This window comes from Zalophus californianus, chromosome 7 (assembly GCF_009762305.2).
Source record: "Zalophus californianus isolate mZalCal1 chromosome 7, mZalCal1.pri.v2, whole genome shotgun sequence".
NCBI classification, from domain to species: Eukaryota; Metazoa; Chordata; class Mammalia; order Carnivora; family Otariidae; genus Zalophus; species Zalophus californianus.
In genome coordinates, this window is record NC_045601.1 from 109,004,798 (window position 1) to 109,146,918 (window position 142,121).

The following is a 142,121-nucleotide window of genomic DNA, read 5'->3' on the forward strand; positions in this document are numbered from 1 at the left end:
TGGGATCATGACCTGAGTCGAAGGCAGATGCTTAACCGACTGAGCCACCCAGGGGGTCCCCTATATATGGGATTTCTGTATGTGTGAAGGAAATAAACTATTTTCTGTTTCAAGCAACTGTTAGTTTGGATTTTCTGACACTTGCAAAAACCTAATCCTAATTGATACACTAGCAAAGCAGGGGTTGCCTGGGGGAGTAAGGGGACAGATGATCACAGCATCCTCTCACTTGAGCTTTGAGAAATGTATGGCCTTGACAGTAAAGAGCGGGGCTGAGAACTCCAACCTCAGTTCCTCAGACACTGGTTCCCTGGAGGGCTTAGGAGGCTGCCCTGGAGGTTAGTGGGCAAAGGGTTTGCTCAGCCAGGACTCTGAGGAGGTCACTCAATGTGCTGGTTATCCTGTTTGTCCCTGGCACCTGGACTGTCTGCTCTCTATTCTCTGCTCTGCTCTGTGCCAGGGGAGGGGAGGCTGAGCCCTCTGGCTTCTTGTTGGGTCCAGACAATGGGAGTAGCCAGCAGGGGGCTGGAGATGGGAGCCCCACACTTCTCGTGTGGTTCCATCACCCCAAGACTGCAGCTCCTGCAGGCAGCTCCCCCCCGCCAGGTTCTCACCTTCAAGGGACTCACACAGCACTTTTGCACCCTTGACCCCTCAGACCTTGGGTGGTAATAGCATCCCATGTTGCTTGTCTCTGGTGCCTTAACATTCCCAATTCCTCCTCTTAACTCTGGAAAGATTCCTTTCTTTACATATTTTCATTTGAACCAACTGGAGGTAAATCTGCTTTCCTGTTGGGACCCTGCTCCTTCTGCTGGGGCCTCGAAGAATGCCTGGGCAAAGTCAGTCCCCTGGGACAAGAGAGGGACAGCCAGACAGGCAGAAACAGACAACAAAATAGGGGCAGAAAGGTAGAAACAAAGAGAGATTTTAAGGGTAAATGCAGTGGTGGATAGAGATGGTGCAGACAGAAGCAGAGCCAGGCATGGAGGGAGGGACAGATGGACAGGTGAGACTATCAGAGGCAGGGAAGTATAGAAAGACACCAAGTCACACTGAGAGGGGAAAATCAGCAAAGGATGAGACAGAGGCTCATGCAGACAGACATTGGAAATGGGGCAGAGAGAGGAAGAAAGAAGAAGAAAAGCCAGAGGTGATAGAAGGGACTGTCGCTGGGGACAGTGACATAGAAAGCAGAATACAATGCCCAGCACATTTATTAAATTAAAAGATCTCAGCCCTAAAGGAAAACTCCTGCCTCCAATCCTTGGTTCTGGACCCTTCTTGTCTCCTTTCCACGCAGTGGCCGGTACATCTAGTTAGGACTTCTGTGACCATCAGCTGAGAGTGGAGCCTTCTTCAGTGGAGGCAGATATACCAGCAGCCCCAGCCCAGGGGGCTGAGGAGCATTTAATGCAGGGAACCAACAAGGGATAAAAACGCCAAATGCCCAGTGGGAAGCTGTTAGGTGGGCATGGAGATGAAGGGAAGGGGAGGCGTAGCTCCCTAAGTCAGTGAGTGCCAATGCTGTAGGACATGTCCCTGCACAGCAGGGAGATCACTGGGGGAGCCAACACCCCACTTCTCTCTTCCATCTTCTGATCTTCTGCTGGTGCTTCCCTTGGCCAAACCCAAAGGGCAGCCAGAGGATGGAGAGCTGAGCAATGCTGTCCAGAGGGTCAGCTTCTAGGGGCAGAGGAAGGCATGAGGGTTTGGAGGGTGGATACGGAGGGGCAAATGGAAAAGCCCTAGCACACAGCTCTCCTCCCCCTGTGTGTGTTCAGAAGGGGCCAGCTCTGCCTGTTGGAAAGTACATGGTCGGGGATATTCTATGAGTCCCTTGGTCTCTGTTTCCTCATCTGTAAACTCGGGGTAGGAATAATGCCCACTTGCTGAGACTGTAAGAAGAGTAACTTGGAATTGTCTGTGAAAACGCCTGGCACCACGCTGGCCACGCTGTAGGTACCCCTTGGGCACAGCTGGTGGGAGCAGCTTTTCCCGTCCAGTGCCGAGCACCCCCAGACAGGGAAGGCTGCAGTGGGTGCGTCACTCTGAGGAGGCGCCCCATTCCACTGCTGCCCAGACAGAGTAAGGAGCCGCTACCAGGCCATGTGAGAGTAATCTAGAACAGCTTCTAGAGGAGGTGATTGGGACTGAGTTTTGTTTTATTATTTTGAAATTTTACTCCAGACATTTCAAACATATCCTAAAGTAGACAGAACAGTAGAAAGAGCCCCTATGGATCACATCGCCCAGCCTCGACAATGAGCAATTCGTGGCCAATCTCGTCCCATCTTTCCCCCACATCATTTTGGAGAAAATTGCAGACATATTTCAGCCACAGATATTTCATATGTATCTTAAAAAGGGGGCTCTTTAAAATATAACCTCAATACCATTATCACATAACACATTAATATTAAGGCTTTAACCCTGGCATCAAGTACACCTAGCCCCCAGATTATTCTCCAGTAAAAGCAACCAGGGCTCCCTAGAGAAATGGCTGACTTGAGGACGGGGGCAAGACACTCACAAGCTGAACTCGGAGCGTCTTATAGAGCCAGAAAGTATGGATGTGCTTAAGTGAAACACAACAAAAGCAAAAGCAAAAATCCCACATTGATGGAGAGGTGTCAGAGAGACCCAGAGGGCAACTGAAATAGTTCTCGATGGCCAAAGTTGGAAAAATTTAAGCGACAAAATCTAGTAGTATTAGATTACCCAAAGTATAAAATAAATATTTCCGAGTCCACACTGATAAAAATAACCGAATATAGTGCCATTGTATTGCCTGTAAGGTGACTGTTACTGTATATTGTCTGTGTTCCTTTCTGGTCTATGCTGCTTTTAGGCTCTCTCTTTGCTTAGAGGACCCCTTTCAATATTTCTTGGAGGGCTGGTTTCGTGTTTGCAGATTCCTTTAGTTTTTGTTTGTCCTGGAAGATTTTTTATCTCTCCTTCAATTTTCAATGACAGCCTAGCTGGATATAGTATTCTTGGCTGCATATTTTTCTCGTTTAGTGCTCTGAAGATATCATGTCAGTCCTTTCTGGCCTGCCAGGTCTCTGTGGATAGGTCTGTTGCCAATCTAATGTTTCTACCATTGTAGGTTACATATCTCTTCTCCCGAGCTGCTTTCAAGATTTTCTCTTTGTCTCTGAGACTCATAAGTTTTACTATTAGATGTCGGGGTGTTGACCTATTTTTATTGATTTTGAGAGGGGTTCTCTGTGCCTCCTGGATTTTGATGCCTGTTTCCTTCCCCACATTAGGGAAGTTCTCTGCTATAATTTGCTCCAATATACCTTCTGCCCCTCTCTCTCTTTCTTCTTCTTCTGGGATCCCAATTATTCTAATGTTGTTTCATCTTATCATATTGCTTATCTCTCGAATTCTGCCCTCGTGATCCAGTAGTTGTTTATCTCTCTTTTTCTCGACTTCTTTATTTTCCATCATTTGGTCTTCTATATCGCTGATTCTCTCTTCTGCCTCATTTATCCTAGCAGTTAGTGCCCCCATTTTTGATTGCACTTCATTAATAGCCTTTTTGATTTCGATCTGTTTAGATTTTAGTTCCTTTATTTCTCCAGGAAGGGTTTCTCTAATAACTTCCATGCTTTTTTCAAGCCCAGCTAGTATCTTTAAAGTCATGATTCTGAACTCTGGGTCCGACATCATACTAATGTCCGTACTGAGTAGGTCCCTGGCAGACGGTACTACCTCTTGTTCTTTTTGCTGAGGTGATTTTTTTCATCTTGTCATTTTGTCCAGAGGAGAATAGATGAATGAGAGAACAAAATGCTAACAGGTTAACAACGTCCCCAGCAAATCTACTCTAATCAAATCAGAAAAGACCTGAAACCAGGGGAAAAGAAAGGGAAAGAAAGAAAAAAGAAAGAGAGAGAGAAAAAAGAAAAAGATAAAAACAAACAAAAACAGAACAAAACAAAAAAAAAACCCAGAATATGATCAAATATGATCAGGCTAGTGCATAGATCAGGGCCACACACTAGATTTTGGGTGTATTTTGGTCTGTTAGAAGAAAGTGCCTCCTAAAATTTTAAAGAAAGAAAGACTTATATATGTACAAAATAAGGGTTGATACAATGAAGGGATGGAAGATGACTGTAAAGATAAAAATTATAAAAGATTTTATAAAAGGAATGGATAAGATAAGAAGTTGTTTGAAAAAAGAAAGAAGATTTTTTGAAAAAAAAAAGGGAGAGAAGGTGATCAGGCAGGACACTAGAACAAAGCCATACACTAGTGATTTAGGGTATATTTTGATCTGTTAGAAGAAACTGTATCTCAAAATTTTAAAGAGAGAACAACTTATATATATATATATATATATGCCAAAAATAAAGGTATCTACTATGAAGGGATAGAATATGACTCTAAAAATGAAAAATAAAAAAATTTTTTTTCAAGAAGGGATTGATAAGATGTTGGTTGAAAAAGGGAAAAAGAAAAATAAAAAAAAAAAAACAGTTAAAAAAACCCCGAATAAATAAATAAGGGAAAAGGGAGAAATCTCCCATGTGGAATTCCAAATAATTTATAGCTACTCTCCCCTCAAGGGAGGGACAGCATAATCCCCCACCCCTCAAGTGTGGGCTGTCCATACTGCCTTCCTTCCAAAGAGCACCTATGGGGGGTGGGGAAGAGTAACTTTACAGTGGGAAACTTGACAAGTACTACCTCAGCCCGGTGATCAAGGTCAACGCCAACAGTCATAAGCACACTAGCAAGTTGATAGTACACACCCTTCATACGGTGTGACAAGCGTGGCACTTTACCTCTGTGATTTTCTTCTCCAAAACCCATACCTCAGTCTTATCATGAGAAAAACATCAAGGGCCAATGGAAGGACATTCTACAAAATACCTGACCAGTACTTCTGGGAACTGTCAAGGTCATCGAACACAAGGGAAGTCTAAGAAACTCACCCAAGAGCAGCCTAGGGACCCATGACGACTAAATGCAATGTGGTGTCCGGGATGGGATCCTGGCGCGGGAAAAGGATGTGAAGTAAAAACTAAGGAGGTTGGAATGCACTATGGCCTGTAGTTAATAATAATGGATCAGTATTGGTTTATGAATTGTAACAAATACACCATCTCAATGTAAGCTGCTCACAGGAGGGCAAACTGGGTGTGGCCGCTCTACCCTTCACTCAATTTTGCTGTAGTGTAAATGCTGTAATGCTGTAAATCTAAAACTGTTCTAAAAATTATATTATTTAAAAAATTAAGTCTCTAATATCAACAAATATCTAGGGTTCCAATTTACACTTGTGTCAAATAGATCTTCCTTTCAGCTTATTTGAATCAGGATTCCCATTAGGTGTATATACTGTAATTAGTTATGAACTGGGCTTTGTTTTTGCTTTGTTTTTTAAATATTTATTCATTTATTTGAGAGAGAGAGGGTGCGCACACACAAGCGGGGTGGCAGAGGGAGAGGGAGAGAGAAACTTTAGCAGATTCCTCACTGAGCTCAGAGCCTGATGCGGGGCTTGATCTTAAGACCCTGGAGTCCTGATCCTGAGATCATGACCTGGGCCGAAACCAAGAGTCGGAAACTTAACCAATTGTGCCACCCAGGTGCCACTGAATTGGGCTTTGAAGGAAGAGACCTAATTGCATCATCTGTGTCTTGGGCAGGAGAATTGGGGGGCTAGTTTGCCTGTCTAGGCTTGAGCAACATTGGGGGGGGGAATGAGGTTTCAGGACAGGGACATGAGGGCAGTTGGCCCCAAGTCTTCAAAGAAAACCTGGCAAAAGCCTGCCCCAAATGCTAGAGTTCAAGGTCTTGCCAGTTCCCTCTCTCCCGTCCATGGTCCATGGTACTGTCATTGATCTGCCTCCAGGAAATCACTGTGGGGCTCTGAGAAAGAGATGTGGGCTTCAGACTCAGACCCGAGACCAAATCCTCACTCTTCCTCCTCGGTAAGGAGCCATCTCCCTGCGCCTCAGTCTCCTCATCTACAAAATTGAACATATTTTCATCTTTTCGGGACCACTGTGATGATGGAATGAAATAGTGCATCTGAAAGCACTCAGAGTTATGCCTTTTGTCTCTCTCTTTTGGGACAGAGAAAAGAGGCAGACTCTGGCTCATCGGGCAGAATTATTTATTTTGAAATGGGGGCAGGGTGAGGAGTTGTCCCACATTCCCAGGGAGGAGGCCTCAATGGCAGAAGGTACTTGTTGAGAGGCGAGTCCTTGGTGGGGCGTTGGATAGAAATCAGAGACCAAACTGGTACTGGGTCAGCTGTCACAGGACCTGGGAGGGGTGAGATCCCTCAGCAGAGGCTTGGGGTCAGACTTGGGATGAAACCATATCCCTATCTTGAGAGTCGTCAGGTGGGAGGCTGACGGAGGCTCCATGTGGGGCTGTTCCCCAAAAGAGGTGGGTCCTCCTTAGATGAAGAAGAGGGGAGGATTTGAGGGGCAGAGCGGGAGACTAGGGTGGGTGAGGGATGGAGCATTCTTCTCAGGATGTTACTCAGAGAAATGGGGCCCCAAGAGGGGCTCAGAGAGGGGCCCATCTTCCCATCACAGGGCCTGCTATCTGGAGGACCTGCGTCAGGCATCAGCCCCCACCCGGACTGCTGCCTGGGCACTTGGAGGAGTCTGGTTCCCGAACAAAAGGGGAAGCAAAGTCCGATGAGGGTGGGGAGGGAGACAGAAAGAGGTGGCAGTGGCAGAGATGGGCACTAGGAGCAGTGACCGAGGACTCCCGAGAGGGACAGAGGCAGAGAGACCAGACAGAGAGGAAACCAGGGTCCCTGAACAGGAGTCAGGGACAGAGAGACACAGCAAACAGGCAGAAGGCAAGGATGATGTCCTGCCACACATACCCCGCTCAAAGCTTTGACTACTTTCACCTTGAAGCCTTCCTCCCTTAGGCCCTGTAGCCCCCCACTCCTCTCTCATGGTTGAGTGCAGAGCTCGTGCCTGGTGTGTAAGCTATGCTTGTTGAGATCCTTACTGCACCAGAGTGGGTTTTTTCTTTTTATATATATCTTTCTTCCTAAGATTAGGACTTATAGTCATCTTTGATCTTGCCTGTCCCTGAGAAGTACTTGCCAAATGGATGCCAAGTCACGGCACCTACCCCTCTCCATCATTCCCTCTAGGGGTGGGGGAGGGGAGAAGAAGAGAGGGGACTGTGAGGGGGCGGGTATCCTGTGTGAGCCCTTCAAGGTCCCAAAAGAAACAAGCCCAAAGGTGCCAGCTGTGCCTCCCAGTTCCAGGTGAAATCATACTCAAGGGTCAGACACCCCAAGAAGCCAGTGTGACTTCAAGCCTGGCTTGAGCAGCTCCTTGGAAGTCCACCGCACCCCAATCTCCCCTAGATCCTGTACCACAGATGGCTTCAAAGATGGAGCCCTTGGCTCATTTGGGTAGCTCTTTCTTCCCTGAGGCAGTAGCCCCACTTTTTAATGCTTGTGATGGGCTCTGGGAAGGAGGCTGTTAGGTCCTGGGGTTAGAAAGAAGCATACTTCATACACCCTTGGGGCCCCAAACCCATGTCCAGGCCTCAAAATGCTGGGTGGAGGGGGCCCCTCACCTGAGCATAACACACTCAAGGCCCCACTTGAGCAGGAAGCAAGCCTTGAAGGCAGGAAATCTGGAGGGCTGAGGAGAGCTCCAAGGGGGAGGTGTGACCTCTAGGGACCCCTGAGAGGCCCCTGGGACTCTGGGAACTGGCTTTCTCTTATACCTCGTCAAGCTGGAGTCTTCAGCTGCGGGTGCCCTCTGAATCCACTAGATACTCTTTTCCATTTTCCCTTTCCTTTATCAACAAGGACCACCCCCACCCCAACACTGCCACCATGATGTAGCCCTCCCCACACCAGGAAGCTGAGAGTAAGACAATCCCGAACCACAAGAAATGTCTTCTTCCTTTTAACCACAACCGGGACTCTTGTTTTTGGGGTAAGTGTGTGTACGTGTTTGGATGAGCATGGGGGAGGCATTACCAAGCACATAACCACTTTTCTTGGGAAAAGTTTTGTTGTTCTGCAATGAGCTCTAGAACCTGCTTTTCCTTAACCTGCCTGGGTTAGTGGTCTAAGTGCTGCGGCACATGGAATTTATCTCCACAGATATTCCTCAGCCTCTGGGGCAAGAGGGGCCTCGGGTTCAAAGAAGAGGAGGTGATGGGGAAGACTGAGAATAGAAGAGAGAAGGGACATCCAGGGTAAGGAGGTAACCTGCACAAAAGCTTGCAGGGGCAATGGTGGAAGGCAGAAGGAGGCTGGGCTGGCATGAAAACTTGGACTTGGTGAAGGAAAGAAGGAAACCCAGAGGTCTTCCCTTCACAGAAATCCCCCAGAAAGGGCTTTCTTTACTGGCAACCTTGGGCAAGTGACTTAAGCTCCTAGAGCCTCAGTATCTTCACCTGGAAAGTGGGTACAATATCCTGGGATCAGGTGACCTGTAGAAACTCTCTAGCACTGGAACTATTGCTTTTATTTGCAAATATACTTTCTTGACCACTTACAAAACAAAGAGAAAGTGGTTCGAATATGAATACCTGCCTCCTACACTTGCAGTAGGGGTTAAAATGAGGCAAACTGTGAAGTGGTGCCTGGCACATACTAAGTGCTCAATACAATACAGCTATAATACATTACATATAAGACAGTATTATATTACAAATAATACACTATTATTTACTTTTCTCGGAGCCCCAATTCTCCTGCCAGCTTCAGAATCTGGGCTCTCTTTCAGCATCTGTTTAAGAAATCCATTCCTCCCACGTGGGTGGGTTCCTGCTCCCTGCTACAGACAACAGCCATCCCTGGGTGGAGAAGGGCAGAGGCTCCCCTGTCCATTACTCAGGGTTTCCAAGGCCTTGGGGAGGACTCCCTCCTCCTCCTCCTCCTCTCCAGGCTGCTCCCAACTCCTGAGGGACAGGAAGTGTATATGTTTGGAAAGGGAGGGTGTCTTCCCCCCAGTGATTGTGCCCACAGTCAGCATCCCAGAGCCAGGCCCTGGGGCTCTCTGTGCTGGCTGCACTGGGCACCGGCACCAGCTGCCTCCTCTTCCAAGCCCTACAGGGGTTCTTGACGGATAGGCAGTCGGGCAAGCTATGTGCCAGCCCAGGCTCTGGCACAAAATTGCTGTGTGATCTTGGGCAAGTCCCTCTCCTCTCTGAGCCTCAGTTTGCTCCTGTGGTGAGAGAGAGAGAGAGAGAGAGAATATTATGCTTCCATGTTTGATGATGTAAGTTGTTCAGATGAGAAAAGGGAAGGGAAAGTTAAGGAAACCAGGGATTTTTACCCAGTACAGTCCAGGTGCGGGTCTTCAAGGCAAAGCGATTGGGGGGGATGGGGGTGGATTATCTGGATAACTCTCCGCAATTACCCAGGTCATCACAGGAATGGAGACCCAGTTTGACCACCTCCCAGACTCCGGAGAACACATCCTTCGGCTTTTCTTCTCTGGTTCCAGCCCGGCCTCTTCCAGGGGCTTTAACCCTGTTTACAGAAATGGGAATTTGCATGATGAAAATAACCCCAGCCGGACCGAGATTTTACTGCGCTTGGCAAGGGGCTCGGAAAAAGCGGCTGCATAGCCAATTACTGGAATTTTTAAACACAAATAATATTTTATGGGATCAGTGGGCTGGCGCGGGGCCGCCGCACCCGGCGCGGCTCCTCCGCCCACAAACAAGCTCCGATTGTGCGGCGGGCAAGCGCGCCCGCCCCGGGGTGGGAGGGGGTGGTAGCGCGGGCGGGCAGGGGTCCCGGCGCGGGCAGGTGCAGCGCGGGGCACGACGGCCCAGGCGCCCGGCCGGCAGGGAGCGTCGGCGAGGCCGGGAGCTGGGATGGGGTGCGCTGGGCGCCCCGGCTCACCTGCAGCGCCGCGCCTGGAAGCGTTTAGCGCGAGAGGGCGCGCCCAGCGCTAGTTTCCCCGCCCGGCGGCCGCCCGCTGGGCCTGGCCCGCGCCCCGCGCCCTTGGCATGGCCGTGGCCGCCGCGCCGCCTCCGGAAGGCCGGCTTCCCGGAATGGCCCGAGGGCGGCGGGGAATCCGCGCCGAGGCCCTGGAACCACATTTCGCCTTCCCTCTCCCGCCCGAGCCGCGCCGGCGCGCTGGAGGCAGACTCCGGAGCCGCCGGCTGTGGCCGGAGAGGCCAGTGCAGGTCGAGGGGCACAGCCAAGGGTACGGGACATCCCCACGGTCCCGCCAGGGATCCCCATTCCCGCGCGCCCTGAGACTCCGGGCCGGGCCACGGAGCCCGGAGGCTGGCCGTCCTGGCCCGCGGGCACTCCGCGGCCTGGGTCTGGTTCCCCGCAGTCAGGCCGCCCTCCGCCGCCGCGCGCCCAGCCCCAGCACACACAGGGTTAAGCAGGAGCAGGTGTGTAGCCAGATGCCGCTGACCACCCCCTCCCCCGCAGCCCCGTCGGCAGCCTCCTCCTCCGCCCACCCGCTCCGAGCCAAACAGTCCCAAATAAAAGTACTATTGTTGCCTCTCCCCACCCCCGTCGCTGCCCCGCCACCTGGAGCGGAGCCCGGTCCCCTCTTCACCTGCCCCGGGGCCGGCCCGGGGGGAAGGGAGGTAGGGGAAATGGGGCCTCCTAGCTGGGACTTCCGCTCCCCCTGGCCCCCGCTTCCCCTCCCCCAGTGCTCCCAGCACTGACCCCTGAGCCACTGGCGGGGACCGTGGCTTGGGGGTTGGGGGCTCCTTTCTGGCTTGGGAGCTGGGTTCTGGCCTCCCCTTGCTCCTCCCTCTAGCTCTCATCCCTGCCAACAGGACAAGCGGCATGGTGTTACAAAGCTGGGGGTGGGGGGCATTAGCCCTGTGCGAGGAGCCCAGGACAGGAAGGGCCAGGCTCGGCTTGGCGCTCGGCAGCTGGTATCTTTTTTTTTTTTTTTTTAAAGTATTTGTCCCTCAACAAGACACGGAAGGCAGGGTAAGTGTGGCCTTTTCACAGACCAAGAAAGGGAGGCGCGGGGAGGTGAAGTGTCTAGGCCCAAATCACAAGGTTGGCAAATGTTGGGGCTTCGCACAGGACCCATGTCTGTCGAGCCTCCTGGCACGGCGGGTGCTCCTTTGATGGACCAGGGGTGGGGACCCCAGAGACTGGCGACCTGGCACGGCCTCAGACTCACTGTAGGTCCTCGGACAAGTTACTCCACCCTGGTTTCCTAGTTCTTACAAAATCCGCTGAAGTGGATTAGCGTGATTCCTGAATTCTCTTGAAACCCAAGGGGCTGGTTGACTCTGGAGGTGCGGGGGGGAGTTACCCCACGAGGAAGCGAGGCAGCCACGGCCTGTGCGGAGGGAAGGAAATGTTTCCCCCTCGCTCCCCATCTCCACCGGCCTTCCCCTCCCTGCCTCCATCCCTCCCTGCTGGCCCCCGGGAGGCTGAACTGCGAGGTTAAATAAATATCTGACGGTGGCTCAAGGAAACGAGTCAAGACCGTTGCTGAGAGAAGAAACCCAGACCTCAGTGCAGACCCGCCCCCGAGTCCGAGCAGCCCCTGCCCCGCCCCCGAGGCGTGCGTGCCAAGCCCTGGGCCCTCTCCGGCCTCACCCAAGCTCGCCTGGATTATCAGCCCCCTCCCCGCGCGGCCGGGGTCCTCGAACCTCCCCCACCTCCCCCGGCTCCGGCGTGGGGGCAGCTGGGGCTGGGGGCGTGCGCTCAGGGTTACCGTATTTCCTCTCTGTGCGCCCTCGGTTTGGAGCGCAGGTATTTAACTTCTCCAACCTGCCTGAGAGTCCTCGCCACACTGTGGAAAGAGCTCTGCTGGGAATCCAGAGATTTCGGATTTTTTGTTCTCTTAGCTCTGCTGTAACCTCTCTCTTGACCTGCAGACCTGTAAATCCTATTTCCTATTTCCACCTGACTGTCCAGCGGGCATCTCAAATTCAACTTGTACAGCTGGGAAATTCTGATCTTTTCCCCAGATCTGTTACTGTCCGTCTTGGCCATCTCAGAAAGGAGCAACCTCATTTTTCCAGTTGCTGGGGAAGAAAATCTTGGAGTTTATCTCCTCTCTTTTTCTGTCATCATTCATCTGAATGCCTTAGCAAATCTTGTTTACATTGCCTTCGAAATCTGTCCAGAATCTGCTTCTCTTCACCACTTCCCCCACGTCCCCCACTATTCCAAGCCACCATCTTCTCTTGTCTGGAATCTTGCAGACCTCCTAACTTGTCCCCCTGCATCCTTTGTCCCTCTCAGTCTGTTTGCAACAGAGCGGCCAGGGTTATCCTTTTAAAGCCAAAGTCAGATCATGTGCCTCTTCTGCTCAAAACCTTCTAACAGCTGCACATCTCACTCAGAGTAAAAGGTCCTTACAAGACCCTCCAGGATCTGATCACCTCTCTGCCCTTCCTTCCCATCCCTCTGCTATCCTTCCACTCCAGAGGCACTGGCCTCCTCACTGTTCCACAGGCAGGACAGCGCACTTCTGCCCCAGGGCCTTTGTACTTGAGTTTCCCTCTACCTATCTTCTCCTAGATTCCTACAACGTTTCCTCTGTCATTTTGCTAAGGTTTTCTCTGACCACCCCCCCAATACACACAGGCTCCTTATCTCCCTTCCCCTGCTTTTCTCAGCATTTATCATCATGTAACATGCTACATATTTACATGATGATTTGTCTGTCTCCTCCCACTACACTGTAGATGCTATGAAGGCAGAGGCTTTTTAAAAGCAGTCTCGGTCCTAGAACAGGGCTACACACATAGCAGGTATGCAGTAAGTATTTGCTTAATGAATGAGTAAATGGAATGAACTAGTCACCTTCCGTCGCTGGGCCCAACTTACCTACCTGCACAGGTGAGTTGGATCCAGTGAAAGTCTCCCTGTGCTTTGAGAGTCCCACGGCTTCTTCTAAACCTTACCTGCTAAATGTCCCGTCCTAGGCCTTCTACGACGTCACCTGGTGGGGTGGGGAAGTACAGGCCAGGTTTTGTTGGCGGGACATCGCAGGCTAGGCTTGCTTGCGGGAAGCTGGTCAATAGGAGGGGGCGTGCGGGCAGGGTTACCGTATTTCCTCTCCGTGCGCCCTCGGTTTGGAGCGCAGGTATTTTAACTCCTCCAGCCCGCCTGAGAGTCCTCGCCACACCTTGGAAAGAGCTCTCACTGAAGAGGAGGAGCCCCTCCCTCACTGAAGGGGCTGCCCCCTTCCTCTCACTCCCAGGGATCATCTCTCACCTTTGGTCACCTGGAGAAGCTGAGCCTGGGGGAAGCTGGCTGTAGAAAACATCCCCACAAGGTGTAGAGAGCTGGTGGTTTAGAGGGGCTGAAGGTGGCCTGAGGATCTCTGGAAATATGGAATTGTTACCTTTCCCAATCCTTGAAGGATCAGGAGGAGATAAGAGGGGGAGGGGAACGCTAATCAATCATTCATTTGTTCGGGCCACATATGCTTAAAATGCCTTTTCATAAAGGTCCCCAGGGTGGAGGCACAATGACTCCTAGCGCCCTAGAGGGGACAGGAGGACAATACCCAAGGTGAGGGTTTGATGGCTGACATGAGCTCTTGATAGGCGCTGGGAGTCCGAGATGCATAAGACTCAGTTCCTACTGTGGAGAAGCTCAGACTCGTATCTAATGATTTTTAAACAATTATTGATTGTTGATCGCAGCTCTTCCCACAGTGGGAGGGGATGGAAAGACTTCCTGGAGGAGTTGACATACCTGAGCCAGACTAGACAGATAAAGAAAGGAGGCCCGGACTCTTGGCAAGGGCATGACCACAGGGCCAGCACTTCCTGATGGTGGAATTAACATGGGAGGGAGTGAACATTATGGTTCGCGGTGGTTAGAGTGGAGGGTAGAAAGCAGAACTGAGGTGGCAGCTAGCTCTGCATTTCTGCTGACCAACGTAAGGCAGAGGAGGCTTACCCCAGGGAGGCTGCACCCCAGTTCAGAGGGCCTACCATTCATTCAAGAAGCATCCCCGAAGGTCCCTTGTGTGCCTGGCCTGGGCCAAGGCCCTAGAGGAGGCAGGGACATGCACAGTGAGACCTGGGCCAGTGGTCAGGAGATTTGGACCATCAGTGGCTCCAGTCCAAGTTGGCCGTGTGACCCTGGGTAAGCCTGGAATCTCTCTGAGCCTCAGTTCTCCCAACTGTAGAGGCAATAGATAATTCCATCTGTCTTGCATGACTCTCAGACTAGACCAATGGTCAAATGAAATAATCACCATATGCACTTAAAAGTGTAAAACAGAGGACACAAAAATATGATAAAACAACATCTCAGGCCTTCAAGAGCTTAGAGAATGGTCTTTGTAGCTTACAGCCCCATCCCTAGGCCCCTCAACCTTCTATTTAAATCCCAGTCCTCGGGCCCCCTTGGGACTGGCTGGCTACCTCCCCTAGCCTTACACTTAAGTTGGCTTTCCTCCTGACCCCAGACATCCAAATGTCGGCTCCCCCTCGTGGCACTTCCTGGAACGACAGGTGTCTGAGCAAGAAGAGATGGGGCTGGGTGGACCTCAAAAAGGGAGCAGGAAGAGATTAGGAGAGGAAAAATCTGAAGATGTCAGAAAGGAGCAGGAGAAATCTGCCAAGGAAGTAAGCCCTAAAACAGAATGTTAGGCTGGAAGGGACCTGAGACCTCCTCCCACGTCCCATTTTACAGATGAGAAAACTGAGGTATAGGGAAAGGGAATTTAGAGGCAGGACCATGACTCAGGTGTTCATATACTCCTTTTCTGGTGCTCATTCCATGACACCAAGTGTCATATGCGTTTATACATCCCAGTGAGTAAACACTATAGATTGCTAATTCCCTCTACATCTGCCAGGGTCCCCCCCTGACTATGTAGCAGTCTCTCCCAGGGCAAACATTCTTACATGCCAAGACTGCATCCAGAGTGGCTAGTACAACCCTAGAGCTCATCTATTCTGGATCCAGAAATCAGAGATAGACAACTCACCTTTCTCTTTTTACTGGAGTGTGGATACAGGAATGATCATGGGGACACAACTGAGTCCACAGCTAAATGACCAATTCAACCAGAGGGGCGTGTGTGTGTGTGTTGCAGTTGCAAGTATGGAGTGCTTTATCCAAAGTTTTGTTTTGTTTTTTCTTAACTTGCATCTTCTAATTTAGTTCTTGCTGCTATTATTAGCCCACCTCAGAGATGAGAACAATGAGTCTCTCAAGGACCAAGTGGTTCACCAAGGTCAAGAAGAACATCATGGTTAGGTGCCATTATTTGCCCGCGAGATTGCCTTGTTTTTATTGAGCTGAGTTGAGGAGGAACTCTTCCCAACCTGCAGTCCCCTACTACCGAAGGGAGATTTCTCCTGCCTCCCTTAGATCCTGACAGCCTGGAGGGGCCTCTAGCTCTATGTTTAAAATAAGGGATGAGGAGGGGGCTGGGCACAGAGAATGCAGCAGAGGAAGGAGGCTGCTTGCCTGCCCTGAGCTGAGGGGCTTGCAAGTAGCCTTCCCACTGGCTGGTGGAGGAGGGGAAGCCTGGATTTCTGATCCCCCTTGGGACTGGAAAGCAAAAGGCGGCTGGAGGGCCACTGTGAAAATGTACCAATGTTGTCTAGGAGCCAGGAGAAGATCCTGTTGCCCTGTCCCATTGCTACATTATAGCAGGGTGCTCAGTGGATGGAGTGCACTGGATTGAGGGTTCAAGGGCTTATATGACCCTGCACAGTGTGGGGCAGCAGTTGGAAACATAGGCTCTGGAGCCAGTCTGCCTGGGTTCACATCCCAGCTTCTAAATTAACAGATCTGTGGCCTCCACTTCCCCTCTCTGAGCCTCAGTTATCTTACCAGCAAATGGAGAATAATAGCACCAATTGAAAGACTGTCGGAAACATTAAATGAATGTAAAGTACTTAGGAAAATGTCTGGCACATAGTAGGTGCTCAAGAAACATAATCTGTGATTCGGAAGGACCCATCTGTGTTACAATATCGCCACCTGTGCAGTGAAAGGAGCTGGGTTAAATGAGGAGGTCTGACTGTGGGAGTCAGACCTCTCTGGGGAAGGTTTTGTCTTTGTTTTTCCCAGGAGGGTCAAAACCATAGAAAATAAAATTTGGAAACTATTCTGTGGGATGGCTTGCAGGAGATTTGAGTGCTTCCCTGAGGGGTATGAGTTTACACCATTGATTCACAGGACCAGAACATTCCCCCAAGATCCCTGGCTCTGATACTATTCTGTGGCTCTCGAGTTATCTTCTCAGTCTGGAGGGTGTGAAGTTCAGGAGAGCATCATCCTGAATAACTGGGGACCCCAAGCCCAAACCTGGCAGTGTAAGCCTGAGTGCCCAGGAAGGTATCTTAGGGTGAGTCCCAGGGAACTGAGGTTCCTGGATTGTTCTGTATCCAGCCTGTCCCTGAGTGGGGTGGGGGTGGATTTGGACAGAGGAAGAAAGACAGGCTTTCGTGGGAGAAAGGGCAGGCCAGGAAAGCTCCTTGCCCATCATGTTTACTGAGCTGCACTGAATTATGACTAAATGCCAAGATCTGGCTTCAGGCAATTGCCTAAATCATTTAGGGATTGACAGAGGAGGGAGGGAGGGGACACGGGGAGCTTGGGGGAGAATGTTCTTGTAATTCTTCAGTCTGAGGTACATTAAGGAGCCATAAGCCATGTCGAGAGCTTGAATTACATTAGAGAGATTATCCTGTTACAGTTCATAATCCTGGATAATATACCGTCTTGGAGCACACCTGCCCATGATAAATCTCGCCCTGTAATGGCCTGACCCTGGGGACCCAGGGAGGCTGGCAGGGGCTATGGGCATGGGTGTAGCCTCAGCAGAGGCACCTGTGAGTCCTCCTGACTCATCTTTGTGCCCCCCCTGCCCCTACCTCAGCCCAGAGGGAGCGGATGTACCTGGGAGCTTCAAACTCCTCCACCTCTTTTCAAGGTCTTTGGCTCCGTAGGGCCCTTCCAGCCTTAGCTCCTCCCCCGGGATCCCACCTTCTGCTCCGGTGGGACAGACTGTTTGCATCCCTGTCGCTAGGTTCTCCTCTCCCTGAACATGTTCCCCTTAATCTCTCCAAACCCAGCTGGCATTTCATGGTCCATGGAGACCTCTCCAAGAACACATACTGACATCCCCCTTAGCTCCAGTTCACGGCACTGACCCCCTCTCATGAATGGCTGTGTCACCCACCCCATACGGTGTTGGCAAGCTTTTTCTGAGCATCTGTCTCTCTGGCTGGAACTGTGAGTACCAGGGAATCAGGAACCATGACTTCTGCCCCAGCATTTAGTGCAGAGAGGGTATGTAAGCTGCCCAAGGTCACGCCACTAGTTAGTGGCAGAATCAGGATCTGGACCCCATTCGCCTGGCTCCAGAGTCTGTGCTTTCAGCCACTAGGGTGAAAGCCCCATCTTGTGTCACTCGTGGGCCGGGCCTCACTTGCCACGAGCTGCCAAATCCTTGCTAGGTCCTGGGGACCCCCACAAGTCAAAGGGATGAGTCTCTCATGGTGGATCTCAGGGTGGGATGGAACCTGAGCCTCCAGCATCCATTCCCAGCCTTATCAGGTGGCTCATTCCACTGCATGACCTCATGAACGTCCCCATCAGTGTGGTATCCCTGTCTCAGCCCTAAACCTGTCTCCTTCACAGCCTGTTGCTCGGCGCCCAGCTCCTGGCAAGCTTGGAGGTGTCTGGGTGCCTGCCACATGTCCCTGCTCTCTCTCTGCATGATGCCCCAAGCCCCATCAGCCTCAGATTCTGCTTTACTTCTCCCACTTCCCTTCCCCACACACACATTCTATGTGTACCTCTATCTGGGGACACTTGGAGGGCACCTTTCTGGGCCTCCTGGGGTTTGCTACGCTACTGGGCTTTAGCTAATGCGAGTCACTCTAGGTATCCTAAAAAGAAGCACTGGGTTACATTTTTCACCTGCATTATCTCATGTACCCCATGCCCGCCTATGAGATAGCTACTCCATAATGTCTATTTTATGGATGAGAAAGCTGAGGCTTAGAGGTTAAGCCCCCACCCCAGCCCCGATGCCACACTGTCTTCTTATGGTGAGTGTCAGCTACCCACACTGCCCCCCCCCCCAGCAACGTCTCCCCCAGGTCCACCCTTTCCCCTCCTTTTTCATCCCTGCAGATGCCTCTAACACATGCCTCCTTACCTTTCTCTTGCCAGGTTCCAGAACTCCCTGCATTCCAAGTCGGTCAATGCTTCCTGGATTCAGGCCCTCTCCATGCACATCATTCATCCAGGTGGGACCCCCGCAGTTTGATCATCCACGCTGCGTTCATTCCCATCACTCATTCATGGAGTTCTGGAATGTCAGAGCTAGAAGGGGCCCGAGAGGTGATCTGGTCCACTGGTTTGAAAATGAGAACACATTTTTCAAAGACAAGCTTCTGTGAAAGTTCTATGGAGAAAATAGATCAATGAGGGTGTCCGGGGAGGGGTGGTGTTCAGAGGCCTGCCTTCTCAGCACCCCCGGACTATGACCCCCTGGTCTGCTCGCAGAGTACAGTTGGTTGGGGGCTGTGCCCAGTCCACGAGAACCTGTTGCCTTGGTCACTAACTGAAAGTGTCCTGTTGCAACAGGTCATTCTCCCCAAGCTCTGAGTCACAAGGACCTTGGCCCTCGCCTCAGCTTCCACTCTCCACTGACAAAGCTGCCTGACCTTGAACCAGAAATCATGTAACCTCCATATCCCTCCCTCTACTTCCTCTTCGGAGAAATGGGAATAATAACAGGACTTACCTGTTGGCGTGCAACAAGCCACCCCCAAAGAGAGTGCCTTAAAACAACTTTTGTGCTCTTTCTCCTAGTGTTCTGGCTGGCTGGGCTCAGCTCAGTGGTTCTTCCACGGCTCTCTCTTGCAATTGTGTTGGACAGTGGCTGGGGCTGCAGGCATCTGGAAGACTGATCCAGATGCTGGGGTGGCTGCCCTCTTGCTCTCTGTGCACCCTCAAGACCTCTTCTCTCCACGTGATCCTCTTGAGCTGCACAGAGCAGCTCGGAGCTCCCAGAAGCACACAAATGGAAGCTTCCAAGCCTTCTAGAGGCTTCGGCCCAGAAGTGGCACAGCCCCACTTCTGCTGCATTGTTGGTTTCATTCAAGGGGAAGAGAAATAAATCCGACCTCTTTCTTCATGGGGGGAATGGCTAAGAATTTAAGCTATCACACACTGCATGACCTTGAGCCAGACAAGTGCTTAGTTTTTCTAATTTGCCATCTGCAAAGTATAACTACATCGACCCAAGGAAGGTACTCAGAACAGTGCCCGGCACACAGGAAGCACTCACTACATGTTAGCTGGTGCTATTTTTATTTCTAATCCTATGCCAAGCGTTGTGCTTGTGCCGGGTAACTGGTGGCGGGGGGGTGGGGTTGCTGTGGGGCTACACGAGTAACGGCAAAAACAGTTTATACTCCTGATAATAAATAATCTAGTTCATGAGATAAAATTAACACACGCAGAGATCAAAGTCCTAATTCAAGGTATTGTGTAATTAAGGAGCCCATGAGAGGTACAGATAACATACTCAAGGAAGTTGGAGGGCAAAGAGATTGGACGTGGGGGCTGGGAGCCCATTGGCAACTTCAAGGAGGGAGGGGAGGGGCCCCTCTGAGCGGCAGGACGGACCCCAAACTCCCTGTTTTCAAATCTTACCTCTGCCACTTTTGGGATGTGTCTATGTGATCTTTGCAAGATGCTTAACCTCTCTTGGCCTCAGTTTCCTTTTTGTAAAATGTATCTATCATAAGGCTCAAGGGAAGGGTAAATGATTTATTTCCTAGAAAGGGCCTAGAACAGTGTTTGACCTGCGGCGAGGGTCACTTCGGCATCCTGAAAGAGAGGAGACTGGCTAGGTGGTGGGGAGGGACACGTCTCCAGGGGAGGGGAACAATGGCTGCATCGTAAAACAAGAGGAGGTGTGTGCCATGCTCAGGGACAAGAGAGCAAGATTTGGTTGTGCAAGGGGAGGTGCTGGGGGAGGGCAGAGGGAGCTCAGGCAGAGGGGAGGGGGAGGGGCAGAGTGCGGAGCCTTCAAGCCCAGCCAGGGCAGTTTGGACTTGATCCTCCCAGGCCCACGGGAGCTATGATAGGTCTCTAACAAGGGAGGGAGACCATCTGGGCGGCCTTAGAAAGAGACCCCTAGCAGTGGTATACAAGTGGGTCAGAGACAGAGTGATGGCCCTATGAGACGGGCATGTGGGGGGGGGTGGTGGCAGTGGCTGACAGAGGCAGGGGGAGGGGAGTGCTGAGGCTCTGGGGGGACCACCTGCCTCCTGCCCGTTTGGCGCACCGTCCCTGGCTACTGGCTGCTGCGCTGGCTCCCCTCTTCTGGGCCAGGCTGAAAGGTTGCCGGGCCTCAGAGAATGGACTGGACCCCAGCGGGCCTCCTCGTGTGGACCTGGACAAAAAAAGAGCAATTCTCAGAGGGGGCCATGGCCCAGACCAGGCCTGCAGGCCCAGAGTGTCAGACCATGAGCAGGGGACGTGTGTGTGTGTGTGTGTGTGTGTGTGTGTGTGTGTATGTGTGTGTTGGGGGGATTTGTGTGAGAGTGTGTATTTGGTGTGTGTGTGTGTGTGTTGGGGGATTTGTGTGAGAGAGAGTGTGTATTTGGTGTGTGTGTGTATGTATGTGTTGGGGGATTTGTGTGAGAAAGGATGTGTATTTGTTGTGTGTGTGTGTTGGGGGATTAGTGTGAGAGAGTGTGTATTTGTTGTGTGTGTTGGGGGATTTGTGTGAGAGAGAGTGTGTATTTGTTGTGTGTGTGTTTTGGGGGATTTGTGTGAGAGAGTGTGTATTTGTGTGTGTGTGTTGGGGGATTTGTGTGAGAGAGTGTGTATTTGTTTTGTGTGTGTGTTGGGGGGATTTGTGTGTGAGAGAGTGTGTGTGTGCTGGGGGATTTGTGAGAGAGTGTATTTGTTGTGTGTGTGTTGGGGGGATTTGTGTGAAAGAGTGTGTGTGGGGGGGATTTGTGTGTGAGAGTGTGTATTTGTTGTGTGTGTGTGTGTGTTGGGGGATTTGTGAGAGAGAGTGTGTATCGTTGTGTGTGTATGTGAGTGAGAGAGAGAGAGAGACTGAGTGTGTGACAAGGAGGAAAGGGGGAAGACCATATGTCTATTTTCTTGGAGAAACAGATGTTTCCTCAAGGGGTGAGAGTTGGTAAGGGAAGGAAAGTGGAGTTAGAGAACCAGGTCCACATGAAAAATAAGTGTCCCGTGTATAGGGCCCCTGTGTGTGCGTCAATTTTTTGGATTTTTCCAACATTTTCCTTTTGTGTCTCTAAACCTTTCTTCTTCCAATGTCTCTCTTTCTTTCTCCACCAGGCTGGCACTCTCCGGCTCAGCCCCAGGCCCGGCGTTCCCTCTGGCGTTCCTGTGGCGAGGACCCCGCTGCCCATCCCTTGCTCAGGCCTCTCCCGTGGTCAGAGCTACAGTGGACGGAGCAAGCCTCCTCGGGCCTGTGCCAGGTAGTTCTCTCCATCTTGCCTCTGCCGGGCTGGCCTTGAGCACATGCCTTTTCCTCAGGCCCTCCTCTGACAAATACTTGAGCACAAACCGTGCCCTAGGCACTGGTCCTGGCCCAGGGACCCAGGGCAAGCCTTTTCTAGAATCTTCTGCACCCAGTACCCTTGCTCTGGGAAAAAAGGGAATGGGAAGGGGACATCTGCTTAATATTGAGGCATAAATGCAGGAACAGAGATCTCAGGGCCTCCCCCTGGTTTGCCCTTGCGCTCCCCCGTTCTGTCTCTGCTCTTCTCCCCGCCCTTTCTGGTGAAAAAAGTGGAGAAATTGGAGCCAGAGAGGCCTGGGCCCAAACCCCAGCCTGGCCTCATTCAAGATGTGGAATCTGCAGCAAGTGGCTTCCCCTCTCCCGTGTGGCGGGGCTGCCAGGAGGATTAAATGAGCAATGAACCCAGGTGCCTGACAAAGGCACTCTCTCTCTTTTTTTTGTCTTGTTTCTTTTCTCTCATTCCCTTTCTTTCATTTATTTAAGAAAAATGTCCTGGGCCTTCACTATGCTGGAGCCGCGGAGGAGAGGCAGGGGTCTGGTCCGGGAGCAACACGTCAGTCCCTGAGCCTGGCAGTCCCACCTAGCGTCCCCTCTTGTTCCTTTAGGAAGTGGGGCCCCTGCAGGTCCTGAGCGGGCGTGGGACAGTCGCACCTGTGCTTTGGGCCTGGGTGGCGGTGGTGGCCCTGACACTCCTCTTTTTCTCGGCTTCCCTTCTCCCCGCCTGTGACATGCTGCTCTCCCTCCCTCTCTTCCCTTCTCCCTCCATTCCTCTCTCCCCTTCGGCTCCCCCTGAGCTGCCAGCAGATGACATCTCCTTTCATGTTTGGGGCTGAGCACAGCTTTGAATGTTCGTTTGATTCCGTTAAGATAATAGCTGGTTCACTGTCAGATGCAGACTGATCAGTTAAAACCTTAATCACTGCCTGTCTCCTCACACGGCACTTATTTTTTAAGAGATTAATCCCCTCAGCTCTGCTCCAGCTCACATTCTGCTTGGAAAAAAAAAAAAGGCAAGGTTTGTGCTATCCTTATTATTATTGTTATTATTGTCATCCTCATCACTCTGCGTATTAGCTCTTTCCCTCTGCATTCTTTCAATTCTTCCTTTCTTTCTTTTGTTTCCCCTTTGGGCTTCCAATCTTCCGCCAGCTCACTTGTGTTCTCTGTCCTTCACACTCACACACATGCACGTGCATGCACACACACGCACCTCTCTGGCTCTCCAGATGTAGCGTGGGCACAATAGCCCCGTACATGCCTTTCCTGCTTCCAGAGCATGCCCGGATGTTGTGACACCCAGGCCAGGGGCAGGGCACGGCCAGGCATGTGCAGACCAGGACAGCTAGAGAATGCAGCTCTCTGCCACGGGAAGGGCCTGATCTTTGGAGTTAAACACATCTGTCCCACTCCTCCCTCAGATAGTTACATGCTGTGTGGGCTTGGGGAGGAGCCTCAGTTTCCACATCTGTAAAATGGGCATGAGAACACACTTCAGGGACGCTGTGAGCGCTGAATACAAGAAAACATGTAGGATACTCACAGCAGGGCCTGGTACAGAGCAGGGACTCAGTGTTATTCCTGTTCTTCATTCCCACTTCCCAGATTCCATAAAAAGATCCTTCCCAGAGGCTGCAGAGTCCCCCCCTGAAGATGACATATCCTTTCTAGGTCATTTTGAAGGTGCTCTTCACTTGATCACCTCTCTCAGCAGACAAGCCTTACGCACAATTGAGGAAGGAGCTCTTGCTTCACAATGACCCATAAAGGGAACTGATGATTACAGTCAAACCTAGAATTTTACACAGGAAAGTCTCCCAGAGGCCATCTAGTCCGACTCCTCAAAGCACATGAAGAGACTAAGGCTCGGAGATGGGGGTCACTTGCCCCAGGTCTCACAGCTTGTTCCAGCAGGACTGGAACTGGGGATTCAGACCTGGCTTTCACTGCACCACCCAAGGAGAACCAGCCAGTCAAGCAAGCAACCAATATTTACTTGGCACGGACTGTGGGCCCTGCCCGAGGCCATTAAAGAGAACAACCAGGCTATGCCAGACTGGGTGGGACAGAGGCCGGCTTGGAGCCCTTCCTGCTCCTGCTGGTACTGTAGGCACAGGAAGGCTTTCTGGAGGGGGCGGTGTGGGCAGAATTTGGGACTGCAGGACTCGTGGGCAGGGAGATGGAAATGTGCACTGGGGGCTACCGGGAACCCCAGCCCAGCTCCCGCATGGTTCCTGTGCCCAGTGAGACCATCTTACAGAGGTCAGGGGCGACCTCCATGCTCTCTGCTTGGAAGTCACAAAACAAAGCTCAGCGTGGCATTTGAGGTTGCAGAGATTTGTGGCAGGTGGAAGACAGAAGTTTCTGACCCTGAGGCATGGGCACGGGTGACCAGAGAAGCCTGGCATCCCCATGATTGGTGACATTCCTTCCTTCCTTTGTAGCCAGGTGGGAAGAGCTTGGAGTCCGGAGCCAGACTGCCTGGCTTTGAATTGCTTGTGGAGCTGGATTCCTTGGATGAGTCCCTTAACCTCCCTGGGACTCAGTTTCCTCTTCTAAAATGAGAATAACGGTAGTCCTTAGCACTCAGTGCCTGGCAGAGAGTAAGTGCTCCGTAAGCATTCGTCACAACCTTCAGTAAAGACGTCTTGTGCCCCTGAATGGGCCAGGCCCCATCCCCAGCCCCTGAGATGCAGAGTTGAACAGCTCCTGTCAAGAGGAGCCTGGCCAAGTGGGGAGGCATGGTCAACCCACAATTGCAGGACCCCGTGGGGGACCTTCAGCCCAGCCTCAGGGATGAGGGACAGCCTCCAGGAAGAAGCAGCCCATGAGCTCCAGGAGGCTGGGCCTCTGTCTGTTTTGCCCACCGCTGTGTCCTCAGTGTCTAGAATGGGAATTGGCACAGAGTAGGTGCCACCGATCCCTGCTGAACGGACCAGGGAAGAGCCAGTGGAGCTAGGTCCTAGAGGAAGAACCGGATGACAAATGTCCCCTCCCTGGGTGTTAGTTTTCTCACATGTGAAATGGCGGCTTGGACTGGAGGCCAAGGGCCCTTCTGGTTATTCTAGAAATCTGTGCCAACTGACAGGGTGGGGTGTGAATGAGGTTAATGGGGGGATAGGGAGGGGGGTGGGGGTGAAGAGGGTGGAGGTTTCATGCCAACTGGTGGAGGGGAGATGGGAAAAGGAGGCCGAGGTGGGTTCCATTCCTGCTTAGAGGCAGGACACTGCAAAGGGCCTGGGGGCTGAAACATCCTCCCCACCCCCTGCCCAGACCAGCCCAGGGTTAATGGCATGACATCCCTGTAGCAGTCAGCCCGATGGGCTTCTGATGCCTTTTCTAATTTGGTGAGCACTGCAGATTAGCAGGCAGGGAGAAGAGAGCTTTCCTCTCGCAGGTTATTATCCTGCCAACTCCCTGGGCACCCAAGGGAGGGAGTCAGCATGTTCCAGGAGAAAAGGAAGCAAGGCCTGGCATTCTGGATCAGAGCCCCTGAGGAGCAGGGAGGGAGCCAGGGCTGGTGCAAATGAAACTGATGCTATTAATGGATCTGGTGCTGGTTGAAATGGGAGCAGCCACCAGCTCTGCAGAGGAGGGAGGGGCTTCCTGGAAGTAGAGCTCACAGATGCTGAGAGTCTTGGCCTTGAAGGGACCCCGGATTTCCCTTTTCCTGGAAAAGAGGGGCAGCCTCACCTAGTGGGTCACGGGGTACTTCTGCCTCCACTCCACTGCCCCTTAGTCTAGGTCAAGGGAGCCAGGCGTCTGGCTTAATGCCAAGTTCAGCTCTTCAGGGAAAGGCCAATGCCTCCCCGTCACCGGACCCCTGTCTAGAGAATTCCTTCACACCTGGCCCTGTTCCTCAGCTCACACTGAGGAAACAGGAAGGAGGGAGAGGTTGGTTGGGGGGTTGACTGCATGATAGCCCTTCTGGCCAGAAAGAGCATCCACTGAGGGCTGCCCTCAGTGACTCCAGTCCCGCCACTAGACCATCCTCGTTAGGCTCAGGCTGAGCGGTGTCAGGGGAGGGCACCAGCTTGGAGGCTAGGGGTGCTGAGTCATAGTTCTTCCCTGACCCACTGACTAGCTGGGTGACCTCAGGCTGGACACCACCTCTCTCTGGGCTTCAGTTTCCCCAATACGCTGTGGACCTGAACAGGATGTTCTCACAAGACCTACCGGGAGGCTGGGGCCTGGGTCGACATGTGCCTGCCCAGGCCTCATGCTCATTAGCTCCTCTGAGAACTTTCCCTACCCAGTCAAGGTGGAGACTGGACTTAGAGGACAGGGGAGAGAAGACCAGGGTGGGGATGGAGCGGTAGGGGCTGCTGGGGGAGGGACGGGGCAGCTGGGCTGGAAGCCCACTGGATGAGGAGGGGTGCCAGGGCCTGGGGGGCAGCCATGAGGGTCTGGGTGGTGGTAGCCTTGTGAGGCGCCCTTTCCAGACCATTGGCTTACTTATTAGAGGCCCTGAGTGAGTCCTTGTTAACAGGTCCCCAGAAGACCAAATTATCACCATAATAATAAATAATACATAACAAATAAAGACAAAGGCCAGAAAAGACCATCAGACAGTTGAAATGTTCTTTTAATAACACATGTCTGATTATACCGGTAAATAAATGATAAATCAAATGAGTATTATAGTTCAGAAAAGACAGAAGTAATTGATTACTACTTAAAAATGATGTTCATGGCTTATTGGAGGGCAGGGGGAAGGAACCACAGGAATGAAAACTCCCCAAAGAGAGAACTCTGGGTGCTTCAGAGGATGATCTGCATAGAGAACAGCAGGACTGAAGCAACCCGAGTCTGATATTTTGTCTTTCAAGTCACTGTGCCGCTTCTTTTTATTTCTGAGTCTACTGTGTGAATGCAGGGATGTGGAGAACGACGGGAGCTCTGATGATTTCAGATTGTTATAAACCTACTCTCCAAGTGAGGAGCATAGCTGAGACCTGAGTCCCTGGTATCTGGGGCTGGCTGTCTCCAGGAGAGTTCCTCAAGTGAACTCCCTGGGCATGTACAATCTTTATGAAAGAATAAGTAACACAGATGTGTTCATTTGAAGCTCAGGTAGATACAGTATCGCTGAACTCCACATTTAGGCAGTGAGTGCTTAGAATAGGGGACAACGGATTCCATCCTCCCCCCCTCCCTGGGAAGAATATTTTATCACTAATGCAGAATTGTTGGTACATGGTGCTAAGAAAAAAGCAGACCGACTTTTACTTGATTTTATTATTGTTTTCAAGTTCTCTACAATGAACCCTTTCATTGCCTGCACCCAAGGCAGACCCCTCCCACTGCCCCCGCCACCCCCCTCCCCTGTTCTCCATTGCAGTTTCCATCTTCACCCCTGGCCCCAGCCCCGTATTCCAGAAACCTTGGCCCCAAACTCTTCCCAATCCAGGCAAATTCAGAAAACAGAGGCAAATAGCCACACATTTTAATCATCATGATTGTTATTTAATAAATGTAAAGGCTCTAGCAAGTTTTTAATTGTACCTGTACTGTGGTCTAAGCATTTGTTATTACTTCCATGAGCTCATTTGATGCTCACAACCATCTTGGGAGGTAGGTTTTATTAAGCCCGTTTTGGAGATGAAGAGGGTGAGGCTTACAGGGGTTGTGAACATCCAGTTTACATAGCTGGCAAGTATTAGAGCTGGATTCAAACTCCAAAGCCCATGCTCTTAACCTCTACACAATGGACATGTAGGGTTGCATGAGGATTAAATAAAATAGTGCACATAGTGATTAGCCTATAGTCTGGTGCGTAATAAAAATAATAATCATGATAGAGGATATAACCATTCTGAAACATACTAATAAATATAAAGTGCTGGCATATGCCTGGCACAAAGTAAGTAGCTAAGAAGAATGATAATACAAGGCTTTATTTGATTTCATAGCCAAAGAGTAGAGCAAGCAATATTGCAGGCATTCAGAGGATAGGGGGTTGTTTTGAAATGGCTGAAGGGGTCACAGAGGACTTCCTGGAGGAGGGGGTCTTCATTCAAGCTTTAAATCCAGCTGCCCTCAGGAGCACCATCACCTTCCCTGCTCCCACTTCATACACGTGAAACATGGTTTGTCTTGGTGACTGACCAGGGCAGAGTTCCTAGTGCACGTGGACCCCAGGTCCTAATCTCTTATTTCTCTCAGAAGACTCAGCCTCCCTGCCCACCCCTCAAGCTCCAAGACCACCTCTGTCTCCCAGGCAGAATTTCTTCTTCCACCATGGCTGCCTCTGGCTAGCCCTGCCTGATTCTGTCCTGCATTATATTCATTTGTAGGCACCAAAGACTCCTTGCCCCCACCCCCACCCTCTACACAGAGAGTAAGTGCTTTATTTTTTTATTTAACAAACATGGAGTACTTACCATATTCCAGGCTGTTCTACACGGTTTCAAACTACAGCTCATTAAATCCTCATCAGAACCCGATGAGGTAGTTACTATTACTGTCTACATTTTACAGATGGGGAAACCGAGGCACAGACCTTCACTTAGTAAAATAGCAGCTGAGATTCAAACCCAGGCTCTGACTGCAAACTCCATGCGTTTAACCACCAAGCTAAGCTTTGAAAGCAGGAAGTGTTCCTTAGTCATATCTGCAGCACCTACAAACCCAGGCCTCATGGCATTCTCCTACAATGATAGGTGCTGTGGAAGTTTTTCTTTGAAAGAGTTGAATGAATCAACTCTTTCAGTCACACAACAGTGTGACTCTACTTGCCAAACCTGGCTCCTGACACCATGGGGGCCCAGGTGGAACCAGGGATTCTCAAGTGGGGACATGTGACAATTTCCGGAGGCATTTTTGGTTATCACAACTGGGAAGAAGTGTGTGTTTGTGTGTCTCTGTGTGTGTGTCTGGTCTCTACCCACTGGCATCTGGTGGATAGAGACCAGGGATGCTGCTACACATCCTATAATGCACAGAACAGCTCCTGAGTCTCAGTTCTCTCACCTCTAATGTAGGATTTCATAAGACCCACTTCACAGGCTTTGGTGAGGGTCAGCCAAGATAGTGGCCAAAGGACACCATTACTGTGACTATTAAGGGGTGGGAAATGTGGGGCTGAAACCTGCCCTTTCCCCCTCCCCCAGGAGATGTAGTTTGCGTGGATGGGGGGACAGAGCGTCTGGCCCTGTCAGGGAAAGGGAGAGACTGAATGGGGAGTCCCTCTGAAGTCCCAGGCCTGCAGGTCTCTTGGGACAGTGGGCAGAAGGGCCAGGAGCCAGTAGCGGGCCCAGCCGCCTGCAGACCTGGCTCTGTCCCATTGGGGCCTGGAAGCCACTTGCCCAGACAGTAGCAATTATCGCAATCAAACAGTTGACACCAATTACGCACCAGGCCGAGAGACATCAGCGGTTGCGCAGGCGCCTCGGCTTTGCATATCTTAATGCGGACTGACAGACGCTGACCCTTTGGGGCACCGGCCTTGCCAGCTCTCAGCTGTTTCTGTGGCACCAATTTTCAGAGCCAAATTACTGCAGGGCCCATCGCTTTGCAAGAGAGACCTGCGTCCCCAAGGCAGAACCGTTAGCGCCTCTAGGGTCCCTGGATTGTGCAGTGCGGGGCAGAACTGTCCTTCCTGGGTGGGCCCAGCACACCCTGGGTTCTTGGGGAAGCATCCATCAGGCCCCTGTCGCCCCTCGCAGGGAACCCATCGCTCCTTGCCGCGAAGGATGGGGGCGATCTCAGTCTTGTCTACCCCTTACGAACGAGGTCTCACTCTTAGCCCCTCATGCCCAGAAGTGGGGAGCAGGAGGGAGTGTTTTAGGAAGTAAGACTGGTCCTGGACACTTTTCTTTTCTGGAGGTGCAGTGGATTACGCACTGTTTGCCTTGCCATTAGCTGGGCGCACAGAAGTGCCTGCCAAGCACCCAGGTGCTGGGCTAGAGCCTGCACAGAGGGGTGTGGCGATTGTCAGGGTCTGCGTTGGTGCCATGGCACCTGGCAGTTGGGGACCTATGGAGCTCTAGTTTCCTGATCTGTAAAGGTCTTCTAGTTTTAGGACACAATCCCCTTAAGCAGGAGGTACATCCTCCTAAGTCCTTAGGTAAAGCCAGGTCAACGCCTTAGGTAACTTCAGGTTACCTGCAGTTTGAGATCACCAGGGCAACGCCCTTTCCCTGGTCTTACATCCGACCTCCTCCTCCTCCTCCATAGGGAGTGCCAGCTCCTGAGGGACCCCATGTGCCCTCTCATCCCTGCAGCGTGCCAGGCGCTCTGGAAGACTACCGGGTGGTGAAGGAGAAGCGAATCATGTTTGCAGCTAGTCTTTCACGTGCCTGGCTTTGACGAAGTGCAAGCCGCCTGTCCATCAGCGCCTCCCGCAGGGCTGGCGCCCTCTGCCTCTGAGACAAACAATGCCAGCAGCCTCTGAAGTGGCACCACACTAGGCTCTGGGGGACCCCGGTGCCTGGCGGTCTCCCACGTCTTCTCTTTGCCCCCAGACCCTCCCTGAGCCCTGTGCTAGCCCACCCGGCCCGCCTGAATGTCAAGGAGGACTGCAGTAGGCCAGGGTCCCCTCCAGAGCAGGGAGAGCGCTTCTAGGCCGCTCAGGAAGGCGGATCACCTTACAAGAGCACTTTCCCAGAGGTAGAGTTTCCCTAACATGTCCGTCTCTCTCAACACTTCCAATGAGTCCCCTGCCACCGCTCGGACTGCCAGCCAAATTTGCGTCTCTGAGATGCACCTTCGCACCTCCATCCTATTTCCCCGATCTTGTAAAAATAACCCCTTTCGGTTGGACCTCTCCCTTGTTCAATTGGAAAAACAGATTCAGCAGGGGCGGGGTTGCCAGAAGAGCTGGGAGTGGGGCTGGGGCCGTGGGGGCCATGAAGTTTTGACTCGCCACTGATGGAAGGCCTCCAACTAGGCAATTATTGGGCATCTACTGCGTGCTCCTGTAGGCTTCCGTCCTTGGGCTGCCAATTCTTTGGCCCCGTCTTAAGGACGGGGTTGTGCGAGGGTGACTGCCCTACTTTTGAAGAAGTGGCCTGGGGACCCCATCTAAGTCCCAGTCGCGCTCCAGGCCCGGGCGTCTCCTCTGAAAGCCAAGTTTCTGCGCGGGTATCCCAGCCAGTCTCTCGCCCCGACTCTTCTGAGTCCTGGCTCAGACCGGGCGGCCCAGGAAGGCGGATTCTGGGCCTCCTCCTTCAGGACGCCCGGGTCCTTGGTGCTAGGGCATTAGGGCTGCTCCCTGAGGTCAAGGGCGTCGGCGCGGGGCGTTGCGGGCGTCCCCTCAGGCCCTCGCCGCACGTGCGCGTTCCAGCGCGGCCTCGGGGCCGCGTGAGTCACGGTCCCTGCCACGCGTGGCTCCCGGCCCAGGCGGCCGAAGCAGAGGCCGGCCCCGGTGCCAGGCGGAAGTGGACAAGATTCCGCCGCGCCCCCTGCCCTCCGAGGCCCCGCCTGCCCCCCCTGCCCCCCCCCCCCCCCGGCGCCCCGCCCACGGCCGGTCCGGTGCGCTCTGCTGCCGCGCCGCTGCTCCGCGGTCCCCAGCGCCCGCGCCGCTTCAGACCCAGCGTGTAGCGCGGCTCCTGGGGTTCCCCCCCGCCCGAGGGCGGGCGACGCCCCTGACAAGGACGGGGAATGTACACGGGTTTCTCGTGTCAGCAAGTGCATCGGGCCCTAAAGGCCGAGCGGGATTCCTGGGGATTAAGGATCAGACACAGGGAGCCCTGTTCTCTCCTTCTCCGCCCTCTTCCCCACCCCAGGAACAAGAAAAAGAAAAATCTGTTGAAAATGCACTCCCCCCGGCCCCGTCGCCCCCCTTCTCCTTCTGCTCTCACCGACTTAAAAGAAAAATAAAATACATTCCAGGAACCAGGACGGCTGCGGAGCAAACTCAAACCAGAAAATGCTTAAAGATGTTTTAATGTCTTAAACACAGGGGCCGGTTTGTGTCTAAAAGTTTCCACATTAAAAAAAAAAAAAAGCAAATTCAATATTAAATATCCTTCCACCGCCTCCTGGGCCCCTCCACCGGCCTTCCTGGTTCCCCTTGCTTTCTGGGGCGCCACCTCCCCGTTTTCCTCTGCACCTCTGCTTTCAGCTGTGGGCTATTAGCACCCGGTGTGAACAGAGACCAGGCCCCTCCATAAAGTTTATATTCACATTCCAAAAATGAAAAAAACAAGGAAAAGGGAGAGAAACAACACCCTAGGTGCAGGCCCAAATGCTCCTGCGAGCAGAGGCCTCCCCTTCCCCCCATGGTCGGGCTAGAGGAGCTGTTAACTAGCAGCTGACAGATTTTTACAGCACGAATTAGACCCTCATTTGGCTCAGGATTAGCCCAAATCTTCCATCTCATTAAGGCTCTGCCTGGTTGGAGCCCACTTTCTTGGAGCTGGGGAGTTGTGGATAGGTTTTTGGGGTCCTGGCTGGAGCCCTCACTCTTTGAGCTGGGGTGGGATGGGCAAGGAGGTAGGGTGGAGGCCCTAACTGGGGTGCCTTGGGGTCCTGGCTGGGGCTGGAGGACCTGCAGGAGTTTCTTGAGGAATTTGTGAGGTGGAGTGAACTGGACACCTGCCTCGTATGGTAGAAAGGCAGGTAAAGTCTTATTGTTCCAAGGGATCGCAAACCTTGGGAGTGACAATAGTGATTGTAAGATTTCCTGAGCACTTACTCACAGACAGAGCCAAACTGTCTGTGAAGCCCTTTTTGCATTTAATCCTCATAATAAACCCATGGTGTGGGCACTATTACTAGCACCCCCATTTTACCCATGAGGATACTGAGGCTTCAAGATGGTAGGACATTTCCCAGAGGACACAGCCGGTAAGGAGGAGAGTCAGGATTCAAACCCAGCACTGAGTGACTCTAAATCTGAGCCCTTAGGTCAAACTGCCTCTCATGTTAAGATCCCAGTGGGTGCCTACTCTAGAAGCATCTATTTCTAAGCTCTTGTTCTTCATCTCTCCCATCAACTATCAGGAACCTTAAGCCCAAATCCCTGCTGGTACAGTTCTGACCATCTCCTGTTATCTACTAGCTAGCACCTTCCCATTCTGGATCCACCCATCGGCTTTGAGAGGGACTTAGGGTAGGACCCTGGTGGGGTGATGGGCTTCTCTCCCACTCTTCTTTGGCCCAGTGAAACACTTTACAGGGTGTAATGGGCCCATGAGGCAGTTAGGCATTTACCAAGAGGCACCATGGGAGAGAGGAGGCATTCATGTCATCCTCATGAAGAAGGGCTGGAAGATGCTGGAACCCCTGGTAGCTAGGCTGATGTTGGCCTCTGGAAGCTTGACTCGCAGAGGCAACCCGAGATTTTTACACCCTCTTGTCCTGACAAAGGTCAGCACAGGGTGGGGAGAAGCTGGTGTTGGAACCTCTGGTGTCTGGACACCAAGGACTGGGTGAAGCCTCCGCTCTCCCAGCTCCAGAGTGCTCTTCGGGGGACAGGACCCTTCAAGGGCCAGCAGCAAAATGTCTGGTAATTCTGGAACTGTTCAAAATCCTTCCTTTCTTTCTTTCTAGGTGGAAATTGGAGGAAATCTTGAAGCACATGTAATACTTAGAATTTAAGTGCCCTTTACACAGTTAAATCACTTTGTCAGTTTAGGAATGTAAAAATGTTTTATGTATAACTTGGTTTGCTCATAAAATCTTAATTTGGGTGTGTTTAGAAATGCAAGGCCAGAGAAGGGGAAGCTGAGATTTGAGGGGGGAACCTCCAGCCCTCTAACTTGGAGCGAGAAAACAATTTCAAGTTGCTTTATAACTTTTGTTTGTCTCAGCGTGAGGCTAGGCACGTGTGTGAGTCTGCACACCAGGACTTCAGAGGCTGCCCCATCTCAGGACAGAGCCACAGGGCAGGGAGAAAGAGACACGTACAGAGAAGTGACAAGGGCACGCAGACCCAGGGAGGCCAGAGCTGGGTTTTCCTAGGGATTTTGGGAAGGAGGAAGAGCATGGCTTTGTGCAAAAGGAAGCCTTTTTCTTCACGGGAAGTCACCCCATTCCCTAAGACTCCAGTTGCAGTGTCTCTCTGTTTAGTCCACCCTACAGCTTTTAGTCTTTCTTCTAGTCTCCTGGCCACTCTCTGACTTCTAGTCTCCCCAAAGGACTCCAAGAGCTCCTAAACTCAGTTCATTTCAGCCAACACATATTAGGATCCAATCTTTGCCCTTGGGTGCCAGATGAAAGCCACATCAGAAGAGGATAATGGCTATTTATTGAATACTTTATATGTGCCGGGCACCGTGTTAAGTGATATGTGTATTTTATTAACACACTTATAGGGCGCCAGCCTGGCTTAGTCAGTAGAGCATGTGACTCTTGATCTTGAGGTCGTGAGTTTGAGCCCCACCTTGGGCCTAGAGCTTACTTTAACAACAACAACAACAAATACACTTAGTCCTAAGAGGTGAGTCCTATTAGATCCATTTTACAGATAGGGAAACTGAGGCACAAGTTGATTAAATAACTTGCTGGGATTCAAACCCAGGCAGTCTGAGCCCTGTCTGTGCCTTTAACTATTCCAGGATTCCAAGGCCAGAAGTGTTTGCACTGGGAGGGCATTGTCCCCAGCCTTGGGCATCCAGAAAGGCCTCCTTGAGGAAATGGCTCCTGAGTTGTTGCAGAGGCAAAGAAAACAGAAAAAAACATTCCAGACTGAAAGGACGGCAGACAGAGGCATCATGGTATAAACTCCAGTACCACATGCCTGAAGATAAAAGTTGTTTTGGAATTTCTAGAATGTAAATAAAGTGTGAAGCCAGAGTGGGGCAGGAGAGGAGGCTGGAGAGACAGGTAGGAGGAGGGCCAGACCATGGCAAGCTTGCACGTGCTTGGAGTTGAAGATAACTTCCAAAAGTGAGGAACAGCCATCAAAGGGATCATGCCAGGGGATAATACAGGACATCACACATCCTCCATAGAGTTCTCCAGGGGTGGGGATCACCCTGGAAAAATGGGTAGAGGTGAGACTGGAGGTGAGAACACCAGTTGGGACCTGGATAGACAACTTGACATTGGCAATGGAGAAATGACTTGAGTAGAGGAAAAAGCTTTTTTTTTTTCTTTCACTTATACTTTATGTATCTATTTATAGTCTACCTTATTCCATGGAAATTTTTAGCTAGATCTCGGACTTCATAAATTCTCCTCAAGAATGTTGTCTTACTTTCCCCCCACTAAGTGCTTACCATTGGGTAATTTGACCCAGTTCACCTTACTCAGTTTCTTCTCTGAAAACTGGCATATTTATTATAGTGAGGTGACCATGCAAGCTGGTTTGCCGAGGTCTGTCCTGATTCCACTTGTAATGTAGTTTGTGATACCACTCCCCTTCACTCTGCAAAGTGTCCTGGTTGAACTATGAATGGTGTGGTCACCCAATTGAAGAACATATCTGAAAATGATGGTGGGCTAATTTACGTATAGGTATATTAAATGGTCTGGTGGGGTGCCTGGGTGGCTCAATCGTTAAGCATCTGCCTTCGGTTCAGGTCATAATCCCAGGGTCCTGGGATCGAGCCCTGCATCGGGCTCCCTGCTCTGCGGGAAGCCTGTTTCTCCCTCTCCCACTCCCCCTGCTTGCGTTCCCTCTCTCACTGTCTCTCTCTCTCTGTCAAATAAATAAAATCTTTAAAAAAATGATCTTACTTGCTCCTAATGATAACCCTACAAAGAAGGCAGGAGAAAGGTTATTGTCCCTCCTTTTTCCCTCATCCCCTTCCTCTCCCTTCTGCCTTCCCTTTCTTTCTGTTTAGTGTCTGAAGAAAAAGAGGTTCAAATAAATTAAATGACCTGCTGAAGGCACACATGTAGTAAGAAGTAGAGATAGGAGGTAGACTCAGATCTTTTGAGGAATGGTCCACTAGCCTTCTGCTATATCATAGTCTCCCTTACTAGACTGGTGTAGATTAAAGATGGTGGCATACTCTTTGTTGCTCCTCCTATTGAAAGGCAGAGTCTAATCTCTTTCCTTGAATCTGGGTAGGTCTTAGTGATTTGCATAACCAATAGAATTTGAGAGAAGTGACATTCTGAGACTTCTGAGGCTAGGTCATAAGAAACTGTGCAGCTTCTGATTAGATTTTTTGGAATGCTTGCTCTGGGGGAAGCCATCCATCCTGTAAAAAGCCTACCCCCCCAAGACTCCCATGCTGTGAGGAAGCCCAAGCCAGCCATGTGATGGAGAGAGAGAGACTGATGGATCTATGGCCAACAGTGGTGGCATACTGGGAAACCTGCTCTCTGAAAAAAAGTGCCCTGATTAATGGTGTTTGTTGATTTCTGGTAGTAACTAGTCCCACTAGGGCTGATTTTGAGCTACTAATGGCTTGCAAAAGTTCCTGAATATTTAACAGAATGACTGGTATGAGGCAGCTTCAGCTGTCCAGCCTCCAGCCATATTCTGGTTAGGACCCCAGATATTGTGAAGCAGAGTGGAGTTGTCCTTGGTGAACCTCGTGTAAATTGAAGATTCATAAGCAAAATGAATGAGCGTTATTTTAAATCACTGTTTTAAGGTGGCCTGTTATACGGTAGTAGATAATCAGAACATGTGGAAAGACAGATATGCATGTCCTTGAACAAATGGAAGCACTCTGAAAAATTTAGAGAACCACTTCTCTCCCTGTTTTCTCTGCTGTCATTAAACTTGTGAAATATTTCAGGTGAAATCTACAGTTTGTCATAAAGTTGGAGTCTGAGGTGGCTTTCTCTTTGCTTTGGGCCTCAGATGCATGGTTGGCACCATGCCTGACACATGAAAACAGGGGGAAAGGCTGGGCTGAGAATGGGACAGGTTAAGGTTGAGGTGACAGCAGGCCATCTGAAGCCAGGTGTCCAGCAGGCAGTCAAATTAGGTGGAATTGACTTACGATTTGTAATACAGCTCAGCACCTTGTTTCTAACAATTCATTTACTTATGGTAATTCCAGTATTGCTTTTGAGCAAATGATTAAGCCAGCAAAGCTTGTCTTCTGCTCATGAAGCATCCTCTCTGCTTTTCTCCTCTTTTTGGCGCATATTTATGACTTTTTGCTCTCTCTAAGAATGTGATTTGTCTTATCTTTCACTGTGGAAAATGGGAAAGTGGAATGGGAAGTTTGTTTCCTTAATGTACTTACAATCTATTGCTGTGTAACAAATTTTCCCAAAACTTAGCTGCTTAAAACAAAACTTATTATATCGTGGTTTCTGTGGGTCAGGAATTTGGATCAGGAATCCGGCTCATTCTGGCTGAGGGTCTCTCATGAGGTTGAAGTCAAGGTGTTGGCCAGGGCTACAATCATCTGAAGGTTTGACTGGGGCTGGGGCATCCACTTCCAAGATGGCTGCCTCACACTGCTGTTGGCGTGAGTTCCTTGCCACGCTGGCCTCTCCATAGGGCTGCTTTTTGTGTTATGACATGGCAAATGGCTTCCTCCAGAGAGGGTGATGAGAGAGGGGAAGAGAGAGAAGAAAGAGGAAGAGGAAGAGGAAGAGGAAAAGGAGGAAGAGGAAAAAGAGGAGGAGGAAGAGAAAGCCATGATGCCTTTTATGACTTAGTCTCAGGACTCACCTACTGTCACTGCCAACATATTCTGTTTGTTAGAACCAAGCTGATAAGCCCAATGCACACACAAGTGGTGGAGAATTAGGTTTTACCATTTGAAGGGAGGAGTGTCAAATGATTTGTTGACATTTTTTAACCTATTCACAGTTTTTTAAAAATTTTTTTATTGTTATGTTAATCACCATATATTACATCATTAGTTTTTGATCTATCCACAGTTTTTAAAGGAACTTCGGAGAGTAAATCAGTTGTATGTCAGGGGTTGGGGGTGGGGTGGGGGGAAGGAGACCTATTTTCCAGATTCATGCTTTATCTACTTGGCACACTTTTAAGATGGGCCTTGCTAGTTAGATGATTATATGGTAGAATGTTGCAGTTGGAAGGGACCTCAAAGGACTTTCCAAAGGCTACAAACTGGTGATTCTTGGGTCTAATTTGTCCAGCAGATCTGTTTCGGTTGGTGAAATCTTGATTTCTAAAATTTGAATGCCTTTAATTTGGACACGTACCCTCCAACTTGCCTACTGTACCTCATTATTGTACATAAGCCATTTTGCTCATTCGGGCAACCCACCTGACCTCTGGGTTTTCCTGAGTGCTTGAACCCCTGGTTCTTATCCCTTTCTCTCAGTTCAGACATGGGGAAACTGAGGCCCAGAGAGGCGAAATTGACTTGCCCAAGTCAAAGGTTGAGTGAGTGGCAGAATCAGATCCTGAATTGAGGTTTTCTGACTCCCAGTTCAGAACTCCACCCACTGCTCTCCTTGCCTCCCCACATCTCATCACAAGCGGCTTCCCTGCCTCCCCGTGTCCTAGAGAGAGCATCTGCACAGCGCCTCTGCTCACCACGAATGCCCCTGCGCCCCCATCTAGCCCCAGACAGAAGTGGGAAGAGCGATGTCTTTTATCCACATCTAAAGATCTGGAGATGGGAAATCTTTAAGTTTCACAGCCCTAGAGGAACATGGGGGAAGCAGCATGGTGTGAGAGGGAGACCCTGGAGGCTATTTCAGTAGGTTAATAACCTAAGCTGTTGCCAAGTTCAAATTAGACAGAGCAAGACTCTGCCTTCCGAATGTGGAGGAGGGGGGCTAATCCTGTCCTTTGATAAATGGATGACATTCTAGCAAAATGAGATGCTCCGCCCCAGTGGCTGCAGGGGGACGTCGGGCTGGGGAGGCGGAGGTGGGAGGGGGCCTCCGGAGCCCCAGCAATGAGGTTAAGACGCGGAACTGTGCGACACTGGTACATTAGCATGGAAATTGCAGTCACTTTGGTAACACTTTATTAAATAACCTGCAATGGATGCAACGGGTAGAGGCACCCATCTTGGTTTGGATCATTCACCTCTCCCCCAGGGTTTCCTGAGAGTTGCCCCCTTCCACAGCTTTCTTGGGTCCTCTCCGACCCACTCCCCAGCTCTATGCCCTCCTCACTCATTCTCTTTGATTCTGACCTGGACTGCTGTAGTCCTGAGCAGCTCCAGCTTTTCCCACCTCTGCCCACCCGCTGCCTTGCCTGGCCTGCAGTGCCTTCCAGGCTGCCCACTGGGAATGCAGGGACTGTCCTCCCCACCTCTCCCTTCCCAATGTCCCTCATCTCCTGGTAGTGGTCTGCAGTAAAGAAGTCACCTGCCTTCTGTACATTTCAGGGAGGGCTAGTGCTGCCTGGGTCTCCCCAAAGAGGGGTGACCCCCTGAGAGCCCCTGGGTATGCTCAATGTTCAAGCACTCCCAGCCCTCCAGGGATGTGTTTTCTCTGGTCTCTTAAATTCACAGACTGGTACATCTGTAGAGGTCTCAGAGGTAGAGACTGGCCCACGTAAGCTTAAAATGAGCTCCGCTCCTCCCAACTACACCCCCTCCACTCGCCCCTCAAGTCTTCCAAATGCTGAGTGGAGAGCCAGACATAATTTGATTTGGCGCAGTGGTTCTCTGAAAGGGAAGACAATTCAAGGGGTTAGGCGAAGCTCTTGAAACCTAACTCAACTGATACAAGTGCAGTTTATTCCAATTTTCTCCTTTCATTGGGAAAAAAAGATGGAGTATTTTATGCATGCTGGGTAAAACTGTAGGCTTTGGGGATTTAGAGAGGGAGAGAGAGTGGATGGGGCTCTGTTTCTCAAACTGCTCAGTCAATGATAATAATTAGGAAAGTCTTGTTAGAGTGGTTATGGAGGGCTTCATATGTGTCACAGCGTATGTATATGTGTAATATATGTCAGTTATTCCTCACAACAATCCTATGAGACAATTACTATTATATCCCCCATTAAATAGTGAGGAAATGAAACACAGAGAAATTTAGGAACTTGCTCAAGGTCACAGTGCTAGTAAGTGGTAGAGCTGGGGTTTGAATCTAGGCTGTTTGGCTCAAGCTCTGGAATTTGTGCTAAATTACAATTCAGAGTAATTTTCATGGCGAGGGGAAAGGGATGTGGCTAGACTTAGACCTGAAGGAAATGTAAAAGATAACCCAGAGCAACCCTAATGTCTCAGCTGAGAAAGCAGGGCTCTGAGAACTGAGTGACTTTCCCACTTCTGGAGTCCCTAAGTGGGTGTTGAACTCATACTGCCTGTTCTAACCTAACAGGCAGGTTTCCCTTCCCTCTGCAGCTGCCAGGAATCTGGGAAGGCTTCCTAATCTGAGGGAGAGGAACCTAGTGGGGGAAAAGCATTCCAGGAAGGGAGCTCAGCAGCAGCCAAGATGGAAGCCCAAGATTCCTGGCAGGTTGTGGAAACAGCAAGTAGAGGGAAGAGGCTGGAACATGGGGAGCCAAGGGGGCAGGGAAGGATGAGGGAGGAAAAGAAGATGGGGTCAGATTGGAAAGGGCCTAGACTATTTTGCTAAGAAGACAAATGAGAGTTATTAAGGACACCATATCAAATGTACTTCACTGATGCTTTCTCTGGCCATTACACAGAGCCCAGGGAGGAGGAGACATCCTAAGGACTGGCATAGAGAGTCTTCCAGAATGCTCTGGTGTTACCACGACATTGACAGAGGCGGTAAGAAGAGCACGGAAGGACAAAAGGGGGAAGTAGAAACTCATCAGTCAGAATCCTAACTTGACTGAAGTTTTCAAAAAGAAAGTTAAAGGAATTGTCAGGCCAAGTTGAAAAGTCTTCGAGCAATGGGGTTTCACTAGTAGATAAGAGCCAGAGTGAGTATTTTGCATTCACCTTCACAAGAAGAAGAACCTTTGGATTGAGGAGTGTGAGGCAAACAGTAAGGGAGAGCTGTAGCCTCTCAGAAGCCGGAAGACAGTGCCTGGGTTCTCCAAGCAAATTCAAGTCTCCTGAAAAAAATGCAGGGAAGGAGCTTGCCAAGCCATGCCGTTAGCCTTGGAGCAACCAGGGAAGGGGTGGGAGTTCTGCAAACTTCTGACTGGTTGTCCAACATTGACTGCAGTTATGATGGGGTTACAGAGGGTTTGTTTGTGATAGTCTCCCTGGCTCCAGTTTCTATTTTTCAAGCAACTTTAAACAATAAGTTATACAATTTAATAAAAACAGTACATGCAGATAGTTGAAAAAGTCAAACAATGCTAAAAAGCTTACAACACGACCCAGCAGTCTTCTGTACCCCGCCCTGCTTTGCTCCCCATGCTGGTTGCTTTGCCAGGCTCACCAGGGGCAACATTCCCAAACTTTTTCACTTTTCCTTTTAGCTTTTCAACATGTTCTGGTCCTTATTTCCATGTTTTGAAATGATATGCATACGATACTGTCTCTTGATTCATTCATTTTAGATTGTTTTGTAAACATCCCCTGGTGAACATTACGAGGGCTCCTCCACCATACTTCCGAGTGTCCTCCTGGTAGATGGGGATATGTGACTGTTTGTGGTCAATGAAATTGTCCGAGGAGGTGACAAATATCACTTCTGTGACAGGAAAGGTTCACAAGTGCTTCTCTGGTTTGTCTGTTCTACCGTGGAACTGGGGTACCTCATGTTCCCGATGGTGGAGCTACAAGTTGACTGAGTCCCTGAATATGGAGCAGAACCCCTGACGACCCACTTGGGGAGTGTAATGTGAAAGACATGAACTTCTATTATATTGTGCCATTTGTTTAGATCTGGGGTTGTTACCGTAGAATAATGTCACCCATCCTGACTAATAAATATCTTATGAGGAGTTTGGCTCATGTATACCCACTTCTCCAAACGCTCCTGATCACATTTTAATTTTTGGTTAAGTCTATTATCACTGTTTTCAATTTTATGATTATGTCAAGATTGCTCACTGCTGAGCTAAATAGTGTTTTATGATTGAATCTCTTTTATCATAAAACTTGTTTTCATTAAATTTAGTAATCATTTCGTTTTAGGAATTAGTTTCCTGGGGCACCTGGGTGGCTCAGACGGTTAAGCGTCTGCCTTCAGCTCAGGTCATGATCCCAGGGTCCTGGGATTGAGCCTCGCATCGGGCTCCCTGCTCAACGGGAAGCCTGCTTCTCCCTCTCCCTCTGCCTGCTGCTTCCCCTCCTTGTACACTCTCTCTCTGTCAAAAATAAATAAAATCTTAAAAAAAAAAAAGGAATTAGTTTCCTTTGAAATCCTGACTGAATTCTCCTCATTCCTCAACAACTTTCTACATGATGTACCTTAATACAATTTTCCACCCTGTCACACCATAATATAATTCATCAGCTTCACTTTCCTTTTTTCTTGGAAAGAGCTCTCCTGGAGCCCTTCAGACTTCTGCTCTAATATGGACTGAAGGCTTTCTAAATCTATACAATTGTTGATCCCCATTCTCTGGATCCCATGTTGTCTTCTTTTTTGGTTCAATTGCTCTTTTTGGTGGAACACCTCTTTTAGTACCTTTCTGAGAAAGGGCTAATTGGAAGATTTATTTTTGAGATTTTGTGTGTCTGCAATGTCTTTTTACCATCCATATATGTGACTGATAAATGGGCTGGGTATACAAGGGTAGGTTGAAAATAACCTAGCTGTTCACCAAAATCTTGGGCACACAGTTAGACTACATTTCTCAGCCTCCTTGGCAATGAAGCTTGGCCATGAGTTTAAGTTCTCTTTAATGGAAATTAAAATCCCAGACCTGGCTCATTCAGACTCTCCTCTGCCTGCTCTTCTCTGCTTTTCTCGCTTCCAGCAAGACGGATGGAGACAATGAAAATGGGATCCTAGGGGTTTGCAGAGCCGTGAGATGAAGTGTGTCAGTTCCTGAATCACTACATGGAGAACTGTCCTGCCCTGAACAACCCTCCCAGGAATGGTGTGTGAGCTAAAAATAAACACTTACTGCTTAAACCGGTGAAATTTTGGGGTGTATTTGTTATGTAGTCTGACCTACCCTAAACTAGCACAGAAATTGATTCTAGGCGTGGGGTGATGTCATCATAGAAACTAAAACAAGGGGTATTGGCTAGGGGTAAATGGTGAGGAAACAGATATAACGGGATGCTGGGGGGGTGGGGGAGGGTGGGCGCCTGTGTGGCACAGTCGGTAAGTGTCTAACTCTTGGTTTCGGCTCAGCTCATGATCTCAGGGTTGTGAGATGAAGCCCCGTGTCGGGCTCCACACTTAGCATGGAGTCTTCTTAAGACTCTCCCTCCCTCTGCCCTTCCCCACAATGCTCTCTCTCTCTCAAATAAAATAAATAAATAAATAAAAAAAGACGTGGCAGGAGGGAGAGCTAGAGATACTTGTTATGTTGGTGTAAAAGTGTTTGGTAAAACTAATACCAGGGATAATTTAGTATTCTACTGAGACTGCACCTAGAATGGAAGAGATGGGAAAAAGGCAGGCAAGGTTTGTCGTTGGTTAGTCCTCACTTAAGAGGTTGTCCTCAGGAAAGCACTGGTCTGTTTGCAAGCAGGGATTAAGGGTTGAATAAACAGTGTCTGGACCCCACAGAGGAGATGATAAGACCAAATAAGTTGCAAGACTGTGAAAGTCATCTCAGTTAAACAGAGGTTGGCTAGCCCTGTGGCAAGGACACTGCCTCTCTAATAAGCTTCTTGTTACAGATGACTTTACAGTAGCTGATATTAATTTGACAGAGATTGGCATGGGGCCCAAGAAGCAAAAACCCAACAAACAGATTTAAGAATCATGGCTAGGACACTTTGAATGTGGTTACTAGCACATGTAACCCATGGGAAATAAATAGATCAAAAATCTATTTGAAGGAAGAAATTAAATTCCCAAGGAAACCACAAAAATGGCCTAAAAAAACCCTTTAAAACAACACTTGGATCCCCAAGCTTCCATGAGCAACAAGTGGGCTGTGAAAGTACGGGCACCCCCAAAATGGAGAACCCTCCCGTCAACCACTTCAGGTGAGGCCACAGGACATAACGGACAGGGGAGAATTTCCCAGAGGGCAGAGCAGAGGCTGTGGAATACAATGGACAGTTCCTTCCAGAAAGAAGATCCAGGCTCCCATGAAGTGACTGACCTCCATTGCCAAGTCTGGGGATCCCAGCAGGTCCCGTCATTGTTATGGACCAGGGACTGCCAGTGTTTCCTAATCTTCATTACAATTATCCTATATATTGGATGTGTGCAGGGTTGGAGGGTGTAACCCAATTCCTACCTAAGTCTTTGGACCAGTAGAAATTCCATCAGATTTAACAGAAAAGACTGCGCATCACCTAGAGCATGTGGATATAGCAGAGTGCAGAAGCTAGATGGGGCTTTGCTTTAACTCCTTTGGAAGGGGATCGAGTGTGTTCCATGAGTGGCAAGAGGGTCACATGGCTACTGCCAGCTGGGTAGCCAAATCTGTTCTTGTTCTTTTTTATAAGTTCAGAAATAAGGTTGTATTTTCTAGTCTTCTTTGTTGGGACTTGCAACCACTAAATTCTCTCCAGTGTAATGTGAGTGACATGATGTGTGCCAGTTTCAGGCCTGGCACATAAAGATGTCCCCTGTATGGTATCCTGTGTACTTTCCTTTTCTACTGGCTGGCTGCAGATATGAATGAAGGCTCTGGAGCAAGTGTCCTAACCTGGGGTCCATGGACCAGAAGTTCAGGGGATTCTATAAACTTCGATGGGAAAAGTATATCTTTTTTTTTTAATTTTTTATTGTTATGTTAATCACCATACATTACATCATTAGTTTTGGATGTAGTGTTCCATGATTCATTGTTTGTGCATAACACCCAGTGCTCCACGCAAACGTGCCCTCTTTAATACCCATCACCAGGCTAACCCATCCTCCCACCTCCCTCCCCTCTAGAAACCTCAGTTTGTTTTTCAGAGTCCATCGTCTCTCATGGTTCGTCTCCCCCTGATTTCCCCCCCTTCATTCTTCCCCTCCTGCTATCTTCTTCTTCTTTTTTTTTTCTTAACATATATTGTATTATTTGTTTCAGAGGTACAGAACTGTGATTCAACAGTCTTGCACAATTCACAGCACTCGCCATTGTACATACCCTCCCCAATGTCTATCACCCAGCCACCCCATCCCTCCCACCCCTCCACCACTCCAGCAACCCTCAGTTTGTTTCCTGAGATTAAGAATTCCTCATATCAGTGAGGTCATATGATACATGTCTTTCTCCGACTGACATATTTCACTCAGCATAACACCCTCCAGTTCCATCCACGTCATTGCAAATGGCAAGATCTCATTCCTTTTGATGGCTGCATAATATTCCATTGTGTATATATACCACCTCTTCTTTATCCATTCATCTGTCGATGGACATCTTGGCTCTTTCCACAGTTTGGCTATTGTGGACATTGCTGCTATAAACATTGGGGTGCACGTACCCCTTCCGATCCCTACATTTGTATCTTTGGGGTAAATACCCAGTGATGCAATTGCTGGATCGTATGGTAGCTCTAATTTCAACTGTGTGAGGAACCTCCATACTGTTTTCCAGAGTGGTTGCACCAGCTTGCATTCCCACCAACAGTGTAGGAGGGTTCCCCTTTCTCCGCATCCCAGCCAACATCTGTCGTTTCCTGACTTCTTAATTTTAGCCATTCTGACTGGTGTGAGGTGGTATCTCATTGAGGTTTTGATTTGGATTTCCCTGATGCCGAGCGATGTGGAGCACTTTTTCATGTGTCTGTTGGCCATTTGGATGTCTTCTTTGGAAAAATGTCTGTTCATGTCTTCTGTCCATTTCTTGATTGGAGTATTTGTTCTTTGGGTGTTGAGTTTGATAAGTTCTTTATAGCTTTTGGATACTAGCCCTTTATCTGATATGTCATTTGCAAATATTTTCTCCCATTCTGTCGGTTGTCTTTTGGTTTTGTGGACTGTTTCTTTTGCTGTGCAAAAGCTTTTTATCTTGATGAAATCCCAAGAGTTCATTTTTGCCCTGGCTTCCCGTGCCTTTGGCGATGTTTCTAGGAAGAAGTTGCTGCGGCTGAGGTCGAAGAGGTTGCTGCCTGTGTTCTCCTTTAGGATTTTGATGGACTCCTGTCTCACGTTTAGGTCTTTCAACCATTTGGAGGCTATTTTTGTGTGTAGTGTAAGGAAATGGTCCAGTTTCATTCTTCTGCATGTGTCTGTCCAATCCAACACCATTTGTTGAAGAGACTGTCTTTTTTGCCATTGGACATTCTTTCCTGCTTTGTTGACCATAGAGTTGAGGGTCCCTTTCTGGGCTTTCGATTCTGTTCCATTGATCTATGTGTCTGTTTTTGTGCCAGTACCATACTGTCTTGATGATGACAGCTTTGTAATAGAGCTGGAAGTCCGGAATTGTGATGCCGCCAGCTTTGCTTTTCTTTTTCAACATTCCTCTGGCTATTCGGGGTCTCTTCTGGTTCCATACAAATTTTAGGATTATTTGTTCCATTTCTTTGAAAAAAGTGGATGGTATTTTGATGGGGATTGCATTGAATGTGTAGATTGCTCTAGGTAAAATTGACATCTTCACAATGTTTGTTCTTCCAATCCATGAGCATGGAATGTTTTTCCATTTCCTTGTGTCTTCCTCAATTTCTTTTACGAGTATTTTATAGTTTTCTGAGTACAGCTCCTTTGCCTCTTTGGTTAGATTTATTCCTAGGTATCTTATGGTTTTGGGTGCAATTGTAAATGGGATCAACTCCTTGATTTGTCTCTCTTCTGTCTTGTTGTTGGCTTATAGGAATGCCACTGATTTCTGTGCATTGATTTTATATCCTGCCACTTTACTGAATTCCTGTATGAGTTCTAGCAGTTTTGGGGTGGAGTGTTTTGGGTTTTCCTCATAAAGTATCATGTCATCTGCAAAGAGTGAGAGTTTGACTTCCTCTTTACCGATTTGGATGCCTTTGATTACTTTTTGTTGTCTGATTGCTGTGGCTAGGACTTTTAATACTATGTTGAATAGCAGTGGTGATAGTGGACATCCCTGCCATGTTCCTGACCTTAGGGGGAAAGCTCTCAGCAATTCCCCACTGAGAATGATATTCGCTGTAGGTTTTTCATAGATGGCTTTTATGATATTGAGGTATGTGCCCTCTATCCCTATACTCTGAAGAGTTTTGATCAAGAAAGGATGCTGTACTGTGTCAAATGCTTTTTCTGCCTCTGTTGAGAGGATCATATGATTCTCGTTCTTTCTTTTCTTAATATATTGTATCATGTTGATTGATTTGCGGATGTTGAACCAACCTTGCAGCCCAGGGATAAATCCCACTTGGTCATGGTGAATAATCCTTTTAATGGACTGTTGGATCCTATTGGATAGTATTTTGGTGAGAATTTTTGCATCCATGTTCATCAAGGATATTGGTCCGTAATTCTTTTTGATGGGGTCTTTGTCTGGTTTTGGGATCAAGGTAATGCTGGCCTCATAAAATGAGTTTGGAAGTTTTCCTTCCATTTCTATTTTGGAACAGTTTCAGGAGAATAGGTATTAATTCTTCTTTAAATGTTTGGTAGAATTTCCCTGGGAAGCCATTTGGCCCTGGGCTTTTGTTTGTTGGGAGATTTTTGATGACTGCTTCAATTTCCTTAGTGGTTATAGGTCTGTTCAGGTTTTCTATTTCTTCCTGGTTCAATTTTGGTAGTTGATACATCCCTAGGAATGCATCCATTTCTTCCAGGTTATCTAATTTGCTGGCATAGAGTTGCTCATAATATGTTCTTAGAATTGTTTGTATTTCTTTGGTGTTGGTTGTGATCTCTCCTCTTTCATTCATGATTTTGTTGATTTGGGTCATTTCCCTTTTCTTTTTGATAAGTCTGGCCAGTGGTTTGTCAATCTTGCTAATTCTTTCAAAGAACCAGCTCCTAGTTTCGTTGATCTGTTCTACTGTTCTTTTGGTTTCTAGTTCATTGATTTCTGCTCTGATCTTTATTATTTCTCTTCTCCTGCTGGGTTTAGGCTTTATTTGCTGTTTTTTCTCTAGCTCCTTTAGGTGTAGGGTTAGGTTGTGTATTTGAAACCTTTCTTGTTTCTTGAGAAAGGCTTGTATTGCTCTCTACTTTCCTCTCAGGACTGCCTTTGCTGTATCCCAAAGATTTTGAACAGTTGTGTTTTCATTTTCAGCGGTTTCCATGAATTTTTTTAATTCTTCTTTAATTTCCTGGTTGACCCATTCATTCTTTAGTAGGATGCTCTTTAGCCTCCATGTATTTGAGTTCTTTCCAACTTTCCTCTTGTGATTGAGTTCTAGTTTCAAAGCACTGTGGTCTGAAAATATGCAGGGAATAATACCAATTTTTGGTACCGGTTGAGACCTGATTTGTGACCTAGGATGTGATCTATTCTGGAGAATGTTCCATGGGCACAAGATCCTTTGCTTTGGGATGGAGTGTTCTGAATATGTCTCTGCAGTCCATTTGGTCCAGTGTGTCATTTAAAGTCTTTATTTCCTTGTTGATCTTTTGCTTAGATGATCTGTCCATTTCAGTCAGGGGGCTGTTAAAGTCCCCCACTATTATTGTATTGTTGTCAATGTGTTTCTTCGCTTTTGTTATTAATTGCCTTATATAATTGGCTGCTCCCATGTTAGGGGCCTAGATATTTATAATTGTTAGATCTTCTTGTTGGATAGACCCTTTAAGTAGGATATAGTGTCCTTCCTCATCTCTTATTACAGTCTTTGTTTTAAAATCTTATTTGTCTGATATAAGGATTGCCACCCCAGCTTTCTTTTGGTGTCCATTAGCATGGTAAATGGTTTTCCACCCCCTCACTTTCAATCTGGGGGTGTCTTTGGGTCTAAAATGAGTCTCTTGCAGACAGCATATTGATGGGTCTTGTTTTTTAATTCATTCTGTTAGCCTGTGTCTTTTGATTGGGGCATTTAGCCCATTTACATTCAGGGTAACTATTGAAAGATATGAATTTAGTGCCATTGTATTGCCTGTAAGGTGACTGTTACTGTATATTGTCTGTGTTCCTTTCTGGTCTATGCTGCTTTTAGGCTCTCTCTTTGCTTAGAGGACCCCTTTCAATATTTCTTGGAGAGCTGGTTTCATGTTTGCAGATTCCTTTAGTTTTTGTTTGTCCTGGAAGATTTTTATCTCTCCTTCAATTTTCAATGACAGCCTAGCTGGATATACTATTCTTGGCTGCATATTTTTCTCGTTTAGTGCTCTGAAGATATCATGTCAGTCCTTTCTGGCCTGCCAGGTCTCTGTGGATAGGTCTGTTGCCAATCTAATGTTTCTACCATTGTAGGTTACATATCTCTTCTCCCGAGCTGCTTTCAAGATTTTCTCTTTGTCTCTGAGACTCGTAAGTTTTACTATTAGATGTCAGGGTGTTGACCTATTTTTATTGATTTTGAGAGGGGTTCTCTGTGCCTCCTGGATTTTGATGCCTGTTTCCTTCCTCACATTAGGGAAGTTCTCTGCTATAATTTGCTCCAATATACCTTCTGCCCCTCTCTCTTCTTCTTCTGGGATCCCAATTATTCTAATGTTGTTTCATCTTATCGTATCGCTTATCTCTCGAATTCTGCCCTCGTGATCCAGTAGTTGTTTATCTCTCTTTTTCTCAACTTCTTTATTTTCCATCATTTGGTCTTCTATATCGCTGATTCTCTCTTCTGCCTCATTTATCCTAGCAGTTAGTGCCCCCATTTTTAATTGCACTTCATTAATAGCCTTTTTGATTTTGATCTGTTTAGATTTTAGTTCTTTTATTTCTCCAGGAAGGGTTTCTCTAATAACTTCCATGCTTTTTTCAAGCCCAGCTAGTATCTTTAAAGTCATGATTCTGAACTCTGGGTCCGACATCATACTAATCCGTACTGAGTAGGTCCCTGGCAGACGGTACTACCTCTTGTTCTTTTTGCTGAGGTGATTTTTTTCATCTTGTCATTTTGTCCAGAGGAGAATAGATGAATGAGAGAACAAAATGCTAACAGGTTAACAACGTCCTCAGCAAATCTACTCTAATCAAATCAGAAAAGACCTGAAACCAGGGGAAAAGAAAGGGAGAGAAAGAAAAAAGAAAGAGAAAAAAAAGAAAAAGATAAAAACAAATAAAAACAGAACAAAACAAAACAAAACAAAAACAGAATATGATCAAATATGATCAGGCTAGTGCATAGATCAGGGCCACACACTAGATTTTGGGTGTATTTTGGTCTGTTAGAAGAAAGTGCCTCCTAAAATTTTAAAGAAAGAAAGACTTATATATATACAAAATAAGGGTTGATACAATGAAGGGATGGAAGATGACTGTAAAGATGAAAATTATAAAAGATTTTATAAAAGGAATTGATAAGAGAAGAAGTTGTTTGAAAAAAGAAAGATTTTTTGAAAAAAAAAGAAAAAAAAAGGGAGAGAAGGTGATCAGGCAGGAGACTAGAACAAAGCCATACACTAGTGATTTAGGGTGTATTTTGATCTGTTTGAAGAAATTGTATCTCAAAATTTTAAAGAGAGAACAACTTATATATATACGCCCAAAATAAGGGTATCTACTATGAAGGGATAGAATATGACTCTAAAAATGAAAAATGTGTTTTTTTTCAAGAAGGGATTGATAAGATGTTGGTTGAAAAAAGGAAAAAGAAAAATTAAAAAAAACAGTTTAAAAAAGTTAACTTTGAAAAACTAATGAATCATGGTAAAAAAGCCATGAATTCCATGTGCAGTAGTCCCCTAGCGCTGGAGTTCTCCCATTCTCCTTGATCGGTAAACTTGGTTTTGGCTTGCTGGCTGTTTGCGCTGATCCTCTGGGGGAGGGGCCTGTTGCCGTGGTTCCCAAACGTCTTTGCCGGAGGCAGAATTGCCCCGCCCTTGCCCTTCCGGGCTATGCAATCGGCTCGGGTTTGCTCTCGGGAGCTTTTGTTCCCTGCAAGCTTTCCGTACAGCTTTGGAGGACGAGAGTGAAAATGGCGGCCTCCTAATCTCCGCCCCGGAGGAGCCGAGAACTTGGGGCCTCGCTCCTCAGTGCGCCCCCAGAGAAAAGCAGTCCAGTCACTCCCGTTCCCTGGTCTCTGGCAGCACTCCGTGCTCACCTGGCCTGTGATCGAGCGTTTCTGTTTTTGGCACCCGACCCCGTGTGGAGTCTCCAAACCCAGCAGATCCCTGTGGTGCACTCCTGTGCCGCTCCTCCCAGGGGAGGAAGGGGAGTCTCCCTGGATCTGCCACTTGTTGGGTCCCTGCTGGAGGAGCAGTGGCCCGACTGGGCCGCGGATCACAGTTTATGGCAACCCCGAGCTGAGAGCCCGCACCTCGGCTCCGTCTCTGCAGCCGGATTCCCCGCTCCAATACCTGGGAGCTCTGCCGCACTCAGGCACCCCGGTCTTTCTGTGACCCCGAGGGTCCTGAGACCACACTGTCCCTTGAGGGTTCCACCCACCACCCCCCCCCCCCCGCGCATAGCCACTGGAGCGACGTCCCTCAGCGGAGCCGACTTCTAAAAATTCCGATTTTGTGCTCCAAGGCTCTATCACTTGCCAGAAGCGGCCGACGGAGGCCCCCTCCCCTGCCGTCTATCCTCCCGAATATCGCCTCGGATTCACTTCTCCGCATGTCCTACCTTCCAGTAAGTGGTCGCTCTTCTGTTCAGAGAGTTGTTGCTATTCTTTTCTTTGATCTCCTGTTGAGTTCATAGGTGTTCAGAATGGTTTGATCCCTATTCAGCTGAATTCCTGAGACCAGACGAAATCCAGGTCTCCTACTCCTCCGCCATCTTGCTCCGCCGGGAAAGGTATATCTTTATTTGCCCTAACTTTGAATTGAGATTTAGCATTTGTTTCTGTTATGAATGAGCTTACAAAACACAGTAGTATTAGCAGTACCTGGGACTTTGTCACTAGTAGAAATCACGGTTATTTTCATATCATGTTACAGTTGTTTCAGATATCTCAAAATATCATTAAATTCATCAGTACTCAGGAATTACAGCAGTTATTAGACCTGCCACTAGATTGCACATAATTGCAGTCTTTCTTTTGACAGATAGTCATGCAACACAACTGGCCGATGCTGAGCAGGGGAGGCATTTAGCCACCAAATTTTGAAGTCACATGGTCTCATATTGATGAGCCAGATATCTATGCTACTTTCCAATAATTCTTGCCTGCAGTTGTTGGTCAGTTAATATGTAGAGGTAAGTAAGTGGTTTTCATTGTTTGTCAAAGGTTGGCAATGTGGGGTGATTAAAATAAGAATTTTTTTTTTTTTTTAAGTAGGCTCCATTACCAGCGTGGAGCCCAATGCAGGGGTGAACTCATGGTCCTGAGATCAAGACCTGAGCTGAGATCAAGAGTTGGATGCTAAACTGACTGAGGCACCCAGGTGCCCCTGAAATAAGAATTCTTTAGCTCTCCTTGATATGCAGGCCACAATTGTAATCAGTCTTCACACTGATATGTCTTTAAAGAATAAATGTAACTTTAACTCACCTATGCTTTAAATGTGTTCTCTTGTTAGCTATTGAATGAATACAGAAACATATAATAATTACTACATCAGGTTGTCTTTTTATGTTTTGTTAGCTATATGTCCACATAATTGGTTTTTACTAGTATGAGTTTTGTTTTGTGGACTTGAAAATATCCTAAGAAGGGGTCAACAGGTGTCATCAGAGAGCCAAAAGGGCCCAGGGTCCAAAAAAGGTCTGGAGGGAGCCTGTGGTATGGCTGAGCCACAATGTGGAAGGAGCACAGGTCCCATGGAAGAGAGCCTGCCTATTACCTGAACATTCATCCAGGACTATTATGTGAGCAAAAAATAAACTTCTGTTGTTTTAATTTGGGGATTTATTGTTACCAGAGCATAGCCTACTTCATGCAAAGACATTGATCCATTGATTTGTAGCATTTGTTGTTACCCTGGGGAAGTTCAGAACCAGACTGGTATTTGTTCTGTGTCATTGCCCCACTTTATGTAATCCTCACTCCCTCCATTAAAAACAAGTTTTGGTTTTTTTTAAATGAATCCTTTTGTTCTGAAATTTCAAATGCTGTGCCCTCTGGTGGCTCCAATAATTATGCCAGGCCCTCAGTGGGCTTTTTTAAGTCTGTCAACTTGTATCTCTCGATCTGAGGAATTCTGTTATCTCTTAGGCAATGTTCTTATTTACTATTTAACAAATCACCCCCAAAACTTAGTGACCTAAAAGCATAACAATCATTTTATAACCTCTTATGGACCTGTGGAAAGCTCAGCTAAGTCGTTCTCTCTCATGAGATTATAGTCAGATGGTAGCTGGAGCTGGAACAGTGAGGACTGGAGTACCTGGGGGTTTACACCCCTGCCCCACCTTCTTCTCATGGTAGCCAGTGTGATCCTTCCACATAGCATAGCTTGGTCTGCCTTACAGCATTGTGGCCTTTGGGCAATCGGACTGCCGAATGGCAGCTCGGGGCCCCAGGGAAATTATTCCAGCAAACAAAGCAGAAGGAGGATTGCCTTTGATGACCTAGCTTTAGAAGTCACATACTGTATTGGTGAATACAGTCACAAAGACCTTTCCAGTTTCAAGGCCAAGGGAGTTAGATAGTATCTCTTAATAGGGGCATGGCAAGGTTTGAGAAAAGTGTGTGTGATATGAGGTGTTGCAGCCATCTTTGGGAAATACAACCTGCTACAATTTCCTGTTTCAGTTCTTTCATTATATTCTAATAGTCAGTTTTCATCCTCTGGACTAATCCTTTAATTTTCTTATCTATTCTCTCTTATTATCCCTCACTTTATCTTTTTGTTCTGCTTTCTAGGACATTTCATTGACTTTATCATCAACCTTACTACTGACTTTTACATTTTGACTACTATTTTTAATTTGTTCTTTGTTCCTTTTTATTTTTTAAAAATATTGTATCCTGTTTTTTTGTGTCATGGATACAATATCTTTTGTTATCTTCCTGAGGCTATGAATTAAAATTTATTTGAATTGTTCTGCTTCCTAGAATTCTTTCTTTTCTCTATGAGCTTTTTTCCCCTGTTTTTTCCTATGTTTGAGTCTTCTTAAATATTTGATTATTTTTGGACTTTTCTGATTGGAAGTGCATAGATGAGCTTGTGGACTGCTGTGTCTTGATCGGGTGGCCAGCTGGCTGTTTTATTGGGAATTCCAAATGCCAGAGTTTGCCAGTCTTTTCTCTGGGGCCATTTGGTTTCTCTGGAGAAGGCTTCTTCCATCTCCTGTGTGGGAGCCAAGCTGCTGGGGTCTGGAACTGAGATGGGAGGGACCTGGGGCGCTCATTACCATACAGACTCTGGTTTGATTTTCTCGGACCTTTTGATGTTCCCATTTTGGAGCCTCCCTGGTTCATACCATAACTCCAGAACAAATGTCAGGTCTCCTGCAGGTTTGGGAAGGTGTGATTGGCTGATTGTAAGCAGTAGGTGGGTGTCTAGAATGGTCTCATTACTCCTTTATGCAGGGTTTCAAATAATCCCTGTGTCTAGCCCTCTGCTTCACTTTGGTTTTCTTCAGTAGCTGGTGTCTCCCATTTTTTAATCATTCCTAAATTTTCTGAGGCCAGTAGGTTTTCCTCTCCATGATACCTCTGCAGATATAGGGTTTGAGTTTTCTTCTTTGCTAGGTCATATGCCATTCTGCCATCTGCTCTGTTTCTTATTGTGCTTCAAGGATTTAAATGTCTCCTCATTCTATTGAAGATGTAGTTGTGTTTCTGTTTCTTGCTTTATTTTATATTTTGGGTGGTATTCAAGAGGTGAAGGGATGGAATCTGGAAACCTTTTATGCCTCCAGTGTCACAGTGGGCTTTGTGGATGAGTGCCCCACAGGTCCCATGCTTAGGAGGGTCCAGCACTTGGTTTAATGCTCTACTGTTGTTTTCTTGAAATTTGTACTTGTTTTTGAGAAGTGTCCCTGTATTTTCATTTTGCACTGGGCCCTGCAAATTATGTCGCCTATCCTGTCCACTCTTAATCTCCCAATCCATCTTCCCTGCTGTCTGAGTGATTGTTTTGAAACAGAAACCCAATCATGTCAAACTCTTGCTCAAAAAGAATTCAGTGGCCCCAAAACCTTCAAGATGAAGTCCAAGAACACTAGTGTTGTGTCCAGCCACCATAAACACCCAAATGGACCACTACAGGGCCTGATAACTGGTCTCTCAGTTTCCATCTCTACCTCCCTAGAGTCCAAAGGGCCATCTTTAAAAGATAGGCTGGACAGGCTGTTCTTGTTCAAATCTCTTCACACTTAAAATACAGTGCAGGTCCTCACCCAGGCTCTCACAGCCTCCTGTGGTGTGAGTTTTGCTTATCCTCTGACCTCACCACACCCATCACCCTCTCCACACCCCCACTGGCCTCCTTGCTATTCCTTCCTGTTCTACCTGGAAAATCATTCTCCCAGGAAACTGCACTCTTTTCCTTGATGCAGACTGAAATGTCACTTTCTTAGAGGGGCTTCCTAGACAACTCCATCTAAAACAGTGTCTCTCGGGGCACCTGGGTGGCTTAGTCAAGTGTCTGCCTTCAGCTTGGGTCATGATCTCAGGGTCCTGGGATTGAGCCTGCGGAGCGGGCAGGTTCCCTGCTCAGTGGGGAATCTGCTCCCTCCCCCTCTTCCTTTGTCCCCCCCACTCATGCTCACATGTGCGCATTCTCTCTCTTCTTTCAAATAAATAAAATCTTAAAAAAAAATAAAATAGTATCTCTCATCATTCGCTATTCCCTTACCTAGCTTTATTTTTCTTCATATCATTGGCTACACTAAAATTATATTTGCTTATTTATTAATTATCTGTCTTTCCCAATAGCACATAAGTTTCATAAAGGCAGGAGTTTTGCCTCACTAAGTATTTCTTGAATAAAAAAATATTTTTTTGAATGGATACGTTTCAAGAAATATGCAGTAATCCTCACCACTGGGTAAGATATGAAAGCATAATCTCAACAGAGGTGTGTTTGGATTGAAAGAAGCTCTGGGTGCCTATGGGATGGTGGGAGGAAAAAAGGGGAAACCTGGTGGTGCTTTCCTGTGTGGGATTGGAGCCATCCTCTCTGATATGCTAAGGGGCTGGTTTAGGTGTCTCTCTGGGGCTCAAGAAGGTTGTCCCCTATGCATAGATCATATGTGGTTTACTTGTCCCTTTTCCTACTAGATTAGGAATACCTGCAGAATAGAGACTATTTCTTATTTATCTTTATTTTCCTCGAGCCTAGGGGGTATCTGGCACATAGGAAGTGCTCAATAAATGCAAATTGATAATGAATGAATAAAGCAATTCCAAACCACAAATGGCATCAAGAGCAGAAGCAACCCCTGAGAGAGAGGATGTCCATTATGAACTATGGATGTGATCTTATTTGGAAATAGGGTCTTTGCAGGTTTAATCAACTTAAGATGAGATCATTTTGCATTAGGATGGGCCCTAATCCAATGACTGGTTTCCTTTTAAGAAGAGGAAGATTTGGATACAGACGCCCACAGAGGAAGATGGACATGTGAACATGGAGGCAGATATAGGAGTTACGCTGCTCAAACCAAGGATTGCAGGCAATCATCAGAGGCTAGGAGAAGCAAGAAAATATTCTTTCCTCAAGCTTTGGAGGGAGCATGTGCCCCGATTTCAGGCTTCCAGCTTCTGAACTGCTAGAAAATACATTTCTGTTGGTTGAAGTCACCCAGTTTGTGGTACTTAGTCATAGCAGTTCCAGGAAACTCCTACAATCACCAAGGGTGTGAGTGTAGATAGTGGGTAGGGGGGTCCCAAGGATGGAGCCCTGGGAAACCGAATCTAAAAGAGGTCAGGAAGAAGAAGAAGATCCTGCAAGAAAGACTGAAAAGGCATGGCCAAGGAGGTAGGAGGAAGACCAGGAGAGTGAGATGTCCCAGAGCCAACATGAAGGGAGTATTTCAAGAAGATAGAAAGCCTGAGGTGTTCCAGATAAGGTGGTAACAATGAGGACTGAGAACTGGTCACTGGACTCGGCCATGTGGAGGTCACTGGTGACCTTGACTGGCCTCATTTTGGTGGAATAATTCATTTAAAATTAGAGAATGGGAGATGAGGAAGTGCAGATAGCAAGTAGACAATAACTTCCATTGTCCTTGATGGCATAGTTGGCAATGAGAATGATCTCATCTCATCCTTAACAGTGACCCTACAAGATGGGCATCATTATTTACAGAAAGGAAAACTGAGGCTCAGAGGTATTAGAGAATTTGTCTAAGTTCCCTGACAGAAAATAAGTGCCAGAAACAAAAGTTGAGGGCTTCCCAGGAAATGTTTCCATTTAAAGAAGCCTTTTCTCCAGCCCTTCACCTGGCCCATACCTTCATCTGGTCTTTCCTGATGTTCAGGGGCCGGTCCCCCTTCCCCATCCCCCAGAGGATTCTGCCCTGTGGGGTGGGGATGCACAGCGATGGGGAGCCTCATCTTAAAGGCTAGTCTGTTTCCTCTCTCCACTCTATGTCTTCAAGTAGAGGTTGAACACTCAAATGCCTCCAGGGGCTGGGCAGGTAATGGACAAGAGTTAAGTGTGTCCTGAATGGGATAATGGGAAATGGGTGAGGCTGAGGGCAAAGTTGAACAGAAGGACCCACCTGAAGGTGTTCAAATTCAAGTTTCAAAAACAGTGAGTCTGCCAACAAATGTGACTATGATTAAATTTGGTCCCAGGCCAGCATGTGGACTGAGATATTTTCAGTCACCCCATTATCCCTCCTATCCCAGGGGCTGGGGCCCTTACCCCTGAGGCTCCCTGTCCTGACACAAATGGGTGCCTCAAGCTCAACCACATGACCGATGTCTAAAGAAGACCGGATGTGAGGGCTGAGGAGACACTGTCACCCCACAGTCCCTGTCCAGACCTTTACCCTTTCCTGGGTCTTCATCTGCCTCTTCTCAATGTGTCTTGCCGACTGTCAACCCCTTATACTTGCCATATTCCACTTGTCTTTCCAGAACCCATTTTGCCCACCTTGGGTGTATGATCTGTATGGGCTACATCATGGCTTTCATGCCCTCTGGCTTCATGTTGGAATGGAAGCCTGACTAAAGGTCCAAGGGAACAGAGTGAGGGCAGAGCACCTATTGCCCTGGTTCCCTCCCCACAGGGCTGCTTTGGGCTTCACCAAAGGTCACAGCTCCTCTCAAGGCAGCCTTCTCTGACTCTCCTCCTGGTTCTTCTAATTACTCCTTCCCCTTGCCTTTTAGAAGTGGTTACATCTCTCTGCTTTTATAGCCCCAGGCACTGCACTATCCCTTGGGGTTTCCCCCATCTGTCCATATATACCTTTGTAAATAATAGTCCCTTTGTGCTGAGTTGAATGGTGTCTTCCCCACCAATTCATGTCCACCCAGAATCTCAGAACATGATCTTGCTTGGAAGGAGAGTTTTTGCAGATGTAATTAGTCAAGATGAGGTCATACCGATTTGGGGTGGCCCTAACTCCATTGGCTGGTGTCCTTGTAAGAAGGACATGTGAAGACACACAAGGAAGAAGGCCATATGGTGATGCAGGCAAAGATTGGAATGATTCGGCTACAAGCCAGGGGAACACCAAAGATTGCAGGCAACCACCAGAAACTAGGAGGGAGGCATGGGACAGTTTTCTCTCAGAGCCTCCAGAGGGAACTAACCTTGTTGACACCTTCATTTCAGACTTCTGGCTTCCAGAACTGGGAAAGAAGTAAATGTCTGCTGTTTTAGCCACCCAGTTTGTGGTTATTTGTTACAGAAGCCCTAGGAAACTTAATACACCATCAAATTTTCTTTCAATTCTTCAAACTCGAGTGTGCCATCTGTTTCCTGTGGGGACGCTGGCTGATAGAATTCTCTAGCTCATCTCCAGGGGCTTTCCATTACCCTCAGTAAGCCCTAAATCCTCACCTTGGAAACTAAGACCCTCCCACCAGGGTTCCACGCTGCTTTTCCAGCCCTCTTTTTGCCTGGTTCCCATAAAATGTGAATCCCTCGCCCCAGCCAAGCTGGCCTCTTGGCTCCTGATCCTGTTTTGCATTTGTTCCAGCTACTCTTTCCTGGTTCCTCTACCCAAATCTCATCCATTCTTAAACCCAACTCCACTCTTCCTCCCCCAGCAGAAAGCTTTCCAGACACCCCAGCCTGTGGAGATCAACCTTATTATCTCTTGGTGCCAACACACTCAGTCCTGGGGTGCCTGGGTGGCTCAGTTGGCTAAGCATCTGCCTTTGTCTGGGATCGAGTCCCACATCCGGCTCCCTGCTCAGCAGGGAGTCTGCTTCTCCCTCTCCCTCTGCCTGCCACTCCCACTGCTTATACTGTCTGTCAAATAAACAAGTAAAATCTTAAAAAAAAAAAAAAACAAACCCACACTCAATTCGGCATATGGGGGGTACACACCAGTGGCATTACACGGCGTCCTGTGTGTGCTTCTCCCCAACTAGACTGCAAGCTCCATGAGATCAGGAAGAGTGCCATATTTCTCATGTCAGGTCCCACAGTGCTGGGCACATGGGAATGAAAGTGAAGAAAAGTCTGACCTGTTTCTGGAACTGATGCTGTTAGTGTACTACCAGGGGAAGAAGCAGGACCTTCTAGGTTCCAAGGAGAACCTGGGGTCCACAGCTCAGTGACTCAACATGGGGTCTTTGGAACTGAGTAGCTGCAACCCATCGGTGACATCATAGTAGGGATAGAGGCCTTCAGTCCCTGGACTTCCATGGATTCAAAGAGACACTGCAAGAGGTGGAAAAGAGAATTCCCCCTTCTCTCTCAATTACATCTTTCCTCTCATCCCCTCTCACATTTCAGTTCACACCCCAGACTCTATAAAAGAGTAAGTCTGACTGATTCCCCTACTAGAGGTGTGTGTTGGGAGAGAGGGTGTGTGGGAGGTTCTAATCCTCCAGCCTGAAGAATCAGACTTCTCCTCCTTATCCTTCACCCTCCTCTCCCCTGAAAACTCCTCTGACTCACTGATATTTCTAGTCACCAGCTCACTCCCGCCCCAGCTTTCAATTTCTCTATTTCTCTTCTTTTTAGAGAAAATGAAGAGACACCCTGTTGTAGAATCCATCTCTAAGTCCTTGCACCTGGAGGAAGACAACTTCCTTTGGAAAGAGGCGGAGTGAGTACTGTACTGGGACCAGGTGTGGGGGGAGGAGGGGAGGGGGCTCTGTCTTTGCATTTTCTTTATTTCTCTTTCAACTGATCTGAACTTCCCCCCTTTTAGGAAAGCCAGGCACCCCAAGGGATCAAGATGGGAGGCAGAGGAAAGCCTAAGGGCTCTGCCCCCTCTCTCATTGGGGAATAAGTTCTGCTTCTCTGTGCTCCATGGCCCTGAGCCCTGCCTCTGTGGGTGTAGTCTGAGGACCAAAGCAGTGCTGCACCCCCGACCCCTCCAGTTTCCTGCCCAGCCTCTTGGGTGTTCCCTAGCTTGTCAAAAGGGAAGAAGCAGCTGTCTCCTCCAGTGATTATCTTCAGGGCTCAACTCTCCCAGAGTTCTCTAAAGCCCAAGGCCAAGGCCAAGTCCCAGATGCTATCTTGGCACAGGTCAAGAACTTCCTGCAATGCCATGCCACTGCACAAGCTGGTATCCATGGGCGTGTGGCCCCGGGGACTTCTTGACCCACTCCCCCAGTCCTTGCCAGAGAAATTACTGCACCCTATATCCCTTTGGGAAAGAGCCATCTCCCCAGCCAAAGAGCCATCTCTCCAATGATATTGCTTGCAGAGGGTGCCCCAGTCCTCTCTACCATTCTTGTTTAAATAAAAATGTATTTAGTCAATTGTGGTCTTTCTCTCATATCTACTGAAAGCACAGTAATTGTTTGAACTGAGAATATATTTTATCTTCTCATTCTACTACCACTTGGGTTTTTCAGGGTCCTGATCTTATAATTGAGGGTGTTAATGGTTTTTTAGTTATGGCTGCCTGTTACCTTGTGTATAGGGGGTACTGTGACCTTTGGATTTTTTTCTCTAGTGTCCAGTTCCAGTGGGCCATAGAGTCAGAACTACCTGAGGTCAATTTCCATAAATCCATAAACCTGGTGGAATTTTGACTGGAATTGTATTGAATCTTTATATCAGTCTGGTGAGAACTGGTATCATTAAAATACGAGTCTTCTCATTCCTGAACATGGTATATCACTATGTTTATTTAGGTCCTTAAATTCTCCTAGTAATGGCTTGTAGTTTCGGTGTAGAGGTCTTGAACATTTTTCATTACATTTGTTCCTGGGCACTGGATAAGTTTTGCTGCTGCTGTAAATTGTATTTTTTATAAGGAATTTTTCTAAGTACTGGTGATGGGTAGTGTAGGAAGGAGAGCCTCTGCAACACTTACCTTCATCTTTTTTCTAAAAGAACAGTTTTATTGAGATATAATTCACATACTATACTTCACCCATTAAAAGTGTACAATTCAATGGTCGTTAATATATTCACAGATATGTGTGATCATCATCACAATCCACTTTAGAACATTTTATCACCTTGCAAAGAAACCACATACCTTTTAGATATTACCCACCTATTACTGCATTGCTTTTCATAATCTTATTTTCTATTTTTTGTTGCTGGTATAAAGAAATATAATTTATCTGAGTTTATCACTTGCATTTAGTGACTTGGTTAATTCTATTAATTCTAGTAGTTTGTAAATTCTTTTGGGTTTACTATGTACAACTTAATGTCATCTATGAATAATAATATTTTGACTTTTCCCTCCCCAATCTTTAAGCCTTTTATTTCTTTTTCTTGTCTCATTGTCCTAGCTAGGATATCTAATGCAATGTTGAATTGAAAGTTGAAGTGGACATCTTGTCCTGATCTAAAGGATGAAACTCACTATTTCATCATTAAATATAATGATTGCTGTAGGGTTTTGTTTTATTTGTAAATAGTCTTTTTCAGGTTCAGGATGTTCCTTATAAACTTACTAAGTGTTTTTATCATGAATTGGCCACCCGAGTTCAAATCTTGAATCTTCCACTTATTAGTCAATAAATGACTTTGACTTTGTGAAAGTCATTTACCTTCTTTGAGCCTGTTTCTCTATCTTAAGTTGGGGGAAGGAATTTCTATCTTCAAGTTTCTTGCAAAGTTGAGAATATTTATAAATAACACCCAACCCATAGTAGGCGCTCAACTAAATGCCTGGTGTTACATTATGCCTTTTTTTTTTTTTCAATCATTTTCCTCCTGTTGCATATATGCCCCATGAAGGTTTGCTTTGCCTCTGTTGTTCTGTGCTGTGTCCTTAGTGTTTAAGAACAGTGCCTGGAATAGACAAATGGCTTCAGGCAAGAACTTTTTTGATTAATCAATGTCAATTCCCTCTTTTCTAGAATCCTATGACTATGAATCATGGTTCTGGGGCCTGGAATTATACTTGCCCCTAGAGAATCACATAGTTCTCTTGGGCACTTCCAAAGTTCAGTGCCAACTTTCCTTTTGACCTTTAAAAAATGTCATGTTTTCCCTTCTAGGTTTTTTTTTTAAAGGTTTTATTTATTTATTTGTCAGACAGAGAGAGAGAGAGAGAGAGAGAGAAATAGGGAGCAAGCACAAGCGGGGGGGGGGGCAGCAGGCAGAGGGAGAAGCAGGCTCTCCTCTGAGCAAAGAGCCCGATGTAGGACTCCATCCCAGGACCCTGGGATCATGACCTGAGCTGAAGGCAGATGTTTAACCAACTGAGCCACCCAGGCATCCCTCCTTCTAGGTTATTTAATCAATATCTGCAATCTCTTCCTCCCTAACTTGCTATACATCAATGATAGAACTCGAGGGTTGAGTCCCAGCCTTCCCAGATGCACTGCAGGGCAGTGGACAAGTCCCTCCCCATGAGTCTCTTAGACCTTAGAGATTTCCTTCAGTTGTGATTCCAGTGCAGATGGGATGCTTGTGGTCTTACAAATCTCAGAGGAATCTGCTTTGCTTTATCGAAGTCTCTCCTGAGAGCAGCAAAGAAACCAGGTCCAGGATGAACCTTCTAGACCCCCAGCAAGTTCTGAAATCAGGGAGGTGAATGAGGAACTTGTAGCCTGAGGGATGAAGACCAGAACTGGGACACCTCTGGGTACTCCCTAATGCCACCTCCCCTCAGTTCATATCGGGTCTTCCAGAAAACACCCTTCTCTGTCCTAGAATGCCTTTCCTTTGCCACCAAATCCTTTTTATCCCCTAGATCAAGAATTCTCAACCTTGGCACCATTGACATTTTGCACCAGATAATTCTTTGTTATGAGGGCTGCCCTGTGCATTGTAGGATGTTTAGCAACATCCCTGACCTCTAGCTACCATGTGCTTGTAGTTATGATAGTGCACTCGGAGTTATGATAACCAAAAATGTCTTCAGACAATGCTAAATGGCCCCCGGAAGACAATACTGTCCCTGGTTGAGAACCACTGCTCCAGATGATCCTCTGAAGCTCCCTTTTCATCAACCTCTCCGCAGCTCAAATTGTCTGTTTCTCGGCCAGCCTTTCCTCCCCAGCTTATACTCATCCCCCCTCCTCTGAACTCTGAGTCAGCCTGAACCGGAGCTGCCACCATGCCTGGTAAGAATAGCGTCCAGCATTTACAGAGCACCTGTTGCTGTTGCACAAATTATCTGATGAAATCCTTACAACAGCCTTGTGAGCAAGTTGATGTATGGTCCTCTCCATGTTTCAGATACTATCCAGAGAGGTAAAGTCACTTGTCCAAGGTCACACAGTTGGTAAGGGGTGGATAGGGAATTCAAATCCAGGCTGTCGGCTCACAGGATCATAAACTATTCACTCTATACCACTGGATATTTCCTCAATTGTTTCACTTAAGTTCGTCTACTTCCAGACTAGACCAAAAACCCTTTGAGGGCATTTGTGGATGCTCCATGGTGCTGAGCAAGGGCAGGAGGGTCCAGTATGACGTTAGTGATTGGCTTCCTGCTATTATGGGGTTTGAGACATTAGAACAGGAGTGTGTATGGGTGAAACAGGATTGAGGGGAAGAAAAATCTTAATTTGAAGCTTAAATATATATTCACAAAATGCATTTAGCATAGGTGCACATCTCAATGAACTTTCACAAACTGAACACACTTGTATAACCTGATCAAGAATCAGATCACCAGGGGCACCTTGGTAGCTCAGTTGGTTAAGTGTTAAGCATCTGCCTTCAGCTTGGGTCATGATCTCCGGGTCCCGGGATCCAGCTCCATGATGGAGGGGAGTTCTGCTTTTCCCTCTCCCTCTGTGTGTGCGCACGCTCCCTTTCTCAAATAAATAAATAAATAAAATTTTTAAAAAATCAGATCACCATCAGCTCAGAAGCTTCCCTCATACTCCCTTCTCCTCATCCTCTCTTGAAGTAACTACCATCTCGCTTTCTGATAGCATAGATTCCTTTTGCCTCTTCTTGAACTCTTAATAGATGGAAACATGTACTATGTACTCCTTCATGTCTGGTTCTTTTGCCCAATATTGTCTGTGAGAATCATCCATGTTGCATATAGCAATAGTTCATTCTTTTCTCTGTAGTATTCTGTTGTGTGCCTATACCAATTGATTTATTTATTCTATTGATAGTGGACTTGGTAGTTTCCACTTTGGGGCTATTGTGAAGGGTTCTGCTGTGAACGTTATTGTATATGTCCTTTGGTGAACACACTATACATTTCTGTTGGAGCAATGCCTACCTATAGAATTGCTGGCTCATAAGTATGCATGCTTCAGCTTCAGTAGACACTGAAATTTTCCCAAAGTTTTTGCATCTGGAGACTTTTAGAGCCATACTTAACTACCCCCCCCCCCACCCACTCCCTTGCTTTTCTGAAGAGGTGGGAGGAGAGAAGTGGTATGGCTTTTCTGGACTCTTCTAGATGACCACTCTACTCAGAACCTTCTTTATAGGTAAATAATGTCAGAGATGAAAGGGATGGTACAGATCCCAAGTCCAAGACTCTCCTTATGCACAGGGAGAAACTGAGGTTCATTGACAGGGGTTGTCTGGTCCAAGGTGAGTGGCATGGTTCTAGCCTGGTCTAGAAGCTAAGTTTCTGGATTCTGGATGCCATTTTGTTTTTTGAGTACCCGAAGAAAGATGGTCATCTGGCAGGTGATGGAGTGGAACTAGATGCACCATTGGACCCACCAGAATTGCATGTGAAGCATGTGGGGGAGGTGGGACTGGTGAGCTGTCTTGCTTCCTATATTTTCCTTGAGTCTGGGCTGAAGCCAAGGAAAACAGAAGCCTGGCTGCTCCTCTCACCAGGGGAAGTCAAAGTGAGGGGCTTTACAATTAGAGTCTGGAAAATCTTCCACCTCACGGCCTCCTCCCTGCAACAACCCCCCCAATCCAGGGAGAGGACTGGGGGGAGGGCTCTGTTGGCAGTAGGGACAGGGTTTCCAGAGTCTGGAAACAAGATGGGCTTCCCCCTCAAGGGGCTCACAATCTTAGGTAAAACCAGACAGACCTTGGGCGTAGAGCAAAACCCATTTATCACATACTAAAATTCCATTCACTAGGAACCTGGCAGGAGCCCTGAACCAACCTGCGCGGAAACAGCTAAGCCTGAACGACCGCCAGCTCCAGTCTCAATCCTTACCTGGTGCCCCAGACCCACCCCTATTCCTGCAGCCCTGAAACTTACTCAGCCTGGCCCCCGCCCCACCTGAAACTCCCGTTTCATTTTCAAAGAAGCGGTTTAAGCAGACAATCTGGAAGGGATAGAAAACGTCCCACCACCTTGCGCCAACTTCCCTTACCTCACACTCCCTCCCCAGACCTACAGGTCCCCACCAGATAGTTGAGACCTAAGGCAAGGATGAAAGAAGGGTAGCTTCTCTTTGCAAACTCTTTTGGCACCCCTCTTCCTTCCCTCCCCAACCATCTGCCTTCCCGCCCCGGCTCCCGCACCGGGCTGGGGAGCCAACTAAATCTGATCAAAATGCAATTGCCATGTCGTTAAGGTATTTGAATTTAAAAAAAAAAAAAAAAAAAAAAAAAACAACTCCCGAGAAAGAAAGTATTTGATGGCTAATAATCTCATTTCAATATAATGGGACCTTCTTCTGCAGAGAGCAAGACAGGTTAAGAGATATAATTATGACTTTGCAAACTCTCTCCTAAGCGCGGGAGACGCGCTGACAGGTCTGCGCGCGGCTGCGCCCGACTCCGCTCGCTCCGAGGGGAGACGCTTTGTCTGCAGGGCCCGTTAAAGAAACACGGTCCCTTTTCCCCCCCCTCGGCCTACATTGCAATTTAACTGTCAGTCGCGTCTTCTCCCCTGGATCGGTGTCGGCGTCCCACGCGAGGGTCTGGGTGGGGTGGGAGAGGGGGACCGGACTGAGAGGAGGGGGAAAGGAGGAGAGCGAGGGGCTGACACGTCAAACGCTGCCCCGGGAACCGGGAGCTGGGCTTTCCAACCCGCTCCCTCGGGGCCTCTTTAAGGTCACGTCTGCACCGCAGGCTCCGGGAGGAGCGATGATTGGGGGTGGGGAGGGATTCTGGCAGCGCAGATTGACCGCCCAGCTCCGAAGTGGGCCTTTTTGAAGGACCTCAAAGGAACGGAATCCTTTCTGGCCGAATTGCTTGGTTTCAGCTGATGGAAAGGGATCGAATCAGGGGAGAGATGGGGGTGATGCCGTTCATGTCCACTTTAATCTCCCCCTACACTCTAAGCAAACTTTTTTCCTCTCTTTACTTCAATGGGAGAAAAATACCCGTTTGGAGCCCAGATAGGAAATCCTCAAGAAAGGGGACTTTTCTTTTCTTTTCTTTTTTTTATTTCGCCCCTTCACGAAAGTTCGAGAAAGGAAATCTCCGATGCGGTGTATACGTGTGTGTTTGGGGAGGCGGGTGGAGGCAAGCGAACGATCCCGCACTCTTTTAAAAAGGAGTATTGATTGCCGTTCAGGTCGAGAGACTTGGGGTAAAGTCAAGGCCAGGATCTCCAGAGGCGTTTGAGCCGCGGCAGCCATTGAACTGCGGGCGCAGCGGCGCCCAGGAACCCGGGACGCCGAGTTGCAAGTGTGACGAGTGTGCGCGCGCGTGAGTGCGCACGTGTGTGAGTACGGCTCCCAGGAGAGCGCTCGGCTCCAAACGCAGTCGATAGTCGGAGCTGAAAAGCGGAGGCAGGGACTCACTACAGACAGACCGACAGACCGACACGCCTGTCCCGAGAAAAGGAGCAGGGGTTAAAGGGGGCCGGAGGCCATTGGGGTCCCCGCCTTCGCTTGTCCCCGATTCTCGAGAAGCTGATGGGAGCTTTGCTCTGGGTATTCCCGGCCGTTCTCTGCACCGCCCACCTTCGCAATGAAGGAATTCGGAGGAAGCGGGTGCGCCACCGCCCCTCCCCAACCCTCCAACCCCCAAGCTCCAGGCCCCTCGAACGGTGGCCCGCCAGCGGTGAGGCCCGGGTGAATCTCTGTGCCGTTCTGATCGGCGGGGCCGCTAGGCCACCGGACGCAGCGACCCCTTCTCAAGTTGTTGAGGCTACGGAGCCCGGGTCCCGGGATCCCCTCAGATCCCCGCGCCTGGGGCAGGGGACTGTTTGCACGCACATGCATTCACGGCGACTCCCCAGAGTCATTCGAGGGGGGAGCAATAAAAACGAGGTTGGCGCTGTCGTACGTCCAGCGTGTACGGTACACCCAGCGGCGTATCCTCGAAGTGGGGTTTGGACAGGAGCAGGGTCATCCTCACTCGCCCTTCGGCTCCCCCTGGCGGCCCGGGACGCAAGTTTTCCCCGCCGCGGAAGACCTGGGGAGGACGAGGCCTCGGGAGAGAAGCGACGCTCACCTGGTTGGGCTGGGCAGGGCACCCCGCGCGCCCCAGCACACTACCGCTTCGGCTTCGTCGGGCCCGCGGTGGCCTTACTGTGCTGTGGCGCCCCTAGCTTCCCGGCCGCGCACCACAGGATGGGAAGGGGACACATCTGGAGGTAGCGCCCCTCCCCCCCCCCCCGCCGATCCACTCATTAGGCAGTAGTTTGCCAGGCGGGTTTCTGACACCCCTTGCCATTTCGTCTTGGTGTTTAATGATCCCAGGACTGAGGCCTGGCGCGCGGCCGCCGCAGGGGAGCGATGCCGACAGGAGCCATGTGGCCACGAGGGCGCGGGATTCGGCTGGGGCTCCCCGGGTGGCGCTCTGGAGGCGGGGGCCTGGCCCGGTGGGGGGCGCCGGCGAAGGTGGGCTCGGGCCGGGCGCGCCGCCGTCGGGGTCAGGGGCGAAGGGGCAGGCTGAGGGCAGCGCGCGGGGAGCCGGCGCGGCGGCTCGGGTTACCGCAGCCCGGCCCTCCCACCCGCAGCTCGGGCGCGGGGGCCCGGTCGGACTCGGGCCGTCCCCCGCTGTTTGCATTTCTCTGGCAGGCGGCGGGGCTTGGGTTGAAAGGAATCGCCTCCATTTGGAACGTTGTTTATTTTTCTTAACTAGCCAGCGCCGACAGACGACCTCGAGAGCACGGCGGCCGGACTCGGCCGAGCCCTCGCTGGGAAAGGGGTCAGGACAAGGGGCGGCCCGACGAGAGGGCGCTGAGAGCCCCCGCCGGGGGAATGCGCCCGGGTCCCCTCGCGGCCAGGGTGGGGGAAGGGTCGCGGTGGGGCGGAGAATGACTTTCTTCTACGTAGGAAAACATACTTTCTTCTGTCGCGGTTACCTTAGCTTTGACCTTGCGCGAGGCAGGGCGGCGAAGCGGTTAAGCTTTCGGGCTTCGGCGTCCGGCGGCCTTGGATTTCAGTTCCGCTTCCTCCAGTTTTAGCTCCTTGACCTTGAGCAAGGCGTCTTTGTGCCTCAGTTTCCTCTTTTCTCAAATGGATACAACGTAGTGCTTAGCTCTTTGGGTTGTTGCAAGGACTGAATGAGATCATTCACCTAAACCCTTAGCGCAGGGCCTGGAACTTGCCAAGAGCTCAGGAGAGGTTAAGCCCCTCTTGGGGCTGTGGGTGTTTGTGGTGCTCTGGCCACGCGAGGGTGCAGCCAGCAACTGCTCGGCCCACAGGGAAGGGGCTAGAGCTGGAGGCCCACGACTCTCAAGCTCTGGGGAGAGGTGCGGGCTGGGGAGAGTTCTGAGCGTTTTGACATGATATAAAATGCAAATGATATTCAAAGCAAGATGCTAATGAGGATCTATTCTTTGAGCGTCCACAGCCCCGGCAGTGCCCAGAATAGTGGCGGAGCTGGTGTGAACTCAAGCATGGGCAGGGTCCTGCAGCCCAGGTCTCGGGTGTGTGTGTGCCCGTGTGAGTGTGTGAGTGTCGGCGCGCGCCTGCTCCGGAATGTGCGTAGCCGGCTCCGGGTGTGCTCGCGCCGTCATGAAAATGAGGTCAGGGAAGGTCGTTCCACTCTGCAGCATAAATCAAGGAGGAAAGGAGAATGGATGTGAGAGACAGTCCCTGGAGACCGCCCCGCGAGAGGCAGCGCGAGGGAAGAGGGAGGGGGAAAAAGTTCTGCGGAGAATAGGCGAGAAGCTGGCCCAGGCAATCTCCCTCCCCGCGCTTCTCGCCCGGGCGGCGGGTCCCTTCGCGGAGCAGCGGCGCCCTGAACCCAGCTGAGATTCGCGCCTGTAATCCCCCAGGCTCCCAGGGACTTTTCCTGTTCCCCCCCTCATTTAAATGTTCCTCATCTAAGCGCTCTTTGTGTGAACGCTGAAGCTCCGTGCACCCAGCCTGCTCAGGAGCTTGTAGGCGCCTACGTGCACACGCCAGTTGCACACAAAATTGCACACTTGTTACTCGCGCGCACAACCGCTGGGGCTCGCAGTCAAACGTTCCGGAGCCGGCGGCTCTCCGCTATCCTCCCGCCGCGCCCTCTCTCCACGCGGTTTGCCTCCCGGGTCTGGCCAACACCCACTACGGCCGCGCGCGGGCCCCTCTTGCTCTTCGCCTTCCTCCCGCCGCCGGGAGAACGCGGTGCTCCAGGCCGGTGTTGCTCGGCGCGTATCCTGTGACCCTAACCAGGAATCTCCGGAGGCTCGGGCCGCCCTGGGCCGGAACGGAGGCACAAATGCCGGGCGACCCGGCTCTCAGGGGAAGGGGACGAGCGTGCAACAATCTGGGATGGAGGAGAGAGAGGGAGAGGGGCATCTCTTACCTCTCTCTTGCATCTTTGAGACTTCAGGGCCAGAGGGCTGAATGGGGGCAGGGGACGGTGCAGAGACCGCCCGCCTCCCCTTGGAACATCTGTAGCGCCCAGAGGCTTTGCTCTCCGCGGGCACGATGGCTACCTCCAAAAATGGGAAGAGAGCAGGGAAGAGGATGGACTGAGCCCAGGGTCTGCACTTTGGACCCAGATCAGATTTATTTCCCATCCCATTCTCTTTGTGACAATGAGCAAGAACAACGATGACACCTAAGAGCCTGTACAGGAGGCACAAAATAGGTGCACTAATGTAGTGAATGAAATGTACAAAGAGCTGTCACCACCACGACTCTTCCTGAGCTTCCACATTTGTAGATTAATTCATTAAGTCATGAATTTATTCAACAAATATTTAGTGAGCTCCGACTGACAGAGAAAAGGGATGCCAAGAGCCTGGCCTTCTGGGCACTTACATTCTCCTGGGACAGAAAGACAGGAAACAGATAAACTCAGACACATCATATGATGTCAGGCAGGGCAGTCCTCTGTGCGGGGAATGAAAGATTATACTGGGTTGGAGAGACCCTCCTGGGGAGGAGGCAGAGGCCTGAATGAAGTAAGGGAATGAGCCATGCAGACTGCTGGAGGGACAGAGTCCCAGGCAAAGGGAGCTGGCAGTGCAGTGGTGGAGACATGGGAAGCCTGGGATACAGCCTGCAGGGAGGAGAGAGGAAGGAGGTGAAATGGAAGGTCAGGCCCAGCTTTGTAGGTCATGGTGGGGAGTTTGGGATTATATACCAGGTGTGATTGCAGAGCCACTGGAGAATTTTTAAGCAGGGACTGAAACAACTTAGTTTGTGTTTTTAAAAATGATAAACAAAGAGAATTTAACTAACTTGTCCATGGTTTCCAGGTCTGTGAGTGTCTTAACCCAGATCTCTAAATGTGTCCCCGTCCAAAATAGCAAATAGACAAGCTTAGGTAAGATCGCTCCAGAAGGGGCCCAGGAGATGTCGTGAAGGGTACTCTGTCCCTCCCACCCATACTTTTGGGAAGGTTCCGGAATGGGACAATGGGTAGGGTCTCTAAATCTGCCAGCTCGGGTGTCTGGTCTGTGGGCGAGGATCCCCAACCTGAGGATCTCTGGCGTTTTCAATTCCGGATTCCCCACCCCACCTGCTGCCTTTGCCCTGCCTACCTGGGCCTTTACCGGCTGTGGAGACGCTGGAGAGTCGGATCGAGGGCAACTCTGGCACAGGAGGGTAAGACATAGTCTCCCCGACGCTCCAATTCCGCCGCTCTTTAGGCTGCGGCGTTCTTTCCGCAGAGTGAGTCTGGTTGTGCTCAGACCGGCACTGTGGTCCCGCACCGCCGCTCGGTGGCCAAGGACGATACTGCAGCCGGAGTCGGTACAGGATGCAGAACGTACCAGAGACCGCAAGGGGCGCAGGAACAGGTTTAGTGATGGCGTGCCAGGTGCCAGGTGCCCTGAAAGGCGCTTCAGTTACTTTATTTAACCATCAGAGTAACTCCCGGAGAGAGAACTACGATTTCATTCACTATACATACAAGGAAACTGGGGCCAAGAGAGGCAAAGTACTTTGTTTAAAAACATACAGCTAGTAAGTGGCAGAGTGATTTACCCATTTTCACTCTCTCTTGCCCACAGAGTGTGTTAAGAGGGAAATATTGACCTCTATCCTAGAAAGCTGTCCCTCCCTTTGGCCCTGAAGAATCATCTAGAAAATGTCTTTAGCAGGTGCCCTAAGCTTCCAAGTCCGTCTCTGGAAGTGTTTCAAGGTCCTTTGACCTGCTCCCGTTGAACGCATTTCATATGGGTCTGCAGCTGGAGACCGGTTCAGGGACAGCAGCACAATTCTGTCCTGCCTGGGGGCGGGGGGTGTCAGAGGTCTCCGTCTCCTCTCTGAGATTCAGACTGGCTGAGCAACCTTGTCCCTGACGACGAACAGCAAGGTGCTCTGTGTGGGGAGCTCCTGAACCTCAGATGGCACGAAAGAAGGGGACGCAGGGAATGACCACACTGAGCCCACTCTGTTCGCCTTCCCGAACTTTAATCCCAAGGTTGGGAGACCCATGCTTTGGCTTGGCACTGGGGCTCTCTCTTTATCAGGCCCTGGGACTGCTCAAGCTGGTTTTGCACCTGCAGCTGTCTGGGTGGGCAGAGGACTACTGGGCAGAGCCTGTGCCCTTCCCAGGAGATGCTGCCAGTCTCAGCGCGGAGCTGGGAACCGTTCTCCATCCTCTGCTGCCCCCTAGTGCACTAGGATATGGCTGCCGCCGGCCGCATCTTCCTTCCTACCTTCTTGCCTTCCTTGGACAGAGGTTTCTTCCAAGAGACCAGACATGGAAGGGTCTGGCTGCAGAACATCCCAGAGCTGTGTCCCCCTAACACCAGGATTATTACCCTCAACAAATATTTAGTAAGGGCCTGCCATGCACTTGGCCGTGTGGGGAGTCAAGAGGAAGCCCTCCCCCAGCCCGCCCCTCCCCTTCTTCAAGACTTGAAGGGCTCACAGTTTAATGGAGAAGACAGACATGAAATGACTCCTACAATCATTTTTTAAGAAGCTTATTAACTTTTTAAATAATTATAGATTAATAAAAAGTTCAAAGATAGTACAGAGAGGTCTTGGGTACCCATGCCCTGCCTGTGTGGATTCTTGAAACCACCACTGCAATCAAGATATCAAGATAGAGAACTATTCCAGTACCACTAAGATCTCCCTGGTGCTCCCTCTTTATACATACACCCATCCCTCCCTCCACCAGTATTCTTAACCATTGACAACTCTTAATGTTTTCCATCTCTACAATGTTGTCATTTCCAGAATTTTATACAATGGAATCATACAGTATGTGGCCTTTTGAAACTGTTTTAAATTCACTCAGAAAAAAAATATTGAGATCCATCCAAGTTGTTGCATGTATCAGTAGTTTGATTCCCTGTGATTTCTTTTTATTGCTGAATATTCCGTGGATGTATTACTGTTTATCTGCTGAGGAACATCTGGGTTGTTTTCAGTTTTTGGCTATCAAAATGAAGCTGCTATGAAGTTATGTACAGGTTTTTATGGAGACATAAATTTTTATTTCTCTAGAATAAATTACCTAAGAGTGCAATTGCTGTTTCTTTCTTTCTTTTTGTTTTAGAGTTATTTATTTATTCTAGAGAGAGAGGGAGCACGAGCAGGGGAGGGGCGGAGGGAGAGAGGAAGAATCCCAAGCAGACTCCCCGCTGAGTGCAGAGCCCATCCCACCACCCTGAGATCATGAGCTGAGTCAAAATTAAGAGTTGGCTGCTCAACTGACTGAGCCACCCAGGCACCCGCAATTGCTGTTTCTTACGTTAAGTGTATGTTTAGTTTTTAGAAGAAACTGCCAAATTATTTTCCAGAGTAGCTTACCGTTTACATTCCCACTAACAATCTATGAGAGATCCAGTTTCTCTGCATCCTTGCCAGCATTTGGTAATGTCACTATTTTTAAATTTAGCTATTCTAAGAGGTGCATGGTAATATCTCATCATGGTCTCAATTTGCATTTGCTTAATGGCTAATGATGTTGAACATCTTTTCATGTGCTTATTTGCCATTGGTGAGATGTCTGCTCATGTCTTTTGCCCATTTTCTAATGGGATTGTTTATTTATTTATTTTTACTGTTGAGTTTTGAGAGTTCTTGATATATTGAGATAGGAGTCCTTTGTCAGATGTGTGATTGGCAAATATTTTCTCCTAGTCTGTAGATTGTCTTAACATTGTCATAACAGGGTCTTTTGTGGAGCAAAAGTTTTTAATTTTGATAAGTCCATTTGTGGATTTTTTTCTTTTATGGATTGAATCATGCTTTCAGCGTTACATCTAAGAACTCTTCACTAAGCCCTAAGTCTCCAAAATTTTCTTCTATGTCATTTTCTAAATTTTTATAGTTTTATGTCTTATATTTAACCCTGTGTTCCATTTTGAGTGAATTTTTGTATAAGGTGTGAGGTTTAGATCAAATATCTTGTTTGTTTTTTGCTTTTAGATATCCAATTGCTCTAGCATTATTCATTTAAAAGACCATTCTTCCTCCATTGAATTGTTTTTATATGTTTGCAAAAAGTCATTTGGGTGTTTATGACAACATGGATGGATCTTGAAGACATTATACTAAGTGAGATAAGTCAGACAGAGAAAGACAAATACTGTATATCAATGATATGTGGAATCTAAAAAAGCCAAACTCATAACAGAGTAAAATGGTGGTTACAGGGGCTGGGGGCTGGGGGCATAGGAGAGATGTTGTTTAAGCGTGCATACCTAGTAGATAAGCAAGTCCTGGAGATCTGATGTATATAGACAATAATACTGTATTATAATCATCAAACTTGTAAAGAGACTAGATCTTAGTTATTTCCACCATAAAAAAAGAAGTGATAATTATGTCATGTGATAGAGGTGCTATCACCACAATGGCAATCTTGTTACAGTGTATAAATGTATCAAATCAGTCTGTTGTACATCTTAAATATATACAATGTTATATGTCAAATGTTTTTCAATTAATAATATTTCAAATAAAAAAATCAGCCGGTAATCATATGTGCATCTATTTCTGGGTTCTCTGTTCTCTTCTACTGATCCCTCTGCCAATACCCCCCAGTTTTATTACTGCAGCACTGTAATTTAAGCCTTGAAACTGGATAGAATGATTCCTCCCACTCTATTCTTCTTCTTCAGAGTTGTTTTGGCTCTGTAGTTCCTTTGCCCTCCCACACAAGTTTTAGAAGAATCTGGTCTATGTCTTTCTGGGATTTTAATAGAAATTACATTAAATCTCTATATCAATTTTGGAGGAACTGACATTCTTACTATATTAAGTCTTGCAATCCATTTATTTAGATCTTCTTTGACTTCTTTCATTTGAGCTCTCAGCATATAATTCCTGCACATGTTATGTTAGAATTATATCTGAGTATTTTACCTTTTGTGAGTGATTGTAAATGGTGTTGGATTGTTAATGACGATGTTCACATGTTTATTGCTAATAAATAGAAATACAATTAATTCTTGTATCCCGTGACTTGCTGAATTTGCTGATTAGTTCTAGAATTTTTTTTTGTAGATTCCTTGGGACTTTTTTTTACATAGATCATTATGTCATCTGCAAATGGGGACATTTTATTTCTTCTTTCTGATATGTATGCTTTTTATTTCCTTTTCTTGTCTTATTGCATTGTCTAGAACTTCCAGTACTATATGAATAGCAGTGGTGAGAATGGACATTCTTGCCTTGTTCCTGATCTTAGGGAGAATCGCTCAGTCTTTCACCATTTAGTATGTCAGCTGTAGGTTTTTTTTAATAGGTGTTCTTTATCAGCTTGAGGAAGTTCCACTTTATTTCTAGTTTTCTAAGAGTGTCATGAATGGATGTTGAATTTCAAGTGTATTTTGTACCTCAATTGATATAATAATGTGATTTTTTTCCTTTAGCCTGTTAATATGGTGAATTATACTGATTGATTTTCAAATATTGGATCAGATTTGCATCCCTAGAATAAGCTCCACTTGGTCATGGTATATAAGAATTTTTATATATTGCTGAATTCTATCTGCTAATATTTTAAAAGATTTTTTTACATATATATATAAAATGGCCAACTTAAGCCTAATTTATCAATAATTACCTAATTGCTAACAAACACATTCTAACATCTATGCATCTCAGTGTTAGTGTCTTTTGATTATCTTTTCTCATTCAGTTTGAGATCTTTCTGGTGTTTGGAGAGATGAATAATTTTCGATTGAATCACGGGCATTTTGGGTGTTATATTATAAGACATCAGATTTTTTTTTAAGATTTTATTTATTTGAGAGAGAGAGAAAGAGAGAGAGAGAGAGAGAGGCACAGAGGGAGAAGCAGGCTTCCCGCTGAGCAGGGAGCCAGATGTAGGGCTCAGTCCTAGAACCCTGGGATCAGGACTTGAGCAAAGGCAGATGCTCAACCAGCTGAGCCACCCAGGTGCCCCAAGACACCAGATCTTATTTAAATCTTATGTTTTAGCAGGCCTTCTCTGACACTGGGTGAAGGTGGGTGTCCCCTTATTACTGCCAGGTGGGGGTGGAAGTCTAGGTTCTCCTCTTGGCCTCCTGGACTCCACTAGTCCTCGGACATCACCCCGCAGGAACGGGGAGAGGCGCCTCATCACTACAGGACTTTGTCAGAGGAGTGGTGGAGGGGAAGTCCAGTCTCCCCACGTGGTCGCCACTGATTTTACCCCCAGAAGTAGAAGGTCCTGGCTTCCTACTTGGCCTTCCCTGGCTCCACCACTAGGTGGTGGGGGTGCCTTCTTACAGCCTGGCTGTGGAGTGGGGTCTAGGCTCCCTTCTCAGGCTTTGCTGGGATGGGGTTTGGCTGGGATAGAACGGTTGGTGCCTAAAAGTAGACTGCCCTTTCCTGGTCCTCTGGTCAGAGGAAGCAGGCATTTTTTTTTTTTCTTGTGATGGGTGGCCCTTCTGAGTTGCCATTTTTCCAGTACCCAGTGTGGGATGCGAGAGGTAAAAAGGAACCCAGGGAACTGGCTGCAGTGCTGCTCCTTAGGTCCTGATGCTTCTCTCCCTCCACCTTGCAGTCATGTGTTTGTTTTATATACAACAATGTCCAGGAGTTTCTGTTCTCCTTAGAGGGAAGAAGAGAGTAAAGTATATCCACTCCATCTTCCCAGACACAGAAGTTTTGTACAATCATTTTTCAAAATTTAAGTTTGAAAAACTTCAGTGGTTCAAAAAATAAATAAAAATATATCTAAAAAGTGAAAAATCTCCATTCCACACTGTCCCCCATCACTTACTTCTATCCTACCCCCAAACCATTGTTATTGGTTTATTGTTTTCTTTTTTTTTTTTTTAAGATTTTATTTATTTATCTGACAGAGAGAGTGAAAGAACACAAGCGGGGGAGAAGGAGAAGGAGAGGGAGAAGCAGGCTCCCTGCTGATCAGGGACCCCCATGTGGGGCTTGATCCCAGGACCCTGGGATCATGACCTGAGCCAAAGGCAGATGCTTAACCACCCAGGTGCCCTGGTTTATTGTTTTCCTCAAGAGTTTTCTAAACGAATGTAAGTATAAATCCTTAATTTCCACATTTTTAAAAATACAAAAGCTAACATATTATAGGTAGAATTTTGAACCTAACCAAATGCAAAGTATCTTGCAGATCACTCTTTATTGGTACATAGGGAAATTCCTCATCCTGCAAAAGTGCAGAGAATGTCATTGAACGATGTATAATAGCTTGGACATTTAGGTGGTTGTCCGTCTTTTGGAACTACACATGGTGCTGTGATATGTCATTTCACATATGTGTATCTATGGGATACCTTACAGAAGTGGAATTTCTGAATCCCTGAAGTCCTGAGAGACACTTTCTCGCTGAGATAGTTGCTCAAGAGGCTGACAGATGAAGCTGGCTAAGGTTGTGTTTAATATCATGGCAAAACTTGGGGTCAGTCTGAAAAACCAGTCTCTCTTCCCGGACACATAGACCTCTTCCGATAAGAAGGTTGGGACAAGGGCATAGTGGAGAGGTTGTTGGAAAGGACATGTTTTTCCCATAATCTCTTTCTGTTTTGTTACCTCCTGGTCAAACTGCAGTTGGAAGACTCTAGAACAGTTAAGGTAAGCTGTTCACCATGACAGCCCCTCTCAGTGTCCCCCTGGAATGGTCTCTGAAGGCCACATGGTAGGAAGGTTGGGAGCACAGAGCGTGGACACAGTAGGGGAGCTCCCTTTCCTCTTGGGGGCCTCAGTTTCTCCATCTGCAGAAGGAAGACATAGGGACAAACTTCTGTTGAGAGAGGGTGCTTACCCTTCATTAAGAACCACATCACTCCAACGGGTGTCTGTACAAGGGTGCATGTAGGGTTACATTTGGTGGGAGCTTTCAGCTAGTAGAGAACAAAGAGAGGAAGAAGAGGGGGGGAAAAGGAATAATGATGGGAATGGAAGGAAAGAAAGCCCCACTTAGATGTGCTCCATGAGCATGGATCGGGCAGAGGAGGCTGCAGTGAACAGGCTCTTTGACATGAGACAAATGTCTCTGTTTTATTATTTACGTTGGGGGTATGGTTTACATACATAGTGTACAGTTCTAGGAGTCTGACAAATCATAGTCATGGAACCATCAACCCAACCCAGATATAGACAGACTTATCTCCCCACCCACCCAAATTCCCTCAATCAGTGATTTCTGTCCCAATAGTTTTGTCTGTTCCAGGATGTCAGATATATGGAATCATGTACTATGTTGCCTTTTTTTTTTTTTTAAATAGAGGCATAATTAGCCTTTTGAACCTGACCTTTTTCAAGGTGCACTGGGGATTTATCAATTTTTTTTTTGTCCGTGCATTGGTAGTTTGTTCCTTTGTACTGCTGGTTAGTATTCCATTGTATGAAAATACTACAGGGGTGCCTGTGCAGTTGGTTAAGGATCGACTGCTGAGTGTGGGGCTCGCTGAGGGGCTCAATCTCATGATCCAAAGATCTCTCTGGATCTCTCTCTCTTGATTTTGGCTCAGGTCATGATCTCAGGGTCATGGGACTGGGCCGTGTGTCAGGATCCATGTTCAGCACAGAGTCTGCTTCTCTTCCTCTTTCTCTCCCTCTCCCTCAGCCCCTCCCCACTGCTCACGCTCTCTCTCTCTCTCTCTCTAAAATAAATAAAACCTTTTTTAAAAAAAGAAAGTACTACAGTTTGCTAGTGGAAGGACCTTTGGGTTGTTCCCAATTTTTGGCAATTACGAATAAGGGCATTATGAGCATTTGTGTCTGGGTCTTTGTGTGAATATAAAGTAGACAAAGAATGCTTGCTGTTTGTATAGTTAGTGAGAAGTCAGGGGTGGGACATGGAGTAGGGCTTCAGCTGGTGGTATTGAGCTCACTGGATGGTGGAGGTGACCGAACAAATATGCAATTAAAGGGTTAGGCAACTCATGAGAGCACACACCACGTGGAAGATGAGCCTCCAGAGAGGACATTGAGACTATCCTGTCACCGTGGGACATGGTCAACAGGATGCACACATTCCTCCACTGCCCTCCTGGGGGCAAAGGCTGGTGGCACAAACTGCTGTGACCTCTGACTTCCTCATTGTCCATTTGCTTCAACAGTCACAAACAAATTTCCATCTTATCTTACCCAAGTACACATTATTGTAAAAATATTCAAATGCAGGATACTCAGTAAAATGTGAAAGTCCCCCTTCACATCCCTGTCACACACCCCCTACCCAGACTTGGCTCCTGTGAGCATGTAATCCTGATACACATTCTTTCCTGTTTTTTTACACACACACAAACACATACACACACACACAGTATCTATGGATATGGCTTTATCTCTGTATCTTTTTAACTTATAATAATGAGGTACTATGATGTGTTACTCAATAGCTTGATTTCTGGGGGGCCTAAATATGGCTTGGCAATCTGATCCGTGCATTCTGTTCTGCTTCATTCTTTGTAACCTGCCACGCAGTACGAGAGACGATACATCATTTATTTCCTTCCTTTCTTATTCATGACTAATTTATTTTGAAGTTTTACTGTTACATAAAACATTGTGACAAACAACCTTTTATATATGGCTTTGTGCACGCATGATTCTCTTCTCTCACAGAAACCCTAGAAATGATTAACTTGTTTGCAGGAAAGGGAAGGACATTTAATATTTTGATAAATCTGGACAAATTGATTTCCTAAAAGGATGCACTCATTTATATTCCTATCAATTTTCTCACAACCTTATCACCACTGGAAATGACCAATCTTTGAAATTTTTATTAACTTAATGGGTGAAAAATGATCCTCCCCCCATTGTTTTAATTTGCATTTTCCCATTTACTGATAAAATGGATCCTGTCTCGTACATATGAATTTTCTCTGGGTGTTTCTTTGTATTGTAGTTTCTACCTTTTCTGTTTCTTCCATTGAGCATTGTCCTTTTCTTTGATTTTATGTTCTTTATACATCCCAGATATTAATCTTTGTATAACATGTATTATTTTCTCTATCCTGTCACTTAAAAAATATTTTTTGTGGTGTTCTTTATCATACACATTGTTAAAAAAATGAAATTCAACTGAGTGTATTTAAAGATATTGGCTTTATTGAGTGATTCATGAATTGGGCAGCATCCCATCTAGTAGCTGGAAAGATGTTCCGAGGAGCTGTACAAAATGTACAAAATGCTTTTATAGGCAGAAGGGGGCAGAAATAAGAAGTGTCTAGCAAGGAGTGTTTCAGGCAAGGTCACCTTTCACTAGTGGAAGGCAGGGCTCTATCAAGTAGTGTTCACCAGCCCTGACCAGGTAACTCCATATTGACTGGTTCCCAGGAGGGGCGGAAGCTGCAGTTAGGTTAGGTATTAAGTCTTGGTTTGCTGATGGGGCTTAGCACAGTGACTCCATTTTGGATCTGTTGTTTCTGTTTTAACAACAAAAATTGTTTTTTTAGGTAATAAATCTGTCAGTGTTTTTCTTCCTGGCTTCTGTGGTGGGGAGGGGAGCTGTTGCAGGGAGGCGGGTGCAGTCCTCTGGGGAAAGGGTGGGTGAGAAGAAGACTGAAGCCCGTGAAGACCCACTTCCTCAGGGAAGGTTTCATCTGTGAAAATATCAACAGTTGCAGGGAGCACTGTGTTTCCCAACAGTGGGCCTGAGCTTGCCTGTTGGAGCCCAGCTAGGGTGAGGGTGAAGCCAGACCTGTTGTCCTGGGCTGAGTCTTGCCTTGTGCCAGTGACTGGAAGATCACAGAGATTTGCTGAGACTCTCTCCTTTGTGCTTCTTCTTGGGGCTGGCACCCGCCACTTTCCTTCAGGGTCCAGTCTCTCTCCCCAGCAGCTTGGAATACAATGCCTCAGATCAGGGGCCCTGCAGGGCGGGGGGAAGGGAGCAACCAGCTGTGTGCCCACAGCCGGAACATGCCTCCTGGCTGACCCTCTGGTTGCAGAGCTACTTCTCCTTGCCCCACCTCTCCCATCCCCGACATTCTCTCCTACCCTTTTCCCCAACCCCTCATCTCCTGTCAAGGGCAAAGGCTTCCTTTGGGGAAGTGGGAAGCATGGGGTAATGGGCTCTATGGGAATAGGGAAGGAGCAAAGAGGAGCCAGGAGAATGTCTCCCCAAGGGGCATGGATCGTCTCCGGGTCCTGAGAATCATCACCTTTCCCCTGCCGCCCACACACAGCAGTCACAGGAAACTGAGATGCTCTTGGCTCCCCTGGTCCCAGCTTTCACCTCCCCATTTGGGAGGGGCAGGAGCGCTGGGTGGGCAGGGGAGGAGCTGAAAAGTCCCTGGAGGAAACTGTGGTCAACTAAGCACTGTCCCACTCTTTTTTCTCTCTCTCTGCACACTGTGTCTCTGCAAACTGTCATTTCCTGGGTGTTGGTTTTACCTCTCTTCCCCAGAAGGATGGGCTAAAGACAGATGACAGAGTCAGAAGGTCATTTGGGTCCTGACCACAGTCCTAAGTCCCATTCAGCCCCATAGGCCTTTTATCCAGGTCTAAGTGTTGGGCCAGGGATGTGTGTCCACACTGGGAGGTCTTGTGGGTGCTGGAGGTGAAGGACGATGGGAAGTGCAGGGAGGGTCTCGGGCAAAAGTGGCGAGAGGAGAGCTGAGAGCAGAGGGAGGAGAGCGTGCCGGGCCAGGGTCCTCAGAGGGGCTGGTGGGAGAGGAAGGGGCTGGCTCAGGTGGGCAGAAGCAGCCTCAGTGCTGCCCCCCTGCCCTAGCCCATACCTTAGTTCCCTCTGTGGCCCAACCTCCTGAGGCTTGTGACATGTCACTTGAAAAAATAAGTAGATGAAAGAATCTAACAGATTTTCCTTTAGTGAATTTCAGAGGTTTTAGAATCAGGAAAATATTGATGTTTATACATAATTTACAAAGGAAAGAGAAAAAAACCCCAAGAAACCTGGTGTGATATGTGTGAGATTCTAGACGCAGCCCTCGTAGAGATCCGCCAACTGGTGTCAAGGCCAGGGCCTCATAGAGACCTGAGCACGTTGCTGGGACTGTGGTTCCGATGGTGGCTTCATTTGCATCTGATGACACCCAGGTAGAACCCTTGGGTGTATCAGTCATCGGGGCTGCTGGGGGGGGGGGGGGCGGTGGGGGTAAGTCAGCCCTTGGAAGGGGTTGCATTTTTCTCATCAGTGGGCCTCAAAGAGTGCTTTATTGTAACCTCTCCATGGGAATGGGGTCTGGTGGGGGGGTGGGGAGGAGGCATTTGTCTAATTTCCAGAGAGGAGCAGGATGTGCCTGCGGCAGACAGGTCACTGGAGCTCAGAGTCCAGGTATTCCACTCCACTTCTTTATTTTTAACTCACTGTATTCTTTATGAGGAAGTATTTTAAAATAAATTGCAGATATCCTGACATTTCACCCTTAAATAATTCAGTATGCAGCTCTGAAAAAAAAAATAAAAGAGCTTCTTGCTACATAGTAGATTAACATTATCATAGCCAATGCAATTAAAAACCATTTTATAGGCTGTACTACCCAGTCCATATGAGCAGAAATTCTGATCTCTGCAAGCGAGACCGCCGATTTCCCCAGAATGCCCCTCCTTGGACCTGGTGTGGAGCCTGGTCCTCGAAGGAACCCAGAATGGAGGCTGAGGACTACAAAAACAGGAGGTGGATTTCTGAGGAAAAGATCCCACACCTGGGAGCCTGAATTGTCCCTGGGTACCAGCATGCTGCCAGACTCTTAGGGTGGGACAGGGGCTTCAGCCCCTTCCTGGGACCTTGTGTCCTCGCTAGGGAGCTCATGAGGTCTTGGCTACTCCAAAGACTAATGTGACTCCATAGCAAAGCTCCTCATTAAGATGCGTGTTTTTTCCATACCACCAAGCAATTAACGCAATTCTTCATGGACACTGGGTGTTCCACAAGTGGAACTTCGTTCTGACACTTTGGACCTGGAGTCAGTATCAGATCCCACAGGTTAAGGGCTTGGTCCCAAAAGACTGCCCCCACTAAAGACCCCAGTCACAAGTCCCAGGTTGTCACCTGTGCTTCTAACCAGCTACAAATCGGGGGTTCCCACAACCCCCTCCTCGGGCTCCACTAATTTGTAGAGTGGCTTACAGAACTCAGAAAACTTGTTGACTCACTAGATTACTGGTTTATTATAAAGGATTACCAGTTTATTAAAAGGATATTAAAGTGTATGAGGCAACAGTCAGAGGAAGCAATGCATAAAGCAAGTTTCAGAGTGCAAGAGCTTCTGTCCCAGGGTTGCTTGGGGCCTGATACAGGGGCTCGTGGAAGCATTCACGTTCCCTGATGTGGATGTGCCGCAAGCACCATCCTTCCTTGGATTTTTTGGAGGCTCCCTTACATAGGCACCATTGATTAAATCACTGGTCATTGGTGATTGATTAAACTTTCAGCCCCTCTCCCCTCCTGGGAAATCAGGGACTGGGATTAGAAGTTCCAACCCTCTAACCACAGTTGGTTCCCCTGGCAACCAGCCCTCATCCTTAGGGGGTTTCCAAACGTCAGCACATTAACATAAACTCAGAGGTGGTGGCCAGGGGCTTGTTATGAATAACAAGTCACCCATGTCACCTTTATGGCTCTGAAGCCATTTTGGGAACTGGGGACAGAGACCAAATATGACAAAAGATGCTTCCATCTCAGGAGCAAAAGAGGCTTTGATTGGGGCACCCGGGTGGCTCAGTCGGTTAAGTGTCCGACTCTTGATCTCAGCTCAGGTCTTCATCATGGGGTCCTGAGTTCAGGCCCCATGTTGGGCTCCATGCTGGGCATGGAGCCTACTTTAAAAAAAAAAAAAAGAGGCTTTGATCGCTCAGGTGATTCCAAGGATTTTAGCAGCTGTGAGCAGGAACCGTGGATGAAGACCACAATAAACATGTATTATAAATTGCAATATCACACTCATCCTTGCTGGGTTTCTTCTGCCACTCTCTGGTGCTCACCAGTGTTCCTCTTCTCCCATCCCCTCCCCAGCCACTCCCGTCCGACTTTGTTCCCACGCCATTGCTCCTTCCCTCTGTCCACACTGGAATCTTCTATGGGGGCCCCTCCACCTATAGACTCTGAGTTCAAGGGCTGCTGGCTCCTTTTGTCTGTTTGTATCTCATGGTGCTCTGTCCCTGGCAACCCAGCCAGGTGCAGGAAAGTTCATCTCATGCCCATCGGCTTAGCCTCCTGTGGAAGGGGCTTTAGAACTCGTCTTCATCCCCTTCGTTTTCCAGAGAAGAACAGAAGTTCAGAGAGGGGCAATGACCCGCTTAAGCTTATACAGGGCTGAGCTGAGACAATTAATCGGGGTCTTATTTCCAAGCCTTGCTCACCCTGTGCCCCTCTGCTCACTGGGCTTATATGCAGTGCCCTTCCTTGCTTAGAACAGCACTGACGGGGGTTTTTGGGCATCCAGGGGCCAATGGGAGAACTGAGGATAAGAAGGGAGATGATGGAGAAAATAGGGCAAAGTGGAGAAGTTCGTTCCCTGGAGATCAAATGTGGGAATGCAGAACAGTTTTAGAATTTGAAGAAAACTTAGGCTGGCTCAGGTGGAGCAGCGTGTGACTCTTGGTCTCAGGATCGTGAGTTCGAGCCCCATGTTGGGTGTAGAGATTACTTAAATAAAACTTTAAGAAACAAAATAAAACAAACAAAAAAAGAATTTGAAGAAAACTTAGGAAACAATATATAATCACATAATTTTATAATTTGCAAGGCTTGTCCATTTGCATTGTTTATCTAAGTCCTCCCAATAGTGTGGTGGTAATATTTATCTCCCTACAGGTGAGGAAACCAGTCTGGAGAAGGTCAATGACTTACTGAAAGTGGCAGGTAGCTTTACTGGCATCTGGACTCCTGAGTTCCATCAGTGTTTTCCACTGCATGTCCCACCTGCAATCAGAGCAGGAATCCAGGAGGGGGAGGACAGGCACTGTGTCAGAACAGCACCCAGATGCAGAGGCAACCCCTTTCCCATCCCATTACACTGGTTTGGTCACCACAGCCTCCCAGCAAGGAAGAAGGCTACCCCTGGCCACTGCTGGCCCGAAGAGAGTTGTCAGTGAATATGCATGTGTTTTGGGCCTAGGTTGGTCAGTTTCTTCACCCTGATTCTCTCCTGTTTTCCTCTTTGCTGTCCACCAAGAAAAGGAGCCGACTCCCTGTAGGCTCTCTGTGCCTTCAGCTGAAATTAGCTCTGAGTTGCCCCTGCTGTGGAACAGGTGAGTCCTCTTCTTACTATACTTCATTCCCTCTTAAAGCTCAGCATTTGTTCATTGTGTCCTCCATATATCTGATGCTACTTAGTAATCCAATATATATCATCCTACTTAGTAATCCAAATAGCTTGGCTATTATCAGTTCTCCCTTTACTGCTGAGGAGCTTGGGCATAGAGACTTAAAGAACATTCTCCAAATTCACTGAGCCAGTAGGGGAGAAGGAGAAGGAATCCTTGCAGTGTACTGGCAGAAGGTTTAGCAATATTGCCACTTGCAGTCATGTGGAAAGTAGAAAAAATACGTAACGACCTGGGTGGTATAGCTAAGGTCTCCGGGCGAAGTGTTGAGGATGCTGTCTGGTTTCCTCTTGTGGCTTATTGGAAACTGTGAGTGCAGGGAGGTAAACTATAGGCAGGACTATTCAACACAAAGGAGCTGGATCCTGATGGCTTTGAAAATTCTCAGGATCTCCACACAGCGAATGATGCTGAAGTGAAACCCAGGGCGCTTTCAGGAAAATGTGGTCTAAACATGAAACCAAGGGTGGCTGTGGAATCCCTTGTTAGGACCTGAGAAAGATAAAGGTAATGCTTTAGACAAAGGCCCCTTAAGGAGCTTGAGGGTGTGTGCCTCATGGATTCCTTCAATGAAACTCAAGGGCTTCTATGATGCTAAAAGATATGACCCCTCAGCTTCTCAGCAGAAGCCCAACATAGGGAAGAGACCTTATCTTGAAGAGATTTGTGAGTATGGCTTAGTGGATTTCAATAAGAATCACAGAAGACCCACACATTTTTTAGAGAGCGATATTCACAAGACAGCTTGGACTGAAAGGAACAGAGTATAAAATTTAAAAAAGGCCTTTGCATCCTCCCAATTCTACTGGAAGGAATCAGGTTGAGAACACTGTGAAGATGTACATACAGGCTGCCTTTCATGGAAAGTGAAGGATGCCTCAGAGTGCAGACCCAGGAGCCCAGCATGAGGGGCCAAGAGCCACGATGAATCATTCCCAGGTAGAAGCAAGGCAGAGTCCAAATCAAGGAATTTCCAACATCTGTCCAGCAGAGCTCCAGTTTTTCCATGGATCAGTGCTCTGTTGGCCTCCCAGGGATATCTCTTGTGCTAGCCCAGGCCTGTATCACCACTGTATGTTGGGTTTGTATCTGGCAGATAACTCATCTCTTCCATCCACAGGTCTTCATATGGAGAACTAACTGCACATGAAGAGCTGTATGTAAGGAACTGCACCGAAGGAGCCTCATCCATACCTGGGCCTGATTTAAGTGACAATCTTCTGGACCTTTAAGCGACAAACTTCTGGACCAATTTGCCAACACCATATTCAAGTGAGATTTACAAAGGCTTCTGGAGGGGATTGTGTGTATCTTTCTTCTCTCCATTTCTTTATCTTTCATTTTTACCTTTTGACTCCCTTCACCCTTGAGTGTATTTTGGATTGAGTGTATTTTGAATGTGGGAGAAACCTCAATAATTTGTGGCCAGAGGAGGTACTGCGGGGGTTCCATGTCTCTTCTTTCAAGAGATGGAGCCCCATCCCTCTCCCTCTGAGTGTGGGCTGGCTCCAGCGACCAGCTTCTGATGAAGTGTGTGTGACTTCGGAAACTAGGTTATGAAAGGCACTGTGACTTCCTCCTCAGTCTTTCTTGGATCAGTCACTCTGGGGAAGTTAGCTCCCACATCATGAAGTGAGGTCCACATAGTGAGAAACTGAGGCCTCGTCCTGGTAACCATGTGGGTAAGCCATCTTGGAAGTGGTCCGGTTGTCAAGCTTTCCGATGACCCATTTCTTGCTGACATCCTGACTGCAATGCATGAGAGATTCTGAATCATGAATACCAGTTAAGATGTTCCCAAATTTCTGACTCCCCCCTCCAGACCTATCTTTGAGATAATAAATATGTCATTTGTTGTTTTATGCTACTAACTTTTCGGGTAACTTATTACACAGCATCAAATGAGTTGGGAGGAAAATGACAAGATTTTGTTGTTACTGTTGTAAGCCAAGGGGAAAAAAGCATTTCAAGAAGGGAGGAGTGGTGAGTCATAGCCAACGCTGCTCATCTTTCCAATATGATGAGTTTTGAGGACTGACCTCAGGAGTTAGTCACTGGAGACTGGGGGAAGATGTTTCAGGGAGTGGTACAAACAAAGGCCTAATTGGAGTGGGTTCAAGAGACAACAAATAGAGAGATATTGGGGGCTGAGAAAAACTTCTTTAATGGGTTTTGTCATAAAGAGCAATAAAATATGGAGCAGTAGGTGGAGGTGCTGTGGGGTCAAGAGAGAGTTTTTAATACATCATAGCCCATTTATATTCTGGTTGTCATGACACATGAGAGGGGGGCAAACTTCTGGAGCAATTTTCTTATGTAGGACAAGAGAAGATGGGATGGGTCTTATATGGAGAGTTTGGCCTGTGATGGGAACAGGGAGAAGAGAATGCACTTGGGGTACAGAAGGGGGATGATTGATGGGTGCAGTTGGACCAAATAGGCCTTGTTGTTCTCAGTGAGTTTAGATGCAAGGGCACCAGCTGAGGGTGAAGAGAGGACACTGGAGTTTGAGGGTCCAGAGGGTGGTGTGAACTAGAGGTCTAGAATGGAGACCATTTCTGTACAGGGAGACACTTCCCATGATAGGTTGGTTTTCCCCAGCCATGTTCAGCTTTAGGACAAGATGCAGGATGGAGCAATGGAAAGCTGGATACAACCAGGACTGGAGTTGTGCCAGGGGAGTTCAATGAAAGCAGAGGGGGAAAAGAAACTGAAACTGTGTGCCAAAGAGTGATTGTAAGGATGGGCCATGGAATCCAAGGGAAAGGAAACCATGAGTGAGTTGAGGGAGGGGAACAAAATGGCAGGACTAGTGGATCAGGGATCCCAGTGGTGTTGAAAAGGCACTGTGATCAGGTCAGTAGGCTTGAGTTAGAGAGACAGGTGGTGGCTGGAAAGTGGGTGCTCCGAGTTGAGAGCAAGGAGGGGAGCTGCTATTCCTGCTGACCATCTGAATGGGTGGCCAAGGCAGGGAAGGGGATGTGATCATTGTGGGAGAGGAGGTCAGGAACTGGGAGGCCAGGGATTTGGAAGGATCATCTATGAGTCCAAGTGGGCCCCAGCTCACCAAAGATGATGACAAGAGCCATGGGAGTGACCATGAGCCAGGGGTTAAGGCCAATGAGAAGAAAGAGGGATACTCCAGATTGTATAGGAGATGTGATAATAATGGGGTCTATGATATAGTCTGATGACAGGAAATCAAATCGTGGAGCTGCTTTAGGGAGGGTAATAAGAAAGGAAGTGGCAATGAGGAGTGAAGAGGACACCCTTCCCACCTCAGGCCTCGTGGTGAAGGAAAGTGAAATGTCCCCAACTACAGAGAGAGCAGTGTTCTCAGAAGAGAGGCAGATTTTAGTGAACATAGGAAGGTGACCTACAGAGAAGTTGAGACCACGAGTGCTCATGTTTCAGAGGGCAGAGAGAAAAGATTGATAGATTTGGGGAAGAGTGGGAAATGGGGCTAACTTGATGAATTCACAAGGTCTTATTGCAACGTGATCCTGGGTGATGAGGGAGGACCAGGGAGCCCTGGGCTCTTATGATTGGGATGGATAGGGAAAAAGGAATGAAACCACAAGTCTAGGGGTTCCAGCACTGGCTGTAGGGGGGCGGGGTGGAGAAGGGGCCAGGAGTCTTTACAGGAGCAAATGGAGATCTGGGGTCTTGCTCGGTCCTGCCCATGGTGGTGGGAGTGGGGAGGGGTGGTTTGATGGAAAAATCTTAGTCCCGTCTGCTCCTGCTAAGGAGGTATGGAAGCTGTGTGAGGGAAGTGGTAGTAAATGGGTAAAAATTATATAAATCCATCTTCAAGGATGGAGAGGGAGCTCCATGGACGTCTTAAGGCTGGGTAACAATTGGGTGACCTTAGTGGACCAGAGAAAGGTGGGGGTAGGAGAAATAAGAAGTGAGTCATTTTTACCTTAGGAGCCCAGAAAGCCCTAGAAATTGGAGGCGTGGGTAGTCCAGGATGCAGACTACAAGTGGGGGGCTGGGGTTGAGAAGCAGTCAGACTTGTAGCTTCTCTGCCTCCCCCGAGACAGAGCGAGTGGGTCAACTGCCCACATCCTTTCTCTTTCCGCTCTTTAAGCCCCGCTGACAACCTGCAGGTTAGCCTCTGACGAGGGCTGAGTCACACAGACGCCCAGTCAGGGCACCAGGCACCATGGAGAGAGAAAGTGTATTCCACTTGGTGCCCAAGTGAGTGAAAACAGATGCTGGGCAGAGAGGCCCCTTTGCTTTGTTACAGTTGGTGCCTAAAACCAGGCTTCCACCCCCAGGAGGACAGTTCAAAGAGCCTTTTTGGAGAAACTGAGCTGTCAAAGAGAAAAAAAATGCAGCCGGGCTTGTCTTAGTCCACTTGGGCTGCTGTAACAAAAATACCATTGACTCGGTGGCTTACGAAACATTTATTTCTCACAGTTCCAGAGGCTGGGAAGTCCAAGACCAAGTTGGCGGTGGATTCTGTGTCTGGCGAGAACTTCCTGCTTCATACAGGGCTGTCTACTTGCTGTGTCCTCACATGGTAGAAAGAGCCAGAGAATGCTGTGGGGCCTCTTTTATAAGGGCACCAATCCCATTCATGAGGGAGGAGCCCTCATGAGCTAGTCACCTTCAAGGCCCCCCTACAAATACCATCATCTGGCGGGGGGTTTAGGATTTCAACATATAAATGGAGAGGGGGTACATAACAGTCCATAACAATGCCCTCGCCAAATCAATGTAGGGTCCATAAAGCTCTGTAATACACATGGAGCATCCAAGCTTTTAACTCCTGACGGGCTGCCAAGAAGCAGCACAGGTTTCCAGAAAGTTCTGAGGAAAGACAGAGGTCAAGGAAAGGAGAAAACAGAAGATACGAAAAAGTATTTGGAGGAAACAGAAGATACACAAGGCTTAAAAAAAAAAACCCCTCAAAAGTGAAAACTTTAATATTGCCCAAGAAAAAATGGCGTCCCCAAAGAAAACATGCATGCTGTAGAGGAACATTCAGAGAACAAATGGACCATTTAGAAATGTTAAGATGTGGTAGCATAAATAGTAAATCTTCAAATAGAAGAGCTGGAACATAAACTTGAGGAACTTTCCCAGAAAGAGGAATAAAGAAAAATAGATGAAGAACAGGAGGGAAAAGAAAGAGGCTCAGTCTGGAAAGTCTGACATTGAGAGAGTAAGTGCCAGAGAGACAATAGCCCTACGAGGGGCAGAGCCTGGGGTCACACCAGGCTGGTTTCTATTGTGGAGCCTCCTGCTCAGCTGGCACAGGAAAAAGGAGGGTCACTCCTCTCTAGAGCCTGCAGCCATCTTGGTGGCAGTGACACGGGCAGCACGGGGGGTGCACAGTGACATGGTGACAAAGGGTGGCCGAACCTGGCAGAGCATGAGGCCCCAGTCATGACACTGGACTCCACCCCCATGTAGTAAAAGTGCACAGGGGTGTTGTTGAGAAGGAATGGATAAGGAGGAACAATCCAGGAGGTAGGGACCAAAGGCAGGACACCAGTTAGGTGATTGACAGACTGGCCGTGTACAAGTGCCCGGTGGTGGGGATTTGCAAAGTGGGAGGAAGAGGAGGGAGAGGTGGAAGCAACAGAGAGAAGCAGAACAGAGGGTCTTGGCAGAGTGTGGCTGAGCAAATGGAGATAGGGAGGGAGGTGTTAGTGACCTGGGATCTTGGCTGAGCTGTAGGGCTGCAGATAGGAGGGGCAAGGGGAGGGAAGAAGGGGCATAAGGAGGAGGGGAAGGAGAGGAGGGAGGGAGAGGGAAGACGGGGAGGGGAGCAGGAGGACGGGAGCAGGGGCATGAGGAGCAGGGCTGGGGAGGAGGCGGTGGGGAGAGGAGTCAGAGTCGCCCGCAGCGCTGGCTCGCGTTTGGTGGGCAGCTGCTGCACTGGCCTTCGGCTCCCATACTTGGACGGTGCTGTCCCAGATGCCAACTGCCTGTGAGCCACTAGTGGGCCTGGATCTCGGGAGGAGGCCAGGCTGGGAAATCCTCCGCCCTGGAGTGAGGGGTGTAGTCAAGGGTCTTGGATCAAGCTCTGGGGGACTTCTGCCTTTTCTTTGCAGTGAGCGAAGGGTTCAGAGGCCAGGCAGGGGCTCCCCGGGGGCCTGGGGGAGAATGGCCATCCTTCTTGGACCCCAAGGCCTGGAGTCTGGGCCGAGCTGCGCACATCAGACACATCCCTCTATGTTGCACACGTGGACTCCTTAAGGCTCTGAGACGGGGTAGGGAGGAGGGTAGAAATACAGAAAGTGAAAAATCCACTCTTGGATCTTGTTGCTCTGTCCCCACAGCCCGTCCCTCCTTCAGCAAGCCTGCCACCGGGACTCTTTGTCTTGCTTTTCACCCAGCCCCACCTACCTTCCCCCTCCTGCGTTCCCCGCTCCCCAGGGCACGGTTCTCCGTCCTGTCCCGTGCACAGCCTCTGTCCCTCGCCATTTGGGAAGGGGCTGTGCCCTGTGAGGTGCCCTGGGTTGGTGGCTTTGGGTAGACCTTCCTGGAAGGGCAGGCGGTGGGAGGTTGTATACAGGCCAGTGGTACAGGACAAGGGATGAATCAGAGTGGGAGAGGGGCAGGGGAAGGAAAGGAGGAGGAGAAGAGGCGGGGGAAGAACAGATGGAGAAATGTGGACAAGGCACTTGAGTTCGAGAGAGACACAGGGGAGCCACTAGTGAGCACGCACGATGGATGGAGTCCGTGAGGGATTCCTCTGGACTGGGTATAATAATACCCAACCCTCTGTTGGGTATAATTTTTCCTGTCTCTGTGTTTGCCGGCTGATTCCCTGTCTGACCATGGGTCCAGGGACAGAAGCTGTTCCCTGCTCCATTTCCCCCCAAGCCCAAGCAAACCCACTCACCGGACAAGCAGGGCTAATAGCACCAGGCTCTTGGCCACAAGCAGTGCACAGAGCATGGGGACCAGAGCACTGGGGGCTGCAGGGTGAGACTGGAGGGTGGAGTTTTGTTGCCTGGAGGACAGGGGACAAGAAGGTGAGAGGAGCGTGTTGGGGGGCAGTCTCACCTGCGGGCCCCTGAGCCAGGGCCGTCTGGGAGAGGGTCCCAGAGGGTCCCACTCTGAACTCACTGTGAAGGGGCGGTGAGGGCAGAGGAAGCCCCGGAGGCCACCCTGACTCTTCCAGTGGGGGGCACAGAGCTCTGGGTCGGTGATGAGACCAGCTCACCGGAAGCCCGGATGGCCTGTGTGGAGGCACGAGCTGTCAGCAAGAAAGAAAGAACCCTCGTTAGCTGGTGGGACAGCATGTCTGTTCTGGCTGGTAGGAAAGATGGGGCAGGGGCCTGGGCTGGACTGGGAACAGCCCATCAACCCTGGAAAAAACCAATTCGTGGTGGTGGGACTGGGCTGTGAAGTCCTGTGGCTCAACACTAGAGAGCTGCAGCTCAGGCTCTATCCAGTGCCTGTGGGCGTGTTCCTGGATCTAGGAAGAGCCCTGGAAGAGGAGTCAGGACGCCTGGGCTTCCCTCCAAGCATTTGTACACATCTGGAAGGGCACTCTCTAGCTCTCAGCCTTCCTGAGTGTAGACACAGTCACTGTTTTTAAGCAGCTCTCATCTCTGGCATCCGTTCCTTTTCTCATACTTCTGGGGCTATTAGGGGAAGGGGGTCCCTTATGGGGAACTTTAAGGCTGCTTTCCCACCCCTGTCCTTCCTGGTTTGGCAACAGAACCTTAAGCCCTTCTGCAGGCCCCACTGCCTCAGTGGCCTGTGTAAATACCTTTTCTGGGGCCCCCTCTTGATTCTGAAACCTTGTGAGCTACCTGTCCCCCATCCCCACTGCCTTGCCTTCCCAGAAAGTCCCCAGACCTACCAACACTAAGAGCTCTTGATGGAGGCTGGTGGAAGGTCACCTCTGGAAAGGTGATGGGGCTATCAAGGAGACAGAGAAGACAATGACTATCGGGGGTGGGTGAGGCCCAGAAGGGAAACAGATGGTGTCAGCCCCAACCTTGTGACAGGAACTGTGGTCTCTCAGTGTCCTCAGCTAGATCTGCACACCCACCCAGGGCCCAAGAGGGGAGCAGTGTCCCCCAAGCTGGGGAAAAGAGAGAGGCAGGGCCCGAGGAGGCATGGAGGAAAGAGTACTTGATACTGGGATACCTCATGGCTGGGGACTTCCCTGGAGAGAGTCCCAGGCCAACGGACATGTGGACATGATCCTGTCCCACAAGGGCACTCTCTCTGAGGCTGCCTGGAGTGATGACCAGGAGCAACCCCTACGTCTAAACTGGAGGAGGTCCTCAGGACCCTCAGGGAAAATTCTAGTCCTGAGCTACAGTGTGTGATCTATGGTTTGGTCCCGGTCCACAAATTGTTTATGACCTGCCTGCACAAGGTAAATATAGAAATCGGGAGTAAGGATCTTGAAACTTTTATATCAGTTTGACATTGCCTCAAGGTCCAAGCATGTGATTGGTAAACTGGTGCAGTTGAACAGGATATAGACCAGTTTGGGTGTTGTCACCCTGTCACGGAGGGCTCCATATGGGGCAAGGTACATGACAGCAGAGCAAGACCATGACATTTGAACATTAGTTGGTCAACTCTAACCCAAAAGTGTATAAAAACCTGAAAAAATTATTTTTATAATTTGTTATTCTTATAATCATTGAAATTTTCAATCTATCCTTTTAAAAAAATTTAGAGTTTAACATGATTAGATAAGACAGAGTAGTGATTAGCTCATTCAAGGAATACTTAACAGCAAAACAAAGTCACTGAGCTTTTTATCAAGAAAAGCCATCTGTTTTCTGAATGTCTCAGTAATAATAAACCAAATGGTGATAGTGGAATTAATTCTAAAGATACTTTCCCTTCTGAAGTTATTCCAAAGGGTTTGCATTGGTTTTATTTGAAAATGTAATCCTTCACTGTGGTAGGCAGAACAATGTCCGTGTCCTACCTAATCCCAGGAACCTGTGAATGTCACCCTACATGGCCAAAGGGACTTCTCAGATGCCATTAAAGTTAAAGGTCTTGAGGTGGAGAGATATTCCCGGTGGGCCCCCTCTAAAGATTAGTATTTAAAAGCAGAGAGTGGGGGCACCTCAGTGGCTCAGTTGGTGGCTCAGTTTGTCAAGTGTCTGCCTTCGGCTCGGGTCGTGATCCCAGGGTCCTGGGATCGAGCCCCGAGTCTGACTCCCTGCTCGGCGGAGAGCCTGCTTCTCTCTCTCCCTCTGCTGCTCCCCCTGCTTATGCTCTCTCTCTCTGTCAAGTAAATGGATGAAGTCTTAAAAAAAAAAAAAGCAGAGAGTGTTTCCCAGTTGTAGTAAGAGAGAAATGCAGCTGGGAAAGGGCCTCTGGCTTTGAGCACGGAGGAAGGGGGCCACAAGCCAAGGGATGTGGCAGCCTCTAGAAGCTGTGAAAGCTGAAAAGTCCATAGTCTGCAAGAAAACAGGACTTTGGTCCTATAGCTACAAGGAACAAAATTCTGCCCAAGACCTGAATGAGCAAGAAGTGAATTCTATCTAACAGCCTTCAGGAAGGAGCAGAGCCTGCTGATGCCTGATTTTAGCCCAGTGAGACCCCTTCCAGACTTCTGATCTGTAGAACTGTAAAATCATAAATCTGTGAGGTTTTAAGCCACTACCTTTGTGGAGATTTGTGCCAACAGCCATGGGAAATGATGACACTCATCTATAGTATGAGTTTTGTAGTTACAATGAATGAAGTACTAAAACCCAGCGAGTTAGCTGTTAAGATGAACAAGCTAATGAACAAATACATCATGAAAACAAGTGACATTTACGTGGAAAACATAAAACCACAAATTCAAAATAAACTTTTTTTTTTAAAAGAGGATTGAATTACAAAGTTCTTAAAAGCAGTCAGTATTTCACATACAAACTCTAACGTGCTGTGGACTTCTTGTAAAGTAGCAGCTTTGTGTTGCAAAGACAGAGTATCTATCTACAGTTGTCAAACGTTATCACAAGACTGTATTATAGGTATTTGCTCCTCTGCGTTTTGTTAGTCTGTGGCAAGGAAGGGAGCTTAAACATCCCTTTCTATTGACACATTAGCTCCACATCGTCAGGAATTGGCAATTGAGAAGGAAGATCAGCTCCTGGAACAAGTCAAGCTAGCAAAGTATTTTTCGTGGCAACTTGAAAAATGCACACATACTGCAAACGTAGCTATTCTTTTTATTGTACGTGCAATTTTGAACAGGTTGAGAGGTTTTCCTCTCTCGTTTTGCTTCATTGTCAGAAACATAACTAACCCTGAGCTGAAGAGAGCTCTGAAGGGTTGTATTATTGACCAGGGTTTTGGGGCTCCAGTTTCAGGTAGGACTATGTTCTGATGGTTGTAGCTGCTTGGGCAGGAGGACATTCTGGAGCGGTCATTCAGATTAAGGATACTTGCTATAAAAAAGTACCAGCTGACCTCCACTGTGTGCTTCTCAAAGTGGTAAAAATTGTGAATTACATAAAGATGAATGCGTTGAATTTGAAATCGTTCTCTTTATGATGTGATAATGTGGAAACCCTGCATGGTTGTTATTGCATGCTAAGTTCACAGTGATTACCGAGGGGGAGAGTTCTGTTGAGAATGTTTGATCTATGAAAACGGCTTCTGATGTTTTGGCAAGATTGAAATGGAGTTATGACCAACTTTTTAAAGATGTGAATCACACAGTCAGCCTTGTTTATATTAGGGCTTTGAGGTTATTCCATGCAAGGGAAGAACACAACATATTTTTCAGTGGCTAACAAAATCTCAGGGCAAAAACAAAAGTTGGAGGCTTAGAAGAAGTTTCTATGAGTTGTTACAGCATGTTCTTAATTTGGTAACAATTATCAACAGAACAGGAGATGATTTTGATATTGCATATCTGCAAAAGTACTCATGGAAAAACCTTAATAATTTGATACAATGTTTTCAATTTTATTTTCTGCCAAAAGAAGATATGTGATAGGAAGTTCATAGATCCAGAATCCATTTTTTCATCAAAAGATATTTTAAATATAAACATAACTTCATAAGATAAATTTTGGAACTAGCTCCTGATGAAGGATTGAGGATGCATTTTGAAAATATAACATCACTCGCTTCCTTTTGTAAAAATTAAAAATAAAAATATTGAGCTTGTGGAAATTGATTTAAAATTCCTGGATTTCTGTCAACATAACTCTGTGAGACCGGTTTTCTATTATAAGAATATATTCTATTATAAGTCTATAAAACAAAACATTTAAACAATTTGAATGTATTTTCTCTGAAGAGTTATGGTGTCTTAGTGTCATTCAGATTAGGTAAGTTAACAAGCAAAAAGAATACTCTTTTGTCACATTAAAATCCTTCAGTGTGGATATACAGGGTGTTTGTTCAAAGTGTGGATGGCATTTAATATGGGAAATTGCTATTTCACTTCTAAGTTTTTGCTCAGTTATGACTGAGGCACAACAACGTTACGACTAGAATGTTCAGCAACTACATCCATCACCTACATGCATACATGCAATGAAAAACGTGGTCCGTTTTTATAACAACTTTTAGCCTTGTGGACCATATGGTCTCTGTTGGGACTATTCAGCTTCACTCCTGTAGCATGACAATGGCCTCAGCCCATAGATATACAAATGGGCATGGCTGTGTTCCCAAAAAAACCTTTATTTCTGGACACTGAAATTTGAATTTCCTAGAATTCTCATGTATCACAAAATCTTATTTTTCTTTTACTTGTTTCCCAACCATCTAAAAACTATCCTTGGCTTTCAGACCTGTTTGCTGACTGCTGATCTGGGCCAGGAGGAATGGACAGCCCAACATGCTACCAACATGGTGGGGGGCAGTTTGTGGCCAGTGGCCAGACATTAACTGAGTACCTACTATGTGCCAGGTACATAGTGTGCCTTCTCTAAAAATGCCAAGCAGTCTTGGGCTCCCCTGTGGCCAGGTCATAGGAGCTCAGGCTGGTCAGCATGCTCAAATGATCTGTTTGAGCATCTTTTAGGAGGCCTGTAAATCATCAAGACGGACAGCAAATGAAGTGTGTGTGTGTGTGTGTGTGTGTGTGTGTGTGTGTGCGCGCGCGTGCACTTGTTCCCAACAGCTTTCCCAGGAGAACTGGATGGGGGGGCTAGGAAACAAGGAGGCACCAGGAGGGAGCGAAGGGACCCCCGGGAAAGGGCTTACCTGGAGACACTGCCAGATAGAATCTTGTGGACTTAGAGACAGAGTTGCTGGAAGCGTGGTAGATTCTACACCAGTAGTGTCCCGAGTCTTCCTCCTTCAGACCAGTCATGGTGACAGTGAAGATGCCAGCACTAGGGTTGTCCCAGATTGAGAATCGAGAGGCCTGAACCAGTCTGCCGGGACTGGAGCTGGTGACTAGCCTGGTGCACTTGAACGCTGACAGCTCCTTACACCAGCCCTTCCTCTCGTAGGGCCAGCCCTTGGGGGGGTACTGGCATGTCACAGAGAGCGTCTGCCCCGCCACTCGGTGAAGATGCTGGGCCTCCGGTAGTGCCCACGAGCCTGGAGAGCAGGCTGCAGGTCAGGGTCACACCAGCATCAGCTCCACCAGCCGTCCCCGCGCACAGAGCACTAGTGCCACGTCCCACTGTCCCAAATGTCCTCATAGCACCTTCTCCTCTCTTCCCCACGCTCTTCCCTTCCCCCTCACCTGGGATCAGCAGTGGCAGCAGCAGCAGAAGCAGGAGTAAGGCTCTCCAGACCCTCCAGCCCTTTCCCTGTGGGCTGGTGGCAGGAGACATGGGGGACACTGGGGAGAGAGAACCAGGAGCTGGTCTCACTCTGCTTAGCTCTTCCAGTGCTTCCAAGATAGACAAAACGAGAAAGGCCAAGGCCAGCCTGGGGAGCGGGAGACCTGGGGAAGGCTGACTGCACGCAGAGGGAAGCAGAGACCTCCAGGGGCAGGTGCAAAGCTGGACGTGGAGGCAACAGCCCTGCTTGGAGCGCGGCTCCTGGGTCTCCATAGAGGCTGCTCCTCTCCTCTGTGCCCAGCTGCCCCTTCCCCATCAGGACCTGCCCTTGGGGGAGGAGCTGGGATGGCCAGGAGGAAGCTGTGGTCAAGTAATGGGCTGCCCACCTACCTCTCTCTGTGCACTGCCTCTTCTTTGCAGGACCCTGGCTTTGCCCCCCTCTCCAGGGAAAGCCACGCTGAAGGTGGGTGACGAGCTCAGGGGCACTCAGAGGTCTGAGCAAGAACCCTAAATCCCACTGGCCCTGGGACTGGTCAGAAACCTCATGCCCAGTCCTGCCTGGTGAGTCAGTGATGTGTTTCCACCCTGGGAGGTTTTATAGGTGCTGGAGGGGAGAGGAGAGCAGGCGGAGTTTCAATACCAGTAAGAAAGTGCAAAGGAGGGGAAAATAAGGCTGGGAGCAAAGAGAGCCGGGCTGGTGGCAGGGATGGGTCAATGAGGGGCGGGGGGGTAGAGCTCAAGAGCCTGGACCCCCAGTTACTTCTAAATCTTCAACTCCTGCCCCCTGTGGGCACAAGAGCGCTGGTTGTGTAATTGCTACACAAACAGACGCAGGACTCCGGCATCTCTTTCTTTAGTGAATGTTAGCACTTTAAAAAATGATGCAATTTACAAAGAGATTTTCTATAAAACAAAAAAGAGAGAGAGAGAGGTCAAGACACCTCGCCCTGTGCTAACATGTAACTGCACATTCGGCCACCAGGGGCTCTGCCAGTCTAGCAGCCACTGCAGGGAGCCCTGCACAGAGCTCATGACTGAAGAGGGGCTTTGAACCAATTGAGGTTATTGGTTGCACGTCCCCTGTGGCCCCCTGCCCCCTGACTCCTGCTCCCCACTCTACCTGGGTGCAGAGCCCTGCTCCTAGCAGTGGGAGTGAGCAGAGACTGAGGATAAGGGCAAAGGGACAGACAAGAAGAGAAGGGACACAGGAGGGCCGTGGGCTCTCTTGCCTAGAGACTCCCGGGGAAAAGCAGGATGGAGTTGTGGAGCCAGAAGGAAAGTTTGGGACGACGCCCACTACCCACTTGCATGAGTTAGGTTACTCAGTGTGTTTGTGTGTGCTCTCTCCACACGGGGGAACTGAGGCTCAGATCTGTCCGTGACCCGCTCAAAGTCACATGGTGCCATGCAGATGTAGCCAGACCAGCTTCCTGACTTCTGACGGGGCCTTTTGCTGAAGCCTGGCCCACAGGGCAGGAAACCAAACCACATGCACTTGCAGAGGTGAGCTCCCGGCAGTTTGTTTCCTGGCCTTGGGCTGGGCTCCGTGTTTCCTCTCCGAACCTAATAACGGACAAAATGCGGGGGTGGGGGGCACCCTTCTAAGGGACGGGGGTTTCTGGCCCTGGCTGGTGTAGGTGTGTGTCCCTTGCGTGAGGGTGTGCAGCAACTATTTCCCACAGCAATTTCCCCTTTGTCTGGTTGCTGCTGACCACCGGGAAGGGATGCCTCCTCCCTGCAGCTCCCCAAGATCACTTTTTGCCCACAGTCCACTATCTCTATGTCCCCCCAGCTTGGGGTTGGCTCTGACTTGTTCTCTGCCGATCAGCCTGGGTCTGTAGTGCCCAGGGGACAGGAAGTTTTTGAGCAAACTCCTATACCTCTAAATGTCTGAGTTTTCTGGGGTGCCTGGGTGGCTCGGTTGGTTAAGTGTCTGCCTTCTGCTTGGGTCATGATCCCAGGGTCCTGGAATCAAGCCCTGCACCGGGCTCCCTGCTCAGCGGAGAGCCTGCTTCTCCCTCTGCCTATTTGTGCTATCTCTCTGTCAAATAAATAAATAAAATCTTTAAAAAAAAGTCCGAGTTTCCTCCTTTAATAGATAATGATGGATCACTAATATGATCATTCTGGGAATAAGTAAACCCTTGCAAACATTTACAGAAGTGCCTGTTACATGGTAACTTCATGGTAACTCTTCAGTGAATATCTGTCATCAAGAATCAACATCCACAACATCATATGTGCTTGACTTTTAATTATATATGTAGACATGGAATAAGCAGTACAGCAAACTTCTAAAAGGAAATAAAAATAAAAGTTATGTCATTTAGAGCAGAACTTTCTAATCATGTCCCTGGTGCCAGAAATTATATAGGGAAAAATGCTCAGTCATTCTACATACAGATTAATACTTAGACATGATAAAAAGATATGACAAACAACATTTAATAGCAAATCACAGCTGTGAATTAAGGTTTCCTTCCTATTTGGCAGATAAAGGGTTATTCAATTTCATATGAAAAACAAGTCTTTTAAATAATAAGAGAAAATGAATATTTCAATAGGAAAAGGGAGTGAAGTTATGAACAAGTACTTTTCTACAGAAGAAATACAAATGAACAATGTTAAGGAAAACATATCCAAAGGGGATATTATTAAAATAAATGCAAAACCACTCTTCTCATCAGATTGACAAGAGTTAAGATAAATGATGATAACCAGGGTTGGAGGACCTTTAGGGAAAAGACAATTGCATATTCTACTGGGTAAACATATTGATACCACCTTTCTGAAAGACAGTGTAGTCAGATTAACCCAAATCTACTTTAAAAAAGAAATCACCTTTGACTCAGCAGTTCTAAATCTAGGAATTGAAAAAGGGTACAGTGGCTGTTGCAGTATTATTTTGTTTTAAAATTTCATCAAAATCATGCTTATACATGTCTTCAAAACTTGTAGCTCCAAAAATTGTAGGTTATAAACTCATGTTAATAAAAATGCAGTAGTTCTATGCCCAAACACTCTAGCTCTCTTTCTTGCTAGGGAGTCACTGTTTTTTTTTTTTTAAAGATGTATTTGTTTATTTGAGAGAGAGAGGTGAGTATGTGCACGAGCAGGGGGAGAGGCAGAGGGAGAGATTCTCAAGCAGACTCCCCGCTGAGCGCAAAGCTGGCTGCAGGGCTTGATCCCACTCCCCATGAGATCATGACCTGAGCAGAAACCAAGAGTAGGATGCTCAACTGACTGAGCCAGCCAGGCACAGCCCCCAGGGAGTTTCTTTTAAGTAGTTTTTGTATTTACTGTTATACCGATATTTCTCTAATAGACAGGGGTTCGTATTATCCATGAAATGTGCCCTATGGAAGATGAAGTTTTCTCTCTGTCCCATCATGCCCCTGCCTGTCCCTTCCTCCACCTTTATTCTCCAAATAGTCAAATAGAGTTACTAATAAAATTAATTTTTAGATTTTATTCTTCCTGACCATGTATATGTCTTTTTCATAACCCAGTCATATAGTTCATAATGATTACATTTCCTCTGTGGTACAGCTTTTTATTTTCCATGAAGTTATTAACTGCCTTAATTTTAAAGTTTATATTCTAGCCACCATCATCAATTCATCCCTAAACTCTATTCCCAAATGTAAATTTCGCCTTAGTGTATTTGAATATATCAGTTCATCAGCTGGCTTTGTTCCTCTGGTCCATCCCCAGGTGGTCTAATGTCCTCTGGCCCCAGTCTGGACTAGCTTCCCCCTAGGCCTTTAGCAAAGTTGCCTCCCTGACATATCCCTTTGGCCTTCTCCTTGGAAATGCCCTTGGGAATGCCCTTGGCCATATCCAGTGTTGAAAATGCTCTCTTTCTCGACCCCATATCTAACTCTTTCTTTGTTTGCTCTCTCCTTTTAGGGCAAGGGTTGGCGAACTAGAGCCTTTGAACAAAATTGAACTCATGACCTGAATTTGTAAGTAAAGTAAATGAAAACATGCTCCTTCATTTATGTGTTACCTGGAGAATCTGTCATGCTCCGATGGCAGCTGAGGAACAGTGACAGAGATCCTCTGGCCCATGAGCACAGGATATTTACTATGTGGCCCTTGACAGGAAAAGCTTGCTGACTTGAGAGATGGAAGATGACAAAGAAGAGAGAAGCAGCTAGCGTGTGATGGTGTCCCTGAAGGAAAGGCCAGAAGTATGAGAATGCAAGCAACAAATGTAGGCTGAGTGGGAAAAAGAATTTCTTAAGTGCTGGATGACAAATGTGATTTTCTGTTAATAATCGCTGAAAAAGGTACAAACTATCAGAACACGGGCCAGATTCTGCTGGAGTAACAAAGAACCCCAGTTGAGTGTGTTCACACAAATAATGTCTTTTCTTGCTCCTGTGAAGCCCACGTGCCCAGATGACTGTCCAGGGCGGGAGTCGGCTGTGGGCCAGTTCAGCATCTGAGGGACATTGACTTCATGGATATGCACATCAACACGTGCTTCTCTGGCCGTCACCACAGGGAAGAGAGTGCTGGAAAGTGGAACTCTTGTTCCTCAATAGCTCTGTGGGAAGTGAGACACATCACTCCCAAACATTGCACTAGCCCGGCAGGTCGCCAAGGAGCTGAGAAACAGGAGTTTTCCATTTATGCAGAGGTAAAGGGGAACCAAATACTGGTCAGAATAGTGATGCCTGTCACACACTTCTGTAAGAAAAATCCTGCAAGTTCCAGAGCTGGAAGGAAGAGACAGTTACTTCCAAAGGAATGAAAAATGAATCTCACTGGCTTCAGAGCTTCCTGCTGCAACACCAAATGTCAGAAGACAAGAAATTGGTTTCTGGGGCACCTGGGTGGCTCAGTTGGTTGGATGTCTGCCTTTGGCTCAGGTCATAGTCCTGGGATCGAGCCCCGCGTTGGGTTCCCTGCTCAGCGGGGAGTCTGCCTCTCCCTCTCCCGCTCCCCCTGCTTATGTCTCTCCTTACTGTGTAGGGACAACCAGACCGTGTTACACATGATAGCAACCACATCCCTCTCGGACAAAAATGATTTGAATATTGGCTTCAGTTCACTGTTAGTTAATTTTTTTAAAAGGGCCAAAAAATGGTGGTGGTAAGCACTGAGATAAATCCAAAGAAAGAGAGGTTTAAATAATTATTGCATCCTGGTGATAAAGCTGACCAAAAATGATGTCATTGTAAAATCGTATTTTGTAATTGTTTGTTTTTTGTGAATATATGTGCAATTAATTTTTGTATATAGATCTTATATCTGGCTAAATTAATAATCCATTATTTCTAATCATTTGATTATTCATTTATGATTTATATATATTGAATTGTAACATAAATAATAAATTTACATCAGTGTAATTAAATATAAATTTAAAACATGAATATCATGTGAAATATTTTATAAGAATATATTTATATTTAAGTATGTATACATATAAAATATATAACATAAACATATAGTGAAAAATAAGACTGTCCATCCAGAAAGGTGAAAAAATTTAAATATGATGAAATGAATAAATGCGCTGTTGGAAAAAGATTTTTAAAAGAAAATACTTCTTTTTTTTAAAAGATTTTATTTATTTATTTGAGAGAGAGAGAGAACAAGCAGGGGGAGCTGCAGAGGCGGAGGGAGAAGGAGACTCCCCGCTAAGCAGGGAGCATGACTGGGCAGGGGGTGGAGCTCAATTCCAGGACCCCGAGATCATGATCCAAGCTGAAGGCAGATGCTTAACTGATTGAGCCACCCAGGTACCCCTAAAAGGAAATACTTCTATGTTCCTTTGGGAATGACAAATTAGTTGAAATCACAAATATGAAATGTATAGGGGCTCCTGGTTGGCTCAGTCAGTGTAGTATATGACTCTTGATCTTGGGGTTGTAAGTTCGAGCCCCACATTGGGTGTAGAGATTGCTTAAAAATAAATCTTAAAAAAAACTTAAAAAACACCAAATATGAAATGTATTAGAAAACATACAAATGATTGAATGTAATTCTATAATCACAAAAAGTAAAAATCCTGATTGGATGACCTCTTAGGTTCCTAGAGCTAATGTAGCAAATGACCACAAACTGGGTTACTTAACGGAAATGGAGACATGAAGTCTGACATCAAGGTGTTAGGGTTACTATCCCTCCAGAGGTTCTAGGGAAGGATGCTTCCTTGTTTCTTTCAGCTGCTGCCGGCTGTCAGCTTGTGGCCCCATCATTCCCATCTCTGTTTCCTAGTCACGTTACTTACTCTGTGCAAGACTCTGTCTAATCGCCTCAGCCTCTCTCTCCTATAAGGAGGCAGGTGATTGCATTCAGGACCCATAAGAGAATCCAGTATAAAGGCCATTTCTCAAGACCCTTAATTTAATCACATCTTTTGCCATAGAGAAGGGCAATACTCATAGGTTCTGGGGACTAGGAAGTAACTATATCTTTGGGGGTCATCTCTTCTGCCTTCTAGAGATGAATTTTTTTTTCTAAATGAAAATGTGAGTGAGAATTAGGTCAAGATTTAAAATTGTCAGCTGACAACTAACCATGGATGATACTTGTATGGGTGTTAAAAAATCTGCCTACAAATCAGCCTAGGTGCTGATTTAGGTGTGAGTCCCGACATACTTGCAAGAGACAGATGATGCTTATCAAATCTGAGCTGTACAAAGAGGCAAAAAGATGAAATGCTTCCTGGCAGGTTATAACAAGATAAAGAAAAAGTTTAAATTCTTGTAAAAGCTTGACCAAAAAAAAAAAAAAAGGCCAAAATTAAAAAAAAGTGTGTATGGCAAATTAAAGACAGGAGTATATGGAAAGAATAATAAAAATCATGACTAAATCGCTTGTATTATGTGAATACAATGTGTTTGGCTATCAAAGTTAGGTCAATGCTTGATTCTATTTCAGTAAATCAAAGGAGAAAATTATATGAAGATATTGATTGATTGCAGAAAGGCATTTGGTAAAATTCAACATCCATCCTAGACAAATCTTTTACTGTTCTATAAATAGGAAATTGCTTACCTAATAAAGAAATTGTTTAGTGAATTAATCAGCTACCATCACACTAGGAAGAATCATGTTAAAGGCTGAGATCAAGATAAAAGCACTCAATGTCAAAAGTATTGTTTAACATAGGGAAGTTTATTGTTTATTATTTAACATCTGGAAGTACCAGCAAATGTAATTACATAGGAAAATAAAACTGGACACATAAACAAAATAATAGGCTAAATTACCATGATTTGCTGGTTCTGTAGTCATCTACTTGAAAAACTCAAGGATATTTGCTGAAACCCCATACAAACCAAAGGAGAGTTGTCAAAGAAAAAACAAAGCCAGGCAGCAGCTAAAGTGGTGAAAAGAGATTTTATTTAGGAACTACTGCAGTCGGGAAAGGGAGACATCAGTACAGAATTGGGCTCAATTCAGAATACAGCACAGGCCAGTGGGGATTTATAGCCAGAAAACAGGTGGGGGTCAGGGGATGGAAAATTACTGAGAGGAAACATCAGGAGTAAGGGGGAGGGGTGCTGGCTAAACTGACTCCACCTAATAGGATTCTTTGCTGAGGACAGGTTGGGGGGACCAGACATCACTGGGCCATGGCGGAGGATGAGGAACTCCATCAGATATTGATATTAGGGATATCCATGTCTTCACCTGCAAGGTGGGCTGCACCTACTGTCCCTGGGCCCTGGAGAACACAGAATTCATGCTGAGCTTTAGAAGGAGCATAGAACAGTGGAAAAATCAGGGTTCTTGCTAAAACTGGATTTTACGAGGAAGTGCATTGATGGGCCTAGGAGAAGGTTCAGGAGCCTCACCAAAGTTTGGTCAAGCAAAGACTCCTTTCTCAGAGTTTGTTCATTCATTCACATGTACTTTCAGCAAATATTTGCTAAGATCCTACCATTCCAGACATAGGGAATAGATGAGACAGCACGCAGTCATGCAGCTTATATTCAGAGAAGGGTGTTTGGCAGGATGGGGAAGGCAGAAAGGAGAGAGGAAATTAATATGCAAGTAAACAATAACCAAGTCATAATAAGAGTAAGCACTATGTGGAAAATCATAAGATAGTCAATATTTAATTAAACATTAAAAATAAATAACCATCCATTATAACAACAATAATCATTTCAGACACAGAAACATTTGATAGAATTTGCCAGTGAGAGCATCCGGGTCTCTAGCTTCAAGAGAGGCTGAGAGATGGGTTTTTAGCAAGACCAAATGCCACAAATATTTAAGAAAGAAACAATTCCAAATTGAAACTCATAAAATAGACAACACATCCCAGCTCATTTTATAAGGCCGGAATTACCCTGGGTACAAAAAGCAGAGAAAGGAATTAGAAGCCAGGAAAATGACCAATCAATATCCCACATGTATCCTGAGCAAAATATTAGCATACTGCATTAATAAACACAAAAGATACCACGCCCGCATCAGATGGGGTTTTCCTGTGCAGCGGCCTGAGGTGCAGCGGTGAGGTGGATGACAGCAGGTGGGGCACTGGCCCCCTGAGTGGGGACCCGAGAGGACCTCACATCCGAGCAGATGGCAGACTGAGGGACAAAAGGAGGAAAAGAGGGGAAAGCCTGATCTGGTAGGAAGCTAAACACAACAGAACGACTGTCTCTCATTCTGCCAGCACCAGACTTGTCTTAATGGTTTCACTGATGAGGGACTTGCGTGCTTGTTAGAGTCAAAGGAAGGCCAAGTTCATTTCTTTAAACGATGGCTCGGGGTGCCCCCTCCCCACATGTGTTTGAACTATTATCATGGTCAAGACGGGAAAAAATAGAAAAATTCTATAATTGAGAAAAACCCTTCAAGGTACTTGTATTTCCTCTATTATAGAATATTGTAAAACTTTGATAAACATGACCTTTGAATTAATGGTGCTAGAGTTTCATGTCGGTTCCAAATTTGTGTCAAACTGGAAAGTTATAAAAAGCTTTCAAATACATGGTTTACTTTGTCACCAAACCCACCAGGCCTTTTTCAGTTTCTGGAATCCTTGCCTCCTCCTTCCACCTAGAAGACAAGAGTTATCCACCAGGGAACCCCCCCCCCCCCCCCGCCACCATGCAGCGTCTTCCCCTGTGGGGCACGCTGAATGCCCTGTACCCAGCTGCTGGAGGAGACAGAATTAAAGCAGAGCTTTTGAAAGTGTGGAGGAGTGATCAGCCTGATCCTGTGTGTCTCTGTGTGTGTGTGTGTGTGTGTGTGTGTGTGTGTGTTTGGGAGCCAGGAGTGGTCAGAGGGGTTGGGAAAGAAATAGCTCAGATCCACTCAACCCGGAGACACCTGGCCCTGAGCATTCTCCTGGGCTGCAGGAAACTCTGCAGGTGACCCAGACTAGAGAGCCCCAGGTGGGAAGACGCAGGGAAAAAGCAGGGAAGGCCATTAGAGGTTTACCAGAGCTATTGACCTCATGGGCTCAATGGAACAAAAAGGTGTAATATTCCTATTTTACAGTCAGGGAAATGGAGTCCCCTCTATCCCTGCAGCCATGGTGAGAGGGAAGAGGAGGTCGAGTTGCCCTTCCTTACCCTTCCTGGGACTGCTGTGGTCTGAGCTTCTCCATTTCTTCTCCTGTCCCAAATCCTGGGTTTGGAGGAAGAAGGCAGGTCCTCTCTAGATGGTCATCAGAGTGGGATTCCAGAGGTAACAGGGGCCACCCAGGGCTATTTCCTTTACCAGGGCCACCAACGGTGCCATTCCCTGACAGTGAACCCTAGTCCCACACTTCCTGGCCATCTCCCAGAGCCCGGTTCCCACAGAGCCCGATGACCTCACACTTACTCAATCAGACTCCTCCTGGGAGAGCCAAACCTCTGAAGAGGCCACCCTTCTCAGGATTGGGGACCAGAGACTGATTTGGGGTTCCTGTCTCTGCAGTTTCCATCCCCGGGGATGCCACTGCCACTGAGCTCTGACAGGTCTGAAGGCCCAGATGCTGCGCATCGTCTGTACCCATGGGGAGTCTAGGACCCCAGGCTCTGCTGGAGGGTGTTCACCCCACAGACCCTGGTGGGGAGCCCACAGCGCAGAGAAATGGCGATTCCACCCGCCAAGTGCTCCCTGTCTGCTGCGAAGGGAGGGCCTCCTTGTCACACAGCAAAGAGCAGGTTAGAAGGACTGAGGACCACAGGGAGGGCAGTGTGGGAAGGAAGAAGGTGACCTTGGGAAAGGGAAGACTCCAGGAGAACGTCTCACCCGGTAATGGCGCTCTCCGGTCAGCAGGGGGCAGGGCAGCCCGTTTGTTCCAGCAGCGCTCTCCTGCCCACCGCTGTGGCGCGAGGATCAGGTCCCCTGAACCCGAGTCAAGCAAGTCATGCGACAACAGCCCACCTCCCGCTGGGGTGCCTGCCCTGCCGGAGGGCGAAACCAGCTGCAGAAGGAGCTCTGCAATGCCACCAATTCACCGGGGAACCTTAAAGGAATCACCAAGACTCCTTGTGCCTCAGTTTCCTTATGGTGAAAGGGGGGTAGTGACCACTGCTTCACAAGGATTTTGTGGAAATGAAATTAAACCAAGGGTTCCCAGACTTGTCTGCACACTGAGATGACATGGGGAGCCTCACCACACTGGGCTAGGTTCTTTGGTCTGGGTGGTGGCTTAGGCCTGCACATTTTTTTCCATAAGCCTGAGGTGATTAAAAGGTACAGACAAGTTTGGGACTTCCAGAGTTAAATACTCCTGTGACCAGGCTTTGTAAACTCTAAGTTGCAAATCTGGTTTTTCTCTTTTTCCTGAAGACTCTTTTCCCCCTATTTTGTTTTCATAAAATTGAAATTCCATCCCCTCTCTTCTCATACTTCCTGTATAACCTCTCAAAATGGAAAACACAGATTTCCCTCACAATCTGAACCCAGGCTACTCAGACATTCCCTCCTACCACCTGTATGAAGTTTGTCCAAGGTGCCCGGAGTAAAAACCTCCTGAACCAAGGGAGATAGGCAGGGTGCCGTGAGTCCAGGGGAGAGTCGGGTCCGAAGCCCAATATCTTCACTCTTCCCCCCAGTGGGATCACCGTCAGAGGGGGACAGCTCAGGCACCTGCAGGGCTCAGCCAGCCCAGGTCCAACTTAGATAAAATCCTTAGTAGCTTCAGCCCCTTGTTTCATGTTTACCTACACTACTATAGTCATGGCGGTACAGAAGGGAAATATACTTTGTATCCACAATCGTGTGGAGCCCTTGTGATCTTCATATAAACCTACTCAGGAAAGAGACCACTACACATGAAATAATGTGGGATTTGGCATTCGGGTGTTAAGTACTGAGCCATACTTGGAGCTGATGATCGGGGTGTGTGAGGGGGTGCTGTGAGAGTCGGGGAGCTTGCCTTGGGGTTGCATGGCCTGGGGATGTTTTACTATGGTTCTCATTAGTTGCAATGGGGTCCAGGCTCGTAGTGTACATCTTGGGGGGCTATGAGAATCTATGAGTAAGTGTGCCTGTGTCATTTCAACCACGCTCCCTCCACGCCAGGGGCTCTCTGCTCTCCCTGGGGGCACAGGTACTTAAGGGTGGCTCAGGCCTCAAAGAGTCCCTACCTGCCTTGGGTCAGTTCTCTCCTGGCTTTTGGAGATGGGTGGAAAAGCCAGGCCTCTGAAAGGATGAAGTGAAAGGAACCGAGATTGAAAGAAGTAGGGTGGTCTATTTCTACCTAGCTTTCCCCTATAAGTGCTGGGTGGGGAGTGGGGTGGGCCTGGGGAACCCAGAGCAGCCCCAGTGCCTGGACCACCCAGCTGAGCAAGGCTGAAGCTGGAGATGCCCCCAGCAGCTGGAGGTTCCCACAGGGGGCCCCCACCTTCCCGCTGCCCACAGAACCCGCCCTGCAGGGCTCACACTTACTCAATCAAGACCTCTCCTTTCTCAATCTTGCCCTCGATGTGCTGGGGCATCTGGGCAGAGTCGGGCCTAGTTCCTGGGTCTCTCCGTCCTGTAGCCACCCTGTACCCTTCACTCCAGGCACCCTCGCACGGGGACAGGGCAGTATGACCTGGGAGGCCCTACACCTGCCGCTGGTCCTGCTGCTGTTTGCCTCAGGTAAGGGGCCCTCAGGAGGAGGGTGGCTCCAGGGGGACAGGGCAAGGGAGGGAGGGAGGTTGGAGGTGAGTGGATGGTGCAGTGTGCTATGGGAGGGTGGGCCGGGGGGACTGGAGTGCTGTCTGGGGTCATGCTTTGAGGGTGGCTGTGTCTCCTTCCTTAGCCTCACCTGAGAACTTGTTTTCTAGGCTCCTGGGCACAAGTCCAGGAGAATGAGCTGGTGTGGGCGGTTCAGCAGCAGGGGGTCTCTGTGAAATGCCCGTCCACACCCCCGGCAGGTGAGTATGAGAATAAAATCTGGTGTAAGGAAACCAAGCCAGGTTATTGTTTGAAGCTGGTCACCAGCACCAGACCCCAGGTAATGGCTCAAAACCCTCCACATTTTATCTGGGACAACCCTTCTGCTGGCTTCTTCATTGTCATCGTAACAGAAATCACGAAGAAGAGTTCAGGAACCTACTGGTGTGGAATAGACAGAGGTCCTAAAGAGAGCATCTATATTCTCAAGAACATCAGCCTGGTGGTGACTTCAAGTGAGTTCTTTGCGGAGGGCAGGGGCCTTCCTGGGGTGTCCGGGGAAATGAAGCCACTCACCTCCTTCCCCCGCCTCCCTCACCCAATCCTACGACTTCCGTGCTCTCTCCCACTGGGGGCAGTTAGGTCCCTAGTTCCCATATTCGGGCCATCACCTCTATCCTTGGGTATTCTCTCCCAACAGGTATAAGCTAATTTGGGGCCCACTGGGTATAGCTCCCCAGTTCACATGATGGCTCAGACACAATCTCACCCACTGATCCCCAGAACTGGCCACCCCATGGAGGTACAGGGCATCTGTGTGGGGCCCTGTGGCCTAGGTCACCCCCTGACTGGACATGCTGGTTGTTCAGGACCTGGGTCCAAGGCAAGACTAGAAGGGTCTCGAGACTCTGATGGTGAAGAGGCCAGACCTTTGGGACAAGAGGTCTGTGCCCTCTCCACAGGAATGCTCTTGACTCTCCCTGCCCTTGGGGGTTTGGGGACCCAGTATGAGGCTTCTCTCTCAGCCCAGGCCTCTCCCGGCCCCTGCCTCTCTCTTTCCACCAGCTCTGAGAAGTTCCGTGTCCTTAGACCGCAGTCAGCTCTGGCCTGGGGGTGCCCCGGGGGCTGGCTCTGGCCACTCCCCCTCTTCCTGTCAGGCTTTGGGGGCTGACTTCTTCTCTGGGGACTCTAGGCCTTCTCTGTTGTCATCAATCACACTTGCTTTTCTAGTGACAACTGGTTCAACCTTCATCAGTGACTCTGATTACTGGTAGGTCTGGGGTCTCACCTAAAGGGAGGGGGCTGGGAAGCTGATGACTTGTGTGGACTCTGAGTCAGGAGATCAGGGGGACATAGAGGTCTGAAAGGGGCTCCAAGGTCTCAGCTCAGAGCTGGGCTAGGTTGGCAAGGATGAAGGAGTGGCTCTAAACTTCCCCCATGATGGAGCAGAAATAGCTACATACCAGGAATGCAAGAACTTCTATTAGTGCTGATTCACAGGCAAGAGAAATGAGGTCTGTCCAGAGTCACTCAGCTACTTCAGGGCGGTGGCAAGACCAGGATCCAGGCCTTCTGTCCTCTGGTCCAGGGCTCCTGTGGGGTTCAGACATTCTCCAGGGGCACCTCTGAGTAGTCCCCTCCCTGGTTTGCCTATTACAGATCTGGGGGCTCTCTCCCTCTGCTTTTTCTTCTGCTCCCTATCCATTGGAGCTGTGGCACGCCCTGATAGTGTCACCCAGAGAAATGACAACTCTGATCATTTCTTTTCTCCTTTCCAACCTCTCCCTCCACCTCAGTTTCCTGGGTTCTCATGATTTTGTTCCGGGTGATCCCCGTGGCTGACCCCATTGAGTTCAGGGTGGGGCTGGCCCATAAACCGGCTCCAGCCCCATGCTGAGTTCAGGGGCTGCTCTCCGCAGCCTGGGATCCTCCCCTCCTTCTTCCCCCTTCTCCCATAGTTTTTTGGGCAGCACTTCTGTGATGCTGTTGTGTGCATTCCTCGTGACCAAGATCTTGGCTTTGACAGCCCTCCTCCTGTTTCTGACCTACAGAGCCCAGGTGAGTGGGGCCTGGGCTGGCTTGGGGGCCAGGGGAGTGCGGGAAACTTCTCTCCTGGGAGACAGGTACCGCAGGACAGAAGTAGCCAGGAGTCACACAGGGGGCATTGTATCCTTTGTAAGTTAGACCAACTTAAATGTTCTTTTACCTCGCCCGTCTCTGCACACGCATTTGGTTGTTATAAGCCACCATTTTCTTGGACATTCAAACTCATGCCCTTGGGTCATGTCCACCCACAGCAGCTAGGTTGTCCAGTTTTGAGGCCAGCCTCAGGCATCCTTCTTAAGTGACCCTCAGGTGTGCACACAGAGGTACCAGACACATGTGCACACATACACAGGTATTCATTCCCTCTGTCAGAGACCACACCTACCCAGCCTGAAGTCCCTTCTAAGGGTCCCCCTCCCACCACCACCAAGACTTCAGCTCACACTCTAGAGCTCCCATCCCAAGACTTTGTCTCATTCTGTCCTGAAGAGGGAAGCGTGGGCAGGGAGAAGAAGCTGAGGATCTGACAAGAAGGAGAGACTTCAGGAATGGAAAGGGGATGGGGCCGGAAGTGGGTCGGATGAAAGAGGGGAGGAACAGCCAGTGAGTGTGTTTCTGAGCCCCCTTCCCCGCTTCTCAGGTCTCCACCAGGACCATGGGAGTAGCAGCAATGGCTGCCCCCAGCCCCACCAGGACCCGAGAGCCCTTGGGCACTCCCCACTGAGCCTGGAGTTCCCCCACCTCCTCCTGCTCCATCAGGACCACTGAGATCTGGAGCCTCCGAGACAAGGCCGTTCCTGTGCCTCTGGAAGACACCTCCCAACACCTAACTCCACCAGCTACACTATGGTGGTGCCTCTCGTCCCAGAGCTGAGGATCCCCATGTTGCCTTCTCCAACGCCATGTCCACAAAGAGGGGACCCACCACCTGGGAGACTCTCCCTGTGCATCCAGGCCACCCCCTCCTACCCAGTGGACCAAACTCAACTGGTAGGCATCCTCCCCCTAATGTGTGCCCTTCCCTCCACTCCAGGGTTTCCTGTTTCTCTGTCAGCTCACAGTTCAGCTGGTCTTCCGATCACCAATGCCCACTGCAGTCAGCTTTGGTTCTTCTTCCTCCCGATAAAGGGAAATAGCCTTCCTTCATACCATATACAAATGTAATATTTGATATTTCCAAAAGTGACATAAGTTTTAAAAGTATATGACAATGAAGGAATAATATTTCCATCCTCTATGCCAGATAAAAGGGTTAACAGCTTTAGGACCTAAACATCTTTTTCTTTTAAATAAATAAGCATCAGGCAAATATTTCCACTTTAAACAGGGCTAAGGATAGGAACAAGTTAACTGTTACAGAATAAAGAACAAATACTATGTATGAACATGTGTCCAAAATGGTAGATAATCAGAGAGATGAGAAATGAAGTGAGACCCCACACTTTGCCTATCAGTTCAAAGAAGATTAAAAACAATTGTAATCATATTCTGTGCTGGAGAGGTGTAGGGAAAAGGGGATTCTCATGAACTGTTGTAAGGACATAATTGATAGCCTCTTCCTGGAGGGGCAATGTGGTGATGAATTAAAAGGCAGAAAATGTAATTTATTCATCCATTCTACTGTTCATGGACATTTGGGTTCTTTCTCCTTTTTGGCTGTTGTGAATAAATCTGCTATGAACATTAAAAAAAAAGGCAGAAAAAAGGAAAACAAACAAAAGAAACATCTGGCTTGTGAAGCGGCAATTCTAAACAATTTTCTAAGTACTTTGACATGTGTGGTGATTGCTGTTGTTTAAAAAAGAAAATAATGGTATGTCCACTATATGTTGGTTTTAAAAAGTGTTTCAATGATACTTGAATAAAAAAATAATAAAAATAAAAAGGCAAATAATTGTACAAGACTTGAAAATCCGAAGCAGTCTCGCACTCTCCCACTCTGTGCCCCCAGCTTCCATTCTCCTGAAGGAATCCACATCTTTTATCTATGTATTCTGATATTTACCTCTTTATTTGTGGAAGAGAAGAAACAAAGCTTATACTGTTCTTTGTTCATTTTCTAGTTTTTGATATTATCCACTAATCTTCCATTAATGAGGATAAGAATTGGGTCATTTCACACATCACTTCCCTACCCACCCCCACATGCTGTCTCCCCAAACCACAATATAGTCAAATCACATCTGCCCATAAGAAGGATATGCAGAGGGCACCTGGGTGGCTCAGTCGTTAAGCAGCTGCCTTCGGCTCAGGTCATGATCCCAGGGTCCTGGGATCGAGCCTTGTGTCGGGCTCCCTGCTCTGCAGGAAGCCTGCTTCTCCCTCTCCCACTTCCCCTGCTTGTGTTCCCTCTCTCGCTGTGTCTCTCTCTGTCAAATAAATAAATAAAACCTTAAAAAAAAAAGAAGGATATGCAGATTTTACATTTTGGGACCCTGTAAATACTTGTTTTTCAACCTAGCCATGGAATGAATATATTATGATTACGTTTTCTTTTCAGTATAATTTTTGATTATCCCCCAACTTGCCTTATTTTTGTTTGTTTTTTACATATTTGCCATTAATTCATTTGTAAAGTCTCTACCAAAAGTGTAAATTTCATCTGGGAAGTTCAAACACATGAAGTCAGGCATTGGATTCATTCCATTGAGATGCCCGGGACATACTGGTTGTCCTACTGCTGCATTGGTTTCCCTATTCTACTCACCATCTTCTTGGACACTCCCTTGGCTTCCATTGGGTGTTCGATGTGCTCTCTCCTGAATTTCATAACTTTCTCTTTCTGAGTTTATCCTTCTTATTATCCTTTTTTTTTTTTAAAAAGACTTTATTTGTTTGACAGAGAGTATAAGCAAGGGGAGTGGCAGGCAGAGGGAGAAGCATGTTGCCGCATACATTCTTTTCTGTTCCTAAGTCATAGTCCACTGTATGAATATACTGGCGTTTTTATCCATTTATCTGTTGACATTTGTGTTATTTGGCTGTTAGGAATCACGCTGCTGTGATCATTCTTTTTTTTATTTTTTAAACAATTTTTTATTGTTATGTTAATCACCATACATATCATCATTAGTTTTTGATGTAGTGTTCCATGATTCATTGTTTGTGCATAACACCCAGTGCTCCACGCAGAATGTGCCCTCTTTAATACCCATCACCAGGCTAACCCATCCCCCCACCCTCCTCCCCTCTAGAACCCTCAGTTTGTTTTTCAGAGTCCATCGTCTCTCATGGTTCGTCTCCCCCTCCGACTTACTCCCCTTCATTCTTTCCCTCCTGCTATCTTCTTCTTTTTCTTTTTTTTAAACATATGTTGCATTATTTGTTTCAGAAGTACAGATCTGTGATTCAACAGTCTTGCACAATTCACAGCGCTCACCATAGCACATACCCTCCCCAATGTCTATCACCCAGCCACCCCTTCCCTCCCACCCCACCCCCACTCCAGCAACCCTCAGTTTGTTTCCTGAGATTAAGAATTCCTCATATCAGTGAGGTCATATGATACATGTCTTTCTCTGATTGACTTATTTCACTCAGCATAACACCCTCCAGTTCCATCCACGTCGTTGCAAATGGCAAGATCTCATTCCTTTTGATGGCTGCATAATATTCCATTGTGTATATATACCACCTCTTCTTTATCCATTCATCTGTCGATGGACATCTTGGCTTTTTCCGCAGTTTGGCTATTGTGGACATTGCTGCTATAAACATTGGGGTGCACGTACCCCTTCGGATCCCTACATTTGTATCTTTGTGGTAAATACCCAGTAGTGCAATTGCTGGTGCTGTGATCATTCTTGAACAAGTCTTTTTATGGACATCCATTCTAATAGTTTGCCAGGGCTGCCAGAATGTTCCTTAACAACAGAAATTTATTTTCTCACAGTTCTGGAAGGTAGACATCTGAGGTCAAGGTGTGCACAGAGTTGGTTTCTTGAGGACTCTCTCCTTGGTTTGTAGATGACTGTCTTCTCTTCCCTGTGTCTTCATGTGGTTGTTCATCTGCACTTATCTGGGTCCTCATCTCTTCTTACAAGGATACCAGTCATATTAGGTTCCACCCTAATGCCCTCAACTTAACTGTCTCTTTAAGTACCCTAACTCCGAATACAGTCACACTCTGAAGTACAAGGGGTTAGAACGTAAACATATGAATTAGGGGGGACCCAATTCAGCCCATAACATGCATTTTCCTTTCTTTGGATTAAATACATGGATATGGAATTGCTGGGTTATAGGGTAAGAATATGTTTAACTTTATGAGGAATTGCCTGGCAAATTTCCAAGTTATTGTACCATTTTTGCACTCCACCCCACCCCCAACCAACCATTGCATGAGAGTTTCTGATTCCTTTATTTCCTTGCCAACATTTGGCATTGACAATCTTTTTAATTTTGGCTATTCTAATAGATGCATAGAGAAATCTCACTGTAGTTTGACTTTGCATTTCCCTGATGAGTAATGATGATCAGCATGTCTCTTATGCTTACCAGCCACTACCATATCTTCTCTTAGGAAGTGCTCATTCCCTCATCTGCCTATTTTTATTGGATCATTTTTCTTTTTAGTATTAGATTCTAGGAATCCTTCAAATATTCTGGATATAAATCTTTTTCCAATCTTTGGATTGCGCATATTTTGTCTTAGTCTGTGACTGGCCTATTCATTTTCTTAATGGTGTCTTGGGAGGAACAAACAATTTTCATTTTGATAAAGTCCAATTTTTTCTTTCTTTAATGTTTAATGCTTTCTGAGTCCTGACTAAGAATCTTTGACCACCCCAGTGTTATAACAGCATTTGTAGATGTTTTCTTCTAGAAGCTTTATAGCTTTAGCTTTTATGTTCAGATCTATAATCAATGTCTAGTTTATTCTTGTGTATTGGGGTTCATTTATTTCCGTATGGCTATCCAGTTGTTTCAGGACCATTTGTTGAAAAGATTTTCCTTCTCCGTTGAGTTATTTTAGTGCCTTTATAAAAATGACTTAAATATATAGAGTAGATTTCCTTCTAGACTCTCAATTCCGTTCCACAGATCTATTTATTTGTCTTTTAGCTAATATGATACTCTTTTAATTACTGTTGCTTTATAGTTAGTCTTGGAATCAGGTAGTGCAAGTCCTCCAAGTTTTTTTCACTATTTTTTCCTGGTTATTCTAAGTCCTTTGCTTTTTCATAAAATTTTAGAATCAGCCTATCAATTTCTACAGGAAAATTCTTTTTCAGGCATTGTGTTGAACTTACAGATCATTAGGAGAATGGGCATCTTAACAGTATTGAGTCTTCCAATCCATGAATATAGTATGTCTCTTCATTTATTTGGTTTCTTGGGTTAGTGCTTCATATTTCTCATATTTTCTCTGTTAATTTTCATCTCTTTTTGTCCTTTGGTTCTTCCCCAAGTATTTTGTCAATGTTATCTTCCAATTATTCTATTGAATTATTCTTATTTCTATTATATGTTTAATCGCAAAAGGTACTATTTTTGTTCTCAGAGGACCCTCTTTGTCTAGTATTCTGTTCTAATTTCATGGATGTCTTCTCTGTTATTTTTAAAGATATGATGTATAAGACTTTTAAATTGTTTAGGCCCCTGTGTTATCTATTTCCCTCATGTTCTTTTGTATATGTTTAAATTTTTGTGGCTTTCTTATATGTATCATTACACATATTTCTTATTATTATTTATATTTTTCTGGGTATTTATAAATTTCTAAAGATGAAAAGTTAGAGAAGAAAGACTGCAGCATAAAAGTGATAGGGAATTCTGTGTGTGTGGGGGGGTTGCTGAATGTTGGATTATACTCTAGAATAGAGTTTCTCAGCTTTGGCACAATAGACATTTTGGGCCAGATAATTCTTTGTTCAGGAGGCTGTCCTATGCATTGTAGGATGTTTAGCAGCATCCCTGGCTTCTACCCACTAGACGTAGGTAGCACCTTCTCCTCAGTTATGACAACCAAACACTTCTCTAAACATTGACAAATTTCTCCTGGGGGGGCAAAATCACCTACAGTTGAGAACCACTGGTCTATATTAATCAGTCAAGAGCCTCTGTTCTTTTTGAAGGACACCCCACTCTCAGTATCTCTAGTACTTTTCTCATAAACTGGTCATTTCCCTTTAAAAATGAATCCCTTTAACATTCCTATTTGGGGTGGGGAGAGTGTATAAGCCCAGCTGCCAATATTCTTGAATCATAGTTGCTGCTATGGTTAAGTAATCATGATATAAAATACAGATTTTCCTTGACCTATGATGGGATTATACTACAATAAACACATTGTAAGTAAAAAAAATGAATTTAATACACCTAACCTACAGAACATCATCGCTTGGCACTATCTTAAGAGTGCTCAGAACACTAACATTAGCCTACCATTGGGCAAATCATCTAAGATGTAGAAGAAATTTGAAGTGAAACAAACAAACCTTGTGTGCTGATCAAAGGGAAAAAAATCAATGAAAAGAGATCTGTAGCTTATGTTTAGGATAGTCTCCTTCATGCTGAAGTAATAAACAACCCCTAACCTTCAATGGCTTCCCACAGCCAAAAATTATTTTTCTCCTGTGCAATGTCTCCCAAAGGTCCAGGCACACTTTCAGGATACAATTCTCCCAAGGTTAGCTCTGTGTTCCAGGCTGCTTCAATCTTTCAACCCTTCCAAATTAACAAGTGCTTCTACAGCAGGAGAAAAACTGCCAGAAAGATAAGCAATTCAGCACTCCCATCCAGAAGTGACATTTCATTTACAATTCTTTGGGTAAAACAAGTAATATTGCCTTGTCTGGTTCCAAGGGGTCTGGTTGAGAAATATGATTCTCCCAAGTGTCTAGAAATAAAAGTAAACTGAATACTGCTGAATAGTAGTAATGCCAAGGGTATACCTCTAGGCATATCTAGCAAAAATATTTTTTTCTATGATAACTAAGAAAAATCTATAAGCATTAACATTGGAAGGAAGAAAGGGCTAGTGCTAAAGGACTTAATAGCAATTTTGGTTTCAGAGTTTTCTGCCACTACAATAAATGCTAGAAGACAACAAATTATCCTTTCTTGAGAATAGAGGGAAATATTATAAGGATGCCTCATTAAATTGTCCTAATTTTGTAAAGACAACCCAAAGAGTTTTCATATGAAAGAAACTAAGGTACCTTTCTTTGAAAACATAGATTGAAGATTTGCTTCCATTTACTGAGGTAAAAAGTAAAAAATGAAATGAAAAATGAGGCTGCGGTGGTTAAAAATCTGGAATGAGTCAGAAAGCAGTCAGACTATAAAGATTAGCTCAAATAGTTGCTGTAATTCTATGTTCAGTATAAACACAACTTATGTTTGTAATTGTTGCTAGTGTGCAGAAACATAATTGAGTTTTGTATTTTGATCTTATGTTTGGTGACTTGATAATTTCTCTTATTATTTCTAATGATTTATTGTATATATTTTTGGAACTTCTACATAGATAATCATATCACCTGCAAACAATGTGAGTTTTATCACCTGCTTCAGATCCCTATACTTTCTGTTTTTCTTTTCTTTTTTTTTTTAAGAGAGAGCAGATGCACGTGTGAGCAGGGAAGGGGGGTAGGAGGGGCAGAGGGAGAGGGAGGAAATCTTTATTTTTTTTAAAGATTTTATTCATTTATTTGAGAGAGAGAGAGAGAGTGAGAGAGCACAAGTCAGAGGGAGAAGCAGACTCCCCGCTGAGCAGGGAGCCCGATGTGGGGCTCAATCCCAGGACTCTGGGACCATGACCTAAGCCACCCAACCGACCGAGCCACGCAGGTGCCAGGGAGGGAGGGAATCTTAAGCAGGCTCTATGCCCAGCACAGAGCCTGACTTGGGGCCCAATGACTCTGAGATCATGATCCAAGCTGAAACCAAGAGTTGGACACCCAATCAACTGAGCAACCCAGGCCCCCCTCCTATGCCTTCTGTTTTTCTTGTATTAAGGCATAACTTTGGCTTTTCAGCACAAAGATGGCTAGAGGAAAGGAAAATGAGGATGTTTCTCTAGCTCCTGAATTTAAATAGAATAATCTCACATTTCAAGGAAGCACTCCAGCTGTCTATGCCTCTGTGAATTTCAACCACGAGTTATTTGGAAATGTGGTTTTAATTTTTCAAATATCTACTTTTAGTTATATTTTTGTCAGTTATTTTTAATCTAATTTCATTATCATTGCAAAATGTGGTCTGTATTCTGGGGTGTCATGTGCCCAGTCTGTGGTATCCAGATTCCCTTCTGGGTAGAGGTGGTTATTTTACTAAAGCTTTTGCTGGGGTGATAGAAGTCCCAGCATTTAGTGTGAATTTCAGGCAATCTCGGGAAAGAGCTTGGCTTGCTCTTCATGTACTTGCTTCCCATGCAATAAATCATTCTTACTTCCTTTTCTCTGTGACAATTTGTCTTAACTGTAATTTAAATAATTATCTTTTAAAATTTTTATTTTTTATGTTATGATATAATTCAACCCCCAAATTCTTGGCCACATGTCGTAATCTCCTCTCAAGACATTCTGACATATCAGGTATTCTACTGAATTCTTTCCTTTTTTTTTTAAGATTTTATTTATTTGACAGAGAAAGCACAAGAAGAGGGAGAGAGAGGGGGAAGTAGGCTCCCTGCTGAGCAAGGAGCCCAACATGGGACTCAATCCCAGGACCCTGGGATCATGACCCAGGCCAAAGGCAGCCGCTTAACTGACTGAGCCACCCAGTTGTCCCTACTTCTAAAAACTCACTCTTGGAGACTTCTGTTGCCCCCATGTGGATTCGCTACCCTCCGTACCTGGTACACAGCTGTCATTTGGGATCTCTGTCCCTCAGGACCCAGGGGCTTCTCTGTCTCCCCCCACGCCATATTGTTTGTTTCTAGTACCTTTATTTATTTCTTTGTACAGGTGGAGCACAACCCTCAGTGACGACCAGAGAAAGAAGGAAATGAAAAATACATTTTGAGACCATTTATACATAAAATGTCCTTTTTGGGGGGCACCTGGGTGGCTCAGTCAGTTAATCCTCCGATGCTTGATTTCTGCTCAGGTCATGATCTTAGGGTGGTGAGATTGAGCCTGCTCAAGATTCTCTTTCTCCCTCTCCCTCTGTCCCTCCCTACCCTAAAAAAAAGTCCTTCTTCACCTTGACACTAATAGTTTGACTGACCTAATACTCGGAGTTGGAAATCATTTGTCCTCAGAACTCTGAAGGCATTGCTGTATTACCTTCTGGCTTCCACCACAGTTAAAGAGGCTGAAGCCACTGTGATAACTGTGATGAGTGATCTATTGCTTCCACTTTGCTAGTGTGTGTCTTTGTTCCCAGCATCCTCCAGTGCCACAGTGAGGAAGTTCAGAGTGTGTCTACTTCCATCCATTTGTTCCCTGCAGTGAGTGGCCCTTGCAATCTAGAAATTCACTGGAAAACTTCTTGAATTTGATCATGAATGATTTCCTCCTCTGTTTTCTCTGTCTTTCTAGAATGTCTATTTATTTATTCAATTTTTTAAATTAAAAAAAATTCCATTATGGTTAACATAACAGTGTCATATTAGTTTTACATGTACAACACAGTCTAGAACTTCTTTTTTTTTTAAAGATTTTATTTATGAGAGAGAGCATGAGTGGGGGGGAAGGGCAGAGAGAGAGGGACAAACAGACTCCCCACTGAGTACAGAGCAGGGTGTGGGGCTTAATCCCAGAACCCTGCAATCATGACCTGAGAGCCAAAGTCAGATGCTTAACCAACTGAGCCCCTCAAGGGCTCCTGGAGTTTGATTTTTAGGTTGTTGCTGGTCTAGTCAAGCTTTTAATTATTTTATGATCAACTTCAAAATTTTATGTTTTTCTAGAAATGTATCCATTTTTTTAGAGGTTGGGAGGGGCAGAGGGAGAGAGAGAATCTTAAGCAGACTCCACACCCAGCGTGTGAGCCCAATGCGGGGCTTGATCTTGCAACCCTGAGATCACGACCTGAGTTGAAATCAAGAGTCAGGTGTTTAACTGAGCCACCAAGGCAGCCCTGGAAATGGATCCATTTTAAGTTATCAAATTTATTGGCAGATGATTATTCATAACACTTTTATTTAAAAAATCTCTTTTGGGTCTCCAGGTATTTCTCATTTGTTTTCTTCCTTTTTTTTCAATACTTTTTTTAAATTAACATATAATGTACTATTTGTTTCAGGGGTACAGGTCTGTGATTTCATCAGTCTTACAGAATTCACAGTGCTCACCATAGTACCTACCCTCCCCAATGTCCATCACCCAGCCACCCCATCCCTCCCACCCCCACCACTCCAGCATAAGAGACTCTTAATCTCAGGAAACAAACTGAGGGTTGCTGGAGTGTTTTCTTCCTTTTATATTTGCACTTCTTAACTTTTCTCTTGATTAGTCTTGCTGGAAATTTATATATCTTATTTTTTTTTTCTTCCAAGAAAAGCATTTTATTGTTCATCTCTCTCTTGCTCTCATTCCTGCACTTAATTGACTTCTGCCTGTCTTGCCTAGGATTATCTTAGCTATTCTAACAGATATGTTCCAAACTTGCAGAGAATAAAAGTTGATTTCTTACTCATCTCAGAAACCAACAGGTGGTCGGGGGCAGCTCAGGGAGCCAGGATTTCTTCATCTCATGGCTCTGCTGTCCTGAGTCTTCAGTGTCCTTTGCTTCAGGCAATGGATGGCACAGAGGAAGGGTGGCACATGGAGGGTCTATAGCCAGGTCTGGAACAGATCTGGACCAGTGCACATAGCTTCTGCCTCCATTTCCTGGGCAAAAATGGGGTCTACCTGAACGTCCGGGAAAACAAGAAAATAAGCTTCAGTGAGCACAGTGCAGTTCTGCCTCTCTGCCTTCACCTCTGTCATTTCTTCTTTCTTACTGTTTGGGGTTTGCTGAAAGATGGTGTCAGTTACATTCCCCACCTCCACCCCCACCCCAACAACCAATGAGGGTGGGCTTTCTCTCAGTGTCCTCACAGTGTCTATCATTCCTTTTATTTTTGTCAATCTAATGGTAGAACAAATATATCCCCTTGTCATTTTGATTTGCAGTTTTTTGATTACTAGCTATGTTGAACAATTTCACATTTCCTTTTTGCCCATTTGTATTTCTTATCTTATGAATTTCTCACTGATGTCTTAGATCTCTCTTCTATATATAGGGATATAACTATCTTTCTAGTTGATTTCAAATTATCTTTCTAGTTGACTTCTTACATATTTCATGTAACAATCCTTTGAATATTATATGTTCACATGTAGACCTTTTTTCTTAGTTTGTCTTTTTATTTTGTGTTGTAATTTTATTTTATAATTTTTTATACTGTCGGTTCATGCTAACAAAGTTCTGTTTTATTACCAGCTTAAGTACATGTTTCATGTAATTTTCTTCTGGGACTTTTCTAACTAGTACCAGACTCTCCTCTAAGTCCTTTCAAAAGGTTAATTCATATAATCCTTAGAAATACCTTGTGAAGGAGTCACTGGTGTTAAACATTTTTGGAGATGAAAAATCTAATTCTAACTAGTGTCCTTCTAGAAAAAAAATATAGTTAAAAATCAAGCCAATAACTGGGGCTACCCTAAACTCCTCTCTCATTCTTTAATGGCCAATCCATGAGTGAACCCTATTGTTTCTCCTTAACAAGTTTAAATGGTCACTTGCCATCACCTTTATGAGGCCACCATCATTTCTCACCTAGATTTTTGCAATAACTTCCAGGCTGATTTCTCTGCATTTACCATTGCTTCCCTACAGTGCATTGTCCATACAAGAGGAATAATCCTTTGAAACTGTAGATCAGCTCCAAACCCTTCAATGGCTTCCCTTCTCAGAGTGAAAGACAAATTCATAAAATGGTCCACAAGGTCCCCTGAGATCCAGGCTGTTCCTCTCCCTGACCCCCTCCCTTAATACTCTTCCCTTCCAACTTTTTTCTGAGGACCCTCAACTCTTTGCTGTTTACTGACCACACTCTCACCTCCACATTTGTGTACTTTTTATCCCTCCACTTTAATGTTATTCTTCCAGAACAGTAGATGCTTTGTTCCTTCCCTGCTTTTATGCCTTTGCTTAAATGTCTCCCTATCAGTGAAGACTTCTCTGCCCCCCAGTATGAAACAAAATTTCCCCACTCCCAGACAGACGTCACCCTCTGATCAGTCAAGGTGAGTTTGGGAAAGTGGAAACATCTTGAATTATTTGGGATTATGGGAATTATAGGGTACAGACCTTGCACATTGGTGAGATCTGGGCAACAAATCTGTAAGGTGGACTTGACAGCTGGTCCTAGGCTGCAGTCACTGTAAGTCAGTGGGGTGGATGACTGAAAGTAAAGTTGGATTTGAAGGAAGGGAGAGTGAAGACAGATGGAGACCCAGAGGGCAAAGCGGAGCCTGCCACTGCATCTCATTGCCCTCCAACCTCAGCAGTGAGGGCGGACTGCAGGAGGAGCCTCAGCCTCTGGCCCAGGACTCTAGAGGTTGAATCACAGCCAGGAGCTGCCCTACACCAAACAGGTGAGTCCAACAACAAGGCACCTGCGCTGCAGTGGCACCAACACCAGCCTTCAGGGCACCACGACTGCAGCTTCAGTTCTGCTTCCAAATCCCATGCAGGTTGTTCTTATGGAAAGCCGTAACCTGGAGCCATTGAGGGAAATGAATTCTAAGAAATACAGTTCCAGCTTATCTGAGTTGATAACAGTATAAACCAGTATACCTTCCCTATATCCACCATCCTCCTCTTTTTCCTCTTTAGCACTTGTCACCATGTGACACTTGGTCTATTTATTTGTTTGCCTACATTCCTCCAAAGGAATGTAAACTCTCTGAGGACAGGGCTATGTTCATCTTGTTTATTTTGGTATCCCCAGCCCTAGAACAGTGTTTGACATATAATGGTAGGTAGTAAGTATTTCCGGATCTGGAATTTATTCAGTAGTATGTGTCAGACTGCTCTAAGTCCTTTCAAAAGGTTAATTCATATAATCCTTAGAAATACCCTGTGAAGGAGTCACTGGTGTTAAGCATTTTTGGAGATGAAAAATCTAAGACTTATAGAGGTTTTGCAACTTAATTCAGATGGCTCATGAAAGATGGAGTTGAACTATAAACCTAGATGGTGGGGCTCTAGAAGAATAAGACTGTGTGATTTAAGTGGCATGAAAACCAAAATTCAGTAGAAGTATATATTACTCTTCTCCCATTTCATTCATTTATTTTTAATACAGTAGGAAAATAGTAAAAACTAATGAAGCAAAATTTACTTGTGAACTACTTAAAGTTATACCCAACAGAAGTAGTACCCAAGTATTTGCAAAAATCTTCAGAAGAGCTACAATCATAATACTATGTAGAAAGCCACTCTATTTGTTAAATATGTTTCTCAGAATCACTTCTCAATAAGTAAATTGATCTTGAAGGGAGTAGGGGATCAACTTTAGCTAAACTGGGATGCCTGGGTGGCTCAGCTGGTTAAGTGTCTGCCTTCAGCTCAGGTCATGATCCCAGGGTCCTGGGATTGGGTCCTATATCAGGTTCCCTGCTCAGCGGGGAGTCTGCTTCTCTTTCTGCCCCACCCCCCACTCGTGGTCTCTCTCTCTCTCTCTCTCTCAAAAAAAAAAAACTTTAGCTAAACTGCTCTGCTCTTGGGAACCTGGATGGCCTCTCTCAGAAGCCATGTGACTCCAAGGTGTCCCCACACCCCTCTTAAGACTGGAGGTACCTGGGAAAAGGAATGCCCATGAGTCTTCAAATGTGGCTTGGAACACTCACACTTAATCTTGTGAGGATGGCCTGACTCTGTGGGACACTCACCAAAGTGGAGGCCAAGCCTGGAAGACAGTGGTGGTCCTCTCAAGGGTTCATCTTCCCAATGACCAGAGAGCATGGCACAGACCCCAGGAGAGCTCATGATCACTGAGAGCTCCTCTGTCAGCTTTCCCTGTTAGTCAGTCAGACTCCCGGAGGTTACCACCCTGACTCAGGACCAAAGGCATCTTCTCTAGCAGCTCACATACATCCTGACCTCATGTTTTCATTCTCTCAGTTTTACAGAAAAGTCCCACAAACTCAACCCACTCCCTGGGGACTTCAAGCAGTGTTATGTTCAAGGCATTGAGAGTAAGGATATACAAACACCCTCACACGTATACCACATACTGACTCATGCATGCCCACACACACTGTACACAGATGCATACACATACTTAAGGTCTAAACACATATGCACATTCATGTGTACACACATCCATAAGGCTCTTTCCAGATACACATATTAATACTATATTCTTTGCTCTTTGTTATATTCTCTTCTATTGCTATTTCCACATGTGGGGTTGAATCACATAATGGGACAAACATGCATGGCTGACCTTTGCATGTTGAGATTGCAAAGCCAGAATGAATGGAGCATTCTCCAAAATCTTTACAGGTTTTCACTCTTTTGTCGATCATATGCTATTTTCATAAAAGAGAAGAAAAAGTGATAGTGTTGAAAAAGGGTTGGGTCACTTTACAGAGAAAGAAAGACATACCAAAGAGCTAGAAACTGATTCTGGAAGCATTCAGGCATTATGGGGACTTGTTTAAAATTAAATGCACTTAAAAAAATAACAGGACTTTTGGTATCCAAGGAGTTTGGAAGGAGTTTGGAAGTTGTCATGAATCTTAACAAGTAAAATTCTTGAACAAACTGAAATATCAACAATTATTTGTAGATCTGTCAGAGAAGTGAGGTCCCAGAGTAAATGCTGTCCCCTAATTGGAGAGACACACAAGCAGATACAAAGAACCACAACTTACCGGAGCAAAAACCCGGTAGAAAGGGCAGAAACTTCTTTTGGGACCAGTACCAGGGTAGGAAACCCTGAACTGTCATTGATGAATTGCTGGAGGCTCAGTGTGGACAAATCTGAGAGATAAAATCTCCAGGGGGGGCACTAATAGGGAGACCCCAACACTATTGTGAGTTTTACCTTCAGGATCTGTACCATGTTCTTGCAGTAAATATTGGAGAAAAATCCCTTTGTGCTCCTAGCAGGGGGAGGGAAAGAAGAATCATTTTGAAAAATGCCAGAGCATTCTGTTCTTCCTTGAGTTCTGTTCTCAAGAGAAATCATTTTATCAGAGCCTAACCTGCTGGGATTTTATCAGAGTCTAATTAACCTGGGGGAAGGAAAATACTCAACTCCAGTGTGATATAGCCTTCTATGTGCAAGAAGGGAAATCTCCAACTGTAGCCCCCTTTAGCCATCCTGTACCACCTAAGAAGGGGAGCAAAAACTGAGAATTAAATGTAAAGTTCATAGCCCAGGGGCACAAGCTCACTAAAAGACTGACTTCTAATTAGTCTTGTGCTCCCCCCACACTTTACCACCACATTACTAAAGGCCTGGTTACCACACTACTTTTACTCAGTACACCATCTCCAGCTATCAGGAAAAAATTACAAGGCATACTAAAAGGCAAAACCACACAGTTTGAGGAGACTGAGCAAGCATCAGCAAGAACCAGACTTAGATATGGCAGGAATGGTGGAATTATCAGATCAGGAATTTAAAAAACTGTGATGAATATGTTAAGGGCTATAATGAAAAAAGTAGACAACATGCAAGAACAGTGGGAAATGTGGGCAGAGAAATGGAAATCCTAAGAAACAGTAAAAAAGAATTGCTAGAAATAAAAGATACTGTAACAGAAATGAAGAATACCTTCAATGGACTTCTTAGTAGACTGGACATGGCTAAGAAAAGAATCTCTGAGTTTGAGGACATGTCAACAGAAACCTCGAAAACTGAAAAACAAAGAGAAAAAAGACTGAAACAAAAAACCAGAACCAAAAGTCCAAGAACTGTGGGACAGATACAAAATTTGTAACATCTGTAAAAGAAATACCAGAAGAAGAGAGAAAGAAAAAAGAATATTTGAAGCAACGATGACACTAACTAAAAGAAAGCAGGACTACCTATACTAGTTTCAGACAGAGCAAGTTTCAAAGCAAGGAAAGTTATTAGGGATAAAGAAGGGTGTTATATAATGATAAAAGGGTCAATTCTCGAAGAAGACAAAATAATTCTCAAGGTCTATGCACCTAACAAAGGAGTGTCAAGTTTTACATGAGGCAAAACTGATAGAGCTGCAAGGAGAAATATATGCATCCACTATTATAATCTGAGACTTCAACACCCCTCTATCAGAAACAGATCCAATGGGACATAGTTGAACTCAACAACATCATCAATCAACTGAAAATAATTGACATCTATAGACTACTTCATTTGACAACAGCAGATACACATCCTTCTCAAACTTATGTGAAACATTTACCAAGATAGACCACATTCTGTGCCACAAAACATTACCAAATTAAAAAATACATAAACCATACAATATCTGTTCAGATCACAATGTAATTAAACTAGAAATCAATAACAGAAAGATAACTGGAAAATCCCAAAATACATGGAGAACAAAAAACACACTTCTAAATAACACATGGTCAAAAAAGAATATTCAAGAGAATTTAAAAAATATTTTGAACTAAATAAAAACACAACTTATCTCAAAATTTGTAGGATGCAGCAAAAGCAGTGCTAATAGTGAAATTTATAGTATTGATTGTGTATATTAAAAAAGAAGAAAGTTCTAAAATCAATAACCTAAGTTTCCACCTTAGGAAGTTAGAAAAAAAAAGAGCAAATTAAACCCTATATAAGCAGACAAAAAGAAATAATAACTAGAGCAGAAATCAGTGATATTGAGAACAAATCAGTAGAGAAAATCATTAAAACCAAAAGCTGATTCTTTGAAAAGCTTAATAAAACTGATTAGCCTCTAGCCAGGCTTACCAAGAAGAAAAGAGAAAACACAAATTACTAATAGCAGATATGAATGAAGGGAATCCCTACATATTTCAAGACATCAAAAGGCTAATAAAGGAATGCTATGAACAATTCCATGCCTACCAGTTTGATAACTTAGATGAAATGGACAAATTCCTTAAAAGACCCAATCTGCCAAAACTCACACAAGAAGAAATAGACAATCTGACTAAGGCTATATCTATTAAGGCAACTGAATCAATAATTAATAACCTTCCAAAACAGAAAGTGCCAGGCCCAGGTGGGTTCAATTGTGAATTCTACCAAATTTTTAAGGATGAAATTATACCAATTCTCTACAATCTCTTCCAGAAGATAGAATCACAGAGCCTACTACCTACTCATTCTTTCGGGCCAGAATTACCCTCATACTAAAACCAGACAAAGACATCACAGGAAAAGAAAACTACAGATCAATATCTCTCATGAACATGAATGCAATGATCTTCAACAAAACATTACTAAATCATATTCAACAATATACAAAAATAATCATAAACAATAACCAAATAGATTTACTCCAGGTATGCAAGGCTGGTTTCAACATTTGAAAATCATTTAATGTAATTTATTACATCAACAGGCTAAAGAAGAAAAATCACATGATCAGATCAATAAATACAGAAAAAGCATTTGACAAAATTCAACACTCACTTATGAAAATTTTCAGCAAACTAAGAAGAGAAGAGAACTTCCTTAACTTGATCAAGAACATTAAAAAAAATAACCCTATGGATAACATCATACTTAATGGTGAAAGGTGAAAAATTTTCTCACTAAATCAGAAAAAGGCAAGGATGTCCCCTCCAACTACTGCTTTTCAACATTGTACTGGAAGTCCTTGTTAATGCAATAAGACAAGAAAAGAAAATAAAAGGTATATAGATTGAGAAGGAAGAAAAAAACTCTTCACAGATGACATGATCATCTATGTAAGAATCAGAAAGAATCAGTAAGAACAACAACAACAAACCCTCCTGGAACTAGTAAGCAATTACAACAAAGTTGCAGGTTATAAAGTTAACATACAAAAGTCAATTGTTTTTCTATATATCAGTGATGAACGAGCGGAATTTGAAACTAAAAATACAATACCATTTACATATCACCACCAAAAATGGAATACTTAGGTATAATCTAACAAAGTATGTACACAATCCATATGATAAAAACTATAAAACCCCAATTTAAAAAATCAAAGAAGAGTAAATAAATGGAGAGATGTTCCATGTTCATGTATAGCAAGATTCAATATTGTCAAAATATCAGTTCTTTCCAGCTGATCTATAGATTCAATGCAATCTGAATAAAAATCCCAGCAAGTTATTCTGTGGATCTTGGCAAAATGATTCTAAAGTTCATATGGACAGGGAAAAGACCCAAAGTAGCCAATGCAATATTGAAGGAGAAGAACAAAATTGGAGGACTGAGACTACCCAATATCAAGACTTGCTATAAAAACTACAGTAATCAAGACAATGTGCTATTGGTGAAAGAACAGACAAATAGATCAATGAAGCAGAATAGAGAGCTCAGAAATAAACCCATGTAAATATAGTCAACTGATCTTTAACAAAGGAACAAAGGCAATCCAATGAAGAAAAGATACTCTTTTCATCAAACGGTCCTAGACATTCACATGCAAAAGATGAATTTAGACACAGACATTATACCTTTCACAAAAATTAACTCAAAATAGATCATACACCTAAATGTAAAACATAAAATTAGAAAACTCCTAGAAGATAACCTTGGGTATTGTGATGACTTTTTAGATACATTGTAAAAGACATGATCCATGAAAGAATAATTGATAAGCTGAACTTCATTAAAATTAAAAACTTATGAGAGCCTGCCTGGCTCAGTCAGTAGAGATGTGGTTCTTGATCTTGGGGTCATGAGTTTGAGCCCCATGTTGGGTGTAGAGCTTACTAAAAAAAAAAGAAAGCTTATGCTCTGTGAATGACACTGTCAAGAGAAGGAAAAGACAAGTCACAAACTGTAAGAAAATATTTGCAAAAGATATATCTGATAAAGGGCTATTATACAAAACATTTAAATAACTTTCAAAGGCCAACAAAAAGAAAATGAACAATTCAATTTAAAAATGAGCAAAAAACCTGAACAAACATCTCCTCAAAGAAGATGTACAGATGGCAAATAAACATGCAAAAAGATGCTCCACATCATATGTCATTAGGGAATTGCAAATTAAAACAACAATGAGATTCCACTACACATCTATTAGAATGGCCCAAATCCAAAACACTGACAACACCCAATGCTATTAGGATGTGGAGCAACAGGAGCTCTCATTCACTGCTTGTGGGAATGCAAAAGGGCACAGCCACTTTGGAAGACTGGTGGCTTCTTATACAACTAAACATACTTTTACCATAGAATTCAGTAGTCATATGCCTTGGTATTTACCCAAAGGAGTTGAAAACTTATGTCCACACAAAGAGCTTCATGTGGAGGGGCACCTGGGTGGCTCAGTTGCTTAAGCGTCCTATTCTTGGTTTCAGCTCAGGTCATGATCTCAAGGTTGTGAAATGGAGCCCTGTGTTAGGCTCCCTGCTCAGCAGGGAGTCTGCTGGAGATTCTCTCTCTCCCTCTGCCCCTTACTCCCGCCCTCAAATAAATAAATAAATCTTAAAAAAAAGTTGCACATAGATATTTATAGTGGCTTTATTTATAATTGCCCAAACTTGAAAGCAACCAAGATATCCTTCAGTAGGTAAGATGGATACATAAACTGTGCTACATCCAGACAATGAAATGTTATTCAGCACTAAAAAGAAATAAGTTATCAAGTGCACTAAAAAGAAATAAGCTATCAAGTCATGAAAAGGCATGGAGAAAACTTTTAAAAAAAAGATTTTTATTGGGGCGCCTGGGTGACCCAGGCGTTAGGCATCTGCCTTCAGTTCAGGTCATGATCCCAGGATCCTGGGATCGAGCCCCGCATTGGGCTCCTTGCTCAGTGGGAAGCCTGCTTCTCCCTCTCCCTCTTCTGCTCCCCCTGCTTGTGTTCCTTCTCTCGCTGTGTCTCTTATTTATTTATTTATTTGACATAGAGAGCAAGAGAAAGAGAGAGAGAGAGCATGAGCGGGGGGAGGACAGAGGGAGAGGGTGAAGCAGGCTCTCCACTGGGCAGGGAGCCTGACTTGGGGCTTGATCCCAGGACCCCAGGATCATGACCCAAGTCAAAGGCAGACGTTTAAATGTCTGAGCCACCCGGCACTCTAAGACATGGAGAAAACTTAAATGTATATTGCTAAGTGAAAGAAGCCAATCTGAAAAGGCTACATACTGTGTAATTCCAACTATATAACATACTATGGGGACAGTAAAAAAGATCAGTGATTGCCAAGGGTTAGGTGGGGAAAGAGGGACCACAGAGGATTTTTAGGGCAGTAAAACTATTCTGTATATTATAATGGTAGATACATGTCATTACACATTTGTCCAAATCTGTAGAATACACAACACCAGGAGTAAATCCTAATGTAAACTATGGACTTTGGGTGGTACTGATGTGTCAGTGTAGGTTCATTGAGTGCAACAAATGTACTACTCTGGTGGGGGATGTTGATAACGGGGGACTCTGTGGGGTGGTCAAGGGGTATATGGGAATTCTCGGTACCCTCTGCTCAATTTTGTTGTGAATCTAAAAAATTAAAGACTATTAAAAAATGCATGCACATGGTAACAAAAATTTCCAAGCAGTTTAGAAGTATAAACTGAAAAGTAAAAGTAAAAAATCATTCTTGTCCTTTCTTAACCTCCAGGTTCTCTCCTCAAAGGCAACCTCTATTAACTGATTTTTATATATTCTTTCATAAAATGTTATATCTTTATAAGAGCATATACTTCTGTCTTTTAACATTTTTTACACAAAACACACCATGCAGTAAATATGGTCTTGCATCTTTTTTTTTTCTGATCTTGGAGATTGCTCTTTATCTACATGTGGAGATTGGACTCATTCTTTTACATTTTATTTTATTGCAGTTCACTCAACCACTTCCTTAATGATTGTGAAAGTTTTAAAAGGCTCTTACCAATGGTGATGCAATAAACTTCCTTGTAATTTTGCGGCACATCTATAGGCAGATTTCTAGCTGTAAAATTGCTGGGTTGGTAGGTACGTGCATTTCTACTGATGTTGTCAAAATTGTTTTCAGAGTTTACACCAACTTGTACTCCTAATAACCAACAGTGCATGGGGTGCCCACACTTTTGTTAATACTAAATGTTATCAATTTCAGTTATCAATTTGCCAGTTATCAGTTTTTTGCCAATTTAATAAGTCCAGGTTATATTGTGGTGTTGTTTTGTTTGCATCTTTTCAGTTACAAGGAAGGGTGATCCTCTTTCGATGTTGACAGACTGTTTACATTGCTTTTTTTTCTGTGATCTGCTTGTTCACGTCCTTTGCACATTCTTCATTAGTTTATTAGCTTTTTTCCTATTGACTTATTTGAATCACGAATAGTTGAAAATACTGAAGCAGAGATGTGCTTCAGAAAAAATGGTCTGGGAAGTGTGAGCAGTCTGGATTGAAGCAGACAGAATGTGAAGCAAGACGAGCTTCTGGAGGCTCCAAAAGTGACCTGGAGAGAGGTGACAAGGGAAGAGGTGACATGGGAGACAGGACCAGTGAAGTGGCAGGAGAATGCAGGAGGATTAGGTTGAGGTAGAATTGACTGGCTGTGGCAGAAATGGGATGTGGAAGATGAAGGAGAGAAACAAGAACCATAGCTGACTCTAGCAGTAGCCGCAGTGACTGGCAGATTAATGGAGCCAGTGACAATAGAGGGAGACCCTGGAGGAGGGGGAAGTCTGAGCTGGAGAGGAGGTCTGAGGATCCTCAGTCTGGGGGGGTGGGGGGAGGAATGCACCACAAGTGCTAGGTGGTGTTCTCCATGCATACAAGGTCAGGGTCTTTTCCTTCATGGGAGCTGTGTGGCTCATGTGTCAGGGACCTCCCAGTAGACATGCATGGGAGGGGAGCATGGGAGGCTTGGCTGGAGCTGCTCATGGATCCTGTGATATCCTTTCAGATGCTCTAGAGTCTAAAGGGAAAGAGAGAAGAGAGAGGAGGCATACCACAGCCAGGATGTAAGTTCAAGGTTAAATTATTCCTCCAGACTTTGAACCACATCTCCTGGAAGTGTGGATTCCTCAGACCAATAGCATGTTATGAAATATGTTGCATGCCGACATAAGGGCAAAGTTTTTATTTTATAAAAAAATTACTTCTATCTTCTATGGTCATCATTTTATGTAAAGAAAAGGCATTTTGAAATGGTGTATGTTGTCTCGGATTGTGAGCATAAGAACTACATCTGGTGATGGCAGCATATTGAGCTGGAGGAAACCCGAGGCCTGAGAACTTCAGGGAGCCCAGTCCCTATCCATCTGGGAGGCAGCACAGCTGTCTCATTACAAGGTGAGAATAAACCTCTAAGCTGGGTTAAGCACCGTTATCTGGGGTTTTTCTATTCTTTATAGCAGAATCCAATCCTAACGAATACAACTCTCACTACTGAGAGTTTCCTTAGGTATACAATTTTAGTTTATTTTCCCTAGGCACTTTGGTGATTTTGTTCCATCGCCACCCGGCTGGCATTATTACAGCTGAGAAGTCTGTTATTTAACATTCTTCATAAATGGTGATTGCTTCTTCTCTGTTTTGTGCTCTTTAATTTCTTGACAACATGCCCAGATGTCGATTTCTTTTTGTTTACATTGCTTGGTTGATGATAGCCTGGGTCTGTGGCTTACTGACTTTTCATAGCTCTGGAAAATTTTCAGCCAATACATCTTCACAGATTGCCTCTCAAGTTGTTTATGCCTAGGATACGGAAAGCTCAAATGAGTGCTGCTCCCATCTGAGCAATAAGAAAAAGCTAGGTAAGCTGTAGGGTCATGACTTTCCCTGAACCTAGAAGAAAGCTGAGGTTGCAAGGCAACCAAGTGACCCAAAACCCAAGGGAGGACAGGCCACTTCAAGTGGACCTGAGATGTGAGCCTTGCTCATATATCCCACAGAAGGGGAGGAAGAGATGCAGAATACCAAATGAGTGGGTAAGAACAATTCAGTTAAGATTTTGACAAATGTCAAACATCAAGTGCAGGCTGGCATGACAGCACAGGACTCCTGGGGTCCCAACACAAGAAAAGTGTTCACATTCACTTGCAATCTCTTTTCTAGGTGCTCATGAGAGAGACTGAAGGCAGAGAACCTCCCTCCAGCATGAGGACCTGGAGAAAGGGAGTGGGAAATAGATCCTTATCTCTATGGAACAAAAGCATCAAGCCACCGGCATAGGGGCAACAAGCCTGGTCAGCCTCAGGGAAGAGGCGAAGACGCCCTGAAGTTAAGGAAGTATATAAGAAAACACCTTCCAGCTATCTAGAACACAAATGTGATGGTTGGAGCTCCAGCAGTCATTTTGACCAACAAGATGAGGGGATTTGGAGGCTATGAGCTGGGATGCTGCGGCAGAGAGGAGGAATCAAAGTCCTTGATGATGAAAAACTACCATACCAGCCCTGAGATGCCTATTTCTGAAGTTTTTAGTGAGAGACAAGAAACTACTATCTTACTAGAATTTTCTGTTACATTCATCTAGCTAATTCTAACTAACCAGAACCAGACCTACAACTCATTTATAGAGAAACCTCATGTCCCTGGGACCTCCCTAGATCATGAACACTGTATGTAAACCAAGATTAAGCTAGGCCAGACAGTAACCTTGTCCTTATAAACTCCAGCTGCTATTAAAAAAAAAAATCTTCCAGGTTAAAACTATCTTAGTGTAAAAGATATTACTAGGATAAAACTTTTTGAGTTTTAAGGCCTGAGGATAAGGAGTCTAAAAACTATGGCCTCCTTAAGTGACTTTCCACTTAATTGCCATATGAAGTCACAGAAACTTATCCAAAAATAAACTAGACAAATTGTTTACCCTAGTGGTGACTTCAGATTTATGCCAGGTTGTGACTTGAGGGTTTTGTTTTTGGATCCCCACCCCATCACACCCCTCAAAAAATATGAGTTTGGACAATTTTAAACTAATTTTCAAACTTTTTTTCTTTAAAACAAGTGAGTTGGTGTTTCTTTTATTTGATCATAGTGCAGTTACTGTGGGATGAGTGATATTTTTGCCCCACTAAAACTTACTTGGCTAGGGGTTTCTGACATAATTATTTTATAAAAAAGTTTAAAGTTGCCATTATCAGACTGGTTACTATATAAATAACTGGTGTCTATATAAATTGGTTCTTGTAATCCATATAAAATGGAAAATTGTGTGGACCAGTGTTATCATTCTACTTGGACCTTTTGGTAAAGTTTTAAAAACATAATATTTCTATAATAATTCTTCATATAAATGAATTGATGGTTAATAAACTAGCCATATTTTATGAACTTATTAATAAATTTTGGACTAATGCAATACTGGGAAAATGAATATTTTTATCTAAATATTTTTAATAAAACTGAAGTTCAAAATTAAAATGGATTATGGTAAAAAAATAACACTAGTGTATATTAGGGACCGAATCTACATTAAAGACCTAATATATATTATTTATATGGTAATACACATACACACAAATGTACACACATATATGTACTTTTGACCAATGGAATAAAGAACTGAGATTTTAGATAAAGTTTCAAAAACTTGTTCTTGTCTGTATTCTCCCTTTCACTTATCATATGAAATTACCCCTATAGTTATTAGAGACTCTCCCTAATCTATTCCTGAAGGTAGAACAGAAGTGCTTCTTTACAGTTTACTAGTACCGTGTGAAGATCATACTAAAAGGGAGGATACTCTGGACAGACACGATTTGAAATAAATGCCCAGATATTTAGGCTAAGAATTAGGAAGAATAAATACTGTTCTCATATAGTCCCCACGAGTTCTATACCTATGTGTACTTATCAAAATATAGAACATGCTGCTTTTTCCTAAAACCCAAAATGAAAAAGGAAACAAATCTATGGTGGACATTATCCACAGTAGAGACTTGGCTGATAGAAGCTTCTATAACCACTTTAGAGGAAGAGGAAATGTGGTGAATTCTGTGCTGACTCGTAAAGCCTCATTCCAATGGATATGTATTTTTGCTCATAATTCACTGGCCAAAGCAAATTACATGGCCAAATCAAAGGGTACAGGGCACTGCAATCCCACAATGTGCCAGAAAGAGGAGAGACTGAGCATTTGTGAATAGTGTTAAAATTAACAATATATGACATGTTTTAAGAATAAGAAAATGTTTTTAAAAAGCAAGAAAAAAGTTCATGAAAGAGGGAAATCTAAATAATATGCTTTTATATCAAGATTCAGTAGAAAATGACAGAGTAAAGTTGAAGTTGATTTGGATACATCTAAATGTATCTGATGCATTTGAAGATTATATATTCTATTTTTTGTCTTGTTTAGTTTGGTCTTTGCCATTAATCGTGATGACAATTCACAGTTGTGTCAAGCTTAACAATGAATAATTTTGGAAGTTTTATAAATTTATATTATACTTTAATCGTATTACTAGAATTTCTATTGTTATGGATAGTCCGTGCAAAGTGAATTTGTTCAGTGGGGATCCCACTTATTAACATGTACAGAAAACCATGCATTGAGCAATTGATGGCAGACCTACTGCAGCTAAATGGAAGGCTTTTAGACAGAACTGTTCACTTTTTCCCATTTGGATCACAATCTAGACTTGTAGAGTCAATTTCACTATCCTGCCGTAGTAAAAACCAAGTATAAAATGTCATCTGATAGGGCACTAATATTCCTCAATAAAAATGAACAACAATGGGCATCAGAGTTTATATAACTAAAACAGAATTAAGAATTATTATAATTCTTAATATAAGTATGTTATAATTATATGATACTTATAATTATCATAATTGCATGTAATTATTACATACTTTTTTACATGCATATATGTTATATACTACATATTATATAGTGGAGCCAGCTTGTACTGGCTCATGGAAGCTGACTGCAAGCATCTCTTTCCAACTCCACATTCAGTGACATCATGTTGGGAGCTTGAAATCAATCCTTATGGGAGTATTTATACCACAGAAATTGGCTTGCTACATATCAAGCCACTTTTCAGAGAGCTGGTTATCAAATATTTCCCAGGACATCACTGAACGTAAGTGACCCTAGAATAATGCATATTGGATATTTGTTTTATATTTTTTGGAGAAATTTGCCCATTATAAATTTAGATTATTTGTCTTTTTATTGTTGGATATTAGTTCCTTATCAGATATATGATTTGCAAGTATTTGCTCCCATTCTGTGGATTGTCCTTTCACTTTGATGGTGGTATAATTTTGTAGTACAGAAGTTTTTAATTTTGATGAAGTTCAGTTTATCTATTTTTTTCTTTGGTTGCTTGTGTTTATGTGTCATATCTAAGAAATCACTGTCCAACCCAAGGTCATAAAGATTTATTCCTTTGTTTTCTTTAAGAGTTTTATAACTTTAGCTCTCACATTTAGATCTTTGATCCATTTTGAGTTTTGTATATTGTGTGAAGTGGGGGTTCAAATTTGTTCTTTTGCATGTTCCCATACAGTTGTTACAAATCAATTGTTTAAATACTATCTTTTCCCTTTTGAATTGTCTTGTCACTCTTGTTGAAAATCAACTGATCATAGATATCTGGGTTTACTTCTACACCATCAATTTTATTGCATTGATTTATGTGTACACATTTATGCTAGTACTTGCTGTCAATTTCTGAAGAAAAGGAAGTTGGAATTTTGATAGGGATTTCATTTAATTTGTAGATAAAGTTGGGGAATATTGTCATTTTAATAATATTAAGTCTTCCAATCTATGAACAAGGATGTCTCCCCATTTATTCAAATTAAAAAATTTTTTTCAATGTTTTGTAGTTCTCAGTGTACAAGTCTTGCCTTTCTTTTGTTAAATTTATTCCTAAGTATTTATACTTTTGGATGCTATTGTAAAGGAATTGCTTTCTTAATTTCATTTTCAGATTATTCATTGCTAGTTTGTAGAAATACTGCTGAGTTTTGTATAATGATCTTGTACCCTGCAGATTTGCTGAAATCATTTATTAGTGCTGGTTTTTTTGTTTGTTTGGTTGGTTGGTTTTGTGTGTGTGTGTGTGTGTGTGTGTGTGTGTGTGTGTGTGTGTGTGTGTGTGTTTTACTTATTTATTTGAGAGAGAGAGAATGAGAGAGAGCACGAGAGGGAAGAGGGTCAGAGGGAGAAGCAGACTCTCTGCTGAGCAGGGAGCCCGATGTGGGACTTGATCCCGGGACTCCAGGATCATGACCTGAGCCGAAGGGAGTCACTTAACCAACTGAGCCACCCAGGCACCCCAATGTGTGTGTGTTTTGATTCCTTGGAATTCTCTATGTAGAAGATTAGGTCATCTGTGAACAGAGATAGTTTTACTTCATCTTTTCTAATCTGAATGTCTTTTATTTATTTTCTTGCTAAATTGCCCTGGCTAGAATCTCTAGTACAATATTGAATAGAACTGGCAAGTGAAGCATCCTTGTCTTATTCCTGACCTTAAGAAGAAAGCCCCAGCCTTCCACCATTAAATATGATGTTAATCATGGGTTTTTCATAGATGCCCTTTATCAATTTGAAGAAATTCCTTTCTTATCCTAATTTATTGAGGGTTTCTTTTTTTTATCATGAAAAGGTGCTGGATCTTATCAAATGCTTTTTCTGCATCTGTTGAGATGACCATGTGTTTTTTTTCTCCTTTATTCTATTAATATGATGAATTACATTAATTGATTTTCACATGTTGAACCAACCTTGCAATCCTGGAATAAATTCTGCTTGGTCATGTTGTATAATTCTTTTTTATATGTTGTTGTATTCAGTTTGGTTGTGTTTTGTTGAGGACTTTTGTGTCTATATTCATAAGAGATATTGGTCTAGATATTGGTCTATAGTTTTCTTATAACGTCTTTGTCTGGTTTTAGTATCAGGGTAGTACTGGCCTCATAGAATTAATTAGTTGAGAACTGTCCCCTCCTCTCTATGTTTTGGAAGAGTTTGTGAAAGAGTGGTGTTAACTCTTCTTTACATGGTTGGTAGAATTCACCAGTGAAGTCATCTGGTCCTGAGATTTTCTTTATGGGAAGTTTAAAAATTATTAACCTTTTTTTAAAAGTATTTTCTGGCTCTTCCTCTGAAGTGGCTTGAAGCAGGGTTACCTCAGTAATAATAATACTCCTGAGAAACAACTAATGGTCCTCACTTGGTCCCAGAGATTGGTTTCTAATACTGTTCTCTTCTTCAAGGTTTCTTGGCTTCTTGGAGGGTGGCTGATTCCATTTTGGGAAGGGAGAACTTAATATAAGCTTGTGGCATCTTGTTGCTGTCAAGTGAGGACATATTTGACCTTCTGTGTGGTGGTGAAAGGCACAAAAGCCAGCTTAAAGTCCCCCCAGTGGCCAAACTGTTACTACATGAACATCAAAAATGAAATAGCAGCCAGTCTATTAAAAAATTGAGTCTCAAAAAGCTGTATCTATCTTTTATTGTATTAAAAAAGGAATAGAATGTGTTTTTCTTTACAAATTAATAAGTGCTACATATAGGTTGATATTTTTTTGCCCAGATTTAAAAATATGTGCACATTTAATTGTATGTATGTTTTCAGAGTGGGTAGAAGTGTTTCCATGTCCAAAGGTTGTTCAATGTTCAAAGTCACTGTCAGCAAGACACATAAAAGATTCCCATCCCATGACTAGGGCAGCCTCGTTTATTGATTGTGAGTGAGCTGGTTATTCAACTATCATCTCTTTGTTTAAACCTTTCTCTTCCCTGGTCTGAACTGAGATTCTGAAACCAGACTTCTTTGCCCACTGGTTCCCTATTGTCTTCTGTCGATAAGGGGGCTAGAGGCAGACTGGGGGACTGGAGGAGGGGGTCAGGATGGTTACATCCTGTTCCTTTGAATGTCACACAGCAATGCATTTCATCAGGGCAAGGACAGTGGTTCCAGAAGCTGTAGTTGGTGCCAGTTTAAAGCTTTTCTCACTCCCAGTAAAAGCCTCATTGAGCCTTCTCAGAAACACGAGCACCAGATCTCAGATCCTAGACCTGTGGGACCCTCTTTTGAGACAGAAAAGAAGATATGCATAACCTCCCTGTTAAAAAATGTCACAGATATATTCCAGCTAGGTTAGAACAGATATGTGCTTAACCAATCCATATTAAGAAAGAAACTGCTACCTTACCCCATCATGACGATTGGGACATATTGACTTGGGCCAGTGACTTTATTGAAGGAAACAAAAAACCAAACAGAATAATATTTGTACAGGCTTTCATGATCACACTGAAAATAATGTTTGACCAATAAATACAAAAAGGCTCATGGTACCTTAAAAATAAACCTTCCTGGTACTCTGGCCACCAAAGGATTAAGTGTGAAAGTAGAATTTTTGACTCAGCCTCAATGAAATGAAAAGAAACCCTAGGTCACAAGACCCACGATGATTTAATGAGAAGCCTTAAGAGATAGTAGCCTGATGGGAAAACTAGTTTGAGAATTTAAGATACTGCACAGGTCATCCAACTCCTCAGAAAACTAAGGGATAAGGGAGTAGAGGATATTTACATTCTGTTTACCTTAAGTGCACAAAGCAGACAGGACAGGTGGAAAAAGACTTTATTCTCATTTTATTTTTATTTTTTTAAATTTTTAATTAAAATATTTTTTTGCAGAGATTTTCTGCCTTTATTTATTTATTTATTTATTTATTTATTTATTTACTTTTATTATGTTCAGTTAGCCAGCATCATTTTTGATGTAGTGTTCTCATTTAAACACACTCAGGTGCCACCTTGGTTTAAGATGATATGAAGGAGGAATCCACTTCTGGTGATAGTCGGGATTAGTTAGAAATCCTTCTTGGGCTGTTAATTAAAAGTTCCCAAAAGGAAAACAGGAGAATGAGAACCAACAGGAAAGAAATAGAAAGCAAGTAATAAAATGGTAGACCAAGTGCTAACATATCAATAATTACCTTAAATTTAAATTGTTGAGATATGCCTATCAAAAGACAGAAAATGACAGAGTGGATAAAAGAGCACAATATGACTAGATACTGCTGACAAGATATTCCCTTCAAAGTCAATGATTAGGTAAGTTGAAAGAAAAAGAATGGAAAAAAATATACCATACCAACAATAAGTTATTTTTTTAAGATTTATTTATTCATTTTGGGGGGGAGGGGCAGAGGGTGAGGGAGGGAGAGAATTCTCAAGCAAACTCCCCACTGAGTGCAGAGCCAGACCTGGGGCTTGATCCTGTGACCCTGAGATCATAAACTGAGCTGAAATTAAGAGTAGGATGCTCAACTGACTGAGCCACCCAGGTGACCCCAACATTAACTTTTTAAAAAGCAGGAGTGGCTATATTAATATCTGATTAAGGTAGACTTAAGAGCAAAGAAAGTATCTACAGACACAATATAATGTTAAAAACATCAATCCACCTAGAAGATTTAATTATCCGAAATGTATACACGCCAAACAACAGAGCCTCAAAGTACAAGAAGCAAAAATTAATACAGCTAAAAAAAGTTCTCTTTTAATCTTCCAGGAAATTGACTCTCAAAACGAAGTATGTAAAGACATGAAAAATTAGGAAATGTTGTGTTATTCATTTA

General features: G+C 46.0%; 2 protein-coding genes and 3 long non-coding RNA genes across 6 annotated transcripts in view; 2 read left to right on the top strand and 3 right to left on the bottom strand.

Moving 5' to 3' along the window:
• The window catches only part of LOC113927112, a 19,319-nt gene extending 1,077 nt beyond the window's left edge, over positions 1-18,242 (bottom strand). Inside the window, exons 1-3 of one of the 2 annotated variants that reach the window (XR_003521506.2) lie at positions 18,108-18,242; positions 9,297-9,493; positions 8,691-9,185 (exon numbers count right to left, since the gene is read on the bottom strand). This is a non-coding gene — a long non-coding RNA (uncharacterized LOC113927112). Of the gene's footprint in view, positions 1-5,659; positions 9,186-9,296; positions 9,494-18,107 lie in introns of those variants that run through there. The other variant, XR_003521505.2, reaches the window with a different exon arrangement.
• A 40,794-nt stretch (positions 18,243-59,036) lies between these two features.
• Positions 59,037-89,738, top strand: LOC113927336. The gene is made up of 5 exons (XR_003521584.1): positions 59,037-59,121; positions 59,328-59,412; positions 84,544-84,619; positions 85,815-85,966; positions 89,117-89,738. It is a non-coding gene; the product is annotated as an uncharacterized LOC113927336 (long non-coding RNA).
• On the bottom strand, positions 67,786-70,668 carry LOC113927337. The gene is made up of 3 exons (XR_003521585.1): positions 70,549-70,668; positions 69,363-69,491; positions 67,786-68,616 (listed from the first exon to the last, which is right to left on the bottom strand). It is a non-coding gene; the product is annotated as an uncharacterized LOC113927337 (long non-coding RNA).
• A 1,730-nt stretch (positions 89,739-91,468) lies between the features above and the next one.
• On the bottom strand, positions 91,469-97,431 carry NCR2 (natural cytotoxicity triggering receptor 2). The gene is made up of 4 exons (XM_027604072.1): positions 97,341-97,431; positions 96,851-97,192; positions 91,781-91,910; positions 91,469-91,664 (listed from the first exon to the last, which is right to left on the bottom strand). The coding sequence occupies exons 1-4, from the start codon at positions 97,429-97,431 to the stop codon at positions 91,550-91,552; spliced, it is 678 nt and encodes a 225-aa protein (XP_027459873.1). The 3' UTR covers positions 91,469-91,549.
• Positions 97,432-109,307: 11,876 nt separating this feature from the next.
• LOC113927268 (natural cytotoxicity triggering receptor 2-like) lies at positions 109,308-113,382 on the top strand. The gene is made up of 5 exons (XM_027602998.1): positions 109,308-109,437; positions 109,626-109,970; positions 110,686-110,725; positions 111,414-111,513; positions 112,142-113,382. Exons 1-5 carry the CDS (start codon positions 109,386-109,388, stop codon positions 112,223-112,225), a joined length of 621 nt encoding a protein of 206 aa, XP_027458799.1. The 5' UTR covers positions 109,308-109,385; the 3' UTR covers positions 112,226-113,382.
• Positions 113,383-142,121: the final 28,739 nt, after the last annotated feature.

Bases quoted from the DNA above. Each gene is read 5' to 3' on its own strand.
- NCR2 (XM_027604072.1), bottom strand. From the start codon at position 97,431: ATGTCTCCTGCCACCAGCCCACAGGGAAAGGGCTGGAGGGTCTGGAGA. The intron at 97,193-97,340 runs GTGAGGGGGAAG...CCTGCTCTCCAG, and splicing joins GCTGCCACTGCTGATCCCAG to GCTCGTGGGCACTACCGGAG. The intron at 91,911-96,850 runs GTAAGCCCTTTC...TCTTGCTGACAG, and splicing joins CTATCTGGCAGTGTCTCCAG to CTCGTGCCTCCACACAGGCC.
- LOC113927268 (XM_027602998.1), top strand. From the start codon at position 109,386: ATGACCTGGGAGGCCCTACACCTGCCGCTGGTCCTGCTGCTGTTTGCC. The intron at 110,726-111,413 runs GTAGGTCTGGGG...CTTCTCCCATAG, and splicing joins ATCAGTGACTCTGATTACTG to TTTTTTGGGCAGCACTTCTG. The intron at 111,514-112,141 runs GTGAGTGGGGCC...CCCGCTTCTCAG, and splicing joins TTCTGACCTACAGAGCCCAG to GTCTCCACCAGGACCATGGG.